Source organism: Oncorhynchus gorbuscha, linkage group LG13, assembly GCF_021184085.1.
Source record: "Oncorhynchus gorbuscha isolate QuinsamMale2020 ecotype Even-year linkage group LG13, OgorEven_v1.0, whole genome shotgun sequence".
Classification (NCBI taxonomy): Eukaryota; Metazoa; Chordata; class Actinopteri; order Salmoniformes; family Salmonidae; genus Oncorhynchus; species Oncorhynchus gorbuscha.
In genome coordinates, this window is record NC_060185.1 from 80,877,214 (window position 1) to 81,021,392 (window position 144,179).

Below are 144,179 nucleotides of genomic sequence, written 5' to 3' on the forward strand. Positions count from 1 at the left end.
TTAGCAGACGCTCTTATCCAGAGCGACTTACAAATTGGTGCATTCACCTTATGACATCCAGTGGAACAGTCACTTTACAATAGTGCATCTAAATCTTAAGGGGAAGGGTAATTTGATTTAAATGACGTATTTCAATATTCACCAAAGGTTTTTGTGTATTGTTATACATACAGTAGATGTACACTGCTTTATACTGTTGATGTTCTGAGAACGTATTAACAATCTTGCTGCAGTATGTTAGAAAGTGGATATTCATGGATGCGTGTCATAATGGTCAAATGTAAAGACACTTGTCATTTTTGACAGGTTTTTGAAATGACATGGTTACGGTATAGCTAGCAAAAGATTGTAGAAACGGTAGCTAACTAACTTTTACTGTAAACAACTCTTAAGCTGGCTAAGCATCTTGGCTGACTGTGGGGTGAATACATTTGAATAATTACTGACAAATAAATAAAAGGTTTACAGTTAATAAGCAATCGCACCACTATTTTCTAGCAAGCAAAGCACTGTTTCCAAAACTGCCATGTGCCTAAAAGAATGTTTACTATTTAAAATTCTATGACATCTCCACTTTAGAAGCATATGAATAATTTTCTAAATACAATTACACATTATAGGACACAATCACCCTCCATTGGTGCAGCAACCAGTTTCTGATCCAGTCCATCCAGGAGACTCTGTGATTCTACAGTGTACAGTACTCTCTGAGACCTGTACAGGAGAACACAGTGTGTACTGGTTCAGAGCCGGATCAGGAGAATCCCATCCAGGAGTTATTTACACCCCTGGGAACAGGAGTGACGACTGTGAGAAGAGCCCTGAGAGTCCCTCTCCTACACAGACCTGTGTCTACAGCCTCTCCAAGAACAACCTCAGTCTCTCTGATGCTGGCACTTACTACTGTGCTGTGGCCACATGTGGGGAGATCCTATTTGGCAATGGAACAAACCTAAATATTGGTAAGTAATGAATATTATGTGTTATAGTGTATAAATTCTAGAAGGTTTAGTAATATTTATGTGGTGCGTATACAGAGTGCACAAAACATTAAGAACATTTCCCTAATATTGAGTTGCACCCCCTTTTGCCCCAGAACAGACTCAATTCATTGGGGTATGAATTATACAAGCTGTTGAAAGCATTCCATAGGGATGCTGGCCCATGTTGATTCCAATGCTTCCCACAGTTGTGTCGAGTTGTCTGGATGTCCTTTGGGTGGTGGACCATTCTTGATGCACATGTGAAACTGTTGAGCATTAAAACCCCAGCTGCGTTGCAGTTCTTGACACACTAAAACCAGTACGTACGCCTGGCACCTACTACCATAACCCGTTCAAAGGCACTTAAATATTTTGTCTTGTTCATTAACCCTCTGAATGTCACACATATACAATCCATGTCTCAATTGTCTCAAGGCTTAAAAATCCTTCTGTAACCTGTCTCCTCCCCTTCATATACACTGGTGGAAACATGTCAAACGAAGTATAGAATCAATCTTTAGGATGTTTTTAACATAAATCTTCAATAATGTTTCAACCGGAGAATTCCTTTGTATGTAGAAATGTGATGGAACGCAGCTAACTCTCACGTGAGCGCACGTGATCAGCTCATAGCACTCTGCCAGACCCATGACTCATTCAGCTCTCGTTCCCCCCCTCCTTCACATTAGAAGCATCAAAAAAGATTCCATTGGAAGCCTAGTGGAAGCCTTAGGAAGTGCAATATGACCCCATAGACACTGTATATTGTTAACCCACTGTTCCTAGGCCGTCATTGAAAATAAGAATTTGTTCTTAACTGACTTGCCTAGTAAAAAAAAAATATATATATATATATATTCAATAGGTATTGACTTGAAAAACTACAAACCTCAGATTTCCCACTTCCTGGTTGGATTTTTCTAAGGTTTTTGCCTGCCATATGAGCTCTGTTATACTCACAGACATCATTCAAACAGTTTTAGAAACGTCAGAGTGTTTTCTATCCACCTCTACTAATTATATGCATATCTTAGCTTCTGGGCTTTTAGGACTGAGTAGCAGGCAGTTTACCCTGGGCACCTTTTTTTCCAAGGTACTCAATACTGCCCTTCAGTCCCAAAGACGTTAATGATGTGGTGATTAAAGAGCTCATCCATGTGCTTCTTGTCAGTAACAACCACATCATCAACTTTAAAACCACTTGGGGATAGGGGGCAGAATTTTCACTTTTGGATAAATAGCGTGCCCAATTTCAACTTCCTGCTACTCATGCCAAGAATATAAGATACGCATATTATTAGAAGATGTGGATAGAAAACACTCTGAAGTTTCTAAATCTGTTTGAATCATGTCTGTGAGTATAACATACCTTATGTAGCAGGCAAAACCCCGAGGACTAACTGTTCAGTTTTTTTTCTTCTATTCTCTGTTGACAACATTGTCTTTGCCATTGGATATTTAATAGGAACCCATTTTCAGTTCCTACCGCTTCCACCCGATGTCGCCAGTCTTCGGAATATGGTTGAGGTTATTCCTTTGTGCATTGAATAAGGAGGCCAACTCGGAACTGGGGACACATTTGTGAGTTGCGCAAGACGTGAACAGCAGTGCAGGTTTGGTTTCGTTCCTGTATTGAATACAGATTGCCCCGTCTACAATTTGATCGATTATTAACATTTAAAAATACCGAACGTTGTATTACAAAAGTAGTTTGAAATATTTTGGCAAAGTTTATAGGCAACTTTTGAAATATTTTGTAGTGACGTTGCATTTTGGTAAGCTGTTTTTTTCTAGATAAAACACGCTTTATAAATGGACATTTTCAATATATATGGACGGAATTAATCGAACAGAAGAACCAATTGTCATGTTTATGGACATATTGGAGTGCCAACAAAAGAAGCTTGTCAAAGGTAATGCATATTTATATTTTATTTCAGCATTTTGTGTAGCGCCTGCTACGCTAGCTCCTTTGTTTACTGCTGGTGCAGATGGGTGCATGCTATCAGATAATAGCTTCTTATGCTTTCGCCGAAAAGCATTATTTAAATTTGACATGTTGGCTGGATTCACAACGAGTGTAGCTTTAATTGAGTATCTTACATGTGTGATTTAATGAAAGTTTGAATTTTATAGCATTTTATTTGAATCTGGCGCTCTGCATTTCCCCTGGCAATTGGCCAGTTGACCCTATCCATATTAAGGGACATGGGCAGCTGTGAGGAGGAGGGTTTATTCTCCAGGTCTTTAACCTTTTTCCAGAACTTCTTGGGGTTAGACCCACAGAGAGACAACTGCTCCTTAAAGTAACTAACTTTGGCCTTCCTAGCCTGAGTGCACTTATTTCTCATTTTCCTGAACGAGAGCCAGTCAGCCTGAGTATGCATGTGTCGAGCTTTTCGCCAAATGTAATTCTTGAGGTGGAGTATCTCTGCAAGATCATGGTCGAACCAGGGGCTGAAACTGTTTTTAATTATAATTGATTTTCTTTATGGTGTTGTGTTTGTTAACAATACCACTGAAAATATCAAAAAAGAAGGTCCAAGCGTCTTTGACGGAGAGGATCAAGCTGATTCCATATCATTTTACAGAGGCCAGTTCATGAAGGAAGGCTTGCTCATTAAATGTTTTTAGTAAGCATCTATGACAAATCAGGACAGGTCGTTTTACTGAGCAGCCATTACGAACACAGGCTGTAAAACAGTGATTACGAAAACACCAGACTGACACCTATCAGGATTATTTGTGAGGATAACACCAATAAGAGAAGCCTTTTCTGGGTGTTTGGAGTCATACCTTGTGGGATTGGTGATAATCTGAGAATGGTTTAGGTTGTCCCACATCTTTAGGACTTGGTCAGGTGGTTTAGTTTATCTAACTCTAAATATTTTTTTGTTGTAAAAACATGCTGAAAAATGCGGGAGCTCATCTGCTAATGACCTCTCTCTCCAGCAGCCAGAAACAAATAAATATATATATATATATATATATATATATATATATATATATATTTCTTACTATTTTATTGTAATATACATGGTGGTATATATCCCTCTTACTGTTTTATTTTAATATAAGGATGGTATATATCTCTCTTACTAATTTATTTTAATATAAGGATAGTACATATTTCTTCGTATTTTATTTTAATATACGGGTGGTATATATCTCTCTTATTATTTTATTTTGATATACAGGTGGTGTAAATATCTCTCTTAATGTGTTATTTTGATGTAAGGGTGGTATATTTAAAAACATGTTTTACTTTAATATAAGTGTGGTATATATGTCGCTTACTATTTTATTTTAATATAAGGGTGGTATATCTCCCTTACTATATTATTTTAATATAAGGGTGGTATATCTCCCTTACTATATTATTTTAATATAAGGGTGGTATATCTCCCTTACTATATTATTTTAATATAAGGGTGGTATATCTCCCTTACTATATTATTTTAATATAAGGGTGGTATATATCTCCCTTACCATATTATTTTAATATAAGGGTGGTATATCTCCCTTACTATTTTATTTTAATATAAGGGTGGTATATCTCCCTTACTATATTATTTTAATATAAGGGTGGTATATCTCCCTTAATATATTATTTTAATATAAGGGTGGTATATCTCCCTTACTATTTTATTTTAATATAAGGGTGGTATATCTCCCTTACTATTTTATTTTAATATAAGGGTGGTATATATCTCCCTTACCATATTATTTTAATATAAGGGTGGTATATCTCCCTTACTATTTTATTTTAATATAAGGGTGGTATATCTCCCTTACTATATTATTTGAATATAAGGGTGGTATATCTCCCTTACTATTTTATTTTAATATAAGGGTGGTATATATCTCCCTTACTATATTATTTTAATATAAGGGATGTATATCTGTCCTACCATTTTATTTTAATATAAGGGCTGTATATCTGTCCTACCATTTTATTTGAATATAAGGGCTGTATATCTGTACTGCCATTTTATTTTAATATTAGGGCTGTATATCTGTACTACCATTTTATTTTAATATAAGGGCTGTATATCTGTACTACCATTTTATTTTAATATAAGGGCTGTATATCTGTACTACCATTTTATTTTAATATAAGGGCTGTATATCTGTACTACCATTTTATTTTAATATAAGGAATATGTTGACTCTTATTATTACATTTTTTCTTCCTTTCAGAAAGATCCCTGGAACATGTAATCATTGGACTGGGAGTGACATCAGTTTTCTGTGTGATTGTGATCATTATACTCGTTTTCAGCAGAAATAAAATGACAATTCGTGAACATTACAAAGGTGAGCTCTCTGGTATTACAAACTGTAGATGAACACCTAAAACATTTTACACAATACTTGTTATCAAGTAAAATATCTCTGTCTATTACCTATCTTGACTTTTGTCATGTTCATGCTTGTTTTGTTATGTTAGCAGTGAGTGTTGCTCAGCATATTGGACATGACAACTCAACCACCGAATGTGATCAGGTAAATAAATACAATTGTTATAGTACTGGCCTATTGGTAGGTGATATCCAATATGATACTAGATATTCTAATTATCTGGCTATTATTATGACTACATTTGTATCAAAAACCAACAACACAATGATTATTCACAGGAACAAGACCCAGAGACTCTGAATTATGCTGCATTGCATTTCTCTGAGAGGAAAACTAAAAGAGGAACAAAGAAGAGAGAGACACAACAGGAGAGTGTGTACTCTGATGTCAGGTACTCAGATTGAGACTGAACATTGTTTATGTGCAGAGGAATGGATGTAGTTTGGTAAATAAACTGTTCTTAATATACTGTACAATGTGTTTAAACAGTCATGACATTTTAGCTTTACTGATACAGTGATATTTTCTATCAAGTAAGACAGTGGCAAAAGCCTATGAATGAAAGTTTACAATATAGGTGTACACAGGTCGAGAGAAAGATTTGAGGTGACAGACAGTGACACATGGACAGACAGGGACACATTGCACACGTTTGCCTGCATCTAGCTGATCAGAGCAACACGGTTATGGAACGGCTTGTCCTGTCAGGTAGAGGGCCAAATACCATTGAGGTCTTTAAATCACTCCTGAAAAGTTTGACCTTGAATCTGTGTATTGTTATTTTAGACTTCCTTAGTGATGTTAAGTCCTCCTCTTGTATCATATCTCTTGTATCTCCGCCCATTGTTTAGATATACTGTTTAACTGTGAGACAACTCATTGGCCTTGTGCTTATTGTCCTCCCTGAGATAAGATGGTTGAGGGTTTGATCCCTGGTTGAGTCACACCAATTACTCTAATAATGGGACTGGATGCCTCTCTGCCTTGCACTCAGTATAAAGGAGATGGATTGGGTTAAGTGTCCTATCCAGGAGGTGTACTTGTACATCAAGCTGCATTCTGCTATAGAATCAGGAGATAGGCTCCTGCCACTATGAGGCATTTTGGCTCAGACAAGGATTAATTTTTTCTCTATGTTCAATAATGTATAATTGCAGTATGGTTCAAATGTTGTATTTTTTAAATAATGTTTGCTAAATGTATTATTGGTGTGGTATTTATTGTAACCCATGAAACCACCAATAAGATAGCATGACTTCTTAAACATTGTATATAATGTAGGTTTATTACGTTCTCCAAACAGCGTACTGTAATTATAATAATGTACCAGCATGTACCAGTAGGGCCGTGTCGAATCGTCAAACCCCCCCAAAAATAAGACATTGTCTGATTCATCACATTATTTAAAATTGAGCTTTTAATAATGGTACATAGGACGATTCACACAACTGTCCTCAAAGTTCAACTCTTTGAAATGGATTACTAATCAAACATACTGCACATGCATTCACACTTAATTTCAGAAATCATCAAAGAAATGAAAAAGCACAAACCAAACAATATACAGTATATAGGATTGGTTAGTAACACTGGAAATGACACATCTTTAAACTGTACAAACAAACCGTAATCGATGCCTATAAAAAAGATTGCTTGTTTCTGTCAGGTTGCAACTTAAAATGTTTGACCGATTGGATGCTCCCCTGTTCTTTCATTTCTTTCTCCTGGTTCCAGTTGTCTTGGTGGTAAAGGTCACTGCAGTGTATTGAGGCCAGTCACCACTGAATCCCTGAGAAGAAACATGGAGAGAAAAAAAACAATTCACAAGATGAGCGAATCCTTTCCACAAGTCTTTGTAACAGAATAGTAGAGTGGCATAGCAGACATCCGAAATTACTGGTCTCAGTGAAAAATAAAGCATTGATGTTGATCATTAAGTAAGATAGTATATGTTATATCTTTTGTATATTATCTACCTCACTTGCTTTGGCAATGTTAACAGATGTTTGAATTGAATAGTAGTCACATAGTTTTGAGGTTTTTTGAGGTTGTTGAGGTTCGAAGGTGCCAAATCAGTTTGGCACATGGTGGACAGATAGCCCAAAGCCCCAGTCTCCCACAGGAGAGTTGGGCCGGTTTTATAACTTAACAAAAGGCTAAGCTGTATTTTGCAATATTGCACTTGTGATTTCATGAATATGAATATGTTTTAGTAATATGATTTGACTGTGGCGCTATGCTATTCAGCGTTTGCTGATGACAAACATCCCGCTTAAGGGATGGGTAGCGTCAAGAAGTTAACCTCTCTGTGCATGGAACCCGCTAGTGGGCTGAAATTCCACAACATACGGTGATCGCTACATGAATAGTCATATTAAACATTCATGAAAATACAAGTGTCTCACGTGTCGAAAGCCTAGAATCTTGCTAATCCGACTGTGCTGTCAAATTTAAAAAAGGATTTACTGCGAAAGAATATGATGCGATTATCTGAGCATAGAGCCACGTAAAAAAACTATTTTAACCAGCACAGGCGTAACATAATCACAAACAGCATTAAAATAAATAGTTTACCTTTGACGATCTTCGTCTGTTTGCAATTCCAATGCTCATTGTTACACAGTGAATGATCTTTTGTTTGATAAAATCCATTTTTATAGCCTAACACAAAACATTTTGTGACCCGCTTGTGTCGTGAATTCCGTCTCATTCCATTTTCAACGACACATTCCAGGCAAATAACCCACACAGAACATGACTTTTCCAGTCATGTTTGGTTTCACTGGAATCAACTGGTTTGTTTGTAACACAATCCAGTTGATTGCAGTGAAACCAAACATTTTTATGTTTGTAACACAATCAAACCTGATGGGCCATTTCGCGGGACGTATTGACTGAAAGAAACCGATTTGAAGACAACAATGATTTGCCTGCTGTTTGGTTGATTGACTGTCTTTTAACCCAATGACCACTGATCGTCTTGAAATCTAGCTGGGTAGATAGCCAATGAGCTGAGCTAAACAGCAATACGCCATGTTTATGTGTTGCAAGACCAACCCATGTAATAAGCTCCAGCGTAAAGTGAGTCATTCGCTATTGAAGTTTCATACCGGAAGGAGAAGCACATATTACGCACTGCATTGTTTGGTAAACGCACAGATTCAGCTGTTTATATATCAACCATTATGGTGACTAAGTCAGGGAAAGCTAAATCTAAGTCTAGATATACAGATGTAGACACAATTTTAGAATAAATTGATTGGGAAGGTGAGACAGAGATTGTTGTAAGATGCTTCATTTAGCGATTGTGGAGGACATCGTTTTGGACTGGTAAGTTCTTATCATGCTAATGCCCTTGTTTGAAATTAATAATATAAAATATTATTTGTGATTTATTTCTCATTTTAGAAGCAATATATAAACATGTAATGTCATGCAATGTGAGATGCGTGTGTCTGCCGCCCCACCCCAACCCACATGAAATTTGAGGAGAGGGCAGGACCACATCAATGGCCAAAGTGAAATGGAGACAGTAGATACAGCTGGTCTGTTGTAATATAATAAAGACAGTAGATATAGCTGGTCTGTCATAACATAATAGAGACAGTAGATCTAGCCGAAATGTCATAATATAAAAGAGACAGTAGATATAGCAGGTAATAATAATATAATAATATATTCAACCTAATATATTCAACCTTCAACCTTCAACTCTCTCTATATATCTGTTTAATATACCTGTTGATATTCTAACTGAACATTTTCTTTCACAGTGACACTGACTCCGAATGGGAGTCTCATCCGGTGTCCTGTGTGAATTTAAATATGGTCTCTCTAATTCTCTCTTTCTCTCTCTCTGAGGACCAGAGCCCTAGGACCATGCGTCAGGACTACCTGGCATGATGACTCCTCGATGTCCCCAGTCCACCTGGCCTTGCCGCTGTTCCAGTTTCAACTGTTCTGCCTGCGGCTATGGAACCCTAAACTGTTCATTTTTACTCTTATGGTGCTGTCCTGTTGCACCCTATACAACCACTGTGATCTCCACCCGGCACAGCCAGAAGAGGACTGGCCACCCCTCATAGCCTGGTTTTTTCTCTAGGTTTCTTCCTTGCCTTTCTAGGGAGTTTTTCCTAGCCACCGTGCTTCTACACCTGCATTGCTTGCTGCTTGGGGTTTTAGGCTGGGGCTATATAAATAGATTTGATTTGATAGAGGACTGAGGGTCTTCCAAAAATTGAAAGTGTGTAAATAGTTGCCCATGTTATTTTGTAAATGTATATATATATTTTTTTTCATATATTTTTTAATCAATAATATTTTTTTTCCATGATTGTTTTTCCATTTTTTTTCTCATTTTTTTTTTGGGGGGGGGGGGGGGGGTGTTAGAATACCGTTTTGTCATTTTGTATATAGTTATTTGTTTCAAAATGTATACCTTCACCAATTTGGCCACTTGGGTACATTTGGCTTCTTTATGTGGGACACCTGGGTGACTTCATGATAAATGTCATGTAGCACACTCATTTTGGAAGTTATCATTCTGAAACTTTGCACAAGTACTGTTGCCCTCTTACATGTTTCACTGCCTTCTGTCCCCATCATCCTATCTGAATGTTTGTTTTATCTTGTTCATTTTAAAGATGATGATACAAAAAACGTGTTTTTTTTCCCCATTGTTTTATCTATACCAGATCTATTGTGTTATATTCTCCTACATTCAATTCACATGTACATAAACTTCAGAGTGTTTTCTTTCAAATGATACCAAGAATATGCATATCCTTGGTTCTGTGCCTGAGCTACAGGCTGTTAGATTTGGGTATGTCTTCAGGCGGAAATAGGCGGAAGTAGGGGGGGAGCTGTAAGAGGTTTTTAATCCACATGTCGTCTCAGATTTTTAAATGATACTTTACAGCGATAGCAATCCAAGCGTTTGTGTAAGTTTATTGATAGCATGACAAAACATTATGTACACTAAGATTTAAGTAGCTAGGTCACGAAAATCAGAAAAGCAGTCAGATTAATTGTTTACCTTTGATGATCTTTTTGATGTTTTCACTCACGAGACTCCCAGTTACACAAGAAATGTTCCTTTTGTTCCATAAATATTATTTTATATCCAAAATACCTCCGTTTGTTTGTCGCGTTATGTTCAGAAATCCACATGAAAGAGCGGTCACGACAACACAGACGGAATTTCAAAATAATATCCATAATGTCCACAGAAACATGTCAAAGTTTTTAATAATCAATCCTCAGGTTGTTTTTAAAATACATATTTGATAATATATCAACCGGGAGTGTAGGTTTTTCAATAGGACATGGAGAAAAAACGGTCACTTTACTCTGTTGTGCAAAATTCACTCTGAGAGCCCCCACCTATCCACTTAGGCAATGTGATCTTTGTCGCTCGTTTCTTCAAAATAAAAGCAATAAAAAAGCAATAATGGAAGCAATAGAAAAAGGAATCTGGTTGATATCCCTTTAAATGGAGGATAGGCATGGGAACAGAGAGGTTTCAAAATAAGTGGCACTTCCTGATTGGATTTTCCTCTGGTTTTCGCCTGCAATATCAGTTGTGTTATACTCACAGACAATATTTTGACAGTTTTTGAAACTTTAGACTGTTTTCTATCCTAATCTGATTATATGTATTTTTTGGAGCTGAGAAATAGACAGTTTCAAATGGGTATGTTTTAGCCAAAATGAAAATACTCCCCCGTACAAGCAAAAGGTTAATCACCAACATTTACATTTCCCAACAGACAAAATCATGTTTATGGATTGATATGAATTCCTAGACACAATGGAATGATGGGGCATACATTTTTCCCAAAATGGTGTCGGTTTACCACAGGACCACAGCATATATAATAGGGTTCCTTTGTGCTTTTTGCATCTCCAACAGAGATGTGACATTTCTGGGTGCACTACATTAATTCTGGCAGGAGTGTAGCAAGTCCTATGAATTGCCTTAAAATGCAGTAGTTTATGTCTTAGGTTGTAGGAGCAGGTATGAACGAATAAAGAAAGTGTGCACATTTTCCCAACAGAGGTGTGTTTCCACCAAATGTACTTTTTGCAGATTAAAACCAGTTCTTGATGACGTAGTGCACACAAAACTTTTTCGCTTAAGTTCAATGTGTTTCCATCACATTTTAATATCAACCAATAATTTTGTCCCAAAAACTGTTGCGTTAAATAGCAAATATGCCTTCTCTGGTCATGGCACATAGGCTCTAGCAAACAGCTAGTAGATACAGTGCATGTAGGCCACATATGTCAAACTCATTACATGGAGGGCTGAGTGTCTGCGGGTTTTCGCTCCACACTTGTACTTGATTGATGAATTACAATAAAAATATATATAAATACAACATCCAACAATTTCAAAGATTTGACTGAGTTACGTTAAGGAAATCAGTCAATTGACACACATTCATTAGGCACTAATCTATGTATTTCAAATGACTGGGAATACAGATACGCATCTGTCGGTCACAGATACCTTTAAAAAAAGGTAGGGGCATGGATCAGAAAACCAGTCAGTATCTGGTGTGACCACCATTTGCCTCACACAGCGTGACACATCTCCTTCGCATAGAGTTCATTAGGCTGTTGATTGTGGCCTGTGAAATGTTGTCCCACTCCTTTTCAATGGCTTTGCGAAGTTTCTGGATATTGGGGGGAACTGGAACACACTGTCGTACACGTTGATCTAGAACATCCCAAACATGATCAATGGGTGACATGTCTGATGAGTATACAGGACATGGAAGAATTGGGACATTTTCAGTTTCCAGGAATTGTGTACAGATCCTTACGATATGGGGCCGTGCAATATCATGCTGAAACACGAGAAGATGGCGGCAGATGAATGGCAAGACAATGGGCCTCAGGATCTTGTCACAATATCCTCTTTGGGAAAAGCGTACCGCTAGTGCCCGGCCTCGACAACATCCGGTGAAATTGCGAAATTCAAAATACAAAATCAGTAATATTAAACATTCATGTGTGTGTTAAACATCGGTTAAAAGCTTAACTTCTTGTTAACCTTTCTAGGGCAGGTGTTCCGCTGAAAAGGCAGTGGGCGAAATTCAAAAATATTTTTTGGGAAACATGTTAACTTTCACACATTATCAAGTCCAATGCAGAAAATGAAAGACAAACATCTTGTTACTGTACCCATCGTGTCCGATTTAAAAAATGCTTTACAGCTAAAGCACAACATATGATTATGTTAGATCACCGCCAAGTCAAAAAAACACACAGCCATTTTTACAGCCAAAGATAGAAGTCACAAAAAGCAGAAATATCGATCAAATGATTCACTAACTGTCACGCCTTGGTCATTGTATTTTTGTGTTTTCGTATTATATTTGGTCAGGCCAGGGTGTGACATGGGTTTATATATTGTTTTTCGTATTGGGGTTTGTAGTATTTGGGATTGCGGCTGAGTAGGGGTGTTGTATAGGCTTGGCTGCCTGAGGCGGTTCTCAATCAGAGTCAGGTGATTCTCGTTGTCTCTGATTGGGAACCGTATTTAGGTAGCCTGGGTTTCACTGTGTATTTCGTGGGTGAGTGTTCCTGTCTCTGTGTAGTGTTCACCAGATAGGCTGTAATAGGTTTCACGTTCCGTTTGTTGTTTTGTATTTTGTATAGTTATTTCATGTGTCACTTTTTCCATTTAAGTCATGAGTAACCACCACGCTGCATTTTGGTCCGACTCTCTTTCGACAAACGAAGAACGACGTTACACTAACCTTTGATGATCTTCATCAGATGACACTCATAGGACATCATGTTACACAATACATGTATGTTTTGTTCAATAATGTGCATATTTATATCCAAAAATCTCAGTTTACATTGGCGCGTTACGTGCAGTAATGTTTTGATTCTAAAACATCCAGGGATTTTGCAGAAATACTCATAAAAAACATTGATAAAAGATACAAGTGTTATTCACAGAAGTAAAGAGACTTCTCCTTAATGCAACCGCTGTGTCAGATTTCTAAAAAACTTTATGGAAAAAGCATAATCTGAGAATGGCGCTCAGAGCCCAAAACAGCCAGAGAAATATCCGCCATTTTGGAGTCAACAGAAGTTAGAAATAACACCATAAATATTCACTTACCTTTGATGATCTTCATTATAAGACACCAGGAATCCCAGGTCGACAATAAAGGACTGATTTGTTCCATAAAGTCCATCATTTATGTCCAAATAGCCACTTGTTGTTAGTGTGTTCAGCCGAGAAATCCATCTTCATGAGGCGCAGGCACTTTGTCTAGACAAAAACTCGAAAGTCCTTTAGAAACATGTCAAAAGATGAAGTCAAACATAATTTCTAATCAATCCTCAGGTATCCTAATAAGTAAATAAACAATCAAATTTAAGACGGAGAATAGTATGTTCATTTCCGGAGATAAATAACGACGTGCGCGCTCTCATCCACGTGCGTCAAAACACAACAGCCAAAATGGGTGCCACTTCGAAAAACTACAAATTCTAGCTAATTTTAAAAAACAAGCCTGAAACTCTTTCTAAAGACTGTTGACATCTACTGGGAGCCCTAGGAACTGCAATCTGGGAGGTAATTCCATTGATTTCCCCATAGACAGGCATTTTAAATGATGTCACCTCAGCCCAAAAAATTCCAGGATGGATTCTCCTCGGGTGTTCACCGGCTATATCAGTTCTGTTATACTCACAGACATAATTTTAACAGTTTTGTAAACTTTAGAGTGTTTTTTATCCAATACTATCAATTATATGCATATCCTAGATTCTGGGCCTGAGTAACAGGAAGATTATTTTGGGTACCTCATTCATCCAAACTTCTGAAAACTGCCCCCTAGCCCGGAGAAGATATCTCTGTGCATTCAAATCGCTAAATGCAATTGTGTTCGTTGTCCGTAGCTTGTGCCTGCCAATACTATATACCCACCACCACCATGTGGCACTCTGTTCACGACATTGACGTCAATGTGAGCATTTCACCACTGAAGTTGGTTACGACACCAAACTGCAGTCAGGTCAAAACCCTGATGAGGACAACGAGAATACAGATGAGGTTCCCTATGACGGCTTCTGATTGTTTAAGAATAAATTATTCAGTTGTGCAAACCCACAGATTCATCAGCTGTCTGGGTGACTGGTCTCTGACGAACCCGCAGGTTAAAAAAACGGATGTGTAGGTCCCGGGCTTGTGTGGTTACATGTGGTCTGCTGTTGTGAGGCCGGTTGGACGTATTGCCAAATTCTCTAAAACGGCACTGGAGGCAGCTTATGGTAGAGAAATGAACATTCAATTCTCTGGCAAAAGCTCTCGTGGACATTCCTTCGGTCAGCATGCCAATTGTACGCTCTCTCAAACTTAAAACGTGTGGCATAACTGCACATTTTAGAATGGCCTTTTCTGGTCCCCAGCATAAGGTGCACCTGTTTAATGATCATGCTGTTTCATAAGCATCTTGATATGCCACACCTGTCACGTGAATGGATTATCTTGACGAAGGAGATTAAGCTCACTAACAGGGATGGAAACAAATTTGTGTGCAAAATATGAGAGAAATAAGCTTAATTGATATAGTTAGAGTCAGACAAATGTATTTAACCTCGTATGGATAGGGGAGACGCTAGCGTCTCAACTGGTCAATTGCCAGGGGAAATGCAGAGCGCCAGATTTCAAATAAAATGCGATAAAATTCAAACTTTCATTAAATCACACATGTAAGATACTCAATTAAAGCTACGCTCGTTGTGAATCCAGCCAACATGTCCGATTTTTAAAATGCTTTTCGGCGAAAGCATAAGAAGCTATTATCTGATAGCATGCACCCATCTGCACCAGCAGTAAACAAAGGAGCTAAAATAGTAGGCGCTACACAAAACGCTGAAATAAAATATTAAATATGCATTACCTTGGACGAGCTTCTTTTGTTGGCACTCCAATATGTCCCATACACATCACAATTGGTCCTTTTGTTCGATTAATTCCATCCATATATATCAAAAATATCCATTTATAAAGCGCGTTTGATCCAGAGAAAAACAGCTTACAAAAACGCAACGTCACTACAAAATATTTCAAAAGTTGCCTATAAACTTTGCCAAAATATTTCAAACTACTTTTGTAATACAACGTTAAGTATTTTTAAACATTAATAATCGATCAAATTATAGACGGGCAATCTGTATTCAATACAGGAAATAAAAGAAACCAGCACTGCTTTTCACGTCTTGCGCAACTCACAAAAGTGTCCCCAGTTCCAAGTTGGCCTACTTATTCATAGCACAAAGGAATAACCTCAACCATATTCCAAAGACTGGCGACATCCAGTGGAAGCGGTAGGAACTGTGTTATTTCTGTCGCACTGCTTTGCTTTATCTTGGCCAGGTCGCAGTTGTAAATGAGAACTTGTTCTCAACTAGCTTACCTGGTTAAATAAAGGTGAAATAAAAAATAAAGAAATTGTCATGCTGAAACAGGAAAGAGACTTCCCCAAACTGTTGCCACAAAGTTTGGAAGCACAGAATCGTCTAGAATGCCATTGTATGCACTAATGTTAAGACTTCCCATCACTAGAACTAATGGGCTCAGCCCAAACCATGAAAAACAGCCCCAGACCATTATTCCTCTTCCACCAAACTTTACAGTTTGCACTACGCATTGGGGCAGGTAGCATTCTCCTGCTATCCCCCAAACCCAGATTTGTCTGTCGGACTGCAAGATGGTGAAGCGTGATTCATCACTTCATAGAACATGTTTCCACTGTGCTAGAGTCCAATTGTGGCGAGATTTACACCACTCCAGCCGACGCTTGGCTTTGTGCATGGTGATCTTAGGCTTGTGTGTGACTGCTCGGCCATAGAAACCCATTTCATGAAGCTCCCGACTAACAGTGCTGACATTGCTTCCAGATGCAGTTTGGAACTTGGTAGTCAGTGTTGCAACCGAGGACAGACGATTTTTACGCTATGCACTTCAGCACTCGGCGCCCCGTTCTGTGACCTTGTGTAGCCTACCATTTCGCCGTTGTTCTTTGATGTTTCCACTTTAAAATGACAGCACTTACAGTTTACCGGGGCAGCTCTAGCAGGGCAGAAACTTAACTAACTGACTTGTTAGAAAGATGGCATCCTATGACAGTGCCATGTTGAAAGACACTGAGCTCTTCAGTAAAGCCATTTTACTGCCAACGTTTGTCTATGGAGATGGCATGGCTGTGTGCGTTATTTACACACTTGTCAGCAACGGGTGTGGCTGAAATAGCTGAATCCACTAATTTGAAGGGTTGTCCACCTACATTGCTATATATAGTGCATATTTTGGTAGTGCATATTTAAACATGTTAACCCTCGCAAGGCTGCCGGCCCAGACGGCATCCCTAGCCGCGTCCCCAGAGCATGCGCAGAACAGCTGGCTGGTGTGTTTACGGACATATTCAATCAATCCCTATCCAAGTTTGCTGTTCCCATATAAATCTCTAGCCACTTTATAATAAAAAAATGGATGTAATAAATGAATCACCTGTTAAGCAATGCCACTTTATATAATGTTTACATACCCTACATTACTCATCTCATATGTATATACTGTACTCTATACCATCTACTGCATCTTGCCTATGCTGTTCGGCCATCGCTCATCCATATATTTTTATGTACATATTCTTATTCATTCCTTTACACTTGTGTGTGTATAAGGTAATTGTTGTGAAATTGTTAGATTACTTGTTAGATATCACTGCATGGGCGGAACTAGAAGCACAAGCATTTCGCTACACTCGCATTAACATCTGCTAGCCATGTGTGAGACAAATAAAATTGTATTTAATTTTATCAACTACTGTATGTAGGTTACAAATGTTTACTGAGGAACATGACAATTTGGCAATGACCAATAGACTACCAAGCTAGATGCAAAATAATCTGGTAGCTATTCTGCATTAGCATTTTATGAGCAATTCACAGAATAAAGATTATTTGATGGGAAAATTTCAAGCTAGCTGATTAGATAGATGATTAGGTTTAGAATACCCAAGCAAATGCTGGCCACGTAGCAAGCCAACTACATAGAGGCTACTGTACATTGCCTGTTGCCTACTGTACATGGAGGAGGAACGTATTGCCTGTAGTCTACAATACATGATTAAGGAATATATTGCCTGTAGCCTACTGTACATGATTAAGGAATATATTGCCTGTAGCCTACTGTACATGGAGGAGGAACGTATTGCCTGTAGTCTACTGTACATGATTAAGGAATATATTGCCTGTAGCCTACTGTACATGGAGGAGGAATGCATTGCCTGTAGTCTACTGTACATGGAGGAGGAACGTATTGCATGTAGTCTACTATACATGGAGGAGGAACGTATTACCTGTAGCCTACTGTACACGATTAAGGAATATATTGCCTGTTGCCTACTGTACATGGAGGAGGAACGTATTGCCTGTAGTCTACTGTACATGATTAAGGAATATATTGCCTGTTGCCTACTATACATGGAGGAGGAACGTATTGCCTGTAGTCTACTATACATGGAGGAGGAACATATTGCCTGTAGTCTACTGTACATGGAGGAGGAACGTATTGCCTGTTGCCTACTGTACATGATTAAGAAATATATTGCCTGTAGCCTACTGTACACGATTAAGGAATATATTGCCTGTTGCCTACTGTACATGGAGGAGGAACGTATTGCCTGTTGCCAACTATACATGGAGGAGGAACGTATTGCCTGTAGTCTACTATACATGGAGGAGGAAGGTATTGCCTGTAGTCTACTGTACATGGAGGAGGAACGTATTGCCTGTAGTCTACTGTACATGGAGGAGGAACGTATTGCCTGTGGTCTGCTGTACATGGAGGAGGAACGTATTGTCTGTAGTCTACTATACATGGAGGAGGAACGTATTGCCTGTAGTCTACTGTACATGGAGGAGGAACCTGTAGTCTACTTGGAGGAGGAACGTATTGCCTGTAGTCTACTGTACATGGAGGAGGAACGTATTGCCTGTAGTCTACTATACATGGAGGAGGAACGTAGTCTGCCTGTAGTCTACTGTACATGGAGGAGGAACGTATTGCCTGTAGTCTACTATACATGGAGGAGGAACGTATTGCCTGTAGTCTACTGTACATGGAGGAGGTCTAACATGGAGGAGGAACGTATATTAGCCTGTAGTCTACTATACATGGAGGAGGAACGTATTGCCTGTAGCTACTGTACATGGAGGAGGAACTAGTCTACTACATGGAGGAGGAACGTATTGCACTGGAGGAGGAACGTATTGCCTGTAGTCTACTGTACATGGAGGAGGAACATGGTCTACTGTACATGGAGGAGGAACGTATTGCCTGTAGTCTACTGTACATGGAGGAGGAACGAGGAACTGTACATGGAGGAGGAACGTATTGCCTGTAGTCTACTGTACATTGCCTGTAGTCTACTGTACATGGAGGAGGAACGTATTGCCTGTAGTCTACTGTACATGGAGGAGGAACGTAGTCTACTATACATGGAGGAGGAACGTATTGCCTGTAGTCTACTGTACATGGAGGAGGAACGTATTGCCTGTAGTCTACTGTACATGGAGGAGGAACGTATTGCCTGTAGTCTACTGTACATGGAGGAGGAACGTATTGCCTGTAGTCTACTATACATGGAGGAGGAACGTATTGCCTGTAGTCTACTGTACATGGAGGAGGAACGTATTGCCTGTAGTCTACTGTACATGGAGGAGGAACGTATTGCCTGTAGTCTACTATACATGGTGCAAAATGATGCAAAATAATCTGGTAGCTATTTCTGCATTTGCATTTTATGAGCAATTCACAGAATAAAGATGATTTGATGGGAAAATTTCAAGCTAGCTGATTAGATAGATGATTAGGTTTAGAATACCCAAGCAAATGCTTGCCACGTAGCAAGCCTGTACATAGAGGCTACTGTACATTGCCTGTTGCCTACTCTACATGATTAAGAAATATATTGCCTGTAGCCTACTGTACATGATTAAGGAATATATTGCCTGTTGCCTACTGTACATGGAGGAGGAACGTATTGCCTGTAGTCTACTATACATGGAGGAGGAAGGTATTGCCTGTAGTCTACTGTACATGGAGGAGGAACGTATTGCCTGTTGCCTACTGTACATGATTAAGAAATATATTGCCTGTAGCCTACTGTACACGATTAAGGAATATATTGCCTGTTGCCTACTATACATGGAGGAGGAACGTATTGCCTGTAGTCTACTATACATGGAGGAGGAAAGTATTGCCTGTAGTCTAATGTACACGATTAAGGAATATATTGCCTGTTGCCTACTATACATGGAGGAGGAACGTATTGCCTGTAGTCTACTGTACATGGAGGAGGAACGTATTGCCTGTAGTCTAATGTACACGATTAAGGAATATATTGCCTGTTGCCTACTGTACATGGAGGAGGAACGTATTGCCTGTAGTCTACTGTACATGGAGGAGGAACGTATTGCCTGTGGTCTGCTGTACATGGAGGAGGAACGTATTGCCTGTAGTCTACTATACACGGAGGAGGAACGTACTGCCTGTAGTCTACTGTACACGATTAAGGAATATATTGCCTGGTGCCTACTATACATGGAGGAGGAACGTATTGTCTGTAGTCTACTATACATGGAGGAGGAACGTATTGCCTGTAGTCTACTATACATGGAGGAGGAACGTATTGCCTGTAGTCTACTGTACATGGAGGAGGAACGTATTGTCTGTAGTCTACTATACATGGAGGAGGAACGTATTGCCTGTTGCCTACTGTACATGGAGGAGGAACGTATTGTCTGTAGTCTACTATACATGGAGGAGGAACGTATTGCCTGTAGTCTACTGTACATGGAGGAGGAACGTATTGTCTGTAGTCTACTATACATGGAGGAGGAACGTATTGCCTGTAGTCTACTGTACATGGAGGAGGAACGTATTGTCTGTAGTCTACTATACATGGAGGAGGAACGTATTGCCTGTTGCCTACTGTACATGGAGGAGGAACGTATTGCCTGTTGCCTACTGTACATGGAGGAGGAACGTATTGTCTGTAGTCTACTATACATGGAGGAGGAACGTATTGCCTGTAGTCTACTGTACATGGAGGAGGAACGTATTGTCTGTAGTCTACTATACATGGAGGAGGAACGTATTGTCTGTAGTCTACTATACATGGAGGAGGAACGTATTGCCTGTTGCCTACTGTACATGGAGGAGGAACGTATTGTCTGTAGTCTACTATACATGGAGGAGGAACGTATTGCCTGTAGTCTACTGTACATGGAGGAGGAACGTATTGTCTGTAGTCTACTATACATGGAGGAGGAACGTATTGCCTGTTGCCTACTGTACATGGAGGAGGAACGTATTGCCTGTAGTCTACTGTACATGGAGGAGGAACGTATTGCCTGTAGTCTACTGTACATGGAGGAGGAACGTATTGCCTGTGGTCTGCTGTACATGGAGGAGGAACGTATTGTCTGTAGTCTACTATACATGGAGGAGGAACGTATTGCCTGTAGTCTACTGTACATGGAGGAGGAATGTATTGCCTGTAGTCTACTATACATGGAGGAGGAACGTATTGTCTGTAGTCTACTATACATGGAGGAGGAACGTATTGTCTGTAGTCTACTGTACATGGAGATGGAACGTATTGCCTGTAGTCTACTGTACATGGAGGAGGAACGTATTGTCTGTAGTCTACTATACATGGAGGTGGAACGTATTGTCTGTAGTCTACTATACATGGAGGAGGAACGTATTGTCTGTAGTCTACTATACATGGAGGAGGAAGGTATTGCCTGTAGTCTACTGTACATGGAGATGGAACGTATTGCCTGTAGTCTACTGTACATGGAGGAGGAACGTATTGTCTGTAGTCTACTATACATGGAGGAGGAACGTATTGTCTGTAGTCTACTATACATGGAGGAGGAACGTATTGTCTGTAGTCTACTATACATGGAGGAGGAACGTATTGCCTGTAGTCTACTGTACATGGAGGAGGAATGTATTGCCTGTAGTCAACTATACATGGAGGAGGAACGTATTGCCTGTTGCCTACTGTACATGGAGGAGGAACGTATTGTCTGTAGTCTACTATACATGGAGGAGGAACGTATTGCCTGTTGCCTACTGTACATGGAGGAGGAACGTATTGTCTGTAGTCTACTATACATGGAGGAGGAACGTATTGCCTGTAGTCTACTGTACATGGAGGAGGAATGTATTGCCTGTAGTCTACTATACATGGAGGAGGAACGTATTGCCTGTAGTCTACTATACATGGAGATGGAACGTATTGCCTGTAGTCTACTGTACATGGAGGAGGAACGTATTGCCTGTAGTCTACTGTACATGGAGGAGGAACGTATTGCCTGTAGTCTGCTGTACATGGAGGAGGAACGTATTGCATGTAGTCTACTATACATGGAGGAGGAACGTACTGCCTGTAGTCTACTGTACATGGAGGAGGAACGTATTGCCTGTAGTCTACTATACATGGAGGAGGAACGTACTGCCTGTAGTCTACTGTACACGATTAAGGAATATATTGCCTGTTGCCTACTATACATGGAGGAGGAACGTATTGTCTGTTGTCTACTATACATGGAGGAGGAACGTATTGCCTGTAGCCTACTGTACATGGAGGAGGAACGTATTGCCTGTAGCCTACTGTACATGGAGGAGGAACGTATTGCCTGTTGCCTACTATACATGGAGGAGGAACGTATTGCCTGTAGTCTACTGTACATGGAGGAGGAACGTATTGCCTGTAGTCTACTGTACATGGAGGAGGAACGTATTGCCTGTAGTCTACTGTACATGGAGGAGGAACGTATTGCCTGTAGTCTACTGTACATGGAGGAGGAACGTACTACTGTACATGGAGGAGGAACGTATTGTCTGTAGTCTACTGTACATGGAGGAGGAACGTATTGTCTGTAGTCTACTGTACATGGAGGAGGAACGTATTGCCTGTAGTCTACTGTACATGGAGGAGGAACGTATTGTCTGTAGTCTACTATACATGGAGGAGGAACGTATTGCCTGTTGCCTACTGTACATGGAGGAGGAACGTATTGTCTGTAGTCTACTATACATGGAGGAGGAACGTATTGCCTGTAGTCTACTGTACATGGAGGAGGAACGTATTGTCTGTAGTCTACTATACATGGAGGAGGAACGTATTGCCTGTAGTCTACTGTACATGGAGGAGGAACGTATTGTCTGTAGTCTACTATACATGGAGGAGGAACGTATTGCCTGTTGCCTACTGTACATGGAGGAGGAACTACCTACTGTACATGGAGGAGGAACGTATTGTCTGTAGTCTACTATACATGGAGGAGGAACGTATTGCCTGTAGTCTACTGTACATGGAGGAGGAACGTATTGTCTGTAGTCTACTATACATGGAGGAGGAACGTATTGTCTGTAGTCTACTATACATGGAGGAGGAACGTATTGCCTGTTGCCTACTGTACATGGAGGAGGAACGTATTGTCTGTAGTCTACTATACATGGAGGAGGAACGAACCTGTAGTCTACTGTACATGGAGGAGGAACGTATTGTCTGTAGTCTACTATACATGGAGGAGGAACGTATTGCCTGTTGCCTACTGTAGGAGGAGGAACTAGTCTACTGTACATGGAGGAGGAACGTATTGCCTGTAGTCTACTGTACATGGAGGAGGAACGTATTGCCTGTGGTCTGCTGTACATGGAGGAGGAACGTATTGTCTGTAGTCTACTATACATGGAGGAGGAACGTATTGCCTGTAGTCTACTGTACATGGAGGAGGAATGTATTGCCTGTAGTCTACTATACATGGAGGAGGAACGTATTGTCTGTAGTCTACTATACATGGAGGAGGAACGTATTGTCTGTAGTCTACTGTACATGGAGATGGAACGTATTGCCTGTAGTCTACTGTACATGGAGGAGGAACGTATTGTCTGTAGTCTACTATACATGGAGGTGGAACGTATTGTCTGTAGTCTACTATACATGGAGGAGGAACGTATTGTCTGTAGTCTACTATACATGGAGGAGGAAGGTATTGCCTGTAGTCTACTGTACATGGAGATGGAACGTATTGCCTGTAGTCTACTGTACATGGAGGAGGAACGTATTGTCTGTAGTCTACTATACATGGAGGAGGAACGTATTGTCTGTAGTCTACTATACATGGAGGAGGAACGTATTGTCTGTAGTCTACTATACATGGAGGAGGAACGTATTGCCTGTAGTCTACTGTACATGGAGGAGGAATGTATTGCCTGTAGTCAACTATACATGGAGGAGGAACGTATTGCCTGTTGCCTACTGTACATGGAGGAGGAACGTATTGTCTGTAGTCTACTATACATGGAGGAGGAACGTATTGCCTGTTGCCTACTGTACATGGAGGAGGAACGTATTGTCTGTAGTCTACTATACATGGAGGAGGAACGTATTGCCTGTAGTCTACTGTACATGGAGGAGGAATGTATTGCCTGTAGTCTACTATACATGGAGGAGGAACGTATTGCCTGTAGTCTACTATACATGGAGATGGAACGTATTGCCTGTAGTCTACTGTACATGGAGGAGGAACGTATTGCCTGTAGTCTACTGTACATGGAGGAGGAACGTATTGCCTGTAGTCTGCTGTACATGGAGGAGGAACGTATTGCATGTAGTCTACTATACATGGAGGAGGAACGTACTGCCTGTAGTCTACTGTACATGGAGGAGGAACGTATTGCCTGTAGTCTACTATACATGGAGGAGGAACGTACTGCCTGTAGTCTACTGTACACGATTAAGGAATATATTGCCTGTTGCCTACTATACATGGAGGAGGAACGTATTGTCTGTTGTCTACTATACATGGAGGAGGAACGTATTGCCTGTAGCCTACTGTACATGGAGGAGGAACGTATTGCCTGTAGCCTACTGTACATGGAGGAGGAACGTATTGCCTGTTGCCTACTATACATGGAGGAGGAACGTATTGCCTGTAGTCTACTGTACATGGAGGAGGAACGTATTGCCTGTAGTCTACTGTACATGGAGGAGGAACGTATTGCCTGTAGTCTACTGTACATGGAGGAGGAACGTATTGCCTGTAGTCTACTGTACATGGAGGAGGAACGTATTGTCTGTAGTCTACTGTACATGGAGGAGGAACGTATTGTCTGTAGTCTACTGTACATGGAGGAGGAACGTATTGTCTGTAGTCTACTGTACATGGAGGAGGAACGTATTGCCTGTAGTCTACTGTACATGGAGGAGGAACGTATTGCCTGTAGTCTACTGTACATGGAGGAGGAACGTATTACCTGTTGTCTACTGTACATGGAGGAGGAACGTATTGTCTGTAGTCTACTGTACATGGAGGAGGAACGTATTACCTGTTGTCTACTGTACATGGAGGAGGAACGTATTGTCTGTAGTCTACTGTACATGGAGGAGGAACGTATTGCCTGTTGTCTACTGTACATGGAGGAGGAACGTATTGTCTGTAGTCTACTGTACATGGAGGAGGAACGTATTGCCTGTAGTCTACTGTACATGGAGATGGAACGTATTGCCTGTAGTCTACTGTACATGGAGGAGGAACGTATTGTCTGTAGTCTACTGTACATGGAGGAGGAACGTATTGCCTGTAGCCTACTATACATGGAGGAGGAACGTATTGCCTGTAGTCTACTATACATGGAGGAGGAACGTATTGCCTGTAGTCTACTATACATGGAGGAGGAACGTATTGCCTGTAGTCTACTATACATGGAGATGGAACGTATTGCCTGTAGTCTACTGTACATGGAGGAGGAACGTATTGCCTGTAGTCTACTGTACATGGAGGAGGAACGTATTACCTGTAGTCTACTGTACATGGAGGAGGAACGTATTGCCTGTAGTCTACTGTACATGGAGGAGGAATGTATTACCTGTTGTCTACTGTACATGGTGGATGAACAGGCCTGCATCTGTTAAACCCAATGTCACCCTCAGAATAGGAGAGAATTTCCTCTTGGTCAAATGCAGGATTTCTTAAACTTTAGGCCTGGACCCAAAGTGGGCCCTGGGCATGTCAGAGGTGGGTCGCAAGTTATGATAATATACTGTACGAATTGGGTCACGGGAGTAGGGTCAATTACTCATTTGAGTCTCGAGCTGAAAAAGTTTAAGAAATGGTCTCGAGAGTGGTTTCCTGAGCAGTCCCCTGGTTACTACCTGTTTACCCTGGCACTTGAGATCTTTAAGAAAATCAACCGAGTCTACGTAAATGATCCCAGACCCCTTTGACACATGACCTCACAGAACCACTTAACAAAAATATCCTAAGGACGATGTCCATGCCCTCGCGGAAATCTAATTAACTCAATAAAAATGTTCCCATTAAAATCTGTAAATTTAAGCTAGAGATATATGTTTTTTTGTACTGAATGCATCTCAATCCACCGCATCCGCCTATGTAATACTTCAGCATCTACAGTGAAAGGTGACAGAGCTACAGCAGTGTTTGTCAGACCATGAGACATCCCGCAAATTCTTCTTCTCACAAAATTATCTGTAGCATCCCGAACGGTTTCGCTTATATTAACTATTATGAAATGATGAGATTCTCACAAACATTATGGTGTTCTCCGTTTTGCTCTACGACCCCCACAAGCATCTTGGGACTTGTCTGAAGTCAGTACAGCCGATCTGACAACTACTGTCTGTAGTTTGGGCTACATACTGGTTTGACCTCTCTGTTTAAAGATGAGACTCTCACGAACTCATACAATTCAGTTGTTTTGCTATAGGATGCCTACAGGCCTCACAAGACTTGTCTGAAGCTCCCCCGGTACCATTTGAAAAAATGTATGGAACTATACATTGAGACCAGTGGAGGCTGCTGAGGGAGGACGGCTCATTTAAATGGCTGGAATGGAGCGACTGGAATGGCATCAAACACATGTGTTTGATATATTTGATACTATTCCACTGCTTCCTCTCCACAAGTCCATCTTCCCCAGTTATTAAGGAGCCACCAACCTCCTGTGATGGAGACTGTTTATGGACAAGAGCAAGGGGTAAAATCAATGTATAAAGCATTCTTATATCTCTCAGATGTAGGATAGACACCTTTCAATGCGTTTGTATGGGCTAATAGCAGAGGCCAAAAATAAATTTTAATCAAATATATATATATATTTTTTTTACATATATTAAAATTATGAGACATCCCGCAAATTCTTCTTCTCACAAAATTATCTGTAGCATCCCGAACGGTTTCGCTTATATTAACTATTATGAAATGATGAGATTCTCACAAACATTATGGTGTTCTCCGTTTTGCTCTACGACCCCCACAAGCATCTTGGGACTTGTCTGAAGTCAGTACAGCCGATCTGACAACTACTGTCTGTAGTTGTAAAAAGGACAGGCAAAATATAGCAATTGTACTGTGCAGACAGAAATGCATTGATATAGTTAGTTAGACACATGTATTTGTGTCTATCCACAATAATACACAATTCAGATTTTGTAAATCACATTGAGACCACATTTGACATACTAAAAACAATCATGGTCAAACATGATACAAGCAACATCTATAGCACATTACGGCATCTATACACATGTATCCATACAACAAAAAAGTACACTGGATAAAAGGACAATTAAACAGTTCAAAACATACAACATATGAGGCACACAGTAACATGAAAGCTAAGGTTGTGACCTTCTGACATAACAGGCATGTCAGGTTCACAGAAGAAATGGGTCACGGGTTGGAACATTTTACAGGAAGTATTGAACACTATGTTCCAGCCAATGAGGTATGTTTTCAAGTTTGAATACTTGATCTTGGGTTCTCATTTAAGCACAGACCAAATCAACACCACCTCCCCAGAGGTTACATACCATGATGGTCAGATTAGGGGTTGCTGTGATTATTCTCAGTGCAGCGTGTAAGTACAATTTCATCACTTCATCATAATACATAAAAAATATTGTTTTTCCTGTGCCGTGCAATTCAATATAGTTCAAGGTTCTTGAAGGGTAGGATAAATAGACATTTAGAACGTTCAACCAACACAAATACCATCTAAAAATAAATAATAAACAAAGTAAGCAGGAGAAAAGTAAAACATCTGGAATGATTTTCACAACTTGATTTTCAATTATTTGAATTGTTTTCACAGACTTGTTTTCTCTTATCATTTGTCCTTGTCTGTGTGATAACTACAGTGTGCTTGTGTTTCTGTTTCCATTTGATTTAGATGTAGACCATGTTAACCTGCTAAGTCCAGTGACCACTGTTCAACTTGGTGATCCTGTAACCCTGCTATGTGTTTTCCCAGTAGAAGAATTCAGTGATGAGCAAATGCACTGGTACAAGCAAAATGTGGGAGGAATTCCACAACTTGTCTCATCGATGCATAAATATTTAACAGAGCCTGTGTTTCACTCTGGATTTAACAATTCACACTTCAGCGTAACTTTGGCTCAAAGGATGTTTCGCCTTACTATCATGAAGTCGATCCCAGAAGATGAAGCCATGTACTATTGTGCAATTGGAAGAGTGATGACTTTGAAGTTTAGAGATGGCACATTTCTGTCTTTAAAAGGTAAAATAATTGTACTTTCTGTTTTTAAGTTATGTCAATAGGACAATTACTTTTTAATAAGTAATAAGACAAAAGAATTGCTGGGCACTTTTGTGATTTCTCAGCCAACAGAAATAGCGCAGAAAAATATGTTAATCTGAAATTATTTGAATGTCTGATAATGACTCTATGTTCTGATTAATTTAGGAAACGGTCAGAGGTCTGACAACCAGATAGTGGAACAGCAGCCAGAGTCTGACCAAGTCCATCCAGGAGAATCTGTGACTCTGCAGTGTACTGTACTCTCTGAGACCTGTACAGGTGAACACAATGTGTACTGGTTCAGAGCTGGATCAGGAGAATCCCATCCAGGAGTCATTTACACCCCTGGGAACAGGAGTGATGAGTGTAAGAAGAGCCCTGAGACTCCCTCTCCTACACAGAGCTGTGTCTACAGCCTCTCCAAGAACAACCTCAGCCCACCTGATGCTGGGACTTACTACTGTGCTGTGGTCACATGCGGGGAGATCCTGTTTGGAGACGGAACCAAACTTAACACCATTAAAGGTACAACTTCTTGTTAAATTGATAAAGCACCTTACACTTCTTTATCTAAACATTTAAGCATATTTTAATGACATGATTATTTAGTAGTTATAATGGGTCAAAGTGAGAGAAAAAATTGTGTTGTTGTTCCTCCTCCATGTGTCAACTATGCATCCTTAACATAAAACATAGCAAGCATGTTGAATGTATTTGAATACCAGGAAACACAGTGGATCCCATTGTCCTCAGCTTGGGAGCAGCAGTGGCTGTGTGTGTGATTGTCATTTTTATTCTCGCTTGTACCAAAAACAAGAGACAAACATGTGATCATTGTAAAGGTAAGTCATTTTAGACATGCAGAACATATCTATTGCTTTGTGTCAAATGTGTGAGCAATGATCATTTACAAGTAAAATCTCACCTCATCGGCTGACACTGTTGAATGGTATACTGTATATTCCGTCTCCATTTTCATGCTTGGGTTTCTATCTGTTGATACAGCAAGTGTCTCTCAGCATATTCACCACGATGATAACCTCTCATCAGAGCAGTCAAGTGGTCAGGTATGTAACATCTATATTATCCAATGTGTGAAACAAGAGGTACATTGCCTGTTACACAGGAGTGTGTATATTAGTGTATATGTGTATATTTGTGAATAAATCACTAAGTACAGCAGCAACCCATGAGATGTTGCGTCAGAATTGTTTGTCATAAAGAAAACCTGCATTTAAATATAGTTAATTATAACCTGCAGCTATAATTTGGCAAGCTCTCAGTTGATCAAAAATGTGTTAGTTTTAATAAAATGTTATTTTAGATGTGGGGCTTTAAGATGTTAAATTACCCTCATATACGCTATCTTATTTATTGTTCAGAAATCTGTAGCGTAAATCTGTAGTGTAAATATTATATTTAACAATGTCAACATGCTTTGAACATCAGTTTTGGTTATTACAAAGTAAATGATTTAGAAATGTTTTTGTTTCATTTTGTCTTTAATGCCGTAGCCTGTAACTAACTAGTATGAAAGAATATGACACTAAGACCAGGATTCAATCTGATCCAAGTTAGATCCGTGTTATAACAAGCTTGATATGAAAAAATCATCGTTTCTGAGCTGACATCTGGAGTGTTTACCATGAATGCGATATCCTTAAATGTCAGAGAAAATGACATACAAGCTGGATTGTTAGCAGTCCTGCGCTCTCTGCTAAGATTTGAATCCTAGCCTCCGCATGAACATTCCCCTTACCGTATTATCTTTAATGTTATTATTTTACTTTTCTGTTATTGTGCACAGTGGAGTTATTATTTTCTGTACTCTCTTACTTAGGTGCCAAACACAGATATTTTGAATTATGCTGCATTGCATTTCTCTGAGAAGAAAACTAAAAGAGGAAGAAAGAAGAGAGACACACCACAGGAGAGTGTGTACTCTGATGTCAGGTACTCAGACTGGGACTGAACTTTGTTTCAGATACAGCATTGACAAAATGATCTCAGTCAAATGTCTCTATTTAGACACAATTTAAGCATTTTGGTAAAACAATCGCAGGACATTGCTTTCGGATTAACTTTCACAATAGTACAATACAATATCCAAATACAATACCATAGACAATGGAATTACAACCATGTTTCTGCTCAAAATATCTTCTGGAGTGGTCGACTTATTCTGAGCTAGCTGGGTTTTCATCTTTAAATGTCTATGTACACTATTGGTAAAAAGTGCACATATGTTCATAACATTGTGTAGAATGGAACAATATCATATTGGGTTGATATGTGCAGAATAGTTTTTGTTCCATACATTATCACATATATAATTATAGCAATAAATGAATGTTGTAGGATTATCATTGTCATTTAATATCACTGAATATTTCTAGTATAGGGTCTTTGGTTTGTTATTCATTTCACAAGAGGTCAAATTCTTACTGTCTGTCATAGTTAAATTATGGACATAACCATTTCATTCATGATTATTCAAACTTTTAAGTCATAAGAAGCATTTTTGTACCATCATGTACATTCATATTTTTGTATAATATCTCTTTAATGTAATAATTTAACTTTATGAAGTCAATTTACATATGATATTATGCTAAGCTCTTACTGTGGAGAGGCAACTAGGATGAGTGGGCTACTCCTCATAGAGGTAGGTCTAGTAAACCATGTAAAGGGCATTATGGTCAAATAGAGATATGTATCGGTCGAATAGAGTATGGTATCAATTAGTAGGCTTAAAGCATTCAACAGACAGACTGGGAAACATTATATAACTGTTGGCCCAGATACACATCACTGGTCTTTTGATTGCGCTAACTGCTTATTAGTTGAAAATGGAATAGGACATGTTTAACTTTTTCCACAGAGATCCTGTTTGGCAAAGGAAAAAAAATGGATATTGGTAGTTTCTGAATATTATATTGTGAGTTGTTATATTCAAATAATTATGTCTCATGTAGGAGAGTGCTTATAGCATACAGAAACACATTGTGTTAAAGGGGACAGTCTGGAATTCAATTCAAGTTAATGATATATAGAAATTATTAAATAACATTTTGTAGCTTATAGAAGTCACATGAGCTTGTTTTACTCCATTGTTTGTAAATAGTGTTATTGTAAACACACACTGTTTAGACTCAAAATATGGTGTTGTGACTTTACTTTCATTAGTCTTATGACTGTATTTATTTAATCCACTAACTATGTTTAATTGTTACCCGATAAAATAAACAATGTAACAATTACCAATGCACCACAGAATAAGTTGTTTAAAGAATTACCATCTCCCAAATGAATATAACATCCATAAAACAGTCAACATATTAATCGTGTCATCTTATCATATCATCATTCTGACCAGTCGTAACCTTCTTGGATCTGCAAAATCCCCAGCCTTGCTCATAATTCAGTACTACACAAATTGGTTTAATTCTTTATTGACTAGCTAACTAAGTAATAACACAGAATAAGCATGCATCTCTACATGTCTCTACATGAGACAAAGGTCGCTAGTGGACTGACAAAATATGATGGCTTGTTACCAAAAGAGGGAGGGGTAGAGAGAGAGGGCAGGGGAGGGAAAGAAACACTTATCATTGATATTTGGGAACTACCCTCACAGTAATCATAATACTTTGCACATGAACCACCGCCCATTTGGAGTAAGAAATCAAGAATGTATTTAGGTGTGAATGCCTTTGTTCGCCGTTAATCTCTGTCGGCACCAATCCTTTTTTGAAAGGGTTTTGTTGGGCCTTTCCGTGGCCCACTTGTACATGCTCTGATTGTCCACCAGAGGTCACAATGTCCTTCCTCTTTGTTGTCCGGTCTCCAATGGGGTGTTTCCTCAGAACATCTACTTAGCTGTACCAGTGATTGTCTGAGAGGGGAGTTTTCTTCTTCCCCCTTGTGTTGGTATTCAAAGTTCCAAACCACTTTACACAAGCAGCTGCAGACTGGCAATGTCCTGGTCTGAATGGTGAGGTTATCTTTTTCACCTCGTGTTGTCGTTCAAAGTTTCAACTATTTCAAACATGTAGTTCTCCGCGTCATGTTTCCTGGTCTAGTAGGTGGGTTAATTTTCTTCCCCCCGTGCAGAGTTTCAAAGTTCCAACAATTTCAAGTGTAGTGACTGCTCCATGCTTTTCTGGACTAATTACAATTTCGTAACCAAGGCTTTTTATGCACTCCGGGTTACATTTCTTCAGCCCTAAGCTTTATCTGTTTATCAACATAAGTGGTGGTGGGGTGGTCGATATGTTTTTTTTCTTCTAATCCTGGATTGCCCTGTTAAAACTATATCATCAATATTTAATTATTTTATTTTGTATAATATAAAACATCAATGCCGGCACATCCTGTAGTCATTGCCCTGGGAGTGACATAAGTTTGTGTGTCTGTGTGATTGTGATCATTATCATCTGCAACAGAAATACAGAGCCAGAATGTGAACATTATAAAGGGGAGGTCTATAATATTGCCAATTGTTGGGCAATATTAATCAAATCAAATCAAATTTTTTGGTCACATACACATGGTTAGCAGATGTTAATGCAAGTGTAGCGAAATGCTTGTACTTCTAGTTCCGACCATGCAGTAATATCTAACAAGTAATCTAACAATTTCACAACAATTACCTTATACACACAAGTGTAAAGGAATGAATAAGAATATGTACATATACATATATTAATGAGTGATGGCCGAAAGGCATAGGAAAGATGCAGTAGATGAGATGAGTAATGTAGTGTATGTAAACATTATATAAAGTGGCATTGCTTAAAACTTCTTAAGGTATAGGGGGCAGCATTTTCACTTTTGGATGAATATCGTGCCCAATTTCAACTTCCTGCTACTCCTGCCAAGAATATAAGATATGCATATTAGTAGATTTGGATAGAAAACACTCTTCCACTGGATGTCACCAGTCTTTGGAATTTGGTTGAGGTTATTCATTTGTGCAATGAAGAAGTAGGGCCATCCTGGAAAAGGGTAACGCTGTTGAGAGTTGGCCAAGACTTGAAAAGTAGCTTGCATCCCACTTGGCCAAAAGCCAGGGAAAATGCAGCACAGCAAATTCAAATAAAATTATATGAAAATCACGTTTTTAAATGTTAAGAATTGGAAGACAACAAACCAAGCAACTTTTCAAGTCTTGCGCAACTCTCAACAGTGTTACGCAGTTCCTAGATGGCCAGACTTCTTCATTGCACAAAGGAATAACCTCAACCAAATTCCAAAGACTGTTGACATCCAGTGAAAGCGGTAGGAAATGAAAACTCAGTTTTATTATATGAACTTCATCAAACAAAACATACATGTATTGTGTAACATGAAGTCCTATGAGAGTCATCTGATGAAGATCATCAAAGGTTATTGATTAATTTTATCTCTATTTCTGCTTTTTTTGACTCCTCTCTTTGGCTGGAAAAAATGGCTGTGTTTTTCTGTTGCTTGGTGGTGCCCTAACATAATCCTTTGTGGTGCTTTCGCTGTAAATCCTTTTTGAAATCTGACACTGTGGCTGTATTAACGAGAATATTATCTTTCAAATGGTGTAAAATACTTGTATGCTTGAGGAATTTTAATTATGAGATTTTTGTTGTTTTGCCCTGCACTTTCACTGGCTGTTGCGGGGGTGGGGGTTCCTAGACAAGGTTAAACATCTCTAGAGACAATCTCATCATTACTCAATGCCTAGGTTTACTTCCAATGTACTCACATCCTACCATACCTCTGTCTGTACTTTATGCCTTGAATCTATTATCTCGCGCCCAGAAACCTGCTCCTTTTACTCTCTGCTCTGAACGCACTAGACGACCAGTCCTGATAGCCTTTAGCCGTACTCTTATCCTACTCCTACTCTGATGATGACGGTGATGCAGAGGTTATTCCAGGCCCTGCAGTGCCAAGCTCCACTCCTACTCCTCAGGTGCTCTCATTTTTAAACTTCTTTAACAGTAAAAGCCTTGGTTTCATGCATGTTAACATTATAAGCCTCCTCCCTATGTTTGTTTTATTCACTGCTTTAGCACACTCTGCCAACCCTGATGCTCTAGTTATGTCTGAATCCTGGATTAGGAAGACCACCAAAAACCCTGAAATTTCCATCCCTAACATTAACATTTTCCAACAATATAGAACTGCCAAAGGGGGCGGTGTTGCAATTTACTGCAGAGATAGCATACAGAGTTCTGTCTTTACTATCCAGGTCTGTACCCAAACAATTCGGGCTTCTACTTATAAAAATCCACCTTTCCAGAAACAAGTCTCTCATCGTTGCCGCTTGCTATAGACCATCCTCTGCCCCCAGTTGTGCCCTGGACCCCATACGTGAATTGATTGCCCCCAATCTATCTCCAGAGCTCATGCTGCTAGGTGAACTAAACGGTGACATGCTTAACACCCTGGCCATGCTACAAACTAAGATTGATGCCCTCAATCTCACACAAATTATCAATGAATCCACCAGGTACAACCCCAAATCCGTAAACACGGGCACCCTCATAGATATCATCCTAACCAACTTGTCCTCCAAATACACCTCTTCTGTTTTCAAACAAGATCTCAGCGATCACTGCATCATTCCCTGCATCTGTAATGGGTCTGCGGTCAAATGATCACGCCTCATCACTGTAAAACACTCCCTGAAACACTTCAGCGAGCAGGCCTTTCTAATCGACCTGGCCCGGATATCCTGGAAGGATATTGTCCTCATTCCGTCAGTACAGGATGCCTGGTTATTCTTCAGAAGTGCCTTCCTCACCATCTTAAATAAGCGTGCCCCATTCAAAAACTGTAGAACCAGGAACAGATATAGCTCTTGATTCTCTCCAGACCTGACTGTCCTTATCCAGCACAAAAACATCCTGTGGCATTCTGCATTAGCATTGAACAGCCCCCGTGATATGCAATTTTTCAGGGAAGTTAGGAACAAATATTCACAGGCAGTTAGGAAAGCAAAGGCTAACTTTTTCAAGCATAAATTTGCATCCATTATCACAAACTCAAAAAAGTTCTGGGACACTGTAAAGTCCATGGAGAATAAGAGCACCTCCTCCCAGTTGCCCACTGCACTGAGGCTGGGCAACACAGTAACCACCAGTAAATCCACTATAATTGAGAATTTCAACAATAATTTTTCTATGGCTGGCCATGCTTTCCACCTGGCTATCCCTACCCCGATCAAAAGCCCTTCACCCCCCACAGCAACTCGCCTAAGCCTCTCCCACTTCTCCTTCACCCAAATCCAGACAACTGATGCTCTGAAGGAGCTGCAAAATATTGACCACTACAAATCAGCCGGGCTAGACAATCTGGACCCACTCTTTCTTAAAAATATCTGCCAAAATTGTTGCAGCCCCTATTACTAAAATGTTCAACCTCTCTTTCGTATCATCTGTGGTTCCCACAGACTGTAAAGCTGCCGCGGTCATCCCCTTCTTTAAAGGGTGAGACACTCTATACCCAAACTGCTACAGACCTATATCTATTCTACCCTGCCTTTCAAAGATCTTTGAAAGCCAAGTTAACATACAGATTACCAACCATTTAGAATCCCACCATACCTTCTCCGCTATGCAGCCACTCCTCAGTAAAAGGCACAAGACAGCCCGCTTGGAGTTTGCCAAAAGGCACCTATAGACTCTCAGATCATGAGAAACAAGATTCTCTGGTCTGATGAAACCAAGACTGAACTCTTTGGCCTGAATGCGAATTGTCACGTCCTGAGGAAACCTGGCACCATCCCTACAATGAAGCACGGTGGTAGCACCAACGGTAGCACCGTTTTTCAGCAGCAGGGACTGATAGACTGGTCAGGTTTGAGGTAAAGATGAAAGGAGAAAAGTAAAGAGAGATCCTTGATGAAAACCTGCTCCAGAGACCTCAGGATCTCAGACTGGGGTTAAGGTTTACCTTCCAACAGGACAACGACCCTAAGCACACAACCAAGACAACGCAGGAGTGGCTTCGTGACAAGTCTCTGAATGTCCTTGAATGGCCCAGCCAGTACCAAGACTTGAACCTGATGGAACATCTCTGGTTAGACCTGAAAATAGCAATGCAGCAATGCTCGTCATCCAACCTGACAACGCTTGGGAGGATATGTAGAGAAGAGTGGGAGAAACTCCCCAAATACAGGTGTGACAAGGTGGTAGCGTCGTACCAAGAAGACTTAAGGCAGTAATCGATGCAAAAGGTGCTTCTACAAAGTACTGTGTAAAAGGGTCTGAATACTTTTACATTTTTTATACATCTGCAAAAATGTCTGAAAACCTGTTTTTGCTTTGTCATTATGGGGTATTGTGTGTAGATTGATGAGGGGGAAAAACTATTTCATCCATTTTAGAATGGAATAAAAGTCAAGGGGTCTGAATAGTTTCCGAATGTAGATTAAGCCTAGTCATGGACTAAGCTCTTTCTGTCACGTCTACTCCTGTGTTCGCCGTCGTTGGTATACATAACACCGGTCCTGGGATCCATTATTACGCACACCTGGCATCAATCATTAAGTGCACCTGTACGTCTATCATGAGGCACACAAGTACCTCTCCTATGCCTGGCACTCCCTTAGGATCCTTCCCCAGTCAGTATTGTTCCTGTGTTCATGCGTAGATGCTACTGTTATGTTGTTTCGTTCCATGTTTGTTGTTTTATTAAACGTTTCACCTGCACCTGCTTCTCAACTCACAGAGTCTTTGTTACACATTCAATGTAAAAACTCTACTGATAATGTTTTGAATCGTGGTCTTGGATTAATCTGAATCTTGGATATATTGCATCACTGAGCAATATCTCGTTGTAATGTAGGCCAACAAATTAGTGCACACCATAAATCTTTAGATTGCCTACAGTACATGGCTGAAAACGTATGGAAACGTTCAACAGGAAGTGATGCATGTCTTTCCCCTAACCAATCAAGTCATTCTTAGATTTTAAACATCCCACAATTATTTTCATTTTGTCAGTCAGTCATTCATAGTAACAAAGAAAAACAGTTGTTAAAGCTACAATCAGTCCATATCAAGATGATCAGAATCTGCCTTCTTTGGGGACTTCTCTCTCAAGTGTGTAAGTGCATGTCCTTATCTCACATAGTACTTTACTGAACAGTAGAATGTAAAATCTAAAAGAATAAGACTATCATATTGGAAAGTCATATCTAAAGATAATGAAATATATTCAGTTTGGACAGCAATGTGACCGATATATCTTCAGACATTTTAAATTGCAGTAGTTTGATGACTTAATTAAGAAAAAAACCTGTTACTCAAAGGTTGAACATTGTCCATTTCCATTTAAAATTGACATCTGATTACATTCACATTTTGGCAGACCTGATTCAGACTGAAGATGCTCCTCAACCAATACCAGTGACTACTCGTCTATTTGGAGACAATGTATCTTTGCCATGTCCTAAAGCAGAATCTCAACAATTGCTGTACTGGTACAGACAAACTGTTGGCCGACTGCCCCATCTTGTCGCATCTGTATCCTATGCATCAGAACCTGTACTTAATGGAGAGTTTAAGAACCCACGTTTCCATGTGGAGACATCTGAATATGTGTATAATCTCATTATCAGAAATATCAGCACGTTAGATGAGGCAACATACTTTTGTGGAATTGGGACAATGTATGGGATGAACTATGGACATGCAACATTTTTGGCTGTGAAGGGTAATTTAATTTAAATTGTGCATTTCAATGTTCACCAAGTGTTTTTGTGTATTGTTATACATACAGTAGATGTACACTGCCATGTACAGTAGATATTCAGAAAAGTATGAACAATCTTGCAGCAGTATGTATAGAAAGTGGATATTCATGGATGCGTGTCATAATGGTTAAATGTAAAAACAACTTGTCATTTTTGACAGGTTTTTGAAATTACATCGTTACGGTATAGCTAGCAAAAGAGTGTAGAAACGGTAGCTAACTAACTTTTACTGTAAAGAACTCTTAAGATGCCTAGCTAAGCATCTTGGCTGACTGTGGGGTGAATACATTTGAATAATTACTGACAAATAGAAACTGCACCTCTCTTTTCTAGCAAGCAAAACACTGTTTCCAAAACTGCCATGTGCCTAAAGGAATGTTTTTTATTTAAAACTCTATGATGTCTCCACTTTACAAGCTAATTAATAATTATGTTCTCAATACAATGACACAATATAGGACACAATCCCCCTACATTGGTGCAGCAACCAGTTTCTGATCCAGTCCATCCAGGAGACTCTGTGATTCTACAGTGTACAGTACTCTCTGAGACCTGTACAGGAGAACACAGTGTGTACTGGTTCAGAGCCGGATCAGGAGAATCCCATCCAGGAGTTATTTACACCCCTGGGAACAGGAGAGATGAGTGTAACAAGAACCCTGAGACTCCCTCTCCTACACAGACCTGTGTCTACAGCCTCTCCAAGAACAACCTCAGTCTCTCTGATGCTGGGACTTACTACTGTGCTGTGGCCACATGTGGGGAGATCCTGTTTGGCAATGGAACAAACCTAAATATTGGTAAGTAATGAATATTATGTGTTATAATGTTGAAAATACAGAAGAAAGTTTAGTCATATTAAAAGTGGTGCGTGTACATTGAGTGTACAAAACATTAAGAACATCTTCCTTATATTGAGTTGCACCCCCTTTTGCCCTCAATCTTTGGGGCATGGACTCTACACGTTGTCGAAAGTTTTCCACAGGGATTCTGGCACATGTTGACTCCTTGCCCATTCGCCCTCTGAATGGCACACATACTGTACACTATCTCCTCCCCTTCAAATACACCGATTGAAGTGGATTTAACAAGTGACATCAATAAGGGATTATACCTTTCACCTGGATTCACCTGGTCAGTCTGTCAAGGAAAGAACATCTTCTCATAATGTTTTATACAGTCAGTGTACTGCACAGTGGTTGAGGTCAATGTGCCTTTTGCTATAACAATTTTCTCATCATTGACCAGAAATTAATGTTCAGCTGAAAATTCTTAGATGCTGTAAACAAAGTACAACCTGCTAATAACTTATTTAAAGAAATACAAAATTAATATTTTGACAAATCTCTCCTTCAAAATGTGGCTACAATCAATCCACATCTTTCATATGATAATAATACCAATTTTATGGAATGTGTATAGTGCTTTTCATTACAAAATTCATCTCAAAGCGTTAAAAAGCTATATAAAATGACAAACACAACAAATATAAATTGAGACGATGGAGATAGAATGTCCTTAGGTAGATTAGGATGACGGAAATGGAGATTGAATTTCCGTTGTCACATTTGAATGATGGAGATGGAGATTGTGGAGATTAGGATGTTGGAGATTGAATGTCCTTAGGCAGATTAGGATGATGCAGTTGGAGATTGAATGTCCTTAGGCAGATTAGGATGTTGGAGATTGAACGTCCTTAGGCAGATTAGGATGATGGAGATTGAATGTCCTCAGTCATACTAGGAAAAGGGTGTTGAGGAAGTTTGGGCTGGAAAGGCAGGATAGAGACAAAAGACAGAGCCCCTCATCAGAACATCACACATACTTCTCCTGCATTCAGTTCCTCCATGGAAGCCGCTCCTTTCTGTAGGTACTGGTCGTCCATACCAAAAATGTGCCACTGTTGCTGAAAGTGCAGGGAAAGTCAACAGAAATCAACAGTTGTTAGGAACAGACATTGATCCTCCTCTGCCATCTTCAGAAACATTTTTATTTTAATATAAGGGTGGTATCTATATATATCTTACTAATCTTTTAGTCATATAAATGGTGTTACATATTTCTTACTATTTTATTTGAATGTAATGGTGGTATGTATTTCTATTATTATTTTATCTTACTATATGGTTGGTATATATACCTCTATCTATATTATTTGAATATAAGGGTGAAATAGATCTCTCATACTATTTTATTTTAAAATAAGGGTGGTATATATTTATTTTACTATTTTGTTTTAACATAAGGGTGAAATGTATCTCTCCTACTATTTTATTTTAATTTAACGGTGGCATATATCTCTTTTATTATTATATTTTAATATAAGGGTGGTATAGATATATTTATATATATATATCTCTTACTGTTTTATTTTTATATAAGGGCGGTATTTTTCTCTTACTATTTTATTATAATTCAAGGGTAGCTATCTCTCTCTTCCTATTTGATATTAATATAACGGTGGTATACATGTATATTGACTCTCATTATTACGTTTTTTCTTCCTTTTAGAAAGATCACTGGATCATGTAGTCATTGGACTGGGAGTGACATCAGTTTTCTGTGTGATTGTGATCATTATACTTGTCTTCAGCAGAAATACAAAGCCAATTTCTGAACATTATAAAGGTGAGTCCTCTGGTAGTACAAACTGTAGTTGAACACCTAATACATTTGACGGTTAATACTTGTCATCAAGTATTTACCTTTTGTCATGTTCATGCTTGTTTTTATTCATGTTAACAGTGAGTGTTGCTCAGCATATTAGACATGACAACTCAACCACTGAATATGATCAGGTAATAAATGCAAGTGTTATAATATTGGCCTGTTGGTAGATAATTTGTGATATGATACTAGATACTCCAATTTTCCGACTATTATTATGACTACATTTTTTAAACCAACAACATTATTTACAGGATCAAGATGCAGATACCCTGAATTATGCTGCATTGCATTTCTCTGAGAGGAAAACTAAAAGAGGAAGAAAGAAGAGAGAGACACCACAGGAGAGTGTGTACTCTGATGTCAGAGTAGACTGGGACTGAACATTGTTTCTATGTGCAGAGGAATGGATGTAGTTTGGTCAATAAACTTTTCTTAATATATAATGTATTTAAACAGTCATGATATTTGACCCTTAATAATACAGTGACATTTTCTGTCAAGCAAGACAGTGGCAGAATTTTCCCTATACCCATCATGAGGTTATTACAACCTAGCTTATGAATGAAAGTTTACAAAATAGGTGCACACAAGTCCAGATAAAGATTTGAGGTGACATACACTGACACGTGGACAGAAAGAGACAATACCGCCTTGCACACTTTTGCATGCATCTAGCTGATCTAGTGTGTCATCATTAGTCCAACAGTTGCAAACTGGAAAAATTCAGGTATATTTATTACCTGAATTTATTATAGTTTCGTTCCGTTTGCATCCGTTGAAGATTTGTTTTAACAGAATCTGAGGAACGAATACACCACCATTCACACTCAAACAGCTTGTTGTATTCCTTCTCGCATCTACGCTCTCTCCTCCTCTCACCTTTTAGCTTCGCTTATGGACTTCAATGCACAACACATCAGCTGTCTGTGACCAGGTGAAAAAACCTTTCCAAACCGATCCTTCATGTCATAACTGCTACATACAGCACATATTGTTGTCATCATATTAGTTAAAGTAACGTCATAGTCAGCATATTTAATAGAACTAACAAGATATTTAACCCGCTACAATGATGCAGTAAAATGTACAGTCAGTGAGCAGATTAGCACTTACACCAAATTAGTAAAACCAAAAGCTTACCTTTACTTGAAAGAGTTCCAATTTTGCATAGTTAAAGCCAGCTAACTAACATAGCATCCCTCTGTTTGAGCTGGGTGTTTGAGTAGGCAAAACTAGCTTAGCTGCATTTGCTAGCTAAGTAAGTGAAAGTGAAAGTGAAAGTGAAAAAAAAACAAATATATCTCTCTCTCTCCCAATCCTCATTCATTTTTTAAGAAAGTAATTTGTTTAAAACTGTTAAACTATTGTCTTTCTCTCTCTTTGAGTCAGCTACTCACCACATGTTATGCAGTGCAGTGCTAGCTAGCTATAGCTTATGCTTTCAGTCATAGATTAATTATCTTATCCGTTGGTTGGGTGGACAAAATTTCAGTTAATGCTACAAGAGCTCTGATGAGTTGGAAGGTGTCCTCCGGAAACTGTCACAATTACTATGTAATTAAACATGAGACTCCTACGTTTGTATTGAAGTCAATGTACCCAGAGGAAGACGGAAGCTAGCTGTCCTCCAGCTACACAATCATACATTCCCTAGAGAGTGCTGTTGAGGCTACTGTAGATCTTCATTAAAAAACAGTGTGTTTTAATCCATTACTTGGTGACGTGAATATATTTTGTGTCGTTTAATCTAAAAAGTATAACTTTTTAAATGTTTCACTATTACATTTTTTATGAAATTCACTGAGAACTGTCCTCCCCTTCCTCCTCTGAGGAGCCTCCACTGATGTAGGAAGCTAATTCTTCTAGGAGCGTTCTCTGTCAGAGTAACACTGTAATGGAACGTCTTGTCCTGTCAGGTAGGAGGCCAGAAACCATTGAGGACTTTAAATCACTCCCGAGAAACCCATTTTTTTGTTTGGCCTTTAATCTGTGATTGTATTGTTATTTTAGACTTCCTTAGTGATTCTATGTCATCCTCTTGTATTGTATCTCTTGTATATCAGCCCTTTGCTTAGACATACTGTTTAACTGTGAGCCAACTCAGTGGCAGTGTGCTTAGTGTCCTCCCTGAGATAAGAAGGTTGAGGGTTTGATCCCCGATCGAGTCACACCAATTACTCTAAAAATGGGACCGGATGCCTCTCTGTTTGGCACTCAGCATAAAGGAGATGGATTGGGTTAAGTGTCCTGTCCAGGAGGTGACCTTGTACATCAAGCTGCATTCTGCTATAGAATCAGGAGATAGGCTCCTGCCGCTATGAGGCATTCTGTCTCGAACAAGGATGAATTACTTTCCTAATGTTATATTGTAAAGTTTGATCAGCCCCCATTTGAAGTCATTTTTCTATTTGCAAAGATGTATAATTGTATTATGGTTCTATTTTTATTGTTTTAATAATTTTTGCTAAATGTATGATTGTTGTGGTATTTACTGTAACCCATTAAACAAACATTGAGGTATTATATTATTATATTATATTATCGTATATAATGTAGGTTAATTACGTTCTACAGTATTTATTGAGTTCACACAGCTTACTGTAATTATAGCTATAATGTACCAGCATGTACCAGTAGTGCTGTGTCGAATTGTTAAACCAATTTATCATTAAACATTGCATGATGTATCATATTATTTAAAATTGAGCTTTAATAATGGTACAAAGAGTGACTGTCCTCAAAGGTGTAAACTTTGAAATTGACAACAAATAAAACATACTGCACATATATTAATACTTGATTCTGAAATAATCAAAGAAACAAAACAGTACTGTTAAGAGTAAATGAGTGAAGAGGTGTGGAGTCAGGTGCAGAGAGCAAAGGATGTGGGAAAAACAACACGCTTTAATGTCCTGGAAACATAACATGAACAAAAGCGGAAACACAAATGAACAGAAATATAAACGGACAGTGTGAAACCCAGAATGCCAACAAACATACACTCAAACAAGGAAACAGGAGAACAAGCCCGCACGAAACAGAAGCGGGCTGAACAGACTATATATAACCCTATCCTAACAACCAAACTAGAAACAGGTGCTACCAATAGACAAAACTAAACGAACACAGAACAACGGATCGGCGATAGCTAGTAGACCGGCGACGACGACCGCCGAGCGCCACCCGAACAAGAAGGGGAGTCACCTTCGGTAATATTCGTGACAAGTACAAGCCAGATAATGTATACAAACAAATCAACCCTCATAACATAAAGCAAAATTATTTTACCATTATTAACAGCTACATTTTAAAATAATATGATTCATCAGACAATATTTAATGATACATTGGTTTAATGATTCTACACAGTGCTACTGGTACATTGTTTAAATAACATAATTGTCCAACTGTTCATAGCCTCCAAACATGATGGATTGGATAAATGTAATTACATTAATTAACTGTTTAAAATTCAATTTGTCACTAACCCATCAGAGGGGCTGAGGATGTTCTTGGAGAGGCTGTAGACACAGCTCTGTGTAGGAGAGGGAGTCTCAGGGCTCTTCTTACACTCATCACTCCTGTTCCCAGGGGTGTAAATGACTCCTGGGTGGGATTCTCCTGATCCGGCTCTGAACCAGTACACACTGTGTTCTCCTGTTACGGTCTCAGAGAGATATTGTTTATTGTGTTGCATGAAGGATATTCTCAAGTTTAAATGAAGCAGGATCTGTAACATTAATAGCACATCGTATAGACAGTGTGCATTTAGAACAATGTACCAATATTAACTTTATAATATCCACTGAGGACTATACTGTACACTGAAAATAATATACTGATGAACAATAACATGTACAATTCAAAATAAATGACCATTTGCAGCCAAAAAGGTTCAATTTCTACAATCCGTTTTATACTTTGTTCCCACTGCACTGTAGGTTGACTCATCTGATGTGTTGATTTTGCTGATAACAAGATGAGATACAGTTGAAGTTGGGAGTTTACATACACTTAGGTTGGAGTCATTAAAAGTAGTTTATTATTAACCACTCCACAAATGTTTTGTTAACAAACTATAGTTTTGGCAAGTCAGTTAGGACATCTACCTTCTCCATGACACAAGTCATTTTTCCAACAATTGTTTACAGACAGATTATTTCACTTATAATTCACTGTATCACAATTCCAGTGGGTCAGAAGTTTACATACACTAAGTTGACTGTGCATTTAAACATCTTGGAAAATTCCAGAAAATTATGTCATGGCTTTAGAAGCTTCTAATAGGCTAATTGACATAATTTGAGTCAATTCGAGGTGTAACTGTAGATGTATTTCAAGACCTACCTTAAAACTCAATTCCTCTTTGCTTGACATCATGGGAAAATCAAAATAAATCAGCCAAGACCTCAGAAAAACAATTGTAGACATACACAAGTCTGGTTTCCTTCTTGGGAGAAGTATCTATATCCACAGTAAAACAAGTCATATATCGACATAACCTGAAAGACCGCTCATCAAGGAAGAAGCCGCTGTTCAAAAACCGCCATAAAAAAGCCAGACTACGGTTTGCAACTGCACATGAGGAGATAGATCATACTTTTTGGAGAAATTTCCTCTGGTCTGATGAAACAAAAAAATAACTGTTTGACCATAATGACCATCGTTATGTTCAGAGGAAAAAGGGAGAGGTTTGCAAGCCGAAGAACACCATCCCAACCATGAAGCACCGGGGTGGCCGCATCATGTTGTGAGGGAGCTTTGCTGCAGGAGGGACTGGTGCAAGTCAGAAAATAGATGGCATCATGAGGTTGGGAAATTATGTGGATATATTGAAGCAACATCTCAAGATATCTGTCAGGAAGTTAAAGCTTGGTCACAAATGGGTCTTCCAAATGGAATATGACCCTAAGCATACTACCAAAGTTGTGGCAAAATGGCTTAAGGACAACAAAGTCAAGGTATTGGAGTTGCCATCACAAAGCCCTGACCTCAATCCCTTAGAAAATGTGTGGGCAGAACTGAAAAGGCGTGTGCGAGCAAGGAGCAAGGAGGCCTAGAAACCTGACTTAGTTACACCAGGAATGGGCCAAAACTTATTGTGGGAAGCTTGTGGAAGACTACATGAAGTGTTTGACCCAAGTTAAACAATTTTAAGACAATGCTAGCAAATACAAATTGAGTGTATGTAAACATCTGACCCACTGGGAATGTGATGAAAGAAATTAAAGCTGAAATAAATCATTCTCTCTACTATTATTTTGACATTTCACATTCTTAAAATATAGTGGTGATCCTACCTGACCTAAAACAGGGAAGTTTTACTTGGATTAAATGTCAGGAATTGTGAAAAATGGAGTTTAAATATATTTGGCTGAGGTGTATGTAATCTTCCGACTTCAACTGTATAAAGATCCAGTCCATTTAAAAAAATTGTTGCATCTTACACTTCAGTGTTTTGATGCAAAAAATCCAACTAAATACTTGGCGCATAGAATTAAAAAGGTATTTTCAGATATTATTCATCCTAATCAGACAGGTACTTTAGCTGGACGATACATTGGAGATCATATATGACAAGTACTGGAAGCTTTAAACTGTCAAGAGGAGTAAAACAAGCTTGTCCTATATCAGAATAACTATTTATTATTGCCATCGAAATGCTAGTTGTTAAAATTAGATCCAACAACTATATTAAGGGATTAGAAATCCGTGGCTTAAAAATAAAGGCTTCATTGTACGCTGATGATTAATGTTTTCTGTGGTCTGTTGTAAGAAGAAAGTCGGACCGAAATGCAGCGTGTAGGTTACTCATGACTTTAATGAACAGAATAGCGGTACATGAAATAACTGAAATACAAAAACAACAGAACGGAACGTGAAACTAATTACAGCCTATCTGGTGACTACAACACAGAGACAGGAACAAACACCCACAAAATACAAAGCGAACTCAGGCTACCTAAATACGGTTCCCAATCAGAGACAACGATAAGCACCTGACTCCAATTGAGAATCGCCTCAGGCAGCCAAGCCTATACAACACCCCTAATCAGCTGCGATCCCAAATATTACAAACCCCAATACGAATAAAACATATAAACCCATGTCACACCCTGGCCTACCCAAACATATAACAAAAACACAAAATACAATGACCAAGGCGTGACAGAACTCCCCCCCCTAAGGTGCGGACTCCCAGACGCACCTCAAGAGCATAGGGAGGGTCCGGGTGGGCGTCTGTCCATGGTGGCGGTTCTGGCTCGGGACGTGGACCCCACTCCATTAATGTCCTATTTCCTCCCCTTCACGTCCTGGGATAATCCACCTTCTCCGCCGACCATGGCCTAATAGTCCTCACCCAGATCCCCACATAACTGAGGAGCAGCTCGGGACAGAGGGGCATCTCAGGACAGAGGGGCATCTCAGGACAGAGGGGCAGCCCGGGACAGAGGGGCATCTCAGGACAGAGGGGCATCTCAGGACAGAGGGGCATCTCAGGACAGAGGGGCAGCTCGGGACAGAGGGGCAGCTCGGGACCGAAGCAGCCTGGGACTGAGGGGAAGCCCGGTACTGAGGGGAAGCCCGGTACTGAGGGGAAGCCCGGTACTGAGGGGAAGCCCAGTACTGAGAGGAAGCCCAGTACTGAGATGAAGCTCAGGCAGGTAGTAGGTTCCGGTAAATCCTGGTTGTCGGGCAGATCTAGAAGAGACTGGTTGTCGGGGAGATCTGGAAGAGACTGGTTGTCTGGCGGCGCTGGGCTGACTGGTGGCGCTGGGCAGACTGGGAGCACTGGCGGCGCTGGGCAGACTGGGAGCACTGGGCAGACTGGGAGCACTGGCGGAGCTGGGCAGACTGGGAGCACTGGCCGCGCTGGGCAGACTGGGAGCACTGGCCGCGCTGGGCAGACTGGGAGCACTGGCCGCGCTGGGCAGACTGGGAGCATTGGCCGCGCTGGGCAGACTGTGAGCACTGGCCATGCTGGGCCGACTGGGAGCACTGGCGGTGCTGGGCAGACTGGAGACTCCGGCAGCGCAGGAGAGGAGAAAGGCTCTGGCTGTGCTAAACAGGCGGGAGACTCCAACAGCGCAGGAGAGGAGAAAAGCGCTGGCTGCGCTGAACAGGCGAGGCGCACTGGAGGCCTGGTGCGTGGTGCTGGAATTGGTGGTACTGGCTCGAGGACACACACAGGAAGCCTGGTGCAGGGAGCTGCTACCGGAGGACTGGTGTGTAGAGGTGGCTCTGGATAGACCGGACCGTGCAGGCGCACTGGAGCTCTTGAGCACCGAGCCTGCCCAAGCTTACCTGGCTCGATGCCCACTCTAGCCCGGCCAATAGGAAGGGCTGGTATGTGCCGCACCTGGCTCTGCACCCGCACTGGAAACACCGTGCGCTCCATAGCATAACACGGTGCCTGCCCGGTCTCTCTAGCCCAACGGTGAGCACAGGGAGTTTGCGCAGGTCTCCTACCTGGCATAACTATTCTCCCTTCTAGCCACCCCCCAATAATTTTTTTGGGCTGTTTTTCCGGTTTCCAACTGCGTCGCCGTGCTGCCTCCTCATACCAGCGCCTCTCTGCTTTAGCCGCGTCTAATTCTTCCTTGGGACGGCGATATTCTCCCGGCTGCGCCCAGGGTCCTTTACCGTCTAATTCATCCTCCCATGTCCAATTCTCCAAGTGGTGCAGCCTCTCCCACTGCAACTGCTCTTCACGATTAACAGGGAGAGTTGGCTCAGGTCTGAACCCTGACTCAGCCACTCTCTCTCTGCGCTTTCCCCCAATAAATATTTGGGGGTTACTTTCGTTTTTCGCTCTGCGTCGCCGTGTTTTCCTTTTAGACTCCATTTGTCTATAGCCCTCTTCGCACTGCTGAAGCGAATCCCAAGCGGGCACCTGCACTCTCTCTGGGTCGGCCGCCCACCTGTCGATTTCTTCCCACGACGTATACTCCATGCTTCTGCAGTCCATAACGTCCTCCTTTAGCTCCTGCGGGTTCACACGCTGCTCGGTCCGTGAGCGGTGGTGGGTGTTTCTGTAACGGCGTTCGTCTGTTGTAAGAAGAAAGTCGGACCGAAATGCAGCGTGTAGGTTACTCATGACTTTAATGAACAGAATAGCGGTACATGAAATAACTGAAATACAAAAACAACAGAACGGAACGTGAAACTAATTACAGCCTATCTGGTGACTACAACACAGAGTCAGGAACAAACACCCACAAAATACAAAGCGAACTCAGGCTACCTAAATACGGTTCCCAATCAGAGACAACGATAAGCACCTGACTCCAATTGAGAATCGCCTCAGGCAGCCAAGCCTATACAACACCCCTAATCAGCTGCGATCCCAAATATTACAAACCCCAATACGAATACAACATATAAACCCATGTCACACCCTGGCCTACCCAAACATATAACAAAAACACAAAATACAATGACCAAGGCGTGACATTTTCTTTTAAAACCACAATCCCTCCTCCAATATTCTAGCTGATCCACCCCTTAAAAGAAAAATAAGAAAAAGTAAAACAACATATATATATGTATATATATATATAAATAAACATGCTAAATTGCTGACATGTCTTGTGAGTATGCAGGCCATGGAAGAAGTGGGACATTTTCAGTTTGCAGGAATTGTGTACAGATCCTTGCGACATGGGGCCATGATTTATTATGCTGAAACATGAGGTGATGGAAGCGGATGAATGGCACGACAATGGGCATCAGGATCTCCTCACGGTATCTCTGTGCTTTCAAATTTACATCAATGAAATTCAATTGTGTCCGTTTTCTGTAGCTTATGCCTGCCCATACCATAACTTCATCGCCACCTTGGGGCACTCTTTCCACACTCATTCTGCCATTTGCCCAGTGCTGTTGAAACCGGGATTCATCGTGAAGAGCACACTTCTCAAGCATGCCAGTGGCCATCGAAGTTTATGCCGAACTGCAGTCAGGTCAAGATCCTGGTGAGGAAGATGAGCATGCAGATGAGCTTCCCTGAGAAGGTTTCTGACAGAGGAATTTGCGCACAGGATTTGAGAGAAATAACCTTTTTGTGCATGTGGAACATTTCTGGGATCTTTTATTTCAGCTCATGAAACATGGGACCAACACGTGTTGTGTTAATATTGTTGTTCAGTATAATTAGTAAGGAACTCCCCTCACCTGGTTGTCTTAACCCGTAGACACTCGGCCCTCCGTGGAATGAGTTTGACACCCATGGACTTACATGATAAGATCATTTTGGATATTTTTATTTGTCAAATGGCAGTTAAGCGTTGATCCTCATGTCACCAGAATAAGGATGTCAATATTTATTGTAAAGTAGCATCGAGCTCATCACCTTAACTTATTTCATCTATAGCCTAATAAACTGCGTGAGTCGTAGTTTGGTCGTAGTGGAAGGAGGACCACACAACATATCATCACGTGTCTTCAAGTTTACTACAATATATATGATGGTTATTATATCAACATTTACGCATTAAGGCATGTCCACCATCATTTCTAGCATAATACATTTTACCGACTCAAAAATATCCCACCATGTCAAACGAACAAATGATCTGTTGGCATTTATAAAATTGGACCGAAACTTCCTGTTTCCATCATACTGTAGCTGTCATGATTTTTTTTTATACGGTATGACTTTACTCATTAAAACTGCCGATGAATACATGGTTACACTTTCTTTTCCACTTTTTTTCTACAGCTCTCATTTTCTGTATCCCTCATCTCTCTCTCTCTCATTTCCAACCTCTCTTGCTTTTCACTCTGAAGGTGAGGGCGAGAAGGACAGTGGAACGGGTGGTGGAGGTGAGAGGTACAGTGATGAATGGCCCTACTCCCCTCCCCACATTTTTATTTTTTTATTTTTACCTTTATTTAACCAGGCAAGTCAGTTAAGAACATATTCTTATTTTCAATGACGGCCTGGGAACAGTAGGTTAACTGCCTGTTCAGGGGCAGAACGACAGATTTGTACCTTGTCAGCTCGGGGGTTTGAACTCACAACCTTCCGGTTACTAGTCCAACGCTCTAACCACTAGGCTACGCTGCCGCTGCCTCCCCGCTGCCGCTGCCGCCCCACATAAGCCCTCAACACCCATCAAGCCACCCTCGGGTTTGAGACCAAACCGGATCGAAGTGGAACAAGGAACGGTTCCGGTCAGCAGTCAGCCTGCCAGCCATCTTCTCTCTGGCAGTTTTGTTTCGGTTATCAGTTATGGTCACTGTCATTCCAATGTGGAGATAGCCAATTACTGCAGCCTGAAGATCAGGGTCATGCTCATTATGACAAATGTTTTAAAGGTCGACTTTGGGATAAATTGAATATTTGGCTACAGAAGTACAATTTCTTATCAATTTCCACAGCTTTCATCCAAAAACTATCCTGTGAAATGACATCAACACATACTAGAGGAGTTACTGGCTAGCTAAAGTGGCTAGCTTAGCTAATGAACTAGCTACGTTGGTCAAGGTGCGCATGACCAGAATGAAACATCAACGAACCACAAAAGGCACACCCCATTTCTGTTTGAAAATTGTGAAAGGGGAGGAGTTTGTTCATATTCGTGCCCAAATTTGACCTTTGAAATGGAGAACAAACGCATTTGTTACTGGATACCTCCAGGTATTCGTATTGAACATGAACCAGCTGAGGTTGGTTGTGGGTTGAGCAAAGATGTAGTGTTCCTATTTGATCATCACAATGACAGTGGTTCTGTTTCAGGCTTCAATCAAACTATTCAGAGGGTAAGAAGAGGGACAATTCTCTCTGATTCCAGACGGAAAATCCTTTCTTTGCTTCTCTTTCCCTGCGGAGATAATCACACACAAAATAATTATTCCACTTCATCATCTGTATCATCATCATCTGTATATCGTAAGGCGGCGCACAATTGGCCGAGCGTAGTCGGTTAGGGTTCAGCCGGGGTTGGCCTTCATTGTAAATAATAATTTGTTCTTAACTGACTTGCCTAGTTAAATAAAGGTTAAATAACACATTTAAAAGATTATCTTTATATGATGCCCTTGTACATCCTAGTTTATGTGACCGTAAGGACAAATACAGCAGTTGTTATCTTTGCATGTCATTAAGGCAACCACTACACTACAGATTAAATTATTTAAACCATCAGGTCAAGAATGACATGTATTACGGTAAGAGAGCGTGACATAATATATCTGTAAGTTAAAGTGGGTACATCCTCAGTGTTCACCGTAAAGCGCGCCGGAAGTTGGACAGAATTTGACAAAGTTCAAGTTTGCGGTTCAGCAAACTTGGTTATTCCAGAAGAGAAAGAGAGAAATGTAATCCTGCATGTGGTTGAAATCAGAAATAAATACAAGCATAAGCGAAGTCACATTTTCTATGATTAGCTATCCCATATCAAAGTCCTTGCATATTGTCCAATCACAATCAACACAGCAGGACCACCAACCCCTCAGATCCCAAAAGTCATGCCCACAAGTCCTGAACTTTTGTTTTATATAACATCATAATTTAATCTCAATTTAATAAACAAAACCAATGGAAAATGAAAAAAGGATCAATGATGGCTAGAAGACCGGTGACGTCGAACGCCTAGCACCGCCCGAACAAGGAGAGGCAACGGCCGAAGTCGTGACACATAGTTTGGGAGCAGCATGTGTGTGTAGTTTGTATTGTTTGAGTAAGGCTTAGTAAAAAAAGGAATGGAATGGGGTGTTGATAGGAGTGGTTTCAAAATGTTGCTTTTACAGTCCTTAAAGTTGTGTATTTACTTTTCTGAAAAGAAACAAAATCCCAATTCTAAATCAAATAAAAAAATTGACAGCTTGGTTAAATTATCTCTGAATAGAGCGATACCAAACACACTTTACTATTGTAAGACACAACAGAGTGGTGTAACATGAACACGGTCACAGTTCTGTCAATGACATTACAATTGATACTGCATCAGGAAGGAACATTTTACATGACGGTACTCTGGTAGTCTTCCACCAGATGGCGATGTTTCACTAGTTTAGGACATCATTATTTTACCAGTCTCACAGTCTGACCATAGGTCAATGTGGTGTTGCATACAATTATGAACCACTTCAATGTTTTCTCTCAGGTGTAATCTCTTCATACTGCTAAAATGCTGTAGTCTATTGGTCAAAGTTAATGCTACTAATTGAATTGATTTTGTTAGCCTTCGCTGTTGTATCTCATTAAACAATGAAAGGATGCCTTTACTAACATGAGATAATATTTCATTCTGTTTTAGCTAGCAGCTGGAAAAGTAGTGAGAGACTTGACCCCTCAAAATTCAAATAAAATAAAACTTGAAAAGAAAGGTACAAGTGAATCCAGTTCACCATATTTTTCATGCATATTGCACTTTGTGCATGCAACTCAAATTACTATTTTGGCCTATAATGTGCTCATTATTGTCAAAACTAGTGGTAGAGTGGACGAGCAGAGAAAATTGATCAATGAATAAAAACACATACTTGATTATAAGGGTGCTTTCACATATGCATGAAACGCACTCCTTAGCCAATACCTTGTAGTCAAACATATCCAATTGTTTGAGGTTAACTGCAAGCGCATAGAGGTACATTGAAGTTCTTATTCCTAATAGGGAGAAGTACCTGGTGAAAAGGGTGAGGTGTCACATTCAGGGGAATAAGACCAAGAGGTACCATCTGTGTTTGGCTTGAATAAGGAGGTAGAGCTTCCAGAATGAGAGGGCTGTGACATTTTCCACTGCGTCTTTAGCCATCCGCAATGAAACCAACAAACACAAAACATGTCCAGAGACAAACAATGCAGTGTGTGAAAAATATCATCGAGACCATCACATTCTCACATGAGTTTGAGTCCAGCTAACAAACAACAATTATGTGCCATTGTATATCATTCGCTGGATTTATATTTTATTGAGCACACCACATGATGTTGACTTTCTGTACGACACTTTGTGACATCAGCTGATGTAAGAAGGGCTTTATAAATACAATACATTGACTGATTGATTGATTAATTGATTGATTGATTGATTGTCTGTACTTGCGTGTTTGTATGAGGCATAACACAACTTCATGTCATTCACATATATTCTGCAGAGTAGCAGCAAGACTTTTGGAACCTATTGGGGAATTTATTGGGGCTCAACAAAGACATTCAGGTTCACCCACTGGGTCAGTTTAACGAGTACTTTTGATTTACATTTGGTTGAGTTGTCAGCTAACCGTGAATTCAACTTGAAATCAACAACAAATGTCACCAAGTCATTGGATTTAGGTATATTAGCATAAACTATGAGAGTCTTGATTTCAGAATATAACGTTCATCATCATCAGCATCAGCATCATCATCATCATCATCATCATCATCATCATCATCATCATCATCATCATCATCATCATCATCATCATCATCATCACCATCATCATCATCATCATCATCATCATCATCATCATCATCAATATCATAATCATTATCACCACCATTATTATCATCATCATCATTATTATCAACATCATTATTATCAACATCAGTATTATCACCATCATCATTATCATCATTAATATCATCATCCTTGTCATCACCATTATTATCACCATCATCATTATCCTCATCATTATTGTCATCATCATTATCATCACCATTATTATCATCATCATTATCATCACCATTATTATGATCATCAAAATCATCAGTATCATCAATATCATCATGATCCTCATCATCATCAATATTATCATCATCCTCATCATCATCAATATCATCATGATCATCTAAAAAGCCTTTGCTCTGTGCTTCAATATTTTCAACATGAGGATGAACCATAATCCAGAAATAATTGAAGAGATGGTGTTAAAAATTGGGGCTATGCTCAAGTCACTCATTTTATATATAGACTGTGGGCTAATTGGAATGGGTCTAACTTCATCTGCCAGTGTGATTTTAGCCTATTTAAAAACAGATGTCTCAAATCTCACCCTTTTCCATATATAGTGCTCTATTTTGGACCTGAGCCTATGGCCCTTGTCAAATGTAGTGTACCGCATACAGTAGGGAATAGGGTGCAATTTTGGACACGGCTTGTCTGGCACTTTGGAAAGAGTTTTGTTGTACAGGGAGACTGTCTCTACATCCGGTAAGTCATAGAAACAGCTCTGTCTGAAAATAGGTCACATCAACGTGGTGAGTCTCAGAGAGTTACTGCTGCCTGTGACTGGGAACGAATTGCAAAAATCGCTGAAGTTGGAGACTTTTATCTCCCTCACCAACTTCAAACATCAGCTATCTGAGCAGCTAACCGATCGCTGCAGCTGTACATAGTCTATTGGTAAATAGCCCACCCAATTTCACCTACCTCATCCCCATACTGTTTTATTTATTTATCACTCCAGTGTTAATCTGTAAAATTGTAATTATTCGCCTACCTCATGCCTTTTGCACACATTGTATATAGACTCCCCCTTTTTTTCTACTGTGTTATTGACTTGTTAATTGTTTACTCCATGTGTAACTCTGTGTTGTCTGTTCACACTGCTATGCTTTATCTTGGCCAGGTCGCAGTTGCAAATGAGAACTTGTTCTCAACTAGCCTACCTGGTTAAATAAAGGTGAAATAAAAAATAAATAAAAATTAACCCAATCACACTCCCTCAGCAGACATGTCATCCTGACCAAGCAGCTGAAACTAAGTGGGGCTTTTCAGTGTTCAGTGCTTCTGTAACAGCCTCCCTGTATAAATGTTTCCATATGTAGGACAAGCACAATGCAGACATCAGTTGAAAGCACATCTTGAGTGTAAGACTTGTCATGACAATGTCATAAACATCAACGAACATGTATGTATAGGAACCTCATGACCAGTTTTTCATATGTTGCATTAAACACTGCATTAACAACATGTTTTAGATGTGCTCCTAGAGGACTTTTACTAACTGTCAGTAAAAGTGTGCCTTCAAGTAAAAACATTAGACTTACATCAGATCAGGACTTGTTGATGGTAAAAGTTTGAGATTTACTAAGTGAGAACAAGGCTCACTCCAAACTTTATTCAATGTCTGTGAAGCTGGCCCTACAACTCTCAAGTTGACAGGTTTGCTAAAATTAGCTTGTTTGTCAAAGTCTCTCACAGCCATAACATAGCTGTGCATCTTGTGGCTACACAGAGAGGCAGTGAAGACAGGCCTGTAGTGAGTAAACAGCTCAGAGGTCTGTCCAAAGTGCAGAGATGGCCCACCACAACCTACGCCTACGAGCTAAACCACTGTGAACCGGCTCACCACTTGACAAGCGTGGGCGTGCAAAACATGCCAGCAACACTGCTGCAGAACAAAAGAGCAAAAGTATATTGTAATGGCCAGCAAGGTTTGACTCATATTGACTGGTCCTCATGACTGTTGATGCACATATGCATGCATGCACAGACACACATATGCAGGTATACACACATTCGTACAAATGCAAACATGATTTTATTTAGATAAATAACAAAGGAAATGTTACAAAGCCCTACAGATCATTACAGATGCTTGGTCATACAGTCCACATGAGTCATGTTCGTGTTCTCTTCTTATAAAAACGGGTAACTATAATCAGTGACGTTACCTTAAAAAATATTGTAATCAGATTACAGATACTTTTTATAGAACAAGATGATTACTTGTTGGATTAATAAAAAATTCTGAAAGCATGTTTGCGAGATTTAAAAAAAAAACGTAAACCTTTCTGTTTTCTCAATGACGTTCAATTCAGCTTTGAAAAGGGTTTACATTTATTCCAGCTGAGCAAGTCTGAACGCAGGTAAGAGACCAATATGATGACACACTAAATACCTGTGAAGGATCCTTTTGTTTTCTTCTAATGCCTCTTAATAAAGGGAAAGTGATCCAAAAGTAACGGAAAGTAATCAGATTAAATTACTGAGATTAGAAATGTAATTAATACAATATTTAATACGTTTTCTTCCTCAAATGAAGGGGCTGATGAAGCAATATTTGCAAGAGGGAGGGAATCTGATTTCATTGGTCCTCAACTCGCAGCTCAGTCATTTCATTTAGAATAAGTAGAGTTCACCGTGAGTTAGACTGACCCCGAGCAAGTTAGTTCTGAAGGATTCGTTGCGTTAGAAATTTACCTGGATAAAAGGTGAGCAATTTCATTTCACTGGCTATCCTGAGATGAACTCAGAGTTGACCAAAGTTACCTCGCTCAAACCTGCTTTGTAGGATACCCCTCAGTGGTGGAGTGACCACTTTGTAATTCTTTGAACTGCATATTTACACTTTAAACAAAACTTACAACCTTGGAACATGCTTGACTCGCACACAGACTTACACACAAACACACAGGTCTACACACCAACAGCAAACATACAGGGACACGCACATGCATGATCAGTCTCACTCATACAATGTGTACCTACTTATACAAAAATACCAGCACATGGGTACACACACAGAGAGACACTTATTTCCATCCTGCAAACTCCATCACCTACTCACACACAGTCTCACAAACAGCCTGAGACATGATAGTGACATGATTGTGAGATCTACTGCTCTCTACTGGGGAGGTCAAACAGGCCTGGGTAATAGATCTGCTGCTTTTAAACGATATCAAATGTTTTTTATGCAACGTTGACTTATTTATATCAGGGTTATGTTGACACATTACCAAAATAACCTAAAGAACTTTAATGAATGGATTGAATAACTTGCCACACTTGTCATCAGGTGACCAAGTGTTAGGGTTTTGGTTCAACAAAGCCTAAATCAGTTAAAGCTTAGTTAATTAAGGCTAATTTAGTTACTAAGGGGAGATGTTTGATGTAAAATCATTTTTGAGAATTGGGTAATTTTTAAACATGGTCCTTTTTTGAGCTGAACACGTTACATTTTCACACCTTGACTGGCTTTTCTGTGGGGTTCACACCTTTGTTTTGAAGTGGTGAGTCCCTCTGCAGGCTCAGAGTGGAGGTTTTGTCTTGTCAATGCACATGTGTCTGCCTGTTCTTTTAAATGAGACCTCAACTTCAGGTCAGTCATCCTGTGTGGGTCTTGCTCGGTCGAACCCGAGTGGAAAATTACAGGGTGATTATCGTCACACACGATACTGGTCACAAACAAACAACAGCCCCTTACCTCTACAAATTAACATTGTCCTTATATGATAAACTGAAGCTAGTGGAGATAGTGGAGTCACTGAAGGTACTGACATGAGATGCTAAATAGGATAATCAGTTTAACACACTAGTCAGTATTTACTACTTAAAGGGTGCTACATACAGCATCAATATCAAATCAAACCTTTGAATTGTTTTAGTGTAGTGGTGATGTTGCCATAATCCTCATAGAAACTGTGACCAGTCAGCATGTATTGAAACCCCTAGTTAAACAGGGCACACGGTACCACCGGAGGTTGGTGGCAACTTAATTGGGGAGGACTGGCTCGTGGTAATGATTGGAGTAGAATGAGTGGAATTGTATCAAATACAATAAATGTCATTCCATTTACTCTGCTCCAGACATTATTATTAGCCATCCTCCCCTCAGCAGCCTCCTGTGGAAACAATGCATGTGATGTTGTCTTTGTTGCCTCAGAACTCTTTAAACAACGTATTCACACTTGAATTGTATTTGACTCAATATTGTAGGCTACCTATGTGCATTTCCAGATAAGTACAAAGCATATCTGAAGTACAGCAGAAGTTTAATAATAGATTGTAACAAAAACCCACTCCATCATGTTGGGACTAATACTACTTGTTCTACTGACTACAACAAACCATTTTATGTTTTAGCTGTTCAAATTTTTAATGCTCATGCAAATTAGGTAATTATGTTGAGATAAAACCTGAGAATAATCTCTCTGTACGGCAGATGACTGACAAGTCTATTTTTTGCTACACTAGTTTGGAGCATAAGTGGTACCTCCCACTAATGGGCGGAGATAAAGGCTATGACAGCATTAACACATTGCTATCTTCATGTAGGTGTGAGTCAAGTCTCTCTCATTCCATTTGTGACTGACTATCATTATGCATTCTTTCTATACTGTAACCCTTTTCCATTCCCCTACGCTGAAGGGAGGGGCTTGAGTTGAGGCTAGTTCGGGATTGAGACTCTGTGAAATAAAGTCGGGGCTTTAGTGTTTAGTGACCTACCAGTACTTCTTTTTATGATTATGAAATTGAGAAATAAATATATAATTTTTGGGGGGATAAATATATCACTATATTCCCTTCCTTGGACCTCTTTTATACATATTGTGTTAATATACCAATTGTGTTTCATATTGGGTTAATACAAGTTTTGTTTCATATTGGGTTAATACAAGTTTTGTTTCATTGTGGAAGTGTTCAGAGTTAGTTAACTAACACTCTCACCATTTCTATACATGCTGAACCATACTGTGCTGGCTCAGATTCATTATTTTCAAATGACCCTTTGCAGCACAGTTCTAGAAACAGTGGTGGATGCATAATCAGGCCAGCCCAGTACAGCCTTGTTTGTCTTGGCTCTATAGTGGGAAAATGGAATGCGTTTGATCTATGTATCTGGGAAGGCTCTTTTGATGTTGTCAACAGGATGCATCAATATCGAGATGGCTGTGCTTTTACACTGGTTGCTTCTCCTCCACATCTGTTTCACTCAAACAGCCACCCACACAGTTCTAAAGCACCACCCCTTAGCTGTATAACCATTTACTTTCTCATCCAAACAGCAAGAATGAAAAAAGAGCTTCACCAGAACACAATATGGTTGTCTTGTACCATGTGGTCTGAATCTCAGGGTACCTGTATCTAGTCTTAAATCATGAGTTTAACAAGAGTAGAGCACTTTCAGTACAAAGCTAAACATGTGATGATGATGATTCATCATGTGATTCAAAACAAACCATCAAAAAACTTTACGAAGTTTACTGAAACTGCACTGACTTACAAATGTAACTTTTCTTAATGTTACATTTTAGAATGTTTAAGCTAAGTTCAGTCCCAGTCTGAACATCTGACATCAGAGTACACACTCTCCTGTGGTGTCTCTCTCTTCTTTCTTCCTCTTTTAGTTTTCCTCTCAGAGAAATGCAATGCAGCATAATTCAACGTAACTCCATCTTGATCCTAAGGAGGAACAATACATTACATAGAAATGCTTCTCAGTTACATGTTGATCATGTTACGTTTTAAAGGTACGTAACGTATTGTTTGGAAAATATATAATTACTGGATCATTATTCATCACATAGAGTAGTTTTCAAGGGTTATCATTGAGGAATTTCACCCTCAAATTGGAATTGAACCATTTCACTATGTTAATATAGCTGTCCTCCTTTTAATCTGTCATGTCTTCCTCCCCGACAGGCACCTACTGCTTCGAGTGAAAACTCAAAATAAAATATTGAAATTAATTAAGCGTTGCTGTCTGATGACAACATCTTATCTCCAAAACAGAAACTTTTCAGGAAATGGTTTACATGTCCATATTTCAATAAATGTTTAAAACAAATGTTTTTACAAATTAGGGGGCAAAAGTGAAGATACAAGGTTCATCAGACAGGAAATAAAGACAAGATAAATGTCCATAGCAATTCAAAAATACTGTAACTTCAGGGCAGCAAAGGTTATCTAGCAAATTTTCCAAATTGCATTCCTTATCTTGACAATTTTCACAGACTTGTTTTTACTTCTGTTGCAGGCAAGGAAGATGATCCCAACCCCACACAACACCAACGCCACTGCCAAATCAACAACAACCACTATCAGAGACTTTTCTGAAACAAACATAAAAATGAATGTCATGAAGTATCTTTCACAATTTTGACCCAAGAAAATATATAAATAGGTTGGCAGATTTAGGTTCATGTACTGGCACTAGAGAAAAACCATGTACTATAAAACATTGGGCCTACAGATGTAAGATCTGAATTTGACCACTCTTATGTTATCAACCCCTCCAAAAATGTCCATTAATTATAATCCACATAATGAATCACATTGTCCTGCTGTAGCAAGCTGACTCAAATGTAGATCCTACATCTGTACACTTCAATTACACTGATTCTACCTGACTCATTGCATTTCGTGTCCGTGGCCAGGTCCAAATTTGTTCCATTGCCAAACAGGATCTCCCTACATGTGGCCACAGCACAGTAATAAGTCCCAGCAACAGAGAGATTGAGGTTGTTCTTGAAGAGGCTGTAGACACAGCTCTGTGTAGGAGAGGGAGTCTCAGGGCTCTTCTCACCCTCATCAGTCCTGTTCCCATGCATGTAAATGACTCCTGGATGGGATTCTCCTGATCTCGCTCTGAGCCAGTACACACTGTGCTCATCTGTAGAGGTCTCAGAGAGTACTGTACACTGCAGAGTCACCGTTTCTCATGGGTGGAATGGGTCAGACATTGGCTGTGCTAACACAGTCTTGTAATCAGACCTCTGGTGATTCTTACCTAAATGAAACAACACTTTCTAAAATGCACGTGAATGTATAAAAACACACAGATGTCACGTATACTACCTTTCCGGCTTCTAGGTCATCAGGCTGCTGATCATCACGCATACCTGTCACCATCGTCTTGCGCACCTCCGCCACATGACACTCACATCCATCACCTTCTTGATTATCTTCCCTATATCTGTCACTCCCCTTGGTTCTTTCCTCAGGTGTTATTGACTCAGTTTTCATGTCGGTGCAATATTTGCATTTCATGTTCATTGTTTATTTGATTTATTAAAACTCATTCCCTGAACTTGCTTCCTGACCCTCAGCGCACTTGTTACAATAGACACATAGATAACATATAAAGATCAGAACCCTTAACAAAAAAGAAAGGGCATTAATATCTTCTCATTACCTTTGAATACTAAAAACGTCCAATTGATACATTTTACATAATATTCTGTCCTATTGCAAAATAGAAAATAGCTGTAACGGCTTACATTGGAAGAAGATGAATCGTCAGACCAAAATGCAGCGGGATACGTGTTCATCTTTATTATAAGTAACAACACACTGAATACAAAAATAACAAAAGGAAAACCCGAAACAGTCCTGCAAGGTGAAACGAACACGAAACAGAAATACAACTACCCACAACTAAAAGTGGAAAAACAGGCTACCTAAGTATGATTCCCATTCAGAGACAACGATAGACACTCACGACTCCAACACCATCATCAAGTTTGCTGACGACACGACTGTGGTAGATCTGATCACCGATGATGATGTGGCATCCTATGAGGAGGAGCTTAGAGACCTGTCAGTGTGGTGCCAGGACACAACCTTTCCCTCAACGTCAGCAAGACTGAGGAGCTCACTGTGGACTACAGTAAATGGAGGGCCGAGCGTGCCCACAGCCACATCGACAGGGCTGTGGAGGAGTGGGTCAAGAGCTTCAAGTTCCTCTGTGTCCACATCACTAAGGAATTAACATGGTCCACACACACCAACATAGTCGTGAAGAAGGCACGACAACACCTCTTCCCACTCCGGAGGCTGAAAATATTTAGCATGGGGACTCAGATCCTCAAAAAGTTCTACAGCTGCACCATTGAGAGCATTTTGATTGACAGCATCACTGCTTGGTATGGCAACTGCTTGGCATCCGACTGTAAGGCGCTACAGAAGATAATGCGTATGGCCCAGTATATCACTGGGGCCTAGCTCCCTGCCATCCAGGACCTCTATAGCAGGCGCTGTCAGAGGAAGGCCCTGAAAATTGTCAAAGACTCCAGCCACTCAAGTCATAGACTGTTCTCTCTGCTACCGAACAGGAAGCGGTACAAAAGCGCCAAGTCTAGGTCCAAGAGGCTTCTTAATAACATCTTCTACCCAAAGCCATAAGACTCCTGAACATCTAATCAAATGGCTACCCAGACTATTTGTATTGCCTCCTCCCCACGCCCTGTTCTAAGCTGCTGCTACTCTCGGTTATTATCTAAAAATAGTCGCTTTAAATCTACCTACATGTACATATTACCTCAATGACCCTCGACACCAGTGCCCCCCGCTACATTGACTCTGTAACGGTACCCCCTGTATATAGCCCCGCTATTGTTATTTTACTGCTGCAGTTTAATTTGATTTGTTATTCTTACTTTTTATGTATTTTCTTAAAACTGCATTGTTGTTTAAGGTCTTGTAAGTAAGCATTTCACTGTAAGGTCTAACACACCTGTTGTAGTCGGCGCATGTGACAATTTCAATTTGATTTGAAGGAAAATATTGTCTGTAGTCTACTGTACATTGTTGAGAAACATATTGTCTGTAGTCTGCTGTACATGGTAAACTGTAAGTCACGCTTTTTAGAATGAACAACAGCTGTGAGGATTGTTTTACAATATTCACAACATATTGACACAATTACCATCTTTATAAAATAACAATCACCTTTCATCAATTACAAGTGGAAATACATATTTGAGTGATGATTAGCAAGCCAGCAACAGACGAAACAGAAAATGAATTCTCTCCTCCCTCTCTCCCCTGTTTTAGCTTGCCATCTATCTTCATACCAGTGACAAACTTAGCTATGTTATCGACATATGGCAGAACATAAACTAAATCTAGCTCACTTATTTTGCTAGCTAGAAATAAATAGCTAGTTGTAGAAAGGATAGCTAGCTATAGCAATCTAATATTAGCAGCTGCCTCAACAAGAAGCAACTGTGACAACATTGATCCTAACATATATACTGTATAGGCAGGTGACATTTGCCTGTTTTGGATGTTATTTTGGCATCAACACCTGTCACATAACAGTTTGCAAACAATGTAAAAAAATATATATAAGTGAGTTAATTAAGCCGTGTACAAACATGGTCTCTTTTTTGTATTCTTGAGTAAGGCATCTCCAAAATGCAGGTGTTTCAAGAGCATTGCACCATGATTGGCTCAGTGCTCTTTCACTTATGGGGACACTACGTCACCGACAAGTCTAAGTCCTTAGTAAGGGTAGACATTGACAATTCTAGCCCTTTGGGTCCCGCAATAGAGTTACATTTGAAGTGCCCTTCCAAGAAGGCTCAAGGTCGTTGGCCACAGATACAATGACATCAAATCACGTTATATTCACAGTAGCTTATGTTGGACTGACCATGTCAACATCTTACTTTCAAAATCTTAGTTAGCAGTCATCATCATGAATCAATTTAACAATCTACTGGCAAATCTTTTTTAATCCTTGTCATGTGAAGAGAAATAATGAAGATAAAATGTATCAGTGCTCATTGGCCAGTGGACATTAACATTACACAGCAAGTTGGAAAGCGCAAATTCAACAATGAGTGGTTTGGAAGGAATTGGTGACAGTGACTAACTGCAAGCATTGCAACTGGGAAGTCGGGAATTAATTAACTCAGACGGGGAAAATACGTTTTGAACGGTCATCCAAATGGGAATTGTAAATCTGGCATCTCTCTCTTTCGTTGATGACGAAATTTGACCACGAAGGACAGCCAGGCCACATTCCTGTTCAAGTGAGTACATCGCAACAAAGGGGATCCAAATATGTATTATATGCTGCTGCTTAAATTATGTAATATGCCAGGGAGATATGTATACTGAAGCTAAGAAAGTAATACTATGTCTGTTGTGTAGTAAGCTGTTAGTAGCCCATGTGCCTCACCCTAATTATTTAGTCTATTTTCACCTCTTAATTTCGCCGAATATTCTTACTTTGTGGTGCACATGTAGCGTATAACATGTTTTTGAGAAATGTAATCAAATATTGTAATAGCTTTCATTGTCTGCTTGTACGTCATTTTTGTATCCTACGGTTCTGACTTGGTGTACAGGGAGAACACTGTAAGAATGGCCCATGTTCTGAATTCTATCGCTGTACATTTCAAAAGACCATTTCAGATCATCAGTGATGTGTATATGCTAAGGAACTTGAAGCTATCCACCTGCTCCACTGCGGTCTCATCGATGTGGATAGGGGTGTGCTCCCTCCGCTGTTTCCTGAAGTTCACGATCAACTCCTTTGTTTTGTTGACATTGAGTGAGAGGTTATTTTCCTGGCCCAATACTCCAAGGGCCCTCACCTCTTCTCTGTAGGATCTTGTCACAGTATCTCTATGCATTCAAATTTCCAATGATACATGCAATTGTGTTCGTTGTCTGTAGCTTATGCCTGCCCATACCGTAATCCGACCATGTGGCTCTCTGTTCACAGTGTTGACATCAGCAAACCGCTTGCCCACACAACATCATACACGCTGTCTGCCATCTGCCTGGTAAAGTTGAAACTGGGATTCATCTGTGAAGAGCCCACTTACCAGTGGCCATGGAAAGTGAGCATTATCCCACTGAAGTGAGTTACAACGCCGAACTGCAGTCAGGTCAAAACCCTGATGAGGACAACAAGCATACAGATGTAGCTGCCCTGAGATGGTTTCTGACAGTTTGTGAAAAAATATTTGGTTGTGCAAACCAACAGTTTCATCAACTGTCTGGGGGGCAGGTCTCAGATGATCCCGCAGGTGAAGAAGCGGAGGTCCTGAGCTGACGTGGAGGTCCTGGGTTACACGTGCTCTGTGGCTGTGAGGCCGGTTGGACGTAGTGCCAAATTCTCAAAAACTACGTTGGAGGTGGCTTATGGTAGAGAAATTCTCTGGAACAGCTCTGGTGGACATGGCTGCCAATTGCATGCTCCCTCAAAACTTGAGACATCTGTGGAATTATGTTGTGTGACAAAACTGCACATTTTAGAGAGGCCTTTTATTGTTCCCAGCACAAGGTGCACCTGTGGATTGATCATGCTGTTTAATCAGCTTCTCAATATGCCACACCTGTCAGGTGGATGGATTAGCTTGGCAAAGGAGAAATGCTCACTACAGGGATGTAAACAAATATGTGCACAAAAATTGGGAGAATTTTTTTTTTTTGTGCGTGTGAAACATTTGTGGGATATTTTATTTCAGCTCATGAAACCTAGGACCAACATTTTACATGTTGTGTTTAGATTTTTGTTCAATGTATTTGCATCATCTTAAAAACAAAATAAGTGTCTTTAATAGAGAACTTTAAAATGGAATTCAGGTATAGCGGAGATGATTGGAGTCTTGTCCTGTGATGAGGTAACCCTGCCTGAGACTTGTAAGCCTAACTGTCTCCCTTGGAGCAAGAGAGTGTAATGGTTAAGATGTTGGGTTCCAGAGCAAGACATCCACATTAAGAATCAGATCAGTTACATTGTTGCTCAACTGCAGGCTGGTCTCTTGTGGAGTAGGAGGTCAAAGGGGGGTGAATGTAGCAGAGGTGATTTGGAATCACACTCTCATGATGAGATAGAACCAATGTCATCCTCAGACCAGGAGGGAATTTCCTCTTGGTCAAATGCAGGTTTCTTAAACTGTATGTCGGGACCAAAAGTGGGGCCCGGGCATAGGAGAGGTGGGTCGCAAGTCATGAGAATACATCTATAATCACAAACCATTTTTTCTTAATTTGGGTCATTGGAGGACAATTTGGGTCACGATAGTACAGTACATGTCTAATTTGGGTCTTGAGCTGAAAAAGTTTAAGAAATGATCTAGATGTTGGTTTCCTGAGCAGTCCTCTGGTTACTGCCTGATTAGCCTGGCACTTGAGAGCTTTAAGGAAATCAACCCAGTCTATGTAAATTATCACAGACCCCTTTGATATAGGACCTCAGTTATATCCTCTATGATTTACAGCATTTGGTCTGAACTCCGTAAAAAAACCTCCTAAGGTCAATGTCTGGAAATCAAATGAACCTAATACAAACATTCCCATAAAAAATCTGTCAGTTTAAGATAGAGATATCCACCGCATCTGCCTATGTAACACTTCTGCATCTGCGGTGAAAACTGACAGAGCTAGAGCGGTTCTTGTCAGACCATGAGACATCTTGAAAATTTGTCTTCTCACAAAATCGTCTGTAGCATTCTCACGCTTTGGCCTACATTAAATATTATGACCCCTCTATCGAATGATGAGACTCTCACAAAAACATTTGTGTTACTATTGTTTTCCTCTAGGATGCCCATAGGACTCACAAGATTTGTCTGAAGGTACCAGTCTGAAAACTTGATGGAAGTATATATGGAGACCAGTGGAGGCTGCTTAGGGGGAGGATGGCTCATATACATGGCTGGAAATGAGCGAATGGAATGGCATCAAACACAACAACTATGTGTTTGATATATTTGATACCATGAGCCATCCTCCCCTAAGCAGCATCCATTTTTCTTTTTCTTTTTTTTGGGGGGGGGGGGGGGACTATATGTTGTTCCATTTAGTGAATATATTATTCAATGCGTTTGTATGGGCTAATAGCAGAAAGGCCCAAAATAATTTTAGCAAATGGATCCTTGGCTTGGCACCTTCTTAAAAACATTCCATATAGCTTATTTCCATATATGTACTATAGTCATCTATAGTACAGAACAATAGTACATAACAATCTATACACATACACTGTGGATAATGGGACAGTTAGACAGTTCAAAAGAAACAATATATGAGATACCATAGTATAGAGTAACATGAAACTACGGTGGGGACCTTATGACATAACAGGCATGTCAGGTTCACAGAAGAAATGGGTCACGGGTTGGAACATTTTACAGGAAGTATTAAACACTATGTTCCAGCCAATGAGGTATGTTTTCAAGTTTGAATACTTGATCTTGGGTTCTCATTTAAGCACAGACCAAATCAACACCACCTCCCCAGAGGTTACATACCATGATGGTCAGATTAGGGGTTGCTGTGATTATTCTCAGTGCAGCGTGTAAGTACAATTTCATCACTGGTAGTATATCTAAAAAATTCTTGTTGGGGTGCCGTGCAATTCAAAATAGTTCAAGCTTCTTGAAGGATAGGATAAATAGACATTTCAAACGTTCAGCCAACACACATACCATCTAAAAAGAAATAATAACTTGAGTCAGTTGTCACGCCCTGATCTGTTTCTCCTGTTCTTGTGATTGTCTCCACCCCCTCCATGTGTCGCTTATTTTCCCCAGTGTATTTATCCCTGTGTTTCCTGTCACTCTGTGTCAGTTCGTCTTGTATGTTTAGCCAAGTCAACCACTGTGTTTTTCCCGTACTCCTTTTCTATTCTCTTTTTCTAGTTCTCCTGGTTTTGACCCTTGCCTGTTTCTGGACTCTGTACCCGCCTGCCTGACCTTTCTGCCTACCTTGACCACAAGCCTGTCTGCCACTCTGTACCTCCTGGACTCTGATCTGGTTTTGACCTTTGTGCCTGTCCACGACCATTCTCTTTCCTACCCATTTGGATGATTAAACACTGTACGACTCCAACCATCTGTCTCTTGTGTCTGCATCTGGGTCTCGGCTTGTATCTTGATGTCAGTGTTAATAAACAAAGTAAGAAAAATACATCATAAACATCTGGAATGATTTTCACATCTTGATTTTCGATTATTTGAAAAGTTCAGACTATTGTTCTGTTTTGTTTAGCATAAATACAGTATCCTTGTGTTTCTGTTTCCATTTGATTTAGATGTAGACCGTGTTAACCTGCTAAGTCCAGTGACCACTGTTCAACTTGGTGATCCTGTAACACTGCTATGTGTTTTCCCAGTAGAAAAATTCAGCGATGAGCAAATACACTGGTACAAGCGAACTGTGGGAGGAATTCCACAACTTGTCTCATCGATGAATAAATATTTAACAGAGCCTGTGTTTCACTCTGGATTTAATCATTCACACTCCAATGTAAAATTGGCTCAACCGATGTTTCGCCTTACTATCATGAAGATGATCCCAGAAGAAGAAGTAATGTACTATTGTGCAATTGGAAGAGAGATGACTGAAGTTTAGAGATGGCACATTTATGTTTTTAAAAAGTAAAATAATTGTACTTTCTATTTATTGGACAATTTGTTAAGTAAAAAGACAAAACAAATGCCTGCCACTTTTGTGATTTCTCAGCTAACAAAAAGACTGCAGTAAAATATGTTTATCTTATATTATCTGAACGTCTGAAAATTACTCTGTTCTGAGTATTTAGGGAACGGTCAGAGGTCTGACTCAACCAGCAGGAGTCATTTACACCTCTGGGAACAGGAGTGATGATTGTGAGAAGAGCCCTGAGACTCCATCTCCGACACAGAGTTGTGTCTACAGCCTATCCAAGAACAACCGCAGCCCTTCTGATGCTGGGACTTACTACTGTGCTGTGGCCACATGTGGAGAGATCCTGTTTGGTAACAGAACCAAACATATCACTATTAAAGGTACAAATTATTGTTAAATTGATAAAGCACCTTACACTTGAATATTAACGCAAACATGCAAGCTTATTTTAAAGGTACCATTATTTAGTTTAAATGGGTCAAAGCGAAATAAATGGTGTTATCACTTAACATAAAACATAAAAAGCATGTTAAATGTATTTTCATACCAGGAAACACAGTGGATCCCATTGTCCTCAGCTTGAGAGCAGCAGTGGCTGTGTGTGTGAGTGTCATTTTTATACCAACAACAAGAGTCAAACACGTGATCATTGTAAAGGTAAGTCATTTTAGAGATACATATATATTGGTTTGCGTCAAATGTGTTAACTATGTTCATTTAAAAGTAAAATATCACTTTATGTTCTGATTGAGCGCTTAATGTTATACTGTATATTTAATCTCAATTTTAGTGCTTGGATTTCTATCTGTTGATACAGCAAGTGTCTCTCAGCATATTCACCATGATGATAACCTCTCATCAGAGCAGTCAAGTGGTCAGGTATGTAACATCTGTATTATCCAGTGTGTGAAAACAAGAGGTACATTGACTGTTATTAGTGTATATGTGTATATTTGTGAATAAATCACTAAGTACAGCAGTAACCCATGAGATATTGCAGCAGTGTTGTGTCATAAAGAAAATATTTAAATATATTGTTAATTATAACCTGCAGCTATAATTTGGCTGGCTCAGTTGATCAAAGTCGTTGATAGTTTTATTTCAACGTATAGGTACATTTTAGATGTGGGTTTTTAAGATGTTAATGTTATTATTTGACATTTCTGTTATTATGCACAAGGGAGTTGTTATTTACTGTACTCTATTCCTTGGGTGCCAAACACAGATATGTTAAACTGCATTGCATTTCTCTGAGAGGAAAACTAATTGAGGAAGAAAGACAGACACTACAGGAGAGTGTGTATTCTGATGTCAGGTACTCAGGCTGGAAGTGAACTTTGTTTCAGTTACAGCAGGGACAAAATTATATTTTTCAGGCATCTCTATTTAGACAAAATGTTTTAACCTAAACTCATACAATCTCAGTACATTGCTCTTGGATGAACTTTTCCAATATTATAATACAATAGCCTAATAAAATTAGAACCATGAAACTTGACGAACTGACTTGTTGGAAGGTGGCATCCAATAACGGTGCCACTCTGAAAGTCACTGAGCTCTTCAGGAAGGCCATTCTACTGCCAATGTTTGTCTATGGAGGTTGCATGGCGGTGTGCTCGATATTATACCCCGGTCAGCAACGGGGTGTGGCTGAAATAGCCAAATCCACTCATTTGAAGGGGTGTCCACATACGTTCATAAATATAGTGTACATATTGGTAACATTGTGTAAAATGTTGAATGGAACCATAGTATATGGGGTTGATATGTGCAACATTATTTTTGTTCCATACATTTATCACACATCTAATTATAGCAATAAATAAATGTTAAAGTATTATTTTTATAATTTGATATCACTGAATATTTCCAGTATAGTGTCTTCAGTTTGTTATTGAAGTTTAAATGAAACAAATAGTTCATGATTCAGATCATAAGAATTCCCTCATGCTGCCAAACATACCCTCGTAAAACTGACTATCCTACCGATCCTTGACTTTGGCTATGTCATTTACAAAATAGCCTCCAACACTTTACTCAGCAAACTGGATGCAGTCTATCACAGTGCCATCTGTTTTGTCACCAAAGCCCCATATACTACCCACCACAGCAAACGGTATGCTCTGATTGGCTCACTACATATTCGTTGCCAAACTCACTGGCTCCAGGTCATCTCTAAGCCTATGCTAGGTAAAGCCCTAGCCTTATCTCAGCTCACGGGTCACCATAGCAACACACTACAGCTGGTATGTTTCACTGGTCACCCCCAAAGCCACCATTTCCTTTGGCCGACTTTCCTTCCAGTTCTTTACTGAATGGAATGGATAAGCAAAAAAAAAATCACTGAAACTAGAGTCTTCTGTCCCTCTAACTTTAAGCATCAGCTGTCAGAGCAGCTTGCCGATCACTGTACCTGTACACTGCCAATCTGTAAATGGCATACCCAACTACATCCCCATTTTGTTACTTATCTTCTTGCACTTTTGCACCCCAGTATCTCTACTTGCACATCGTCATCTGTACATCTATCACTCCAGTGTTAATGGTAAAATGTAATTATTTCAACACAAAAGCCTTTTTATTGCCTTTACCTCCCTACCCTTCTACACAGTACATTGATATTTATATTGTGTTATTGACTGTACGTTTGTTTACGTGTAACTGTGTTGTTTTTTGTCGCACTGCTTTGCTTTATCTTGGCCAGGTCATATTTGCAAATGAGAACTTGTTCTCAACTGGCCTAACTGGTTAAATAAAATTTAAAAAATGTTTAAATTAAAAAACTTTTATGGCATCAAATAAATTCATATTTTGTATATCTCTTAAACACAATAATGCAATATTATGAAGTTAATTTACATAGGAGATTATGCTAAGATCTTACTAAGGAGAGGCAAACTAAGATGAGTGGGCTTCTCCTCATATAGGTAGGCCAAGCAAACCATGCAAAAGGCATTATGATCAAAATGACATAAGTATGGTATCAGTTAGTAAGCCTAAAGCGTTCAGCCAACAGATTAAATTAAGAGAAGCATTATCGCTGGTCTTCTGATTACGCCAACTGTTTATTGGTTGGAAATGGAACAGGAAATGTTGAACTTTAGTTTTTTCCAACCAATCAGGTCATTCTTAGAATTCAAATCAGCCTACATGTATATGTCTGCTCTCACCAGTAACTTCATTTGGGGACTATAGACCAACTGTTGTTACAACACATCAAGATGATCAGAATCAACCTTGTTTGGATGTTAGTCAGTCAAATCTGTAAGTACCAGTTTAACCAACGGTCCCATACTGTACTGTCTTACTGGAGAGAAACATTTGAAACTGATCATATAATGATGTCTGATTGAAAAGTTATGTCTTCAGATTCGGTATGATGCAATTAAGATGGCAATATATTTGTGGGAAATTCAAGTGCAAATAATTAATGACAGTAATTGTAATTTATATCATATATATATATACATACACACACACACACACACATACAGCTGAAGTCTGAGGTTTACATACACCTTAGCTAATTACATTTAAACTCAGTTTTCACAATTTCTGATATTTAATCCAAGTAAAAATTCCTGTTTTAGGTCAGTTAGGATCATCATTTTATTTGAAGAATGTGAAATGTCAGAATAATATTAGAGTGATTTATTTCAGCTTGTATTTCTTTCATCACATTCCCAGTGGGTCAGAAGTTCACATACACTCAATTAGTATTTGGTAGCATTGTCTTTAAATTGTTTAACTTGTGTCAAATGTTTCGGGTAGCCTTCCACAAGCTTCCCACAATATGTTGGGTGAGTTTTGGCCCATTCCTCCTGACAAAGCTGGTGTAACTGAGTCAGGTTGGTAGGCCTCCTTGCTCGCATACACTTTTTCAGTTCTGAATGTTCTATAGGATTGAGGTCAGGGCTTTGTGATGGCCACTCCAATACCTTGACTTTGTTGTCCTTAAGCCGTTTTGCCACAACTTTGGAAGTATACTTGGGGTCATTGTCAATTTGTAAGACCTATTTGCAACCAAGCTTTAACTTCCTGACTGATGTCTTGAGATGTTGCTTCAATATATGCACATACTTTTCCTACCTCATGATGCCATCTATTTTGTGAAGTGCACCAATCCCTCCTGCAGCAAAGCACCCCCACAACATGATGCTGTCACCACCATGCTTCATGTTTGGGATGATGTTCTTCGGCTTGCAAGCCTCCCCTTTTTGCCTCCAAAAACAACGATGGACATTATAGCAAGACAGTTATATTTTTGTTTCATCAGACCAGGTGATATTTCTCCAAAAAGTAAGATATTTGTCCTCACCTGCAGTTGCAAACTGTAGTCTGGCTTTTTTACGGCGGTTTGGAGCAGCGGCTTCTTCCTTGCTGAGCGGCCTTTCAGGTTATGTCGATATAGGACTCATTTTACTGTGGATACAGATACTTTTGTACCCGTTTTCTCCAGCATCTTCTCAAGGTCCTTTGCTGTTGTTCTAGGGTTGATTTGCATTTTTTTCACCAAAGTACGTTCATCTTTATTTTGATTTTCCCATGATGTCTAGAAAAGAGACAATCAGTTTGAAGGTAGACCTTGAAATACATCCAGAGGTACACTTCCAACTGACTCCAACTGACTCAAATGATGTCAATTATGTGATCAGAAGCTTCTAAAGCCATGACATAATTTTCTGGAATTTTCCAAGCTGTTTAAGGCACAGTCAATTTAGTGTATGTAAACTTCTGACCCACTGGAATTGTGAAACAGTGAATTATGTGAAATAATCTGTCTGTAAACAATTGTTGGAAACATTACTTGTGTCATGCACAATGTAAATGTCTTAACCGACTTGTCAAAACTATAGTTTGTTAACAAGAAACTTGTGGGGTGATTGAAAAACTAGTTTTAATGACTTCAACCTAAGTGTATGTAAACTTCCAATTTCAACTTTGTATATATTTTTCTTCATTGTTTGATGGAATGGATAACATAGCTGACAAACTGATTTCGTTCTATTTTTGTGTAGTCTTGATTCACTCTGAAGAAGTTCCTCTACAAATTCCAGTGACCACAGCTCAGCTCGGAGAGTCTGTATCTCTTCCATGTTTTTCTCAGAGACAATTGATTATTTCCAATGGCTGTACTGGTACAAGCAAACTGCTGGTCAAATGCCCCAAGTTGTGGCAACTGTGGAAAAGAAAAAATCTGCACATTTTGTTCTAAATGGAGAGTTTAACAACATACGTTTCACAATGGAGGAAGTAAAAGTTGGATATCTTCTCATCATCAACAATATCAGCAGATCAGATGAAGCAGCATACTTCTGTGGAATAGGAACAATGTATGAGATGAAGTTTAGAAATGGAACATTTTTGTCTGTAAAAGGTAATTCATTTCAGAAATATTATTTATCTCAATGTTTATCACAAGTTTTGTTAAGTTATCCATAGTTATTGATGCTGTGTGTGTTTCATACATATGATTCTAAAAAGCCAAACTGCAATAAGTGTGTATTCACATGACACGTACATTTCTTCCATGAAAACAACATCAATTAGGTGTCAGTCAGAAGAGGTCACACTACCAGACTGTAGAACAACAGCCAGTGTTTGACCCAGTCCATCCAGGAGACTCTGTGACTCTACAGTGTACAGTACTCTCTGAGACCTGTGCAGGACTACACAGTGTGTACTGGTTCAGAGCTGGATCAGGAGAATCCCATCCAGGAGTAATTTACATCCCTGAAAACAGGAGTGATGAGTGTGAGAAGAGCCCTGAGACTCCCTATCCTACACAGAGCTGTGTCTACAGCCTCTCCAAGAACAACCTCAGTTTCTCTGATGCTGGGACTTACTACTGTGCTGTGGTCACATGCGGGGAGATCCTGTTTGGCGACGGAACCAAACTTAACACCATTAAAGGTACAACTTCTTGTTAAATTGAAAAAATACCTTACTCTTGAAAATATTTATACAAACATTCAAGTGTATTTTATAGATACCATTATTTAGTTTAAATGGGTCAAAGCAAAATAAATTGTGTTATCAACTATGCAAGCTTAACATCAATCAAAACAAGCTTGTTAAATCTATTTTTGTACAAGGAAGCACAGTGGATCCCTTTGTCCTCAGCTTGGGAGCAGCAGTGGCTGTGTGTGTGATTGTCATTTTTATTCTTTCTTGTAACAAAAACAAGAGACAAACATGTGATCATTGTAAAGGTAAGTCATTTTATACATCATTTACATTGTTTTGTGTCAAATGTGTTAGCTATGTTCATTTAAAAGTAAAATATGACTTTATGTTCTGATTGCGTGCTTAATGTTATACTGTATATTTAATCTCCATTTTCATGCTTGGGTTTCTATCTATTGATACAGCAAGTGTCTCTCAGCATATTCACCATGATGATAACCTCTCATCAGAGCAGTCAAGTGGTCAGGTATGTAACATTTGTTATCCAATGTGTGAAAACAAGAGTTACATTGCCTGTTACAGGAGTGTGTATATTAGTGTGTATGTGAACAATTTGTGAATAAATCACTAAGTACAGCAGAAACTCATGAGATATTGCGGCACTGTTGTTTGTCATAAAGAAAACCTGTATTTAAATGTTGTTAATTTGAACCTGCCTTATTTGGCCATCTCTCAGTTGATCCAAAAGTGGTTGATAGTTTTTTAAATTTGAGATGTTTGTCTTTAAAATGTTAAATTACTTTCATATTCACTAGCTTATTTATTGTCCAGAAATCTGTAGTGTAACTTCAAATATTATATTTAACAAGTCAACATGCTGAAAAAATATTTTTAGGTATTGGTCATGAAAACGTAAATACTTTAGAAATGTTTTGTTTTATTAAAACTTTAGTTTTGCATAGCCAAAGCCTGTCATTAACAAGTAGGAAAAAACATGACATTAAAATATGATCCACGTTAGATCTGTGTTGAATCACACTTGACAAAAAAGCTCAGGTCCAGGGCCCTGTAATATAAATTGAATCCTAGCCTCAGAATGCACATTTCCCTTGAACATATGATGTTATTATTTAGATTTTTCTGTTATTGTGTACAATATTTATTATTTACTGTACTCTATTCCTTAGGTGCCAAACACAGATTTGTTAAATTATGCTGCATTGCATTTCTCTGAGAAGAAAACTAAAAGAGGAAGAAAGAAGAGAGAGACACCACAGGAGAGTGTGTACTCTGATATCAGGTACTGAGACTGGGATTGAACTGTTTCAGATACAGCATAGACTAAATTATCTCAGTCAAGTGTCTCCATTTAGACAAAATGTAAGAGTTTTGGTTAAGAAAATCTCAGGACATTGCTCTTGTTTGAAATTTTACAAATGTAAGATACAATTTCCCATTACAATACCATACACAATGGAATTACAACCCTTTTTCTGCTCAAATAGTGTTCCACTTACTCTGAGCTAGCTGATGTCAACTGGTAGCAGGAGGGACTTCATCTTTAAATATCTATGTATATGTTGGTAACATTGAGCAAAACGTTGAATGGAACCTTATCGTATGGGGTTTATATGTGCTAAATAATTTTTGTTCCTTCATTATCACGCATCAAATTATAACTATAAATGAGTATTATCATTAGAATTAGTAGTATTATCATTAGAATTGTATATCACTGAATATTTCTAGAATAGTGTCTTTTGTTTGTTATTAATTTGACAAGAGGTCAAATTCTTACTGTCCGTCATCGTCAATTTATTGATTAAAACATTTTATTCATGATTCAAGTCATAAGAAGCATTTTTATACCATTTGGTAAATTCCTCTTTTTGTATAATATCTCTAAGGTAATCATTTCACTTTTTGAAGTCACTTTACATTGGAGATTATGCTAAGATCTTACTGAGGAGAGGCAAACTAGGATGGGTGGGTTACTCCTAAAAGAGGTTGACCTAGTAAACCATGCAAAAGGCATTATGGTCAAATAGAGATATATGACATAAGTATGGTATCAATTAGTAGGCCAAAAGCATTCAGCCAACAGATTACAGATTACAAGAGAAGCATTATAGAACTATAGTCCCAGATACATATCACCAGTCTTTTGATTACACTAACTGCTTATTGGTTGAGAATGGAACAGGAAATGTTTAACTTTTCCACTGTTTGGCAAAGGAATGGATATTGGTAGTGTCTGAATATTATATTGTAAGTTGTTATTTTCAAATCATGGTGGCTCATGTAGGAGAGTGCATTGTGGCACAGAGGCGACAGTCAGATTCAATTCAAGTTAATTCAATTCAATTCAAGTTAAGTTCAAGTTAATAGAAAATTACTCTTAAATAAAATACTGTAGCTTTTTGATATCACATGAGCTTGTTTTACACTTTGTTTCTAAACAATGTTATTGTAAACAAATACTGTATAACATCAAAAGGTGATGTCGTGACTTTACTTTCATTAATCTGATGACTGTTGAGCTAACATGGGCTAATGCGATTAGCATGACGTTATAACCTCTTCAACCTATGGGGTCGCTATTTCATTATTGGATAAAAAAACGTGCCCGTTTTAAGCCCAATATGTTGTCACAAAAAGATGCTCGACTATGCATATAATTGACAGCTTTGGAAAGAAAACACTCTGACGTTTCCAAAACTGCAAAGATATTGTCTGTGAGTGCCACAGAACCAATGCTACAGGCGAAACCAAGATGAAATTTCACACAGGAAGCCATATGACTGAGCCATAGTGAGCCATATTTTTGAGGCGCTGTGTTCCAATGTCTCCTTATATGGCTGTGAATGCGCAAGGAATGAGCCTACACTTTCTGTCGTTTCCCCAAGGTGTTTGCAGCATTGTGACGTATTTGTAGGCATATCATTGGAAAATTGACCATAAGAGACTACATTTACCAGGTGTCCGCTCGGTGTCCTCCCTCGAAACTATTGCGTAATCTCCAGGTGCGTGCATTTTTCCATTTTGAACAGAGGAGAAACCAAACTGCCACGAGTGACTTATCATCGAATCGATATGTGAAAAACACCTTGAGGATTGATTCTAAACAACGTTTGCCATGTTTCTGTCGATATTATGGAGTTAATTTGGAAAAAAGTTTGCGTTGTAATGACTGAATTTTCGGGGTTTTTTGGTAGCCAAACATGAAGCAGAAAACGGACCGATTTCTCCTGCACAAGTAATCTTTCAGGAAAAACTGAACATTTGCTATCTAACTGAGAGTCTCCTCATTGAAAACATCAGAAGTTCTTCAAAGGTAAATTATTTTATTTGAATGGTTTTCTGGTTTTTGTGACAATGTTGCCTGCTGAATGCTAAAGCTAAATGCTATACTAACTATCAATGCTGTTACACAAATGCTTGTTTTGCTATGGTTGAGAAGCATATTTTTGAAAATCTGAGATGACAGTGTTGTTAACAAAAGGCTAAGCTTGAGAGCTAGCACATTGATTTTATTTCATTTGCGATTTTCATGAATAGTTAACGTTGTGTTATGCTAATGAGCTTGCGGATAGATTTACACAATCCTGGATACAGGTTTTTTTCTTAGCTAAACGTACGCACAAAATGGAGCGATTTCTGCTAAACAAATAATCTTTCAGGAAAAACGGAACATTTGCTATCTAACTGAGAGTCTCCTCATTTAAAACATCAGAAGTTCTTCAAAGGTAAATTATTTTATTTGAATGGTTTTCTGGTTTTTGTGAAAATGTTGCCTGCTGAATGCTAAAGCTAAATGCTATGCTAACTATCAATGCTGTTACACAAATGCTTGTTTTGCTATGGTTGAGAAGCATATTTTTGAAAATCTGAGATGACAGTGTTGTTAACAAAAGGCTAAGCTTGAGAGCTAGCATATTTATTTCATTTCATTTGAGATTTTCATGAATAGTTAACGTTGCGTTATGGTAATGGGCTTGAGGCTGTAGTCACGATCCCGGATCCGGGATGACTCAACGCAAGAAGTTAAGTAACAAGTTGTAAGTAACAAGTAAGTGCTTCTTCCAAGAGGCTATAACACACTACTCCACCGGATCCTCGCCGCAAGCTCTGGACCTTGGCAAACGCCCCTGCCCCCAAGCTAGTACCGGTTAGCTGTGATCCAGGCGCATCTCCCGAATACAAAACTAAATTGCTACAACTACAATACCTCTTTTGCCATCTGGCTTGGGTCCTTAGTCGACACAGCGCCCCGCCGCACCACCAAGACAGGTCTGAATACGAATACTCCATCCGCTGTGCCTTCAAGCGGCCTCCGTCGGACGTCGGAGCAGACGCTTCTACTATCCCCGGGCTATTAACTTTAAACGCTGTGTCGGCCGCATGCTAGCGTAGTAGTGAATACTCTGTGGCTTCCCTGTTCCATCTATTGCTGCCCCCTGGACCCTGTGATCACTTGGCTACATAGCTGATGCCTGCTGGACTGTCCATTAATCACGGTAATCCATTCTGTTTATTTATTTTATTTATTAATTGATATATAAATGTATATATATTTTAATCTGTCGGCCCCAGCCGCAAACTCAGGCTCTGTGTGTAGTTAACTGACCCTCTCTGCCCATTCATCACCATTTTACCTGTTTTAGCTGATTAGCTGCTGTCTCACCCATTGTTGTCTTAGCTAGCTCTCCAAATCAACACCTGTGGTTACTTTATGCCTCGCTGTATGTCTCTCTCATATGTCAATATGCCTTGAATACTGTCGTTGAGGTTAGTTATCATTGTTTTAGTTTACAATGGAGCCCCTAGTTCCACTCATTATACCCCTGATACCTCCTTTGTCCCACCTCCCACACATGCGGTGACCTCACCCATTATAACCAGCTTATACAGAGATACAACCTCTCTTATCATCACTCAGTGCCTGGGCTTACCTCTGCTGTACCCGCACACCAGCATACCCCTGTCTGCACATTATGCCCTGAATCTATTCTACCATGCCCAGAAATCTGCTCCTTTTATTCTTTGTCTCCAATGCTCTAGGTGACCAGTTTTGATAGCCTTTAGCCGTACCCTCATCCTACTCCTACTCTGTTCCTCGGGTGATGTGGAGGTAAACCCAGGCCCTGCGTGTCCCCAGGCACCCTCATTTGTTGACTTCTGTGATCGAAAAAACTCTGGTTTCATGCATGTCAACATCAGAAGCCTCCTCCAAAAGTTTGTTTTACCCACTGGTTCCAGTTTATCTATAAGTCTATGCTAGGTAAAGCTCCGCCTTATCTCAGTTCACTGGTCACGATAACAACACCCATCCGTAGCACACGTTCCAGCAGGTATTTCTCACCCAAAGACAACACCTCATTTGGCCGCCTTTCCTTCCAGTTCTCTGCTGCCAGTGACTGGAACGAATTGCAAAAATCACTGAAGTTGGAGACTTTTATTTCCCTCACCATCTTTAAACATCAACTATCTGAGCAGCTAACCGATCGCTGCAGCTGCACATAGTCCATCTGTAAATAGCTCACCCAATCTACCTACCTCATCCCCATACTGTTTTTGTTTTATTTACTTTTCTGGTCTTTTGCACACCAGTATCTCTACTTGCACATAATCATCTGCTCATTTATCACTCCAGTGTTGATCTGCTAAATTGTAATTATTCGCTCCTATGGCCTATTTATTGCCTACCTCCTCATGCCTTTTGCACATACTATATATATATATATATATATATATATATATATATATATATATATATATATATATATATATAGACTTTCTTTTTTCTACTCTGTCATTGACTTGTTTACTGTGTTATTGGCTTGTTTATTGTTTACTCCATGTGTAACTCTGTGTTGTTGTCTGTGTCACACTGCTTTGCTTTATCTTGGCCAGGTCGCAGTTGCAAATGAGAACTTGTTCTCAACTAGCCTACCTGGTTAAATAAAGGTGAAATAAATAAAAAACAAGAACATTTCCCAGGACATAGACATATCTGATATGGACAGAAAGCTTAAATGTTTATTAATCTAACTGCACTGGCCAATTTATAGTAGCTATTACAGTGAAAGAATGCCACGCTATTGTTTTAGGAGAGTGTGCAGTTTTGAACATGAAATTAGGCACATTTGGGCAGTCTTGATAAAACATTTTGAACAGAAATGCAATGGTTCATTGGGTCAGTCTAAAACTTTGCACATACATTGGTGCCATCTAGTGGCCAAAATATAAATTGCACCTGGGCTGGAACCATACATTTTGGCCTTTTTTTCATTATATTATCTTTTTCCAGATCTAATGTGTTATATTCTCCTAAAGTCCAATCACATTTCCACAAAGTGTTTCCTTTTAAATGCTACCAAGAAAATGCAAATCCTGCTTCAGGGCCTGAGCTACAGGCAGTTAGATTTGGGTGTGTAATTTTGGCGGAAATTGAAGAAAAGGGGCGCATCCTTAGTTGTTACCTGATTAGATCAATCATGTAACAATTAACTTATGAGGATTTGGGGCACCACGGAAGAAGTTGTTTAAAGAGTTACCATCTCCCGAATTAAACTCTACAGTCGTGGCCAAAGGTTTTGAGAATGACACAAATATTTGCATATACTCCAAAATGTTACGAAGAGGGATCGGGTGAATTGCAATTAATTGCAAAGTCCCTCTTTGCCATGAAAATGAACTGAATCTCCAAAAAACATTTCCACTGCATTTCAGCCCTGCCACAAAAGGACCAGCTGACATCATGTCAGTGATCCTCTCGTTAACACAGGTGTGAGTGTTGACGAGGACAAGGCTGGAGATCACTCTGTCATGATGATTGAGTTTGAATAACAGACTGGAAGCTTCAAAAGGAGGGTGGTGCTTGGAATCATTGTTCTTCCTCTGTCAAGCATGGTTACCTGCATGGAAACACGTGCCGTCATCATTGCTTGGCACAACTGGGGCTTCACAGGCAGGGATATTGCTGCCAGTAAGATTGCACCTAAATAAACCATTTATCAGATCATCAAGAACTTCAAGGAGAGCGGTTCAATTGTTGTGAACAAGGCTTAGGGCGCCCAAGAAAGTCCAGCAAGTGCCAGGACTGTCTCCTAAAGTTTATTCCGCTCTGGGATCGGGGCACCACCAGTACAGAACTTGCTCAGGAATGGCATCAGGCAGTTAGGTGTGAGTGCATCTGCACTCACAGTGAGTCGAAGACTTTTGGAGGATGGCCTGGTGTCAAGAAGGGCAGCAAAGAAGCCACTTCTCTCCAGGAAAAACATCATGGACAGACTGATATTCTGCAAAAGGTACAGGGTTTGGACTGCTGAGGACTGGGGTAAAGTCATTTTCTCGGATGAATCCCCTTTCCGATTGTTTGGGGCAAAAAAGCTTGTCCGGAGAAGACAAGGTGAGCGCTACCATCAGTCCTGTGTCATGCCAACAGTAAAGCATCCTGAGACCATTCATGTGTGGGGTTGCTTCTCAGCCAAGGGAGTGGGCTCACTCACAATTTTGCCTAACAACACAGCCATGAATAAAGATAGGTACCAACACATCCTCCGAGAGCAACTTCTCCCATGAACAATGCCCTTTCCAGCATGACGGAGCACCTTGTCATAAGGCAAAAGTGATTACTAAGTGGCTCAGGGAACAAAACATCAATATTTTGGGTCCATGGCCAAGAAACTCCCCAGACCTTAATCCCATTGAGAACTTGTGGTCAATCGGGTGGACAAACAAAAACCCACAAATTCTGACAAACTCCAAGCATTGATTATGTAAGAATGGGCTACCATCGTCAGGATGTGGCCCAGAAGTTAATTGACGGCATGCCAGTGTGGATTACAGAGGTCTTGAGAAAGAAGGGTCAACACTGAAATATTGACTCTTTGCATCAACTTCATGTAGTTGTCAAGAAAAGCCTTTGACACTTAAGAAATGCTTGTAATTATACTTCAGTATTCCATAGTAACATCTGACAAAAATATCTAAAGACACTGAAGCAGCAGACTTTGTGAAAATTTATATTTGTGTCATTCTCAAAACTTTAGGCCACGACTGTATAAGGTCTTTACCTACAGTATAACATCCATAAAACAGTCAACTTATTAATCACAACCTCTTATCACATCATCATTCTGACGAGTCGTAACCTTCTTGGATCTGCAAAAACCACAGCCTTGCTCATAATTTTGTACTATACAGCATTAATTATTTATTTTCTAGCAAACTAAGTAATAACACAGAATAAACATACACCCTCGACATGAGACAACGGTCCCTAGTGGTCTGACAAAATGATGGCTTTTTGTCAAAAGAGGGAGGGGTAGAGAGAGAGAGGGAAAGAGACACTTATCGTTGACCATTTGGAAACTACCCTCACAGCAATCATAATACTTTACTCACAAACCATTTGGTGTAAGAAATCATGAATGCATTTACGTGTGAATGCCTTCGTTCACCGTTTATCTCTGTTGGCACCAAGTCTTCTTGGAAAGGGTTTGGTTGGGCCTTTCCATGGCCCACTTGTATATGCTCTGATTGTCCACCAGAGGTCACAATGTCCTTCTTAGTTGTCCGGTCTCCAATGGGGTGTTTCCTCAGAACAGTTACTTAGCTGTATTAGTGATTGTCTGAGAGGAGAGTTTTCTGCCGCCCTTGTGTTGGTATTCAAAGTTCCAAACCACTTTACACTCACAGCTGCAGACTGTCGACGTCCTGGTCTGATAGGTGAGGTTATCTTCTTCACGTGTTGAGGTTCAAAGTTTCAACCATATCAAAGTGTAGCTCTCCGACTCACGTTTCCTGGTCTATTAGTTGGTTTAATTTTCTTCCCATCGTTTTCAGGTGCAAAGTTCCAACCATTTCACTTGTAGCGACCGCTTCGTGCCTTTCTGGTCTAATGTTAATTTCATTACCAAGGCTTTTTATGCACTTTAGGTTAAATTTCTTCAACCCTATCCCTTACCTGTTCATCAACATAGGTGGCGGGTGGTCGCTTTGTTGTTTTTTCTAATCCTGGATTGCCCCATTAAAACTACATTATCAATATTTAATAGTTTCATTTGATATTATATACAGCAGGGCTGCCCAACCCTCCTCCTGGAGATCTACTGTCCTGTAAGTTTTCAGTCCAGCCTTAAATTAGCATATCTGATTCAGCTGGTTAAGGTCTTGTTTAGCAGCAAATTAGTAGAATCAGGTGTGTTAAAATAGAGTTGGAATGAAAACCCAGAGGAAGGTAGATTTCCAGGAAGAGGGTTGGGCAGCCCTGATATAAAGCAACAGTGCCGGCACATCCTGTTCTCATTGCACTGGGAGTAACATCAGTTTGTGTTTCTGTGATCATTATCATCTGCAACAGAAATACAAAGTTAGAATGTGAACAATGTAAAGGTGAGCTCTATAATATTGCCAATTGTTGGGCACCAAATTTCTAATTCATGTGGTGTATATGAATACATTTATAGTCCATCATCTTGTATCTATGCGAGATCTGCTTCATTTGACTTTTGTTATTTTAATCCATGTAAACAGTGTGTGCCTCTCAGAGAATCAGGTGTGACTCCACTAGAGAACAGTCAAGTGGTCCGTTAAGTACAGCTAATACAACTGTCAACCCTGGCACGTGGTTCAACTTATTTGCGCAAGTATTCAGACCCTTTGCTTTGAGACTCAAAACTGAGCTCAGGTGCATCCTGTTTTCATTGATCATCCTTGAGATGATTTTACAATTTGATTGGAGTCCACCTTTGGTCAATTCAATTGATTGGACATGATTTCAAAAAGGCACACACCTGTCTATATAAGATCCCACAGTTTACAGTGCATGACAGAGCAAAAACAAATCCAGGAGGTCGAAGGAATTATCCCTAGAGCTCCTAGACAGGATTGTGTCGAGGCACAGATCTGGGGAAGGGTACCAAAACATTTCTGAAGCATTGAATGTCCCCAAGAACACAGTGGCATCTATCCTTCTTAAATGGAAGAAGTTTGGAACCACCAGGACTCTTCCTAGAGCTGGCCGCTCGGCCAAACTGAACAATCGGGGGAGAAGGGCCTTGGTCAGGGAGCTGACCAAGAACCTGATGGTCAATCTGACAGAGCTCTAGAGTTCCTCTGTGGAGATGGGAGAACCTTCCAAAATGACAACCATCTCTGCAGCACTCTCACAATCAGGCCTTTTAAGGTAGAGTTGCCTGACAGAAGCCATTCCTCTGTAAAAGGCACATGACAGCCCGCTTGGAGTTTGCCAAATGCACCTAAAGGCTCTCAGACCATATGAAGCAACATTCGTTGGTCTGATCAAACCAATACTGAACTCTTTGGCCTGAATGCCAAGCGTCACGTCTGGAGTAAACCTGGCACCATCCCTACGGTGAAGCATGGTGGTGGCAGCATCACAGGGTTCAATTCTTGGACCGACTCTCTTTCTCTGTATACATCAATGAGGTCGCTCTTGCTGCTGGTGAGTCCCTGATCCACCTCTACGCAGACGACACCATTCTGTATACTTCCGGCCCTTCTTTGGACACTGTGTTAACAACCCTCCAGGCAAGCTTCAATGCCATACAACTCTCCTTCCGTGGCCTTCAATTGCTCTTAAATACAAGTAAAACTAAATCCATGCTCTTCAACCGATCGCTACCTGCACCTACCCGCCTGTCCAACATCACTACTCTGGACGGCTCTGACTTAGAATACGTGGACAACTACAAATACTTAGGTGTCTGGTTAGACTGTAAACTCTCCTTCCAGACCCATATCAAACATCTCCAATCCAAAGTTAAATCTAGAATTGGCTTTCTATTTCGCAACAAAGCATCCTTCACTCATGCTGCCAAACATACCCTTGTAAAACTGACCATCCTACCAATCCTCGACTTTGGCGATGTCATTTACAAAATAGCCTCCAATACCCTACTCAACAAATTGGATGCAGTCTATCACAGTGCAATCCGTTTTGTCACCAAAGCCCCATATACTACCCACCATTGCGACCTGTACGCTCTCGTTGGCTGGCCCTCGCTTCATACTCGTCGCCAAACCCACTGGCTCCATGTCATCTACAAGACCCTGCTAGGTAAAGTCCCCCTTATCTCAGCTCGCTGGTCACCATAGCATCTCCCACCTGTAGCACACGCTCCAGCAGGTATATCTCTCTGGTCACCCCCAAAACCAATTCTTTCTTTGGCCGCCTCTCCTTCCAGTTCTCTGCTGCCAGTGACTGGAACGAACTGCAAAAATCTCTGAAACTGGAAACACTTATCTCCCTCACTAGCTTTAAGCACCAACTGTCAGAGCATCTTACAGATTACTGCACCTGTACATAGCCCACCTATAATTTAGCCCAAACAACTACCTCTTTCCCAACTGTATTTAATTTATTTATTTATTTTGCTCCTTTGCACCCCATTATTTTTATGTCTACTTTGCACATTCTTCCATTGCAAAACTACCATTCCAGTGTTTTACTTGCTATATTGTATTTACTTTGCCACCATGGCCTTTTTTGCCTTTACCTCCCTTCTCACCTCATTTGCTCACATTGTATATAGACTTGTTTATACTGTATTATTGACTGTATGTTTGTTTTACTCCATGTGTAACTCTGTGTCGTTGTATCTGTCGAACTGCTTTGCTTTATCTTGGCCAGGTCGCAATTGTAAATGAGAACTTGTTCTCAACTTGCCTACCTGGTTAAATAAAGGTGAAATAAATAAATAAATAAAAAAATGCTGTGGGGATGTTTTTCAGTGGCAGTGACTGGGAGACTAGTCAGGATCGAGGGAAAGATGAACAGAGCAAAGTAGAGATTGATCCTTGATTAAAACCTGCTCTAGAGCCCTCAGGACCTCAGACTGGGTTATCTTCCACCAGGACAATGACCCTTAGCAGACAGCCAAGACAATGCAGGAGTGGCTTTAGGACAAGTCTCTGAATGGCCCAGCCAGAATCCGGACTTGAACCAGATCAAAAATGTCTGGATCGACCTGAAAATAGCTGTGCAGCAACACTTCTCATCTAACCTGACAGAGGTTGGGAGGATCTTTATAGAATAATGGGAGAAACTACCCAAATACAGGTGTGACAAGGTTGTAGCGTTGTACCAAGAAGACTCGAGGCATTAATCGCTGCTTCAACAAAGTACTGAGTGAAAGGTTTGAATATTTATGTAAATTTGATATTTCTGATTTATTTTTAAAACATTTGCAAAAATTTCTGAATCTGTTTTTGCTTTTTCGTTATGGGGTATTGTGTGTTGATTGGGTTTGGCGACGAGTATTGATGAGGGGAAAACTGTTTTTATCCATTTCAGAATAAGACTGTAACGTAACAAAATGCGGAAAAAGTCAAGGGGTCTGAATACTTTCCGAATGCAGAATAAGCCTAATCATGGACTAAATAGCTCTTCCTGTCATGTCTACTGTCTTCGACGTCACCGGTATACATAACAACGGTCGTGTGATCCATTATTACGCACACCTGGCATCAATCATTAAGCGCACCTGTACGTCTATCATGAGGCACACCATTACCCCTCCTATACCTGGCACTCCCTTATGATCCTTCCCCAGTCAGTATTGTTCATGCGTAGATGCTACTGTTATGCTTCGTTCCATGTTTGTTTTATTAAACGTTTCACCTGCCTCTCGACTCACAGCGTTTTCGTTACATATTCAATGTAACATCTCTATTGGGAATGTTTTAATCGTGGTCTATGTTTAATCTGAGTCTGGGATATATTGCATCATTAAGCAATATCTTGCTGCAATGTAGGCCAACAAATTAGTGCACTCCATAAATCCTTAGATTACATACAGTACATGGGTGAAAACGAGGTAAAAACGTTCAACAGGAAGGGATGCATTACTTTCCCCTAACCAATCAAGTCATTCTTAGCTTTTAAACAGCCCACATTGTTTTTAATTTTGTCATTCATAGTAACAAAGAAAAACAGTTGTTAAAGCTACAATCAGTCCATATCAAGATGATCAGAATCTGCCTTCTTTGGGGACTTCTCTCTCAAGTGTGTAAGTGCATGTCCTTATCTCACATAGTACTTTACTGAAAAGTAGAATTTAAAATAATAAAATAATAAGACTATCATATTGGAAAGTCATATCTAAAGATAATGAAATATATTCAGTTTGGACAGCAATGTGACCGATATATCTTCAGACATTTTAAATTGCAGTAGTTTGATGACTTAATTAAGAAAACACTGTTATGCTAAGGTTGAACAATTTCCATTTAAAATTGACATCTGATTACATTCACATTTTGGCAGACCTGATTCAGACTGAAGATGCTCCTCAACCAATACCAGTGACTACTCGTCTATTTGGAGACAATGTATCTTTGCCATGTCCTAAAGCAGAATCTGAACAATTCCTGTACTGGTACAGACAAACTGTTGGCCGACTGCCCCATCTTGTCGCATCTGTAAACTATGCATCAGAACCTGTACACATACTTTTGTGGAATGGGGACAATATTTTTTGGGCAGTGAAGGGTAATTTAATTTGAACTGTATTTCAATGTTCACCAAGTGTTTTTGTGTATTGTTATACACACAGTAGATGTTCAGAAAAAGTATTAACCATCTTGCTGCAGTATGCATAGAAAGTGGATATTAATTCTATGACCTTTCCACTTTACAAGCTTCTGAATAATTATGTTCTCAATACAATGACACAATATAGGACACAATCCCCCTACATTGGTGTAGCAACCAGTTTCTGATCCAGTCCATCCAGGACACACAGTGTACAGTACTCTCTGAGACCTGTACAGGAGAACACAGTGTGTACTGGTTCAGAGCCGGATCAGGAGAATCCCATCCAGGAGTCATTTACACCCCTGGGAACAGGAGAGATGAGTGTAAGAAGAGCCCTGAGACTCCCTCTCCTACAAAGAGTTGTCCACAGCCTCTCCAACAACAACCTCAGTCTCTGATGCTGGGACTTGCTACCATGTTGTGGCCACGTGGGGAGATCCTGTTTGGCAACAAAACTAACCTAACTATTGGTAGGTAATGAATATTATGTGTTAGTGTCGAAACTATAGAAGAAGGTTGAATAATATTTAAGTGGTGCATATACAACAATAAGAACATCTTCCTAATATTGACCCTACAAGGTGTCGGAAGCGTTCCACAGGCATGCTGGCACATGTTGACTCCAATGCTTCCCACAGTTGTGTCATGTTGGCTGGATGTCCTTTGGGTGGTGGACCATTCTTGATAAACACGTGAAACTGTTGAGCGTGAAAACCCAGCAGAGTTGCAGTTCTTGACACACTCAAACCGGTGTGCCTGGCACCTACTACCATAACCCACACAATCCAATTGTCTCAAAGCTTAAAACTTATTCAGTAACCTGTCTCATCCCCTTCAAAAACACTGTTTGAAGTGGATTTAACAAGTGACATCAATAAGGGATCATACATTTCACCTGGTTAGTCTGTCATGGAAAGAGCAGGTGTTCATAAGGTTTCGCAAAGTCAGTGTTCAGCACAGTGGTTGAGGTCAATGTGGCTTTTGCTTTAACAATATTCTCATCATTGACCTAAAATTAATGTTAATCTGTAAATTAATAGATGCTGTGAACAAAATACAACCTGCTGATAACGTATTTAAAGAAATACAAACTTAATTTTTTAACAAATCTCTCATTCAAAATGTGTAAATGTGTAAAGCAATTTTCATTCCAAAATAATCTCAAAACTTTATAATATCCACTGTTGACTATACTGTACACTGATGATAATATACAATTCAAATGAAATTACCATTATTAGCCAAACAGGTTCCATTTCGATAATCCATTTGAGACTTTGTTTCCACAGCACAGTAGTAGTTTGCCTCATCTGATGTGCTGAATATTGCTGATAACGAGTTGAGAGACATCTTCAGCTTTGATCACTTTAAAACATGGGTTGTTAAACTTTCCAAAAAAGAACAGCTTTTAAAGAATCAGTAATAGCTGCCACAACATGGGGCATTTGACCAATAGTTTGCTTGTACCAGTAGAGGACTTGAAAATGTTTGTTATCAGCGAATAGGCATGATAGAGGTATGGAGTCTCCGAGCTGAACAGTGGTTCGTGGAACTGGCTGATGAACTTCTTCATTTTGAAAAGTTATTTGCAAAGTTAGAATGCTTTGCAAATACATTAACTTTGCCAATTCAGACATCAATTTGTGGAATAATTGCTAAAGTGGTCAGAGCTATCTGGGAATGGGCTAAGACAAAGCCTAACCAATGTCCTAAAACCATACTGATATGGTGATGTTTCCTGTCACAGCTGTCAAAACTACTTTGATATAGCTACAGTATTCCATCCTCTTTCTGCACTACTGCACTACTTTCCAATAGTCTAAGACGTAGATTACACATTCAGTTTTAAATTCTGCAGTTCAGTAAGACAATTGGTTAGGCATGCACTTACAAAGTTGAGTGAGAAGTACCAAAATAAAACTGGTTCTGATCATCTTGCTACATTCTTCCCTTAACCATGAAACATGTAATGACTGATGTGACAAAAGGAGAACTATTAATTTTGCTTGGTGCAATGTAAGAATGACCTGATTGGTTGTGCAACACTTCCTGTTGATGGTTTTCTACCAACAAGGGTCTGGACATGGTATCACTTTAAATTATACTTTAACTATAGTGTGATTTTTTTTTTTTGGCCTTCTGTATTGATCATTGATGACAATTGTAAATGTTGATTTTTGAACCAGTCAACTGATTTTGAACCAGTCACAACCCGTCTAATTGATCAGTGGTGGAAAAAGTACTCAATTGTCATACTTGAGTAAAAGTACTCAAATGTCATACTTGAGTAAAAGTACTCAATTGTCATACTTGAGTAAAAGTAATGATACCTTAATAACAAACTACTCAAGTAAAAGTGGAAGTCACCCAATAAAATACTACTTGAGTAAAAGTCTAAAAGTTTTTGGTTTTAAATATACAGTACTTACAGCCATTAATCTGATTATTTTATATTATTATATATCACCTTTATTTAACCAAGTAGGTCAGTTGAGAACAAGTTCTCATTTACAACTGCGACCTGGCCAAGATAAATCAAAGCAGTGTGACAAAAACCAACAAAACAGAGTTACACATGGGATAAACAAAAGTACAGTCAATAACACAATAGAACAATCTATATACAGTCTGTGCAAATGAAGTAAGGAAGTAACAAGGTCAATAGTGTAACGGCGTTCATCTGTCGAAAGAGAGTCGGACCAAAATGCGGCGTGGTGTTTACTCATGTTCTTTAATAACGAAAAGACGATACATGAAATAACTATATATAAATACAAAAACAACAAACGGAACGTGAAAACCTATACAGCCTGTCTGGTGAACACTAACACAGAGACAGGAACAATCACCCACGAAATACACAGTGAAACCCCGGCTACCTAAATATGGTTCCCAATCAGAGACGACGAGAATCACCTGACTCTGATTGAGAACCGCCTCAGGCAGCCAAACCTATGCTACACCCCTACTCAGCCGCAATCCCAATGCCTACAAAACCCCAATACGAAACACAACATTTAAACCCATGTCACACCCTGGCCTGACCAAATATATAACGAAAACACAAAATACTATGACCAAGGCGTGACAAATAGTAGCGAAGTAATTACATTTTAGCAAATTAACTCAGGAGTGAACGATGTGCAGATGATGTGCCAGTAGAAATACTGGTGTGCAAAAAAAGTAAATAAAGACAGTATGGGGATGAGGTATGTAGTTGGATAGGCTATTTACAGATGGGCTGTGTACAGCTGCAGCGATCGGTAAACTGCTTAGATAGCTGATACTTAAAGTTAGTGAGGGAGATTTAAGTCTTTGTTGTGAAATAGGAAGCTGATTCCAGATTTCATATGAGCCTGGAAGGATAGTTTACAGTCGAGCCAGACATCTGGGTATTTGTAGTTGTCCACATATTCTAAGTCAGAATCGTCCAGAGTAGTGATGCTAGTCGGGCGGGCGGGTACGGGTAATGACATGCATTTAGTTTTACTAGCGTTTAAGAGCAGTTAGAGGCCACGGAAGGAGTGTTTTATGGCATTGAAGCTCGTTTGGAGGTTTGTTAACCTCTCTAGGGTATGTGGGACACTAGCATCCCATCTGGCCAACATGCAGTGAGGTCGTAGAGCGCCAAATTCAATTACAGAAATGCTCATTATAAAAATTAATAAAACCAAACATATTTTACATAGGTTTAAAGATTAACTTCTTGTTAAACCAACAACAGTGTCATATTTATAAAATGCTTTTTGGCGAAAGCATACCTAGCCCAGAACATACCTAGCCCAGAACATGCCTAGCCCAGAACATAGCCCAATTGACAAATTATTACAAACAGTAACCAGCCAAGCAGAAGCCTTCCAAAACTCAGAAATAGAGATAAAATTAACCCCTTACCTTTGATCGTCATATGGTGGCAATCAGAAGACATTCATTTACTCAATAAATGTTCCTTTTATTCGATGAAGTCTCTTTATATCCAAAAACCTTAGTTTTGTTAGCGCGTTTTCTTCAGTAATCCACAGGCTCAAACTCAGTCAAGAAAATTAGACAAAAATCCAAATTGTATCCGTAAAGTTCACAGAAACATGTCAAACGATGTTTATATTCAATCCTCAGGTTGTTTTCTAGCCTAAATGATCTATAATATTTCAACCGGACAATAACGTTGTCAATATAAAAGGTAAACAAGAAATGCACATGCGCCTGAAAAAACTCTGCGTCATGTTAGGGTCCACTCATTCAGACTGGTCTTACTCCCTCATTTATAAGAATACAAGCCTGAAATGATTTCTAAAGACTGTTGACATCTAGTGGAAGACATATGAACTGGAAATGGAGTCCTATGTCAATGGATACTGTAATGGCATTGAATAGAAAACTACAAAACCCCCCAAAAACTATTTCCTGGATTTTTCTCAGGTTTTCGCCTTCTAAATCAGTTCTGGTATGCTCATGGACACTATATTAACGGTTTTGGAAACTTTAGAGTGTTTTTTATCCAAATCTACCAGTGATATGCATATCATATCTTCTGGGTCCGAGGAGCAGGCCATTTAATTTGGGCATGGAAAATTCCGAATGCTGCCCCCTACCCTAGAGAGGTTAACAAAGAAGGGGTAGAGGTATACAGAATGGTGTTGTCTGCGTAGAGGTGGATCAAGGAATCACCCGCAGCAAGAGCGACATCATTGATATATACAGAGAAAAGAGTCGGCCCGAGAATTTAACAGTGTGGTACCCCTATAGAGAGCCTGAGGTTCGGACAACAGGTCCCCCGATTTGACACACTGAACTCTATCTAAGAAGCAGTTGGTGAAACAGGTGAGGCAATCATTTGAAAAACCAAGGCTAAAATCTAAAACATATGTACATATAAACCAAATGCTTCTCAGAAAAAAATAATTATAATCACAATTGACTTACCATTACAACAGTCACAGATCTTTATATTCTTCCTTGTGTACATGAGGTAGATTATCAGAACGATACACGTTAACAATGCTTCCCCGAGGATGAATATTACTGAAACAGCACATTCCTTCGGGGGTTTTCTGTTAACTTCTTGGATATAGGGGGCACTATTTTAATTTTTGGATGAAAAACATTCCCGTTTTAAACAAGATATTTTGTCAAGAAAGGATGCTCGACTATGCATATAATTGTCAGCTTTGGAGAGAATACACTCTGACGTTTCCAAAACTGCAAAGATATTATCTGTGAGTGTCACAGAACTGATGTTACAGAAAAAACCCAGATAAAAATCCAATCAGGAAGTGCCGCATTTTTTAAAATCGCCTCATGCCAATGACTCCTTATGGCTGTGAAGGAGCTAGGAGTCAGCTTACGTTTTCCACGTTTTCCCCAGTATCTGCAGCATTGTGACGTATTTGTAGGCATATCATTGGAAGATTGACCATAAGAGACTACATCTACCAGGTGGTCGCTTGGTGTACTCCGTCACAATTATTGCGTAATCTCCAGCTGCAGTATTTTTCTGTTTGCTTCTGATGAGAAGCTAACTGCCACCACTGATAGATTATCGAATAGATATGTGAAAAACACCTTGAGGGTTGATTCTAAACAACGTTTGCCATGTTTCTGTCGATATTATGGAGCTAATTTGTAAAAAAGTTTGGCGTTGTAAGTGACTGCATTTTCTGGTCTTTTTCTTAGCCAAACGGAGCTATGTCATCTACACAAATAATATTTTTGGAAAAAATGAACATTTGCTATCTAACTAAGAGTCTCGTCATTGAAAACATCTGAAGTTCTTAATATATATGCCTTTTCTTCAAAGGTAAATTATTTTATTTGAATGCTTTTCTTGTTTTTGTGAAAATGTTGCCTGCTGAATGCTAGGCTTAATGCTATGCTAGGCTATCAATATTCTTACACAAATGCTTGTGTAGCTTTGGTTGAAAAGCATATTTAGAAAATCTGAGATGACAGTGTTGTTAACAAAAGGCTAAGCTTGTGTTTGAATATATTTATTTCATATCATTTTGCGATTTTCACGAATAGGAAACTTTGCGTTATGGTAATGAGCTTGAGGCTATGATTACGCTCCCGGATACGGGATTGCTCGACGCTAGAGGTTAACAAGGAAGACCAGAAAGCAGTCAGAAGTAAATTCCATCTTCATATTGAATGCAAAATCCTCAATACTGAAAATCTAGTGTTCTTCACAATAATTTCATAATGTCCTCTATATCAAGAGAGTGAATGACTGTTAAAGAGGACCAAACACAGAAGTTTAAAAATAAATATGTATCATTTATACTTCATCACCTTCCATTTCCCAACAGGATCTCCCCACATGTGGCTACAGCACAGTAGTAAGTCCAAGCATCAGAGTCTCAGGGCTCTTCTCACACTCATCACTCCTGTTCCCAGGGGTGTAAATGACTCCTGGATGGGAGTCTCCTGATCCAGCTCTGAACCAGTACACGCTGTGTTCTCCTGTAGAGGTCTCAGAGAGTACTGTACACTGTAGAGTCACAGAGTCTCCTGAATGGACTGGGTCAGACTCTGCCTGTTGCTCCACAGTCTTGGAGTTGGACTGTAAGCCTACCATATACATTTGTTTTTCATTTATCCCAAATGTAACACTATTTCAACCCAATATCTTCCTATCAACAATGTTTTTTGTGAAGTGGGAAAAAAGCAATAAAGTAAAAACATTTGAATTATTGTTATTATAGACAGGACCCAAGGGTATTACCACATGCTTATTAAGAAAACTTAAAGAACACCAGTTGAAGTCATAAAATCAAATTAGTTAACTAACGGTTATTAATTAGTGAAACAATCATTCATAATTACAGTGGACGATAGGGATGCATTTCCAAATGTCACTTTACCAGTGTACATGGCTGCACAATAATATATAACTGAATAAATGAGCTTTTCTTCTGAAATTAGCAAGTTAAAACATTTTCTCTCGTGTATTACATAGTTATGCAGAGGATCTGCAAACCCCTCCTTGTATGTCACATGACTTGAACTTGAATTGTACATTGAATGACTTCAGGGTACTTTCCAATAACATGTTTCAACCAGGTGGTTGGACACCTTCAAGTGTCAAACGTTCCCCAAGCTTAACAGTCACTGTATTGAGATGGTCACTGACAGAATCTGTTGAAGAAACATAAAATACTACACATGTTTAACTAAACTGAAAATGGGTCAATTATTTATTATAATGAAAATGATAAATAGTATAATCAAGCATTGGGTCATACTTACAGACTGTATTGACCAAGAGGAGAAATACACATGGTTGGATCATCTTTGCAGCTCCAGACTACCAAAGAAACCAATACACAAACCTGTCTCAGGTTAGATGGTCTGTGGAAGGACAACGTCATCTGGAAGACAGATTGCTACATGGGGCTCAGAAATATTATGCAAGTCGGTTGATATGAAACCTTTTATAGGCCCAGTTTATGGTTAATGAAGTGAACAAGGAGCCATGCAGAGGTACAAATGATGCTAGGTATAGGTCTGTCTTATTTCATTTCATTATCAACTACAGTATGTCACATTCACATAGTTGGCAAAATGGCTTTTTGGTCTTAATTTAAGGTTAGGCATAAGGTTAGGAGTCTGGTTAAGATTTGGGTTAAGGTTAGGTTTAAAATCAGATTTTAAGGAGATAACTTGTAGAAATGGGCGTGGTTTATAACTTTGTGTCTGTTGTAAATAGTGATGACTCAGAAAATGGGTTCAAGAGTAGCAGAAATGACATTGTCCTGCAATCAAAGCAACCACTGTAAATGAAAACAAATGTGGTATAAAAGATAATCTATCAAAGGAACTAGAGTTTGAGGATGAGGTCACGGGTGGGGGCACCACACAATGCCTCTACAAACAACAACACACATCCAGGTATAAACAATGGGATTTCCTTTGGATGAACTGTGGAACAGTTTGATTTGATTGTTTGGTTGATAAAAATGTTGTCTTCTGTTTTTACGGAATTTAATAGTAATTAAAAAAAAACTTTATCTTATTTGCAAGAGTGTTTTCTAGTCAGGGGATTTGGTGGAAAACCTTTGTCAATCAAGCACAACTCTAATTGTAACATGTGGAAGTTCCGTTTGCAGTAAGGTAGGACTAACACACATGTACTTTTGTTTTGAATTAATGCACGTTTGTTTACCGCTAGTTTAACATTACAGTGAAGAGTTTTCAGCCTATGAATAGTAGCAAAGTGTTAGTCGTAGTAGTAATATATTTGACTGCTTATTTGCAGTCATAGACTGAATTTCACACCAATTTACAATCACATAATATCATCAAAAGTAAAATCCTCAACTATCACAATACTTTAAATATAATACAATGTTCAAATATGTTATAAATACAAAACAATAATTTTACAACAACGTGTGGGGTGGCAGCTTTAAAAAAGTAATCATTAGGGTTCTTAGGTAAGCATTTCTTAGGCACCTGGACTACATGGTGAATGCATTGATCCATTTAGTGAAGTATGGGATGAGAGAGTTCTAATGGCGGCCTGACAGATATCATACAATATCATGGCAGCTCAGTTAGTAGAGTATGGTGCTTGCATACCAGGATAGTGGGTTCAATTCCCAGGACAAACTGTGCGTATAATGTGTGCAAGCATGACTGTAAAGTCACCTTGGATAGAAGCATCTGCTAAACCCACACTGTCCTAACACAGTTTTTGGATAAAGTGCCATCCCGTCTATTCAAAATCGTACATTTATTTTAGAGGCCCAGTGCAGTCAAAAATGTGATTTTCATGTGTTTATATATACAGTAGTATATATTTCTACAGTATGAGGTTGGAACAATACTGTGAAATTGTTAAGAATTATGACAATTCCCTTTTAATGAAAAGCCTGCCTGAAATGTCTGCCTGTTTCAGTGGGATGGAGCAAAATTCTTGCTTGAGATATTGCCCTTTGCTAAGAAGCTTTTTTTTCCCCTGACTATTTTAATTGATAACAATCAGAGTAAGATACTTGTCAACCAGAAATTATTTAATATTGAGATAAAAACTGCTACATTGGACCTTTAAGCACTTTGAGGTTAGGCTTCTATTAGATGGCAAAGTGTCAGTCAGAGACATTTGGTAATAAGATACTTAGAATTTAATCCACAAATATCAATATGGGACTTGATCCAGGAAATAGGAAGGTCTTTCCCAGAGATGTCCATGGTTGCAGCTCATGTAAAGTTTTTGAAACAGTACGATTGGTCCAAAATCCCCATACCGAAAAACAAAACAGGACACAACAATTTGAGTGACAACTTTGTTATTTTATTTCACAAAGCAGTTTAGTTGAGTTACGCTTGGAAAGTAGACATTACAGGAGACATGCAGTTTTGGAGACAGTGTTGCAATTGTTAGCAGAGATCTAGTTGTGAGAAAACAATCCTACACTCATTTGCTAGCCACAGTAGCGCTGCCTTGTCAATAACAAGTTCTCCAGTTGTGCTTATATTTAGCGGTGACACACCTTTCATGTGTATTCACTTTCCATCCGTAGTGCCAATATCAACATCACCATCATAGTGCACTGGCAATTTTTTTTCACATGCAATGATAACATTCTTAGTGGCCGAAGATCCCTTGTATGTACAATTGGGATGGGAATCCACACCTATACGTGTACATATGACTATAACGAAGGCATTGTTGCTTTTAACCAGATTTCTTCCCTGCGGTGTGCCACCACCAGTGCAGATTTGTATGACATTCTCTGGATTGGCCAAAATGAAGGTGTTCTTCACTTTGCATTTTCCATCAGGCCGGTTCAAATTCAATGATCTCATCTGACTCTCACACGCCTGAATGTTCATTTGCCCATTGACGTGTTGTTTTAGGAATTGTTTATATTGTTGGTTGACGTTGGCCATCACTGTAGCACACAGCAACACCAGGAACAGGAAAGCCTTCTGGAAAGTTATGACTAGATCTTAATGGAGAAACAGGAGAGAGGAGTCAGACAGGGTGGTAGATGAATGCATACAGTTTAATACTATGTTAGCCATCTTCAGGTAAATGCGGTATGCATACCAGCAACGTTCCATAGTAAATGTAGCACCCACCCCTTCCCCTCAAATTGAGGTTCTGTATATTTTCTTAAAAACTGTGAAACACTTTTCTGTAAGGGGAGAGTTAAAACTGCTTTGTGTCTCAAACAATTCATTTATACCGAAAACAAGACAAAATGTGATTTACAGCAATGCACTGTGTTAAAAACAGTGACATACTAAGATAAAGTAGAGCCATCGTAATCCAAATTATATATACTGTAAATTACAAACATGATCTACATTATATCATTGAAATCATATTTTGGTTACAAAGATGTGGCAATATTTTAGTTGAGAGAGAAGCCATTTACCTCTGACAACTGGTTTCAATGGCCTTTGATGTGACTGGTTAGTTGTTTTCTGTCCTCTCAAGTATCTCTCAGATACTAGATACAATACAGCATTAATCAAAGACAACAATCTTCAGATACAGAGCTATTCTTTAATGCTCTAGCACTGTAATGCTCAGGCAATTACATTTGACCTGTTTGTGATGAACATAGATGTTGGTCACCCTGACACCTATGGTAAAACATTGCATGGATTAAAATGGTTTTAAATCAACTATTAGCTTTTTAACTATTAACAGTCAAGTCTTCCCCAAATATCTGCCACAGTCAATCAAGAGAGACTTCATATTAGGGTGCCTTCAAATCAAAACTCATAAAATACATGTCTGACAGCGGTGGGGTGGGGAGAAATGATTTGGTAGAAATGCTGTTCTACATTTTCAGGTGGTTGACCGATATGTCATTACAGCTTTTCTCACGGACAGCGCAACACAACCCTAGAAACAATCAAGTCAATCTTACCTGTCTGCAGTGAGCCTTCTTGTATGGTAGAGTATGGAAGAAGGTACTAAACCTGCTAGATTTATATACATATGCTGAAGAGGGACGTTCTCATTTCAAATAGTAAAATCAATATTTTAAAAAATATTGTAAATACAACAGACACTGTTCCCAGTGCAAATTTGAACATGATAATGTTGGTGAGGCAAACAAAAAAGCTGATATACATCAAAACCACTATACTACACTACACATTAAATGCAGCATAATAAACAATGGCAGAAAAAGATGAGCCACACAGTAAATACGTTCCTTTCAAATGGTACCAAGAATATGCATATCCTTCCTTCAGGGCCTGCACTACAGGCGGTTAGATTTGGGTATGTCATTTTAGGTGAAACATTTTAAAAAGGGGGCTATCCCTAAGAAGTTAAATGGATTTCCATTCAGTTCCAGGGAATTGGCAACATGTCCCAAAAAATAGAACCAGTTTCAGAGAAGTGACATCACAAACAACATATAGAGGACAGAGTTCTAGAGAATTAGAATCATTGTACTGTTCTGTTCTGACTTTTAAACTCATATGAAATATCCTTTTTCATGTCAATGAATGAGAGAGAAGAATGTAGAACGTTTACATTCTACCAGGATACGTTATTTTCAGACCTCAGTGTTCCTATGGGAGGAGAAGAGACACAGATTAGTATCAATCAACATGACAGCCGCGAACCGGGGAGGAGTGAGCAATTTGGGCAGAGGTCGGGTTAGATGAAGTGAGGAACAACATATATCACTAATCTACTGGATAGCAACAGAGGTGTATTGGCTGTTCAGATGTGTAAGAAGGGGCTCAGCATAGGATAAAGGGTTAAATACCAGTGCTGGTGTGAATTTGTTCCTTGGTTGTGCAGCAATATGGCCCAATGAGTGAATAAACCTGGTGTGAGTTTTACTAATTGTCCATGAAATGTTATAAGGTTCATTTAGAACCTAACAGTACATAAAATATAGCAGAACCAGTTTCAGAGAATTTGCATCATCACAAACATACTGTATAGTGGACTCACTTCCAAAGAATTGGCATTATAATATGGCTATTGATGTGCCAAAAGGAATTCTAGATAAAATGAGAATACGCTGGGACAGCGTGACAGAATTAGAATATTCAGAATCAACGGTTTATTATTGACTTCAAAATGACATCATCCAATTCACCAAATCGTAGATAAATTTAGGATGTGAAATATAAATCGTACATTTTTTTATTTAAAATTTGTACAAATTGACACATTTTTTATATATATTCACACAGCATGCCACAAACCGAGCAACACACCAACTAAACGCCTACAACACAACACATTCCCCAAGGTGATCAACAAATGGTTTCCAAATTTTTTGTTCAATTGTAGAATATACAAAATCCAATGGTATGTAGCTGTAGATAGTTCAGTCCCCAGGTTTGTTACTTAGGATAAAAATGAGACTTTCCAACTGATGACTATACCTTTTTTTGCAGAAATTAGACCTAGATTACTAAATGTTCTCTGATATTAATCACCAATATGTAATGATCTTCGTCTGTTGTTTGTAGAAAGTCAGACCGAAATGCAGCGTGTAGGTTACTCATGACTTTTAATGAAGCTAATACGGTACATGAAATAACGGAAGAAGAAAACAACAAACAATGAAACTAATACAGCCTATCTGGTGACTAACACTAAGACAGGTACAATCACCCACGAAATACAACGCGCACTCAGGCTACCTAAATACGGTTCCCAATCCGAGACAACTAGAATCAGCTGACTCCAATTAGGAATCGCCTCAGGCAGCCAAGCCTAACTAGACACACCCCTAATAATACACACTCCCAATTAATACAAACCCTAATACGAAATACAACATATAAACCCATGTCACACCCTGGCCTACCCAAACATATAACAAAAACACAAGATACAATGACCAAGGCGTGACACAATACTTACATTTCCCAATACACAATAATTGAGATGGATCGCTATAAATTCCTAGACACAATGAAATGATGTGTCATACATTATCCCAAAATGGTTTCAGTTTACCATTAGACATAAAGCATAAATGCATAAAGTAGGCATAAAGTAGGCATAAAGATAATCCACCTTTTCCCACCAGTGGTGTGTTTCCTCACCAAATCCCCACTTTTTGCTGATAAAAAGTGGTTGATGACGTAGTGCACACAATGTACTTTTTCCCAGAGGTTCAATGTGACCATTGCATTTTAAACTCTGGACAGAGGGTTTTGTAACAAAAACTGTTGCTTTAAACACAAATATTCCTGGTCATGGCACATAGGCTCTAGCCAGCAGCCCGGATACAGTGAGTGTAGGCCACATATGGCAAACTCATTCCATGGAGGCCCGGTGTCTGCGGGGCTCCACCCTTGTACGTGATTGATGGATTACACTGAAAAATATATTTAAATCCATTTAAAAGATTCTACTGAGTTACAATTCAGGTACTGAAATCAGTCAATTGAAATACATTCATAAGGCCCTAATCTATGGATTTCAAATGACTGGGAATTGTCAGGCAGGTTGTTGAATGGAGGAGACCAAGGCTGGCTGCGTGATGTAAATACATTCTTCTATTTATTAACGAAGAAACACTAAACAAACTATACAAAACGGACCCTGAAGCTAAATGGTAGTGTTGAAACAGGCAACTAACACAGACAATAACCCACGAATTACCCAAAGAATATGGCTGCCTAAATAACGCACTAAACAGCTGCCTCTGATTGAGAATCCATCTAGGCAATCATAGACATACAAAGACACTTAGATAGTAAACAACCCTATAAACATACAAAAACCCAGATGGTACAAAAACACATACATCACCCATGTCACACCACTGACCTAACCAAAGTAATAAAGAAAACAAAGAATACTAAGGTGACAGGAATACAGATAAGAATCTGTTGGTCACTGATACCTTAAAACTGGAAGGTGGCTCTGGATCAGAAAACCAGTGACCACCATTTGCCTCAAGCAGTGCAACACATCTCCTTTGCATTGAGTTGATCAGGCTGTTGATTGTGGCCTGGGGAATGGAAGGGCTACTTTCAATGGCTGTGCAAGTGGATATTGGTGGGAACTGGAACACCTGTCATACACGTCATCGGTGCCTCCCAAACATGCTCAATGGGTGACATGTCTGGTGAGTATGCAGGGCATGGAAGAACTGGGACATTTTCAGCTTTCAGGAATTTTATCAGCTCCTTGCCAATAATTTTTTGGGGCCATGCATTAATATGCTGAAACATGAGGTGATGCGGCGGATGAATGGCACGACAATGGGCATTTCCTTTGATAAAATGCAATCCCAAGACCTGAAGTCCGTATCTTATGCCTGGCCATACCATAACCCCCCTGACCCCCACTCTCCACCATGGGGCACTCTGCTCACCCGCACAACTGCCCTGTACAGTTGAAACCGTTTCGATTCCATCCGTGATAGATCACACTTCTCAATCATGCCAGTGGCCATCAAAGGTGACACAGAACTGCAGTCAGGTCAAGACCCCTGTGAGAAAATTCCACACAGATGAGCATCAATGAGACTTTCTGACAGAGAAATTTGTTCCAGAATTTCAGAGAAATAAGCTTTTCTGTGCATATGGAACATTTCTGGTATCTTTGTCTTTCAGCTTGTGAAACATGGGACCAAATGCACGTGTTGTGTTAATATTTTTGGTCAGTATAAATAACGGAAGAACTCCCCTCACCTGGTTGTCTTAATTTAAGGTAAAATCTCAAAATCCGCTGACACTCGGCCTACCGTGGAATGAGTTTGACACCCATGGGTTGTGAGTGTATGCTACTTTACATGATGAGATTATTATGGATAAGAGAGCATTTTTGTTATTTGTCAAATGGCAGTCAAGCATTAATCTTCATGTCACCAGAATTAGGCCGTCAATTTTTATTGGAAAGTAGCATCAAGCTCATCACCTTAATTTATTTAATCTAAGCCTAATAAACTGCATGGTTTCTCAGGTCACACCCTGGCCTACCCAAAGGAGGACCAAAACACAATTTATCATTACGTGTCTCACAATTCTACTTTCAATTTGATGGATATGATATCAAATTTAGACACAATGAAATGATTTCCACCACCATTTCTCAAAATTCATTTTTACTCATTCAAAAATGATCCCAGGCATGTCGAGGCACAAATGATCTGTTGCCATTTTTCAATTGGCCTTGAAACTTCCTGTTTCCAACATAGCTGTCATTATTCATTTAAATGGTTGACACTTTCTTTCCCATTTCCTTTTCTACTTCTCTCATTTTCTCTATACCCCATCTCAATTGCTATTCAATTCAAATTTATTGGCATGGGAGAAACATATGTTAGCATTGCCAAAGCAAGTAAGGTAGATAATATACAAAAGTGAAATAAACAATAAAAAACAGTAAACATTACACTCACAGAAGTTCCAAATTGAAGAAAGACATTAAAAATGTCATTTAAATATTTATACAGTGTTGTAACTGATGTACAAATGGTTACTGTACAAAAGGAAAATAAATAAGCATAAATAAAATGACTGGACAACCAGTTCTTATAGCTTTAAGCCATACCCGCACCCTATCCTCCTCTATTCCTCTGGTGATTAGAGTTTAATCCAGGCCCTAAACAAACTAGCTCCAAACCCATTCCCCAGGCGCTAAATTTGTTGAAACTTCAATAAACTGTAAAACCTGTTGTTAATGTTAACATTAGATGCCTGCTCCCTAAGTTTGTTTTATTCACTGCTTTAGCACATTCTGCCATCTCGGATGTCCTAGCCTTGTCTGAATCCTGGTTTAGGATGGCCACCAATAATCCTGAAATTTCCATCCCTAATTTAACATTTTCTGACAAAAACCCTAGACCTGTCCCAAAACACGTACATTCTCCCTATGTAATCTGGTTTCCTAACTGGTCATGGAAGCAAACAGCCATACTAAGGTCCAAATACAGATATCTATCCGCCATCGGTAAAAGACAGTACTGTTCAGCCGTCTTCATCAGATCTGTGTAACCAAGGCTTTTGACTTTGTCAGTCACCACATTCTCATCGGCAGAATTAACAGGCTGTTTCTCAATTGACTGCCTTGCCTGGTTCCCAACTACTTCTCAGACAGAGTTCATTGTCTCTATTGGAGGGCCTGTTGTCCACCTCTGGCAGTCTCTATGGGGTGCCAAACATGCTTCAATGGGACCGACATTTCTCTATATACATAAATGAACTGGGACATTTTCTGCTGGTGACTTGTGATCCACCTCCTTGCAGATGACACCATTCTTAATATGCTGGCCCATTCTTTGGACACTGTGTTAACTAACCTCCAGACGAGCTTCAATGCCATACAACTCTCCTTCCGTGGCCTCCAACTGCTCTAAAATGCAAGAAAAACTAAATGCATGCTCTTCAACCGATCGCTGCCCGCTCCAGCCCGCCCCTCCAGCATCACTACTCTGGACGGTTCTGACTTAGAATATGTGGACAACTACAAATACCTAGGTGTGTGGTTGGACTGAAAATCTCCTTCCAGACTCACATCAAGCATCTCCAATCCAAAATTAAATCTAGAATCGGCTTCCTATTTTGCAACAAAGCATCCTTCACTCATGCTGCCAAACATACCCTCGTAAAACTGACTATCCAACCAATCCTTGGCGATGTCATTTACAAAATAGCCCTCAACACTCTACTCAGCTGTCTATCACAGTGTCATCCATTTTGTCACCAAAGCCACATATACTACCACCACTGCGACCTGTATGCTCTCATTGGCTGGCCCTCGCCTCATATTCATCGCCAGACCCACTGGCGCCAGGTCATCTATAAGTATTTGCAAGGTAAAGCCCCACTTTATTTCAGCTCACTGGTCAACATAGCAGCACCCACCTGAAGCACACGCTCCAATAGGTATATTTCACTGCTCATATTTCACTGCTTTATTTCTCCTTTGACCCCAGTATCTCTACTTGCACATTCATCTTCTGCACATCTATCACTCCAGTGTCTAATTGCTAAATTAAACCACTACGACCTATTTGTTCCATTGTCTCCCTAGTCTTACCTCTTTTGCACACACTGTATATAGATTTTTTTCTGTTGTGTTATTGACTGCACGTTTGTTTATTCAATGTGTAACTCTGTGTTGTTGTTTGTGTCACACTGCTTTACTTTATCTTGGTCAGGTTACAGTTGTCGTAGCTTCTCTCTGGCGGTTTTGTTTTGTTTTGGTCATTTATGGTCCCTGTCGACCCCATGTGGAGATTGTCAATTACTGCAGCCTGAAGATCAGGGTTACGCTGATTATGGCAAAAAAAATTATGTTCCGTTGTACATGTGCATTTCTGCTTACACAAGGACACATGCCAAGGGAAAGAAAACCAAGTGTCATGGAAGGCTGCAACCTGTTTGGAATGAGTCTGATGTCAACAGATAATTTCCATATCAATGCCTGGAGGTCAGTAAGAATTGATGTCGACCTCAAGACATATGTTAATTTATTACATGTCAATGTGTCTTACACCATTGTAGTGTCGATAGGTATGAAGGAGTAGCTATGTTATCCATGGAGGAGCTAACCTCAGAGTGAAAAAAATGGACTCTGAGAAGAAGGCTTATGTTTTACATGTCCATAATCAATGGTGTTTTTTGTTTGTTTCTTTGTGCTGTTAGTAACTTATTTTCTAACTTATTTTGTACAATTTGTAGCTGCTAACGTCTCTCATGACCGAAAATAACTTCTGGACATCAGAACTGCGATTACTCACTAGGAACTGGCAGAATCCTTTTTTTTCTTTATCGAGTCCGACGAGCCCGACGTGAAGAACATACTTCTTTCCGGGAACAGGCACAGATCCCCGTCATTTGCGTGAAGAGAAGGTGGAGTAAAAGTTTCTGGAGGACGGGCTGCCTTTTGAGAATTTGTAGGCAATTGAACAAGCCCCCACTGCCTTCCATTCTGCTAGCAAATGTACAATCTTTGGAAATTAAATAGATGACCTTCGCAGAAGATTAGACTACCAACGGTACATTAAAAATTGTAATATATTTTGCTTCACAGAGTCGTGGCTGAACGACGACATTATCAACATAGAGCTTGCTGGTTCTACGCTGTAATGACAGGATCGAACAGAGGTGTCTGGTAAGACAAGGGGCGACGGACTACATATTTTTGTAAATAACAGCTGGTGCACGATATGTAATGAAGTGTCAAGGTTTTGCTCGCCTGAGGAAGAGTATCTCATGATAAGCTGTAGACCACATTATCTACCTAGAGTGTTTACATTTGTATTTTTCATAGCGGTCTACATATCACCACAGACTGATGCTGGTACTAAGACCGCACTTTGAAGGAGCTGTATCCGCCATCAGCAAACAGGAAAATGCTCACCCAGACATGGCTCTCCTAGTGGAGGGGACTTTAATGCAGGGAAACTTTAATCCGTCTTTCCAAATTTCTATCAGCATGTTAAATGTGCAACTAGAGGGGAAAAAACTCTGGACCACCTTTACTCCACACACAGAGACGCATACAAAGCTCTCCCTCACCCTCACCCTCCATTTGGCAAATCTGATCATAATTCTATCCTCCTGATTCCTGCTTACAAGCAAAAGTTAAAGCAGGAAGCACCAGTGACTAAATAAAAAGTGGTCAGATGAAACAGGACTGTTTTGCGAGCACAGACTGGAATATGTTCCGGGACTCCTCCTATGGCATTGAGGAGTACACCACATCAATCATTGACTTCATCAATAAGTGCATCGATGACGTTGTCCGAAGAGTGACCGTACGTACATACCCAAAGCGGAAGCCATGGATTACAGGTAACATCCGCACTGAGCTAAAGGCTAGAGCTTCCTCTTTTAAGGAGCGGGACTCTAACCTGGAAGCTTATAAGAAATCCCGCTATGTCCTCCAACAAACCATCAAACAGGCAAAGGGTCAATACAGGACTAAGATCGAATTGTACTACACCGACGCTCGTCGGATGTGGCAGGGCTTGCAAACAGTTACAGATGACAAAGGGAAGCACAACGGAGAGCTGCCCAGTGACACGAGCCTACCAGATGAGCTAAACTACTTCTTTGCTCGCTTCGAGGCAAATAACACTGAAACATGCATGTTGTGGAAGAATGTGATCACGCTCTCCGCAACCGATGTGAGTACGACCTTTAAACAGGTCAATATTCACTAGACTGCAGGGCCGGACGGATTACCAGGACGTATATTGTGAGCATGCGCTGACCAACTGGAAAGTTTCTTCAGTGACATTTTCAACCTCTCCCTGTCTGAGTCTGTATTACCAACATGTTTTAAGCAGACCACCATAGTCCCTGTGCCAAAGAGCACTAAGGCTGGTCATGGCTCACATCAACACCATTATTCCAGAAACCCTCAACCCACTCCAATTTGCATACCGCCCTAACAGATCCACAGAGGGTGCAATCTCTATTGCACTCTATTGCACTCCACGCTGCCCTTCCCACCTGGAAAAAATGCTATTCCTTTGCTCAGCTTTCAACACCATAGTGCAGTGGTTCTTATCCTTGTTGGAGGTACTGAACCCCACCAGTTTCATATGCGCATTCACCGAACCCTGAATTGGAAAAATAAATAATGATTTTTTTCAAATTCAAAACATAGGTATATATTTTACTGGTGCACAAAATGAACCATGCGTCAACATCACTGTGTTCAAAGAACAAAATCATCAAAACATGATTTTCACACAAAAACAAAAACATAATAATGAATATTTACTGCAAATCAGTGTGACTTCTGCTGTTGCCTTTCAGAGACCAGTTCAGAAATGCGCGGCTTCACCTTGGCAAGTGCCACTCTCATGTCCTTTTCGCAACAAAGTCTGTTCCTTTTCTTCGTTTATGTCCAGCATCCTCAAAGGATTGCTCGCAAAGATATGTTGTAACAAACGGTATGAAAATCTCAGGAGCTTTCTTAGCAATAACAGGGTATGTTACCATTTGTTGACACCAAAATGTTGAAAGCGTTGTTGTTCTAAAGAGTTGCTGTTGAACCTGGCTCTGCTGAATTTCAATGATTGCATCGAGGTATTCATCATTGACATCTTGTTGTCTCAACACTAAACGTGAACGGCTGTCTCACCCATGCTGGATATGACTCTCTTGTAGGGAAGTATCCGTCGAGACTTTGGAAGCTCATCTAAGTGTGTGACCATTGCTTGCTTCAGTTCCGCAGGTACAGAAATGTCTCCGATTCCAGATACATCTTCGATCTTACTTACACAGTCGTCCAGCAGGGAAAAGTTTGCGAAGTTATCGTTCTCTGTTCGTCGTTTCCATAACGGTAGCTTTTTTTGAAAAGCCTTCAGGTTTTCCTCCACTTCGATGATGTTGACTCCACCGCCCTGCATCTTTTGATTGAGATCTGCGAAGATATCAGCCATGTACGCTAAAATGAGAATGAACTAATTTTTGTAGCAATCTGCATGACAATGTTGGTGCTTTTGCAAAAACAGGGCTAATTCCACACGCACGGCAAAAACACGATTCAGCACCTGTCCCCGGGACACCACCGAACATTGGAATGGTACAGAAGTACCTTGAATTCAGAGCCCATTTCTTTACACAGCTCATTGAAGATGCGGTACCTCAGAGCACTAGTTGGCACATAGTTCACACATTCCACTACAATATTTAATACTTCTGCCAGTTTTGAAGGCAAGGTTTTTGTTGCCAACGCATGCCTGTGCTGAATACAATGCGTAACAATGATGTGTGGTGCATCGGCTTTCACTAGCACACCAAAACCAGACTTTCTTCCCAGCATTATTGGAGCTCCGTCCAAACAAACTGCAGAAACCATATCCCACGAAAGATTGTTGTCTTTGAAGAAGTCATCCACAAGTTTCTTCACATCGGCTGCCTTTGTTTATTTTGCCTCTTACAACAACTATCTTCCTTTATCACGTTGTCTTTCACATAGTGCACGAATAGAGCAAGCTGGCTTAGATTGGAAACGTCTGTGGTCTCGTCGAGTTGAAGGCAGAATTTTGCCGGGCTTGAAATCAGATCTGCAACTACTTGAGCCAAGATGTCTTTGCTCATGTCCTCTATTCTGTCGCTGATGGTGTCATTTGAAAGAGGAATTTGGGATAACTTAACTTCAGCCTCTTTTCTCAGCATGATATATTCACCATTTTCAACACAGCTGGTTTTATGAGTGTTTCACCAATGGTGTGTGGTTTGCCCTGCTTTGCGATCAGGTAAGCAACCGTGCGATGCTGTCAGTTTGTTGATGGGTACAAAGCCGAGAACAGGCAGAGTAGCTTTTACATCGAATCTGGCTCTCTTCACCTTGAATTCAGCGAGTGTTGTGTTCTTGTATTTTCCATCTCCATGCAGCTTAAGGAAGTGTTCTTAGTTTTGCTGGTCCTAGACTAGAATTACTCAACTTGGCATTGCAAATCATGCAGTTAGGATGCTGACTCCCATCACGTTCCGTTATACATGTGAATCCATATTGTACATATTCGTCCGACCGGTTTCTTTTTTTGCTCGACATGGTAAGTATGAAGGGATTCAAATATTAAGAAAGAAATCACAAGACATACCATCACGACAGTCACAAGTAGACTACTGGCCCACCAAATTCCCTGCAGCACAGATGGGCCAAGCGTTGTAGCGTGATCACCTGCAGCCAATGATGGCCAAGCAGGGCGTGTCATCACGAATCATATGAGTCGGATGTGTGTCTTGACCTCCGCCGAACCCCTGAGACTGACTCACCGAACCCCTGGGGTTCGATCGAACCCAGGTTAAGAACCACTGCCATAGTGCCCTCAAAGCTCATCAATAAGCTGAGGATCCTGGGACTAAACACCTCCCTCTGCAGCTGGATCCTGGACTTCCTGACGGGCCGCCCCCCAGGTGGTAAGTGTGGGTAACAACACATCCACCACGTCATCACAGGGGCCACTGAGGGATGCGTCCACACTTCTGCATTGGACATGCATTTCATGCTTCTTCGTTTGAAGGCAGAGATATGAACCTGGGATATTTGAGAACCACTGGATCAGCCTTCGTACAAAGTTTCCCCTGAGATCTCCCCGTGTAAAGATTGTTCCTGGGACTCATGATAGGATCGTAGAAGCGTGTGTGGTTTTGTATCGTTTGAGAAGGGCTTAGTAAAAAAATGTAACGGGGTGTTGATAGGGGAGGATCCAAAACATTCTTTAAACTTTTGTTTTTACTTTTCTTAAAAGCAACAAAATCCCAATGGTAGATTGGTTGAATGAGATAGAATAGAGGAGGATGAGTGTTAAAGAAATGTGAAAGAGTGAAAATAGAGGTGTGGTGAGTGTTGTCTTAATGCTACAGTAAAGCCCCCTTAAATGTAGCTTTCATACAGGTTTGAGTGGGTTACTTTCTAAATGTAATTGTAACAGTTGCTAGTTATCTGTCCGAAATTGTGATCAGTAACGTATCTTTTGGATTACCCAAACTCAGTGACACACTCTGATTACTTTCAGTTACTTTTAGATGATTTTCCTCTTAAGAGGTGCAGGTCAGCGTTTTTTGTCATGTATCTTTTCTGTAGGCAGCTCTGCAGAGTGGTCATTATAGCTGGCACAGCCACAAAGTCATAAAATCTTAACCTTAACCACACTGCTAACTATAATGCCTAACCCTAAATTTGACAATTTTCATAAATATTTACAATATAGACACGTTTGACTTTACATCTATACCATCCAGTGGAAATCACTCATCTACAATAAATGTCAACCTGCTTAAGAGGCATTAGAAGAAGACAAAGATGAATATTACCAATTGAACGGCATCTGTTGCAGGATAAATCAATGTTAGAGTTTACATAGTTTAATGAATTTTGGGATCTGAGGTGTTGGTGGTCTTGCTGGGTTGATTATGATTGGACAATATGTAAGGACTTATGGGATAGCCAATCATAGAAAATGTGACTTCCCTTATGTTTGAATACATTTTTAATAACAAGATTATTTAGGGCGTTTTGTGCTGATTTCAAACACATTTATGAATACATTTCTCTCTTTCTCCTCTAGAATAACCAAACACATCCACTGTCATTCTGCTGATGATCAAATAGGACAACTAAATCCTTCCTCAACCCAACCATAACGACCAACCTCAGCTGGTTCATATTCAATACAATTACCTGGAGTTAAGAAATGCATTTTTGTTCCATTTCAAAATGTTTTGGAGGTCAACTAAGGGCAAGAAAAACAATCGAACTCTGCCCCTTTCTAAATTTTCAAACAGAAATGGGGTGTACCTTTGGTGGTTTGTTGAAGTGTCATTCTGGTCATGCGTATCTCGACCAACGTAGCTAATTCGTTAGCAAAGCTAGCCACTTTAGCAAGCCAGTAACTCATCCAATATGTGTTGACGTCATTTCACAGAATTGGTTTTTGGATGGAAACTGTAGAGATCGATAAACAATTGCACTTCTGTATTACACATGAGTGGGAGCAAATAAACCATCTTTGTGGTGCTTTACACGCTCACAGCTCTTAGAATCAGTGGTGAGCTCACACTTGTAGATTCCACCTGTAACTTCAGCTTTGGTCAATGACTTGGCACATGGTGCTCCCAACCAGCAATCTAGGAAAAATACAATAATAATAATACAATAAAATATTCAAACTAGGAACAACTTTGTCACTGCTGGTCTGAGTTGTATCAATCAATCAGGCAAAAAATCAATATTACTTTATAAAACCATTTTTACAACAGCAGTTGTCACAAAGTGAGAGGGAGAATCCAAACAGGCTTCCTGGATCACCACTTTTCCTCAGAACATGCTTTGTGTCCATGTCCAGATTGAAAGCTGAGATGTGAAATGGTAGGCAGGACAAAAGAAACAACAGGTCCACTAGGAGGCCCAACCATTGAATTGACATGTTGGTGTTGTTGGGACTCTCTGTTCTAGCTAACCCAATAGTTTTAATAGTGTACTTGTGTTGTGAAGCCGAATGGGAGGGCAACACTACAGAAATGGAATGTGACTCGGCACTGGCTGCAGTATACAGTGTTTGCTGCAGAAGATGACAGACTGGGAGTGGTTCAAGGGGAATTTATCTCAATGGACTTGAGCACATGTTTATGGTATGACTGCTTTTGTTAATATTCCATTCCAAGAACATGAGGAACTTCACACCCTTGGATCAAAAGTCTGGTGGTTGTGTTCACAGTGTCACACCTTGGTCTTAGTATTTTGTGTTTTCGGTATTTATTTGGTCAGGCCAGGGTGTGACATGGGCCTATTTTTGTTGTGTTTTCGTATTGGGGTTTTAGTAGGCATTGGGATTGCGGCTGAGTAGGGGTGTCTAGCATAGGCTTGGCTGCCCGAGGCGATTCTCAATCAGAGTCAGGTGATTCTCGTTGTCTCTGATTGGGAATGATATTTAGGTAGCCTAGGTTTCACTGTGTGTTTTATGGGTGATTGTTCCTGTCTCTGTGTTTGTTGTCACAAGATAGGCTGTATCGGTTTTCACGTTTTGTTTGTTGTTTTGTATATAAAGTTATTGCATGTATCGTAAATTTTTCATTAAAGAACATGAGTAACCACCACGCCGCATTTTGGTCCGACTCTCTTTCTACAGACAAACGCCGTTACAGAATCACCCACCACACCGGACCAATCAGCGTGGTGACAGGCAGCGACAGCAGAAGCAGCGAAAGGAGGAACGGACATGGGAGGATGAATTGTTCGGAGAAGGACCCTGGGGGGATTTGATGGCACCTGGGTCAGTGCTCCATACTCGTCCTGAGGTGCGTGTTAGTCGGCTGGTGAAAATTGTGCCAGCCTCACGCACTAGGCCTCCTGTGTACCTACCTAGCCTTGCATGTCCTGTGCCAGCCCTGCTCTCAGGCTCTCCAGTACAACTTCACGGTCCGGTCCATCCTGTGCCACCTTCACACACCAGTCCTTCGGTGGCAGCTCCCCGCACCAGGCTTCCTGTGCATGTCCTCGGTCCAGTACCACCAGTTCCAGCACCACGCACCAGGCCTTCAGTGCGCCTCGCTTGTTCAGCGCAGCCAGAGCCTTTCTCCTCTCCAGTGCTGTCGGAGTCTCCCACCTGTTTAGCGCTGCCGGAGCCTCCCGCCTGTTCAGCGCAGCCAGCGCTTTCCTCCTCTCCTGCGCTGCCGGAGTATCCCGCCTGTTTAGCGCAGCCAGCGCCTTCCTTCTCTCTAGCGCTGTCGGAGCCTCCCGCCTGTTCAGCGCAGCCAGCGCTTTCCTCCTCTCCTGCGCTGCCGGAGCTTCCCGCCTGTTTAGCGCAGCCAGAGCTTTCCTCCTCTCCTGCGCTGCCGGAGTCTCCCGCATGTTCAGCGCTGCCAGAGCTGCCAGCCTGCATGGAGCAGCCTGAGCTGCCAGCCTGCATGGAGCAGCCAGGGCTGCCAGTCTGCATGGGGCAGCCAGGGCTGCCAGTCTGCATGGAGCAGCCAGGGCTGCCAGTCTGCATGGAGCAGCCAGAGCTGTCAGTCTACATGGAATAGTCAGATCTGCCAGTCAGCCAGACTCTTCCAGATCTGCCAGTCAGCCATGATCTTCCAGATCTGCCAGTCAGCCATGATCTTCCAGATCTGCCAGTCAGCCAGACTCTTCCAGATCTGCCAGTCAACCAGACTCTTCCAGATCTGCCAGTCAACCAGACTCTTCCAGATCCGCCAGCCAGCCAAGATCTGCCCGGAGCCAACTACCTGCCTGAACTTCGTCTCAGTGCTGAGCTTCCTTTCAGTACTGGGCTTCCTCTCAGTACTGGGCTTCCTCTCAGTACTGGGCTTCCCATCAGTACTGAGCTTCCCCTCAGTGCCGAGCTTCCCCTCAGTGCCGAGCTTCCCCCTCAGTGCCGAGCTTCCCCCTCAGTGCCGAGCTTCCCCCTCAGTGCCGAGCTTCCACCTCAGTCCCGAGCTTCCCCCTCAGTCCCGAGCTTCCCCCTCAGTTCCGAGCTGCCCCTCAGTCCAGTGGGGTCCTTGGTGAGGGTTATTAGGCCCAGGTCGGCGGCGAGGGTCGCCAATCAAAGGACGCGTTACAGGGGGACTAAGACTTGGTTGGAGTGGCGTCCACGTCCCGAGCCGGAGCCGCCACCATGGACAGACGCCCACCCGGACCCTCCCCTATGGGTTTAGGTGTGCGGCAGGGAGTCTGCACCTTGGGGGGGGGGGGGGGTTCTGTCACGCCTTGGTCTTAGTATTTTGTGTTTTCGTTATTTATTTGGTCAGGCCAGAGTGTGACATGGGTTTATTTTTGTTGTCTTTTCGTATTGGGGTTTTAGTAGGCATTGGGATTGCGGCTGAGTAGGGGTGTCTAGCATAGGCTTGGGTGCCTGAGGCGGTTCTCAATCAGAGTCAGGTGATTCTCGTTGTCTCTGATTGGGAACCATATTTAGGTAGCCTAGGTTTCACTGTGTGTTTTGTGGGTGATTGTTCCTGTGTCTGTGTTTGTTGTCACAAGATAGGCTGTATAGGTTTTCGCGTTTCGTTTGTTGTTTTGTATATAAAGTTATTTTATGTATCGTTCATTTTTCATTAAAGAACATGAGTAAACACCACGCCGCATTTTGGTCCGACTCTCTTTCTACAGACGAACGCCGTTACACACAGCGGCAAACCAGTAATACTGTACTGCTCACTTTCATGATCACTGTCATGTTAACAGCTGTTATTTGTCTAAAGTAGTGAAACTTGACAGTAGATGTGAGAAAGGAGTAAGAAACGATACCAACCACACTTACTATTGTAAGACATAACAGAGTGGTGTAACATGAACATGGTCACATTTCTGTCAATGACATTACAATTGATACAGCATCAGGAAGGAACATTTTACATGATGATGTAGTCTTTCACCAGATGGCAATGTTGCACTAGGACAGAATTCTCTCTTCAGTCTCAAAGTCTGACCTTATGTCAATGTGGTGATGATTACAATTATGAAACATGTTGATGTTCCGTCTCAGTTGTAATATATCTATACTGCTAAAGCGCCGTACTCTGTTGGTCATGGTTTATGCAACACATTTTAATGATTTTTGTAAGCATTCACTGTTGTTTTTAGAAAAATGAAATCATCAAACATACCCTCCCCTCTGTATTTATTTGAACAGTGAAGCAAAAATGTTGTAAATATGGCTCTATACCTTTGGATTTGAAAGCAAATGTTTCATATGAGTCTCTAGTACAGAATGTGACCTTTTATTTGAGGGTATTTTCAAAAATATCTGTTTTACCATTTATAAAGGAAAGCACTTTATGTATCTCGTTCCCCCATTTCTTGTTTTTTGTGTTAGTATTTTGAACACATTATTCACATGTAGTATATTAAAGTAATGTTTAGTATTTGGTTCCTTATTCCTGGCATGCAATGACTACATAAAGCTTGTGACTCGACAAAACTTGGAGGATGCATTTGCTGTTTGTTTTGGTTGTGTTTCAGATTAATTGTGCCCAATAGGAACTGAATGATGAATAATGCATAGTGTCAGTTTCGAGTCGCTTTATTGTAAATAAGTTTACAATAAATAAGAATATGTTGCTGAAAACGTGTGTGAATGCCACCATGAAAATATCACGACATCTTCTGAAGTCGATGCCTCTCCTTGTTCGGGCGGTGTTCGGCGGTCGACGTCGCCGGTCTTCTAGCCATCGCCGATTCATTTCTCATTTTCCATTTGTTTTGCCTCGTTTTCCCACACACCTGGTCCTCATTTTCCTCATTATGTCAGTCCTTCCTAGGGTATCGCATTTCCACCTCAGCGGTGGAGATGGAGAGTGACTGCATTGCAGCCGTGTGTAATTGGCCAACTCCCACCATGGTAAAGGAGGTGCAGCAGTTCTTAGGGTTTGCCAACTACTACCGAGGTTTATCCAAGGTTTTGACCAGGTAGCGGCTCCCATTACCTCACTGCTGAAGGGGGGAAGGGGGGACCGGTGCGCTTGCAGTGGACAGCTGAGGCGGACAGGGCTTTTAGTCACCTGAGGGCTCTGTTTACCTCGGCTCCTGTTCTGGCTCATCCGGATCCCTCTTTGGCGTTCATAGTGGAAGTGGATGCGTCCGAGGCTGGGGTAGGAGCTGTGCTCTCTCAGCGTTCGGGTACGCCACCGAAACTATGACGTGGAGTCCGGAAGTTGTTGGCTGTCGTCAAGGCTTTGTAGGCGTGGATACATTGGCTTGAGGGGGCTAAACACCATTTTCTCATCTGGACTGACCACCGCAATCTGGAGTACATCCCGGCGGTGAGGAGGTGGGCCATGTTTTTCAACCGTTTTGTTTTCACCCTTTCTTACAGATCAGGTTCCCAGAATAATAATCAGTGAGAAAGTTACAGAGGAGCAAAGATCATATCCCCAAATATGCTATTTTCCGCTGCTATTGGTAAGGGTGAGAGCTTAGCATGTTTTGCAGGCATGATCTTTGTGCATCTATTATATCTATTGACCTTGTAGTCAAATATAATATATCATACTGTTTGAGAACAACAGCAGGGAAATACAGAGTGATAGTGAAGTGATTCTTCATAATGGGTAGAAGTAGCTACATCAGTGGATATGGCAAACATGGTAAGGGGGTCATATTCAGGGGAATACGACCCAGAGGTTCCATCTGTGTTTGGCTTGAATATGGAGGGAGGGCTTCCAGAACGAGAGAGATGTGACATTTTCCAATGCGGCCAGCCACAATGAGAAAAAAAAGCATGCCCAGAAACAAACAATGATGCCTGGAAACTTGAACACCAGTTTGGTTTTGGTGTTAGAGGTGTGAATTCTACAGAGGCTACTCTTCCTGTAACAGACTCGCTCTCACACGAAGAGAAAATATCAAAGAGATTATCACATTCTCATGAGTTTGAGTCCAGGTAACAAACAATTATGTGCCATTGTATATAATTTGCTGGATTTCTAATTTGTTGAGAGCACCATGAGATGTTGACTGTACTTGTGTGTTTGTATGAGGCATAACACAAGTGCATGTCATTCAGATATTCTATAGAGTAGCAGCAAGACCTTTGGAACCTATTGGTGGAATCAACAAGTAGTTTTGATTTACGTTTGGTTGAGTTGTCAGCTAACCGTGAATTCAAAGTGAAATCAACAGCAAATGGCAGCATGTCATTGGATTTAGGTTACAGTTGGTTGAAAAAAATACAAAATTAACTTACATTAATGACTTTTTGCAAATCCAATCAGTTTTCCATGTTGATTTAACATCATCACATTGATTGTTTTGGTTGAAATTATGTGGAAACAATGTTGCTACAACAAGCTTTTGCACAGTGGGCAGTTTCACAGACCCAGATTAAATCAATTCACCAGAACGCTTGAAAACACCGGTCATTCACGAACAAAACTACTTGTTGATTCCACCAATGGGTTCCAAAAGTCTTGCTGCTACTCTATCGAATATCTGACATGTACAGTGGTATTACCCCATAAACTATGAGTGTCTTTAAAGGTGTTTGCAATAATGACTTGATGTCAGACAATTAAGCTCTCTTTCACAGCATATATCATCATCATTGTTATTATATCATCATCATCAATTTAATCACCATCATTATTATCATTATTATCATCATCATCATCATCATAATCACCATCGTCAGTATCATCAATATAGTCACAAAACTTATCCTCAACATCATCAATATCATCATCATCATCATTTAAATTACCTCTACTAACCTGTGCCCCTCATCATCATCAATGTCATCATCATCATCAACATCATCTAAATTACCTAAATTACCTCGACTAAACTCTGCCCCTGCACATTACCTCTTTATTGGTACCCCCTGTATATAGCCTCGTTACTGTTATTTTATTTTTGCTCTTCAATTATTTCTATTTATTCATTGTTTAGTTCAGTTTATTTAGTAAATACTTTCTTTACACATTTTTTCTTAACTGCATTGTTGGTTAAGGGCTTGTAAGTAAGCATTTCACTGTTGTATTCGGTGCATGTGACAAATACAATTTGATTCGATTTGATTTTTTATTTAAAATGCCTCAGCTTTCTGTTCTTCAATCTTTTCAACATGAAGATTAACCATAATCCAGAAGTAATTTAAGATATCAACTATCAGATATACCATATCTGACCCGTTTCAAGAAGATAGGTATATGTCGCACATCACTACTTCACAAGAGAGGCTTTTTTTTTTAGGTATTTCTTTTAGCAAAATGTTTTTTTGGGCAGAAATACTTTCAGGAACATGTGAACTTTCATGTGCCTTAACAAAACACTTGTATGCCATCTGTAAATTCGAATAAAATTGTTAAATTACGAGTCTAGTTGGTTTAACCATGAAAAAAGACAGGAACCTACCTGCTAGCAGTAATTGGAACCGCAGATCGGCAGTTCCAGAGGCTACCGGAGACCTGGAACTCCATGTGGGTCGTGCGCGCTGGGACCACCAGATTAGGGTGGCCGCGGCCACGCGGTGTGGAGCGTTTGTATGGTCTGTGCAGAGAGGAGAGAACAGGGATAGACAGACACATAGTTGACAGGCTACAGAAGAGGCTACGCTAATGCAAAGGAGATTGGAATGACAAGTGGACTACATGTCTCAAATGTTCAGAAAGTTAAGCTTACGTAGCAAGAATCTTATTGACTAAAATGATTAAAATGATACAGTACTGCTGAAGTAGGCTAGCTGGCAGTGGCTGCGTTGTTGACTTTGCAGGCTAGCTGGCAGTGGCTGCGTTGTTGACACTACGTTGTTGACACTACACTAATCAAGTCATTCCATTGAGTGTAATAGTTTCTACAGTGCTGCTATTCGGAGTCTAGCCATATTTTCAGATATTATACATTTCTAATTGTGTCATTAAGTCGTTTTCATTGCAAGTTAAAACATACTGTTAGCTAGCTAACGGACATTAGCTTTCTGGTAGTAGTATCATTTGTATCTCAGAAACAAATTTTCATGGTTAGTTAGAGCCTAATATTAGCTTCTACCTAACATTGAACCTTATTGGTTAGCTTTAGCTACCTGCAGATTCCTACTCCAGCATTTCATGCATGGTGGATAGCTATGACAATCTGTTTGTACTGTAGCTATGGGTTAGGATTATGGTTCATTGTTTAGATAACTAGCTACATGTCGATATAAAAGACTCCATTTCACCATAGAATGATTACATGACCCATCAAGTTAGCCAGGTGTGTCTGGGGGTGATTAGGGCCATCTATTGTATTTCATGAACATGTGAACTTGTCTAGACAACAGTGACCCATCCACTTAGCTAGATGTGGCTGGGGGGTGGTTATAGCATTTCTTTCACATGACCTATCAATTTTGGTAAGCATCATCTAATAATTCAAAAATATTTATGCAATTTTTTATCTGGACACTTTCAAAGTCAGATTAGGATAAAGGCCAAGGACAAGATAAAGTGTATGTTTTACAGTAGTGTTTCCTTATTGTAAAATAATATACAGGTGGGGCAAAAAAGTATTGAGTCAGCCACCAATTGTGCAAGTTCTCCGACTTAAAAAGATGAGAGAGGCCTGTAATTTTCATCATAGGTACACTTCAACTATGACAGACAAAATGAGAAAAAAATCACATTGTAGGATTTTTAATGAATTTATTTGCAAATTGTGGTGAAAAATAAGTATTGTAAGTCGCTCTGGATAAGAGCGTCTGCTAAATGAATTAAATGTAAATGTAAATGTAAATAACAAAAGTTTATCTCAATACTTTGTTATATACCCTTTGTTGGCAATGACAGAGGTCAAACATTTTCTTTCTTGTGACGGCCGGCCGCCCAACAACCTGCCCGCTGACCCTATCCCCTCCTCTCTTCTCCAACCATTTCCGGAGACCTTCTCCCTTACCTCACCTCGCTCACAAGGTTTTCACACACTGTTGCTGGTATTTTGGCCCATTCCTCCATGCCAATCTCGTCTAGAGCAGTGATGTTTTGGGGCTGTTGCTGGGAAACACAGACTTTCAACTACCTCCAAAGATTTTCTATGGGGTTGAGATCTGGAGACTGGCTAGGCCACTCCAGGACCTTGAAATGCTTCTTACGAAGTCACTCCTTCGTTGCCCGGGCGGTGTGTTTGGGATCATTGTCATGCAGAAAGACCCAGCCACGTTTCATCTTCAATGCCCTTGCTGATGGAAGGAGGTTTTCACTCAAAATCTCACGATACATGGGCCCATTCATTCTTTCCTTTACACGGATCAGTCGTCCTGGTCCATTTGCAGAAAAACAGCCCAAAGCATGATGTGTCCACCTCCATGCTTCACAGTAGGTGTGGTGTTATTTGGATGCAACTCAGCATTCATTGTCCTCCAAACACGACGAGTTGAGTTTTTACCAAAAAGTTATATTTTGGTAAGAGCGTTCTGTAAATGTAAATGTAAATAACAAAAGTTTATCTCAATACATATACCCTTTGTTTGACAGAGGTCAAACATTTTCTGTAAGTCTTCATCTGACCATATGACAATCTCCCAAACTTCTTCTGGATCATCCAAATGCTCTCTAGCAAACTTCAGACAGGCCTGGATATGTACTGGCTTAAGCAGGGGGACACGTCTGGCACTGCAGGTTTTGAGTCCCTGGTGGCGTAGTGTGTTACTGATGGTAGGCTTTGTTAATTTGGTCTCAGCTCTCTGCAGGTCATTCACTAAGTCCCCCCGTGTGGTTCTGGGATTTTTGACCAAATACTTATTTTCCACCATAATTTGCAAATAAATAAATTAAAAATCATACAATGTGATTTTCTGGATTTTTTCTTCTAATTTTGTCTGTCATAGTTGAAGTGTACCTATGATGAAAATTACAGGCCTCTCTCATCTTTTTAAGTGGGAGAACTTGCACAATTGGTGGCTGACTAAATACTTTTTTGCCCCACTGTACATCAACGAACAGGTATGTATAGGTACCTCATGACCAGTTTTTCATATGTTGCATTGAACACTGCATTGACAACATGTTTTAGATGTAATCCTAGAGGACTTTGCAGCTGGCCCTACAACTCTCAAGTTAACAGGTTTGCTAAAATTAGCTTGTTTGTCAAAGTCTCTCACAGTCATAACATAGCTGTGTATCTTGCGGCTACCCACACATGCAGGGAAGGAAGGCCTGTAGTGAGCAAACAGCTCAGAGGTCTGTCCAAAGTGCAGAGATGGCCCGCCACAGCCTACGCCTACGAGCTAAAGCACTGTGGACTGGCTAACCACTTGACAAGCGTTGGCGTGCAAAGAGTGCCTGCAACACTGCTGCAAAACAAAAGAGCAAAACTAGGTTTTATTTAACAAGGCAAGTCAGTTAAGAACAAATTCTTATTTACAATGACAGCCTACCCCAGCCAAACGACACTGGGCCAATTGTACACCACCCTATGGGAGCCCCAATCACAGCCAGATGTGATACTGCCTGGAATTGAACCACTGTCTGTAGTGACACCTCTAACACTGAGATGCAGTGCCTTAGACCGCTGCGCCATTCAGGAGCCTTACATTGTAATGGCCAGCAAGGTAAAAAAAAATCCAATCAAATCAAATGAGGTTTGACTCATATTGGCTCTTATTGGCTGTTCCTTATGAATGTTGATGCACACACATGCATACAGAGACATGCAAGTACCATATACACATGTACACAAATGCATACATTTGCATTTTTACTTAGGTATTTAAAAAAGGGAATGTTGCAAACAGATGAGATCATTACAGATGCTTGGGCATACAAATGCTACCTGTTACAGCTGAGACCTTGGTTTCTCAAATGATTGCCTCGCCTGGTTCACCAACTACTTCTCTGATGGAGTTCAGTGTGTCAAATCGGAGGGTCTGCTGTCCGGACCTCTGGCAGTCTCTACGGGGGTGCCACAGGGTTCAATTCTTGGACCGACTCTCTTCTCTGTATACATCAATGATGTCGCTCTTGCTGCTGGTGAGTCTCTGATCCACGTCTACGCAGCCAACACCATTCTGTATACTTCTGGCCCTTCTTTGGACGCTGTGTTAACAACCCTCCAGGCAAGCTTCAATGCCATACAACTCTGCTTCTGTGGCCTCCAATTGCTCTTAAATACAAGTCAAACTAAATGCATGCTCTTCAACCGATCGCTGCCTGCACCTGCCCGCCTGTCCAACATCACTACTCTGGACGGCTCTGACTTAAAATACATGGACAACTACAAATACCTAGGTGTCTGGTTAGACTGTAAACTCTCCTTCCAGACCCACATCAAACATCTCCAATCCAAAGTTAAATCTAGAATTGACTTCCTATTTCGCAACAAAGCATCCTTCACTCACGCTGCCAAACAAGTTCTTGTAAAACTGACCATCCTACCAATCCTCGACTTCGGCGATGTCATTTACAAAATAGCCTCCAATACCCTACTCAACAAATTGGATGCAGTCTATCACAGTGCAATCCGTTTTGTCACCAAAGCTCCATATACTACCCACCATTGCGACCTGTACGCTCTCGTTGGCTGGCCCTCGCTTCATACTCATCGCCAAACCCACTGGCTCCATGTCATCTACAAGACCCTGCTAGGTAAAGTCCCCCCTTATCTCAGCTCGCTGGTCACCATAGCATCACCCACCTGTAGCACTCGCTCCAGCAGGTATATCTCTCAGGTATATATCACCCCCAAAACCAATTCTTTCTTTGGCCGTCTCTCCTTCCAGTTCTCTGCTGCCAATGACTGGAACGAACTACAAAAATCTCTGAAACTGGAAACACTTAACTCCCTCACTAACTTTAAGCACCAACTGTCAGAGCAGCTCACAGATTACTGCACCTGTACATAGCCCACCTATAATTTAGCCCAAACAACTACCTCTTTCCCTACTGTATTTATTTTATTTATTTTGCTCCTTTGCACCCCATTATTTTTATATCTACTTTGCACATTCGTCACTGCAAATCTACCATTTCAGTGTTTTACTTGCTATATTGTATTTACTTTGCCACCATGGCCTTTTTTTGCCTTTACCTCCCTTATCTCACCTCATTTGCTCATATCGTATATAGACTTGTGTATACTGTATTATTGACTGTATGTTTGTTTTACTCCATGTGTAACTCTGTGTCGTTGTATGTGTCGAACTGCTTTGCTTTATCTTTGCCAGGTCGCAATTGTAAATGAGAACTTGTTCTGAACTTGCCTACCTGGTTAAATAAAGGTGAAATATATATATTTTTTTAAAGACAGCAGTAAACTCAGCTGATACAACCTGTTACAGCTGAGACAGCAGTAAACTCAGCTGACACAACCTGTTACAGCTGAGACAGCAGTAAACTCAGCTGACACAAACTGTTACAGCTGAGACAGCAGTAAACTCAGCTGACACAGCTGACACAAACTGTTACAGCTGAGACAGCAGGAAACTCAGCTGACACAACCTGTTACAGCTGAGACAGCAGTAAACTCAGCTGACACAGCTGACACAAACTGTTACAGCTGAGACAGCAGTAAACTCAGCTGATACAACCTGTTACAGCTGAGACAGCAGTAAACTCAGCTGATACAACCTGTTACAGCTGAGACAGCAGTAAACTCAGCTGATACAACCTGTTACAGCTGAGACAGCAGTAAACTCAGCTGACACAACCTGTTACAGCTGAGACAGCAGTAAACTCAGCTGTTACAACCTGTTACAGCTGAGACAGCAGTAAATTCAGACAGCTTATATGCCCCAAGAGCATGAACAACACAATCAAAACAACAGACTACCACAAAATGCGGGCCTTGCCATTAAAGGGGCAATCTGTGACAGGTACATACATTTTTTACTTTTAAATTAATGATGTATACCCATTGACTCTTGAAGAATATATTTATAAATGCCTCATGAGCTTAGTTCAACTGTCGTACCTCATCAGAACCCAACATATATGCTTATTTTACACAATCGTTTGTAAACATTGTAATTTTAAACAAACACTATATAGCCTCAAAATATAGTTAAAACTATAATTTTGTTATCATGGATGGTCAGCCCTTGCATCCATATTTCTGTCTATGAATTTCTCCAGCTCAATTGCTCAGCAGTTTACCCAAACAGTGGTGGGGTTCCCACTTATTTTTTGTTCAGCAAACAGCTGGAGGCAGGGCTTTCTCCTATAGAGCTCCATTTTTATGGAATGGTCTGCCTACCCATGTGAGAGACGCAGACTCGGTCTCAACCTTTAAGTCTTTATTGAAGACTCATCTCTTCAGTAGGTCCTATGATTGAGTGTAGTCTGGCCCAGGAGTGTGAAGGTGAACGGAAAGGCACTGGAGCAACGAACCACCCTTGCGGTCTCTGCCTGTCCGGTTCCCCCTTCTCCACTGGGATTCTCTGCCTCTATCCCTATTACAGGGGCTGAGTCATTGGTTTACTGGTGCTCTTCCATGCCGTCCCTCGGAGGGGTGCGTCACTTGAGTTGGTTGAGTCACTGACGTGACCTTCCTGTCCGGGTTGGAGCCCCCCCCTTGGGTTGTGCTGTGGCGGAGATCTTTGTGGGATATACCCGGCCTTGTCTCAGGATGGTAAGTTGCTGGTTGAAGATATCCCTCTAGTGGTGTGGGGGCTGTGCTTTGGCAAAGTGGGTGGGGTTATATCCTTCCTGTTTGGCCCTGTCCGGGGGTATCAACGGATGGGGCCACAGTATCTCCTGACCCCTCCTGTCTAAGCCTCCTGACCTGTTCACTGGATGTGCTACCTGTTCCAGACCTGCTGTTTTCAACTCTCTATAGACAGCAGGACCGGTAGAGATACTCTGAAGGTAGAGATACTCTGAATGATCGGCTATGAAAAGCCAACTGACATTCACTCCTGAGGTGCTGACCTGTTTCACCCTCGACAACCACTGTGATTATTGTTATTTGACCCTGCCGGTCATCTATAAACATTTGAACATCTTGGCCATGTTCTGTTATAATCTCCACCCGGCACAGCCAGAAGAGGACTGGCCACCCGTCATAGCCTGGTTCCTCTCTAGGTTTCTTCCTAGGTTCTGGCCTTTCTAGGGAGTTGTTCTACACCTGCATTGCTTGCTGTTTGGAGTTTTAGGCTGGGTTTCTGTACAGCACTTTGTGACATCAGCTGAGGTAAGAAGGGCTATAAATACATTTCATTGATTGATTGTTTGAACTGCAGATTTCCAAAAAAGATACAACCTTGGAACATGTTTGACACAAACACAGGCCTGCACACAAACACAAAGGCCTACACACCAACACACAGTCCTACACACCAAAACACAGGCCTACACAACTATACACAGGCCTACACACCAACACACGGGCTTACACACCAAAACACAGGTCTACACAACAATACACAGGCCTTACAAACCAACAGCAAACATAGACAAACACATACATGCATGATTATTCTCACTCACATCAATGTGTACCTCCTTACACAAATATACCAGCATATGGTTACACATACAGAGAGACACTTATATCCATCCTGCATACTCCATCACTTACTCCCACACACAGACTCACAAACACCATGACACACGATAGTGACATGATTGTGAAGTGGAGAGGTCAAACAGGCCTGGGTAATAGATCTACTGCTCTCTAGAGGGAGGTCAAACAGCCCTGGGTAATAGATCTGCTGCTCTCTAGTGGAGAGGTCAAACAGCCCTTGGTAATAGATCTACTGCTCTCGACTGGGGAGGTCAAACAGGCCTGGGTAATAGATCTGCTGCTCTCTAGAGGGAGGTCAAACAGGCCTGGGTAATAGATCTGCTGCTCTCGACTGGGGAGGTCAAACAGCCCTTGGTAATAGATCTACTGCTCTCGACTGGGGAGGTCAAACAGCCCTTGGTAACAGATCTACTGCTCTCTAGAGGGAGGTCAAACAGCCCTTGGTAATAGATCTGCTGGTCTCTAGAGGGAGGTCAAACAGCCCTGGGTAATAGATCTACTGCTCTCGAATGGGGAAGTCAAACAGCCCTTGGTAATAGATCTGCTGGTCTCTAGTGAGGAGGTCAAACAGGCCTGGGTAATAGATCTATTGCTCTCGACTGGGGAGGTCAAACAGGCCTGGGTAATAGATCTGATGGTCTCTAGTGGGGAGGTCAAACAGACCTGGGTAATAGATCTGATGGTCTCTAGTGAGGAGGTCAAACAGGCCTGGGTAATAGATCTGATGGTCTCTAGTGGGGAGGTCAAACAGGCCTGGGTAATAAATCTGATGGTCTCTAGTGGGGAGGTCAAACAGCCCTGGGTAATAGATCTGCTGCTCTCTAGTGAGGAGGTCAAACAGACCTGGGTAATAAATCTGATGGTCTCTACTGGGGAGGTCAAACAGGCCTGGGTAATAGATCTGCTGCTCTCTAGTGAGGAGATCAAACAGGCCAGGTTAATAGATCTGCTGCTTTATATCAAATGCCAGTGTTTTTTATGCAAAGTTGACTTATTTATATCAGGGTTACGGTGGCACATTACCTAAAGAGTTTAAAGAAATTTAAGCAATGAGTGCTGTAAATATTTGAATAACTAGCCACACTTTTTCATGTTTCTGATGTCATCAGGTGACCAAGGATTACAAAACAATATTACTGATTACAATAATTAATAACTTCCATTAATCAAGCTTTTGGTTAAACTAAGCTTAAATTAGTTAAGGCTTTGTTAATTAAGGATAATTGAATTACTAAGTGGAGTGGGTTAATGTAGAACCATTTATGAGAACAACTTGCAGCAGAACATGTTACATTTTCACACTTTGACAGGCTTTGTCTAGGAGTTCACACCTTTACTTTGAAGTGGTGAGTCCCTCTGCTGGCTCAGAGTGGAGGGTTTGTCTTGTCAATGCACGTGTTTGCCAATTCATCTATGTGTGAGACCTCAACTGAAGGTTAGTCATCCTGTGTGGGTCTTGCTCTCTTGCTAGGTCGAAACCGGGTGGAAAATTACAGGGTGATTATCGTCACACACCAAACTGCTGCCAGGAAGAAAGTCACAAACAAACAACAGCCCCTTAGCTCAACAAATGAATGTTGTTCTTATATGGTAAACTGAAACTGGTGGTGCTGTAGTTGTGTCATTGAAGGTACTGACATCACATGCTATTAAGGATAATCAGTTTAACATACTAGACACTATTTAATAGTTAAAGGGTGACACATACAGTATCAACATCAAGTCGAACCTTTCATTTGTGGTAGTGTAGTGGTGATCCTGCCCTCATCCTCCTAGAAACTGTGAGCAGTCAGCATGTATTGAAGCACCTAGCTATATACAGGGGATACGGTACCACATGAGGTTGGAGGCTACTTAATTGGGAAGGAAAGGCTCGTAATGGCTGGAGCAGAATGACTGGAATTGTATCAAATACATCAAACATGCCATTCCATTCCCTCCGTACAAGCAATTATTATTATCCGTCCTCTCCTATAGTACCATATGGAACCACCTAGTTATATACAGGGTATACAGACCAACTAGTTAAATACATGGCAAATGGTACCACCTAGTTACTGTATATACAGGGCATACGGTACCACCTAGTTATATACAAGATATAAGGTACCACCTAGTTAATGTATATAAATGGGATACGGTACCACATAGTTAATGTACAGTTGAAGTTGGAAGTTTACACACACCTTAGCCAAATATATTTAAACTGACATTTAATCCTTGTAAAATTTCCCTGTCTTAGGTCAGTTAGGATCACCACTTCAGGTTAAGAATTTGAAATGTCAGAAAAATAGTACAGAGAATGATTTATTTCAGTATGCATTTCTTTCATCGCATTCCCATTGGGTCAGACGTTTACATACAGTCAATTAGTATTTGGTAGCATTTCCTTTAAATTGTTTAACTTGGGTCAAACGTTTTGGGTAGCCTTCAACAAGCTTCCCACAATATGTTGGGTGAATTTTGGCCCATTCCTCCTAACAGAGCTGGTGTAACTGAGTCAGGTTTGTAGGCCTCCTTGCTCGCACACACTTTTTCAGTTCTGCCCACACATTTTCTATAGGATTGAGGTCAGGGCTTTGTGATGGCAACTCCAATACCTTGACTTTGTTGTCCTAAGCCATTTTGCCAAATCTTTGGAAGTATGCTTGGGTCATTGTCCATTTGGAAGACCCATTTGCGAACAAGCTTTAACTTCCTGACTGATATCTTGAGATGTTGCTTCAATATCTCCACATAACTTTCCTACCTCATGATGACATCTATTTTGTGAAGTGCACCAGTCCCTCCTGCAGCAAAGCACCCCCACAACATGATGCTGCCACCCTCGTGCTTCACGGTTGGGATGGTGTTCCTCGGCTTGCAAGCCTCCCACTTTTTCCTCCAAACATAACGATGGTCATTATGCCAAACGCAAAACATTTCTCCAAAAAGTACAATCTTTGTCACCATGTGCAGTTTCAAACCGTAGTCAAGCTTTTATTAAGGAGGTTTTGGAACAGTGGCTTCTTCCTTGCTGAGCGGCCTTTCAGGTACAAAAGTATCTATATCCCCAGTAAAACTAGTCCTATATCAACATAACATTTCCTCCAGCATCTTCACAAGGTCCTTTGCTGTTGTTCCGGGATTGATTTGCACTTTATGCACCAAAGTACGTTAATCTCTAGGAGACAAAATGCGTCTCCTTCCTGAGAGGTATGATGGCTGCGTGGTCCCATGGTTATTATATTTGCGTACTATTGTTTGTACCTTCAGGAGTTTGGGAATTGCTCCCAAGGACGAACCAGACTTGTGGAGGTCCACAATCTTTTTTCTGAGGTCTTGGCTGACATCTTTTGATTTTACCATGATGTCAAGCAAAGAGGCACTGAGTTTGAAGGTAGGCCTTGAAATACATCCACAGGTACACCTCCAATTGACTCAAATTATGTCAATTAGCCTATCAGAAGCTTCTAAAGTCATGACATAATTTTCTGGGATTTTCCAAGCTGTTTAAAGGCACAGTCAACTTAGTGTATGTAAACGTCTGACCCACTGGAATTGGTATACAGTGAATTATAAGTGAAAGAATCTGTCTGTAAACAATTGTTGGAAAAATGACTTGTGTCATGCACAAAGTAGATGTCCTAACTGACTTGCCAAAACTCTAATTTGTTAACAATACATTTGAGGAGCGGTTGAAAAACAAGATTTAATGACTCAACCTAAGTGTATGTAAACTTCCGACTTCAACTGTATATGTAGGGCATATGCTACCACGTACTTATATACAGGACATACGGTACAACCTAGGGAAATACAGGGCATACGGTAACACCTAGTTGATGTATGTACAGGGCATATGCTACCACGTACTTATATACAGGACATACGGTACAACCTAGGGAAATACAGGGCATACGGTAACACCTAGTTGATGTATGTACAGGGCATATGGTACCACGTACTTATATACAGGACATACGGTACAACCTAGGGAAATACAGGGCATACGGTAACACCTAGTTGATGTACATACATGGCATATGGAACCATCTAGTTGATGTGCATACAGGGCATAAGGTACCTCATAGTTACAGTGGGGCAAAAAAATATTTAGTCAGCCACCAATTGTGCAAGTTCTCACACTTAAAAATATGAGAGAGGCCTGTAAATTTTCATCATAGGTACACTTCAACTATGACAGACAAAATTAGAAAAAAAATCCAGAAAATCACATTTAGATATCTCTAGCTTAAACTGACAGATTTGAATGAGTTATTATTCACACTTGAATTGTATTTTACTCAACATTGTAGGCTAGCTGTATGCATTACCAGGTAAGTACTAAGCATATTTTATGTCTTTGGGGCAAATACTACATTTCAAAAAGGACTCTGAAGTATAGCTAGCAACAAACAGCCACTCCAGTTAGGACTTCTACTACTTATTCTAAAACAAAACCATTGTATGTTATAGCTATTCACAATTTTATGCCTATGCCTTTGCATATTAAGAAATTATGTTCAGATGAAACAAAATAATTATCTCTCTGAACTGCAGACGACTGACTGACAAGTCCATGTTTTACTAAACTAGTTTGGAGCATAAGTGGACCCTCCCCCTGATACATGGAGCTAAATGCTGTAACACTTTGCTACACCTCATTTAGGTGTTGGTCAGGACTCTCTCACTCGGTTTGTGACTGCTTGCAATATTGTATTTTTTGTTATATTGTCATATTATCCTCTTTTGGGCCTCCTCTTTCATAAATTTAGTTTCATTTTGGGTGTTCAGAATCAGTTAGTTAGCCAACACTCTAACCATATCCATTCATGTGGAACCATCATGGGCAGGCTCAGATCAATTCTTTTCACATTGTCCTGTCCAGCACAGTTCTAGAAACAATGGTGGATGTGTAGGCAGGCCAGCCCAGTACAGCTTAGCTCATAGTGCGAAAAGGGAATCGGTTTGATACCATCATCAGTCCAATCTATCAACATTGTTTCAGAGCATTTTGTCTAATTCTGTTGGTAAATCAATTTAGTATGAATTACTTTGTCGATGTCCATCATCTATTTTTATTGACATGTTACGAGTTACAATTTGTATGATATGTTATGAATTTGCAAACGTACAATCATTTACAAAATTCAAATTTGTTGAGGCTAACATTAGCTAGGTGGCTAGTTGGCTAACGCTAATGTTAGCTAGCTGGCTAACGTTAGCTAGCTGGCTAACGTTAGCTAGGCTATGGGTTAGCGTTTATTAGACCCAAGTCTAGTTTATAAGACCAGGCAGAACCTATGCATCTGGGGAGGCTCTTTTCATGTTCTTAACTTTAGGCGTCAATAAATGAGATGGCTGTGCTTTTACACTGGTTGTTTCTCCTCCACATCTGTTTCACTCAAACAGCCACCCACACAGTTCTAAAGCACCACCCCTTAGCTGTACAACCATTTACTTTCTCATCCAAACAGCAAGAATTAAAAAAGAGCTTCAGCAGAATACAATATGTTTGTCTTGTACCACCAGAGCACTTTCAGTACAAAGCTAAAAGTGTGATGATGATGACGATGATTTAAAGTGCATATGATTCAAAACACAAGATCATCACACAATATTAGATGTTTACAGAAAGTGCTCTATTTTGTTAACCGCTGACATGCACAATTGTTTGGGACTGTATCAACACTGGACTAATAAACAAAATACTAAAATATGTTTTTTAGAGAAACATGTCCCTTTTTAGAAAAACTATTACTCTTCTTTCAATAAGTTCATTTGTTACATTTACATTTAAGTTTTAGCTGATTGATTCACCTGACATCCAGTTCACTTAACAATAGTGCATCTAAAACTTAGGGGGTTTTATTAACCTATCCTAGGTATTCCTTAAAGAGGTGGGGTTTCAGGTGTCTCCGGAAGGTGGTGATTGACTCCGCTGTGTTCTGATTGATCATGATTTTTATCAAACATTTATTACATTTGTCAAATTCTCATATTTTCTCATTCTCTTTGTACAAGGGGCACTGACTAACACATTTAAAAGACAAAACGTATTATTAACACTAAATTTTAGAATGATTAAGCTAAGTTCGTCCTAGCCTTAACACCTGACATCAGAGTACACTCTCTCCTGTGGCATCTCTCTCTTCTTTCTCACTCTTTTAGTTTTCTTCTGAGAGAAATTCAATGCAGCATAATTCAACGTATCTCCATCTTGATCCTAAGAGGAACACATTTTAGAAACATAGAAAAACCATGTTTCTCTCACATAAATACTTGTCAGATACATGTTGTTCATATCACATGGTTATATTCATAGAAATAGAAAAAGTATCTATGAGTCAGTAGGCCACATATTGGTTAGAAAATAGATCATTACTGGCTCAATATTCATCACATAGAGTAGTTTTCAAGGGTTATCATGAGCTATTGAGGGATTTCAACCTAAAATTGGAATCTAACTATTTCACAATATAAATATACCTGTTCTCCACGTAATCTGTCATGTCTGCCAACCTGAGAGGCACCCACTGCTTCAACAGAAGAAGAACACATCTAATAAAGCATTGCTGTCTTTTGAAATCATCTTATCACCAAAGCAGAAACTTTCCAGGATTTAAAAAAATAGATTTTCCCATTAAAGAACATACCATTTTGAAATTTCAGAAGCTTTTTAAAATACATTGTCATGGTCCTAGAGTCATGAAATGTTCAGAGTACATTGAGGGGTGTTACAGCTTTCAAGAAATGAAAAGAAAAAATGTGATTGCAAGGTTTTCATCAGACAGTGACTAAAAGGCAAGACTATTTTCAATATCAATTCAAAATGATTGTTACTTCAACACAGCAAAAGATATCTAGCATATTTTCATAATCATATTGCTTACCTTTGCAATTTTCACAGATTTGCTCTTTTCGTCTGGTGCAGACAAGGAACATGATCCCAATCCCACACAACACCAACGCCACTGTCAAACCTACAACAACCACTACCAGAGCCATTTCTGAAAGAAACATAAAAAGGAATGTCATGAAGTACATATTAAAAATTTTACTCAAGAAATATGTATTATGATTGATAGCCAGATTTATTTTAATATATTGGCACTATAACAAAATGATGCACTATAAAACATTGATCAGTATTTTGTTCCTGATAACTTCCTGCACAATTGTGATGTATTGGAGTTATAAAAAGGCTTGTAAAGTTTGTAATTTCCACTTTTAAATCTCAGACTTGATTTTCCCTAACAAAATATTTATTAACCCTTACTAAAATGTACATTACTTTCAATCCACATAATAATCCACATTTCCTGTTACTGCGGGATTATTTTCCTGACTGGAGCGACCTGGCTCAAATTAAGATCCTACATCTGTAAACTTCAATTAACCTGATTCTACCTGACACATTCACTTCCGTGTTACTGGCCAGGTCCAATTCTGTTCCTTTGCCAAAAAGGATCTCCCCACATATGGCCACAGCACAGTAGTAAGTCCCAGCATCAGAGGGGCTGAGGTTGTTCTTGGAGAGGCTGTAGACACAACTCTGTGTAGGAGAGGGAGTCTCAGGGCTCTTCTGACACTCATCTCTCCTGTTCCCAGGGGTGTAAATGACTCCTGGATGGGATTCTCCTGATCCAATTCTGAACCAGTACACACTGTGTTCTCCTGTACAGGCCTCAGAGAGCACTGTACACTGCAGAGTCACATTTTCTCCTGGGTGGAATGGGTCAGAAACTGACCTCTGTACCACGGTCTTGTAATCAGACCTCTGGGGATTCTTGCCTAAATGGTACATTTAAGGTTTCATATAAATCAATCTGAAACAACACTTTCTCAAATGCAATGCAATAAAATAATACCATACAGACGCATAGAAAACATATGACGATGTAAGAGCCCTGAACAATAAATGAAGGGCATTAATATCTTCACATTACCTTTTAAAACTAAAAAAGTTCCATTGATAAAGTTGACTTCACAGTCTGTGATATAGACACAATAGTAAACAGCTTCATCCGTTGGTTCCATCTTTTGGATTGTAAGACGATATATCCCGTCAGCTTGAGCCTTCTCCATACGAAGATGTGAATTTCTAAATTCCTTGTGCAGTTCAGGCCTTGACTGATTTTTCTGCATCTTTGCAACAACCCGAGGAATTTGCCCTGTTACTTGCTTGAACCAGAACATGTTTCCCTCATTGTATACTTGCTTCGAGAAAACACAGTTGAGAATCACTTGGTCACCAATTTGAACCCGCTGAACTTGAAAATGACGTGGAACATTGTTGCATTGTGTCACATCTAAAAATGAAAAAAACAATATAAAAGTTTAGGTTAATAAGAAGAGTGAGGACTGTAGGACTGAAGAAAACTGAACAGTATCAAAAACCCTATAAAGACAAATTCCCCCTCAAATACTTATATTGTGAACTGAATTGAATCACATTATGGTTAGACAAGTCAAGGTATTAATTGCAAAACTTACATATTGTACTGAATAATACCACAACAACCCCGATTCTGATCATCTTGGTGTGTAGCTCCAACTTCAGGTTAGTCCTCTGACCGGTGGATAAAGGCTTAAAAAAATATGTACCAATATGTAGGTTTGAAGACCTACCTGATAGGCTGTTGCAAAAAATAAAACACAGTACTTCCTGTAAAAAAATTTAGCAACAGAGTTTTTGGTTACCCAAACACCTACAGTGTTTCATTTAGCCGCTATTCTGTGATTTGCTGAAGCTGTTGCACTTCTCAATGTATCTATTATATAGAGGAATGCTACTCTTTCCTGAAAATGCTTTACAAGAATGTAATGTCAAAAAGGCTTCATTGCTATTTGTACATCTTTTAGATAATGTTATGCCAAAGGTAGTCACTGCCAAAAGTTTGTAAAGGGGAATAGCCAAACAAAAGTTATCAAAGTTGTGAGCTCATTGCAACTTTATTGTACAGGTAACATACTGTAATAACCATGACGGCACATGACCAACTCTGTTATCTTTTTTTCAGAAATTACACATAGTTAAAGATTATTCTCTAGCAAAAACATCCTGTAGCAACAGGACAATTACATTATAATATGGATTTTTTTAGGGATTGATAATTATTTTCTAAGGGAAAATTAAATATGAAATGTTTAAATAGAAATTATAAACTTCTGAAGCCTTTTTAAATCTCAAATACACCTCAAGTAAAAAAATCCCAGGGCGATCAAATTAAGATCCTACATCTGTATGCTTGCCAGGCAACCAGGGTGGTGCAGTAAAGCTCAGTTTAGCAGTGTGAAAAGGGTATAAGTGAAACTGCAGTGTGGTTATCTTGCATGAATTGTAAGAGGGGGTGTTGTCAAGTACTTGAATGGAGATGGTACCATGTGGATATACAGAATGTACATGGGTGGAAAGAGTGCCCAGATGACCTCCAGGAAGCGATATGGGCTATGGTGGTTTTACATGATTTCATTATGACATTGTTGATGCAACTTTGTGAGACTGCACTAGGTTCACATGGAAACAATAATTTATTGGTGAAATGGGTTTTAATAGGAAATGGTACATATTGTAACGTAATTTTAAAAAATGCTGTATATCAACCGATTAATAAATTCAAATTTGGACTGGGGGTGTAACGCAGAGGACAGGCTAGCCGACGACCCAATGAGGGTGCAGAACGCCTTCCAGAACCGAGACGAGAACTGAGGGCCCCGGTCGGAGACCATGTCCACGGGCGTTCCATGGATGCGAGACCATGTCCACGGGTGTTCCATGGATGCGGAAGACGTGCTGCACCATAAGCTGGGCCGTCTCCTTGGCCGGGGGTAGTTTGGGGAGAGAAATGAAGTGGGCGACCTTGGAAAATCGGTCGACCACCGTCAGGATGGCGGTATTGCCCTCAGACGGGGGGAGACCCGTGACGAAATCCAGGGATATGTGGGACCAAGGACTGTGAGGGACAGGCAGAGGTTACAGAAGGCCAGCCGGAGCTTGCAGAAGAGTCTCGTTCTGAGCACACACGGTGCAAGTGGCGACGAATGCGGAGATGTCTGGAACCATGGTGGGCCACCAAAATGTAGTCGCAGAAACGCCAGGGTCCGCCGGGAGCCCGGGTGGCAGGCAGCCCTGGAGGAATGGGCATTCCACTCCAGGTAGTTTCGGGGGAGGGGTGGTGCAGAAAAAAGCAATAGCCCCTGCTGAAGACGTCTATATCAGTCTGCTAATACAGGACTAAAAAAGCAGGCCCAGTCCACTGCTTTTGTGAAAAGACTAAATGTATTTCAGTGTTCACTAGCAGTTTGTTTTATCTGATAAATCTGGTGTAATATAAAAATATCTGCTGGATATGTTTCCTATGTTTTCCAGCAAATTAAAATGATTTCTATGTGATAACATTCCCTTTCCTAGATGCTTATCCAGAACAATTTATGGTACTGAATGCATATATTTTCTTACTTTTTCTTACTGGTCGCCCGTGGGAATCAAACCCACAACCCTTGCATTCCAACAACATTATCAAATCACATCATCACAAACTACTTGATGTCTCAATGTACACAATTACTGTTTTGTGCATTATTTTTCTTCATGGTGTTGGAAAGTCTACAGAGACAATGCAGTAATGTACATTTACATTAAGTGGTTTGTAAGGATGGTAAATTAATACTGCACAAACAGTGATTGTTTTCCATGTTATTTGATATAGAAAAATCTTTAATTTGATGCTGTCACGCCTCTTCCCCCCTGGCACTCGAGGGCGCTAGGCTCCCCAGCATTGCACACATATGTCTGGTTTCCCGCTCTGTTCCCTGCTTCAGCATAGATTGTTGTATGTCCTTGTTTACTGACACTGTGCCCGTCTTGTTACCTGTTTGTTTCTGATTAAATGTTGACTCCCCCTACCTGTTTCTCAACTCTGGCGTTGGTCCTTACAGATGGGGCTTTATCGAATGATGGGGCTTTATCGAATAAAACAAACATTTATTGAGTAAATGGGAGTCTTGTGAGTGCAACTGTGTTCCTCGGCGTACACATCACGGATAAACTGAATTGTTCCACCCACACAGACAGCGTGGTGAGGAAGGTGCAGCAGCGCCTCTTCAACCTCAGGAGGCTGAAGATATTCGGCTTGTCATCAAAAGCACTCACAAACTTCTACAAATGCACAATCAAGAGCATCCTGTTGTATCACCGCCTGGTACGGCAACTGCTCCGCCCACAACCGTAAGGCTCTCCAGAGGGTAGTGAGGTCTGCACAACGCATCACCAGGGGCAAACTACCTGCCTTCCAGGACACTTACACCACTCAATGTCACAGGAAGGACATAAAGATCATCAAGGACAACAACCACCCGAGCCACTGCCTGTTCACCCCGCTATCCTCCAGAAGGCGAGGTCAGTACAGATGCATCAAAGCAGGGACCGAGAGACTAAAAAACTATCTATCTCAAGGCAATTAGGCTGTTAAGAAGCCATCACTAAGATTATGTGGCTGCTGCCATACATGTAAAAAATGTTTCACTAGCCACTTTAACAAAAGGCTAAACTGTGTTTTGCAATATTGCGCTTGTGAGTTCATGAATATGAATATTTTCTAGTAATATTATTTGACTGTTGCACTATGCTATTCAGCGTTGCTGATGACAATTATACTGGATCTGGGATGGGTGGTTCAGAGAGGTTACTGACTCCCCATCCCGCATGCGGGAGCGTAATCATCGCCTGAAACTAATTAGCATAACGAAATGGACATAACTATTCCTAGAAAATATTCCTATTCATGAAAATCACAAGTGAAATATATTGAGACACAGCTGAGCCTTTTGTTAATCACCCTGTCATCTCCGATTTATTTTCAAAATATGCTTTACAGCCAAAGCTAGACAAGCATTTGTGTAAGTTTATCGATAGCCTAGCATAGCATTTTGTCCAGCTAGCAGCAGGTAACTTGGTCACGGAAATCAGAAAAGCAATCAACTTAAATTGTTTACCTTTGATGAGCTTCGGATGTTTTCACTCACGAGACTCCCAGTTAGATAGCAAATGTTCCTTTTTTCCAAAAATATTATTTTTGTAGGCGAAATAGCTCCCTTTGTTCTTTACGTTTGGCTGAGAAATCGTCCGGAAACTGCAGTCACGAAAACCTCCAAAAATATTCCAAATTAGCTCCATAATATCGACAGAAACATGGCAAACGTTGTTCATAATCAATCCTCAAGGTGTTTTTCAAATATCTATTCGATAATATATCCATCAGGGACAATTCGGTTTTTCAGTAGGACCGATTGGAGTAATTCCATTTTTACATTTAAGTCATTTAGCAGACGATCTTATCCAGAGTGAATTACAAATTGGTGCATTCACCTTATGACATCCAGTGGAACAGCCACTTTACAATAGTGCATCTAAATCTTTTAAGGGGGGGGGGTGAGAAGGATTACTTTATCCTGTAAAATATAAAGGCGAGAGTCTCTCTGGGGGCATCTCTCTGGGGGCATCAGGTGACCACTTGCGCAATGTAGCCGCCTACGGCTATTCTTCAACATAAACTACGTCACAAGGCTGTAGATACCTTGGGGAATACGTAGAAAGTGCAATCTGGTTGATAGCCCATTCACAGCTCAATAGGGACTCATTGGAACGCAACGCTTTCAACACATGGGGCACTGATGTTTCGCCTGAAACATCAGTTCTGCTATACTCACAGACAATATCTTTACAGTTTTGGAAAGGTTAGAGTGTTTTCTATCCTAAGCTGTCAATTATATGCATATTCTAGCATCTTGTCCTGACAAAATATCCCGTTTACTATGGGAACGTTTTTTTTTTCAAAAATAAAAACACTGCCCCCGAGTCACCACAGGTTTTAAGCAGCCACCACTAAGATTGAGTGGCTGCTGCCATACATGTAAACAATGTAGCCACTTAGAGCTCACCCCCTACATTGTGCAATTTCCGCCTGAAGACATACCCAAATCTAACAGCCTGTAGCTCAGGCACAGAAATAATTATATGCATTTTCTTGGTACCATTTGAAAGAAAACACTCTGCAGTTTGTGTAAATGTGAATTGAATGTAGGATAATATAACACAATAGATCTAGTTTAGATAAAACAATGAAAAAAAACATAAGTTTTTTTATTTTTTATTTTTGTATCATCATCTTTAAAATGAACAAGATAAAACAAACATTCAGATAGGATGATGGGGACAATTTCAATGAAATATTTGAGAGGGCAACAGTACTTGTGCAAAGTTTCAGAATGATAACTTCCAAAATGATTGTGCTACATGACATTTATCATGAAGTCACCCAGGTGTCCCACACAAGTAGCCCAAATGTACCCAAAGTGGCCAAATTGGTGAAGGTATACATTTTGAAACAAATAACTATATACAAAATACCAAAATGGTATTCTAACACACCCCGCCCAAAACATTGAGAAGACAAAAATGAGAAAAAAAAGAAAAACAAATAAATAATGAATTGATTAAAAAATATGTGAAAAAATATATATGTTTATACATTTACAAAATGACATGGGTAACTATTTTCACACTTTCAATAATTGGAAAGACCCTCAGTCCTCTATCAAATCAAATCTATTTATATAGCCCCAGCCTAAAACCCCAAACAGCAAGCAATGCAGGTGTAGAAGCACGGTGGCTAGGAAAAACTCCCTGGAAAGGAAAAAACCTAGGAAGAAACCTAGAGAGGAACCAGGCTATGAGGGGTGGCCAGTCCTCTTCTGGCTGTGCCGGGTGGAGATCACAATGGTTGTAGAGGGTGCAACAGGACAGCACCATAAGAGTAAAAATGAACAGTTTAGGGTTCCATAGCCGCAGGCAGAACAGTTGAAACTGGAACAGCGGCAAGGCCAGGTGGACTGGGGACAGCAAGGAGTCATCATGCCAGGTAGTCCTGACGCATGGTCCTAGGGCTCAGGACCTCCGAGAGAGAGAAAGAGAGAATTAGAGAGAGCATACTTAAATTCACACAGGACACCGGATAAGACTGAAAATGTTCAGTTAGAATAGTTTCACATATGAGCCCTGTATCAACAGGTATAATAAATATATATATATATATATATATATATATATATATATATATATATATATATGAACATAAGGTTGAATATATTATTATGACCTGCTAGATCTACAGTCTCTTTTATATTATGTCATTTCAGCAAGATCTACTGTCTCTATTATATTATGACAGACCAGCTAGATCTACTGTCTTTATTATATTACAACAGACCAGCTGTATCTACTGTCTCCATTTCACTTTGGCCATTGTTGTGGGCCTGCCCTTCCCTCAAAAGCCTCAAATATGTTATTTCATGTGGGTTGGGGTGGGGTGGGGCAGCAGACACACGCATCTCACATTTCATGACATTACATGTTTATATATTGCTTCTAAAATAAAATAAAAATCACAAATAATATTTTATATTATTAATTTCAAACAGGGGCATTAGCATGATACGAACTTACCAGTCCAAAACGATGTCCTCTCCCGTTCAAAAAATATTCCTCCACAATTGCTAAATGAATCGTCCTACAACAATCTCTGTCTCACTTTCCCAATCAATTTATTCTAAAATTGTGTGTACATCTGTATATCTAGACTTAGATTTAGCTTTCCCTGACTTAGTCGCCATAATGATTGATATACTGTATAAACTGCTGAATCTGCGCGTTCACCAAACAATGCAGTGCGTAATATGTGTTTCTCCTTCCGGTATGAAACTTCAATAGCGAATGACTCACTTTACGCTGTAGCTTACTATATGGGTTGGTCTTGCAACACATAAACATGGCGTATTTCCATTTAGCTCAGCTCATTGGCTATCTACCCAGCTAGATTTCAAGACGATCAGTGGTCATTGGTTTAAAAGACAGTCACTCAACGAAACAGCGGGCAAATCATTGGTGCACAAATCAGTTTCTTTCAGTCAATAGGTCCCGCTAAATGGCCCATCACGTTTGATTGTGTTACAAACAAACCAGTTGTTTGCAGTGAAACCAAACATGACTGGAAAAGTCACGTTCTGTGTGGGTTATTTACCTGGAATGTGTTGTCGAAAATGTAATGAGACGGAATTCACGACACAAGCGGTTCACAAAATGTTTCGTGTTAGGCTATAAAAATAGATTTTATCAAACAAAAGATCATTCATTGTGTAACAATGAGCATTGGAATTGCAAACAGACGAAGATCGTCAAAAGTACACAATTTATTTGAATACAGTTTGTGATTATGTTACGCCTGTGCTGGTTAATATTTTTATTATTTTTATGCGGCTCTATGCTCAGATAATCGCATCGTATTCTTTCGCAGGAAATCCTTTTTTAAATCTGACAGCGCAGTCGGATTAGCAAGATTCTAGGCTTCCGATACATGTGAGACACTTGTCTTTTCATGAATGTTTAATATGACTATTTATGTAGTGATCACTGTATGTTGTGGAATTTCAGCCCGCTAGCGGGTTCCGTGCGCAGAGGGGTTAAGAACAAACTCTTATTTACACTGATGGCCTAGGAACAGTGGGTTAACTGCCTTTTTCAGGTACAGAACAACAGATTTTTACCTTGTCAGCTCAGGGATTTGATCTAGCAACCACTAGGCTACCTGCCTTAATTACTGTCAATACAATCCATCTTAAAGTAAAGGTAAGATTTCTAGGAACCTCAGAGTTTATATTGCAGTTAAATAAAACATTCATCTCAACAAATCAATCATATTGTCTTGGCTGCAAAGAACCTGAATATACATTTACAGTTGGGATCATCTTATTCAGGTACAAAGTATTTTACTATTGCAATGCAAGTTTTCAGACAATATCATTTTTGGAATACTTAGCATTTTTAACAGGGACAGATAAATGAGAGTGGTCTGTTGTTCTTCTGTGAATCTGTTATCCCACAATCATACAAAGATGTTATTAGTTCATTGTTATTATGTTCCCCCATATATTTGTAGTTGGGCTGGACTGTAATGCCCTGCTTCCAGTTGGTAGTGGTCTGTGTGTAGCATTGATATTTGAAAAATTGAGTAACTGGTGCTATAATTTAATAACTTGAGGTATAATTGAATAACATATGCTATAAAAAAATGGACTACATGAAACATTCAATTTTAAACGATTCATTCATTTTGTTCTATTTAACCCAAACATCATGTCGGGAGGTTGTTGATTTTAAATAACATGTAGAATATAGTTACTTCTATATTCATTCTGTTGTTGGAACAGGTTCCACCTCTCTGCAAATATGTGATAGCCCTCTCATTGCTAACCACTTGGGTCAACAGGTACAAATCGCCTCCCTACCACTGAGGAAGTACAGCTCCCGCTCAGCCCAGTCAAAACTGTTCGCTGCCCTGGCCCCCCCAATGGTGGAACAAACTCCCTCACGACGCCAGGACAGCGGAGTCAATCACCACCTTCCGGAGACACCTGAAACCCCACCTCTTTAAGGAATACCTAGGATAGGATAAGTAATCCCTCTCACCCCCCCCCCCCCTTAAGTTTTAGATGCACTATTGTTAAGTGACTGTCCCACTGGATGTCATAAGGTGAATGCACCAATTTGTAAGTCGCTCTGGATAAGAGCGTCTGCTAAATGACTTAAATGTAAATGTAAATGTAACAAATAGTAGGCTACACAAGCATATAAGGGATTACTATCTTTACATTAATGCTTTAATTAAACTTTTTACTGAGACCAACAATTTGAGATGTCTGCTCTGCCACTCTACTATTCTGTAACAAAGACTTGTGGAAATGATTCTCATCTTAGGAATTGTTCATTTTTTCTCCATGTTTCTTCTCAGAGATTCAGTGGTGACTGGCCTCAATACACTGCAGTGACCTTTACGACCAAGACAACTGGAACCAGGAGAAAGAAATGAACAGGGGGGGCATCCCAGTCGGTCAACCATTGTAAGTTGCAACCTGACAGAAACCAGCAATACTTTTTCATAGATATCAATTACGGTTTCTTTTCTACAGTTTAAAGGAGTTTAATTCCCAGAGTTACTAGCCAAACCTATATACAGTGTCTGGCTTGTGCTTTTTTGTTTCACTGATCATTTAAGAAATCAAGTGTGAATACATTTGCAGTATGTTAAATTAGTAGGCAATTTCCAGGAGTTGACCTTTGCTGACAGTTTTGTAAATCACCCTTTGTACCATTATAAAAGCTCAATTGTAAATAATGTGATGAGTTAGATAATGTTGAATGATGAATTGGTTTGCTATCTTATTGTTGTTTTATGGGTTACAGTACACACTGTGTTCTCCTGTTCAGGTCTCAGAGAGTAAAGAACACTGTATAGTCATAGTCTCCTGGATGGACTGGATCAGACTGGCTGCTGTTCGACAGTCTTACCTACATACATTTAAAATAGATTTGAAACAACATCAATATCAATAGTTAATTATTTTTGTAAAACTATGCATTCATAGAAACTTCAAAATATGAAATATTTTGAAATTACGTAATGTACTGTACATAAATTAAACCTGAACACAAAGGTGGACAATGGAAATACAACCATTTTATTAAGAATGCTGGAGTTCAAGGTGAACTGCCTTGTCAACTGTGTTCCTCCAAATATATTAGGTTATTTCTCCATAACTGATATTGTGAACTAACAAACCCTGTACATAACTGCAACCAACCCAGTTTCCCAGAACCAGATTAAGCCTAGAAATACAAATCATTAGAAGATCTCTATTGAAAATGCTTGTAAATCCAGGACAAATCTTAATCTGGTTCCCTCGATGTTCAGGATGGAAATGCACTTACACAATATACTGTGAAGTACGGTAATAACCCTGCTTCTGGTCATCTTGTTGAGTAGCTATTACACTATGCCGATGTCATCTGACAATAACATGAAGTGTGTCATATGTAAATAAAAATCCAAGACCGACCTGATAGGCTGGTGATGACACTCAGTGCTTCCTGTAACATTGTAATGGTCTTGTTTTGTACGTTCAACTTGTTCAACAATGCTGCTCTGTATCCATGATATTTAAACCGACTGATCATCTTTTGATGTCCGGTTTCCCAGACAGAGTCAACCTTGCATTTAAAAGTATTTTCAGTGGAGAATAGTCCTTGAACACGATTCTTAGTGTACCATCTTGTTAGATCTGTATCTGGGAAACCTGCCTGCAGAGTATAAATGAAGCCAGAAGTTGTCTAATTAGAGCTGTTATGTCATTATGCACCGTTTTTTGTATTGTTTGTTATCAATCTAAATATTGTTGATTTAAAGGAGTAGGCCTAATTCCATGTTAGTTCATCCAGTACGAGGAGAAGACAAATGTGGCTTTTTAAGACAACGTGAATGATATACTCAGCTACGACTTCGAGGATGATATGCAAAAAAAGTATTTGGAGTTACTAAGTATTGTACTTTGACAGGAATTGGTACAGTTTGTTTAATTACAGACTTATTCAATAAACAGAAATATGTGGCTGAGAACGAAGAAAGTCTTAAACATCCCTAATTCTAAAACAGTTCAAAGCACTGGGGGGGAAAATGATAATAAAAGGACACGGATAATGAGATCAACATAACAAAGACTGCAAAAATGTTAATGTAAGAATACTTTGTTGGAAACGTTCACAGAAGACAGAACCCAATATCAGGATTATCCATGTATGAACAGGTTTCCGTTGTTTATTGTACACTGGTGCAAAACATTGAACAGGAAAGTTCACAGATTAAAAAATGTACAGTAGAAGCTAAAACATTAGGAACCTCTACGGACTGACAAGTCAACAAAACAAGCAATATGAAGCTAGGACATTATAAAGTTACAAAATCAAATCAAATCAAATTTTATTTGTCACATACACATGGTTAGCAGATGTTAATGTGAGTGTAGCGAAATGCTTGTGATTCTAGTTCCGACAATGCAGTAATAACCAACAAGTAATCTAGCTAAAAATTCCAAAACTACTACCTTATAGACACAAGTGTAGAGGGATAAAGAATATGTACATAAATATATATGAATGAGTGATGGTACAGAGCAGCATAGGCAAGATACAGTAGATGGTATTGAGTACAGTAT

At 40.1% G+C, this 144,179-nt stretch overlaps 4 protein-coding genes and 1 pseudogene across 6 annotated transcripts in view; 4 read left to right on the forward strand and 1 right to left on the reverse strand.

Annotated features, from left to right (window-relative positions):
• Positions 1–5,749, forward strand: part of LOC123992370 — a 7,798-nt gene extending 2,049 nt beyond the window's left edge. The window contains exons 2-5 of the mRNA XM_046293514.1: positions 621–962; positions 5,184–5,300; positions 5,434–5,489; positions 5,624–5,749. Coding sequence (XP_046149470.1) covers positions 621–962; positions 5,184–5,300; positions 5,434–5,489; positions 5,624–5,749 — 641 coding nt within the window. The remainder of the gene's footprint in view (positions 1–620; positions 963–5,183; positions 5,301–5,433; positions 5,490–5,623) is intronic.
• Positions 5,750–27,270: 21,521 nt separating this feature from the next.
• LOC123994142 lies at positions 27,271–31,280 on the forward strand. The gene is made up of 6 exons (XM_046296661.1): positions 27,271–27,342; positions 27,655–28,002; positions 28,189–28,548; positions 28,749–28,865; positions 29,029–29,090; positions 29,864–31,280. The coding sequence occupies exons 1-6, from the start codon at positions 27,297–27,299 to the stop codon at positions 29,993–29,995; spliced, it is 1,065 nt and encodes a 354-aa protein (XP_046152617.1). The 5' UTR covers positions 27,271–27,296; the 3' UTR covers positions 29,996–31,280.
• A 5,746-nt stretch (positions 31,281–37,026) lies between these two features.
• On the forward strand, positions 37,027–42,073 carry LOC123994143 (signal-regulatory protein beta-2-like). Its single transcript, XM_046296662.1, has 6 exons — positions 37,027–37,110; positions 37,375–37,719; positions 38,218–38,559; positions 40,271–40,387; positions 40,505–40,557; positions 40,681–42,073. The coding sequence occupies exons 1-6, from the start codon at positions 37,068–37,070 to the stop codon at positions 40,807–40,809; spliced, it is 1,029 nt and encodes a 342-aa protein (XP_046152618.1). The 5' UTR covers positions 37,027–37,067; the 3' UTR covers positions 40,810–42,073.
• A 1,828-nt stretch (positions 42,074–43,901) lies between these two features.
• On the reverse strand, positions 43,902–94,322 carry LOC123992371 (annotated as a pseudogene).
• LOC123993583 lies at positions 66,709–75,933 on the forward strand. 3 transcript variants are annotated; one of them, XM_046295901.1, is made up of 8 exons: positions 66,709–68,657; positions 68,828–68,934; positions 69,068–69,156; positions 73,296–73,654; positions 73,828–74,190; positions 74,373–74,489; positions 74,649–74,710; positions 75,372–75,933. In XM_046295901.1, exons 4-8 carry the CDS (start codon positions 73,372–73,374, stop codon positions 75,489–75,491), a joined length of 945 nt encoding a protein of 314 aa, XP_046151857.1. In that variant the 5' UTR covers positions 66,709–68,657; positions 68,828–68,934; positions 69,068–69,156; positions 73,296–73,371; the 3' UTR covers positions 75,492–75,933. The 3 variants fall into 3 exon arrangements, with proteins under 3 accessions (XP_046151857.1, XP_046151858.1, XP_046151859.1); XM_046295902.1 differs by having other exon boundaries at positions 69,095–69,156; XM_046295903.1 differs by lacking the exons at positions 66,709–68,657; positions 68,828–68,934; positions 69,068–69,156 and adding an exon at positions 71,464–71,541.
• Positions 94,323–144,179: the final 49,857 nt, after the last annotated feature.

Bases quoted from the DNA above. Each gene is read 5' to 3' on its own strand.
- LOC123994142 (XM_046296661.1), top strand. From the start codon at position 27,297: ATGATGGTCAGATTAGGGGTTGCTGTGATTATTCTCAGTGCAGCGT. The intron at 28,003-28,188 runs GTAAAATAATTG...TGATTAATTTAG, and splicing joins CACATTTCTGTCTTTAAAAG to GAAACGGTCAGAGGTCTGAC. The intron at 28,549-28,748 runs GTACAACTTCTT...TTTGAATACCAG, and splicing joins CAAACTTAACACCATTAAAG to GAAACACAGTGGATCCCATT.
- LOC123994143 (XM_046296662.1), top strand. From the start codon at position 37,068: ATGATCAGAATCTGCCTTCTTTGGGGACTTCTCTCTCAAGTGT. The intron at 37,111-37,374 runs GTAAGTGCATGT...ACATTTTGGCAG, and splicing joins GGGACTTCTCTCTCAAGTGT to ACCTGATTCAGACTGAAGAT. The intron at 40,558-40,680 runs GTAATAAATGCA...CATTATTTACAG, and splicing joins CAACCACTGAATATGATCAG to GATCAAGATGCAGATACCCT.
- LOC123993583 (XM_046295901.1), top strand. From the start codon at position 73,372: ATGTTTTTCTCAGAGACAATTGATTATTTCCAATGGCTGTACTGGTAC. The intron at 73,655-73,827 runs GTAATTCATTTC...AACATCAATTAG, and splicing joins AACATTTTTGTCTGTAAAAG to GTGTCAGTCAGAAGAGGTCA. The intron at 74,191-74,372 runs GTACAACTTCTT...TTTTTGTACAAG, and splicing joins CAAACTTAACACCATTAAAG to GAAGCACAGTGGATCCCTTT.